The sequence below is a fragment of the Aquila chrysaetos genome, chromosome 20 (assembly GCF_900496995.4).
Source record: "Aquila chrysaetos chrysaetos chromosome 20, bAquChr1.4, whole genome shotgun sequence".
Lineage (NCBI taxonomy): Eukaryota > Metazoa > Chordata > Aves > Accipitriformes > Accipitridae > Aquila > Aquila chrysaetos.
In genome coordinates, this window is record NC_044023.1 from 14,282,232 (window position 1) to 14,385,975 (window position 103,744).

At 51.3% G+C, this 103,744-nt stretch overlaps 8 protein-coding genes across 20 annotated transcripts; 4 read left to right on the plus strand and 4 right to left on the minus strand.

The window, feature by feature from the left end:
* The first annotated feature begins 2,454 nt into the window (after window positions 1–2,454).
* IMPDH2 (inosine monophosphate dehydrogenase 2) lies at window positions 2,455–14,674 on the plus strand. Of its 2 annotated transcripts, XM_030043410.2 has the most exons (15): window positions 2,484–2,626; window positions 2,728–2,776; window positions 2,886–2,987; window positions 3,327–3,401; window positions 3,845–4,051; window positions 6,244–6,331; window positions 6,951–7,150; window positions 8,236–8,326; window positions 9,070–9,165; window positions 10,560–10,631; window positions 12,847–12,990; window positions 13,250–13,394; window positions 13,480–13,623; window positions 14,009–14,092; window positions 14,414–14,674. In XM_030043410.2, exons 1-15 carry the CDS (start codon window positions 2,529–2,531, stop codon window positions 14,433–14,435), a joined length of 1,617 nt encoding a protein of 538 aa, XP_029899270.1. In that variant the 5' UTR covers window positions 2,484–2,528; the 3' UTR covers window positions 14,436–14,674. The 2 variants fall into 2 exon arrangements, with proteins under 2 accessions (XP_029899271.1, XP_029899270.1); XM_030043411.1 differs by lacking the exon at window positions 10,560–10,631 and having other exon boundaries at window positions 2,455–2,626.
* A 637-nt stretch (window positions 14,675–15,311) lies between these two features.
* Window positions 15,312–18,094, minus strand: NDUFAF3 (NADH:ubiquinone oxidoreductase complex assembly factor 3). Of its 3 annotated transcripts, none has more exons than XM_030043419.2 (5): window positions 18,026–18,094; window positions 17,230–17,422; window positions 17,060–17,126; window positions 16,594–16,694; window positions 15,312–16,398 (listed from the first exon to the last, which is right to left on the minus strand). In XM_030043419.2, exons 2-5 carry the CDS (start codon window positions 17,326–17,328, stop codon window positions 16,303–16,305), a joined length of 363 nt encoding a protein of 120 aa, XP_029899279.1. In that variant the 5' UTR covers window positions 17,329–17,422; window positions 18,026–18,094; the 3' UTR covers window positions 15,312–16,302. The 3 variants fall into 3 exon arrangements, with proteins under 3 accessions (XP_029899279.1, XP_029899277.1, XP_029899278.1); XM_030043417.2 differs by lacking the exon at window positions 18,026–18,094 and adding an exon at window positions 17,700–17,770; XM_030043418.2 differs by lacking the exon at window positions 18,026–18,094 and adding an exon at window positions 17,712–17,768.
* Window positions 18,095–21,924: 3,830 nt separating this feature from the next.
* DALRD3 (DALR anticodon binding domain containing 3) lies at window positions 21,925–26,467 on the plus strand. The gene is given in 14 exon segments (XM_030043409.2): window positions 21,925–22,023; window positions 22,026–22,337; window positions 22,479–22,768; window positions 22,852–23,132; window positions 23,394–23,452; window positions 23,549–23,671; window positions 23,979–24,049; window positions 24,227–24,285; window positions 24,647–24,729; window positions 24,831–24,954; window positions 25,067–25,125; window positions 25,238–25,351; window positions 25,572–25,640; window positions 25,879–26,467. Coding segments are annotated over 14 exon segments (1,848 nt in total). The 5' UTR covers window positions 21,925–21,939; the 3' UTR covers window positions 25,999–26,467.
* WDR6 (WD repeat domain 6) lies at window positions 26,344–31,490 on the minus strand. Its single transcript, XM_041118659.1, is given in 11 exon segments — window positions 26,344–27,690; window positions 27,810–27,928; window positions 28,140–28,256; window positions 28,457–28,552; window positions 28,903–30,272; window positions 30,274–30,795; window positions 30,797–30,903; window positions 30,906–30,995; window positions 30,998–31,288; window positions 31,366–31,465; window positions 31,467–31,490. Coding segments are annotated over 11 exon segments (3,312 nt in total). The 5' UTR covers window positions 31,476–31,490; the 3' UTR covers window positions 26,344–27,199.
* A 70-nt stretch (window positions 31,491–31,560) lies between these two features.
* On the minus strand, window positions 31,561–49,611 carry P4HTM (prolyl 4-hydroxylase, transmembrane). The gene is made up of 9 exons (XM_030043413.2): window positions 49,302–49,611; window positions 49,149–49,230; window positions 39,634–39,824; window positions 38,504–38,600; window positions 36,241–36,403; window positions 34,432–34,617; window positions 33,911–34,001; window positions 33,223–33,346; window positions 31,561–31,932 (listed from the first exon to the last, which is right to left on the minus strand). The coding sequence occupies exons 1-9, from the start codon at window positions 49,563–49,565 to the stop codon at window positions 31,709–31,711; spliced, it is 1,422 nt and encodes a 473-aa protein (XP_029899273.1). The 5' UTR covers window positions 49,566–49,611; the 3' UTR covers window positions 31,561–31,708.
* LOC115353697 (secreted frizzled-related protein 5-like) lies at window positions 41,940–47,483 on the plus strand. Of its 3 annotated transcripts, none has more exons than XM_030043414.1 (4): window positions 41,940–42,310; window positions 43,061–43,233; window positions 44,164–44,253; window positions 45,111–47,483. In XM_030043414.1, the coding sequence occupies exons 1-4, from the start codon at window positions 41,985–41,987 to the stop codon at window positions 45,443–45,445; spliced, it is 924 nt and encodes a 307-aa protein (XP_029899274.1). In that variant the 5' UTR covers window positions 41,940–41,984; the 3' UTR covers window positions 45,446–47,483. The 3 variants fall into 3 exon arrangements, with proteins under 3 accessions (XP_029899274.1, XP_029899276.1, XP_029899275.1); XM_030043416.1 differs by having other exon boundaries at window positions 45,114–47,483; XM_030043415.1 differs by having other exon boundaries at window positions 44,167–44,253.
* A 2,549-nt stretch (window positions 49,612–52,160) lies between the features above and the next one.
* Window positions 52,161–84,825, minus strand: ARIH2 (ariadne RBR E3 ubiquitin protein ligase 2). Of its 7 annotated transcripts, XM_030043290.2 has the most exons (16): window positions 84,707–84,725; window positions 84,162–84,260; window positions 80,296–80,642; window positions 67,248–67,315; window positions 65,468–65,531; window positions 62,964–63,111; window positions 62,121–62,242; window positions 61,106–61,215; window positions 59,933–60,050; window positions 58,425–58,475; window positions 58,303–58,324; window positions 56,645–56,796; window positions 55,440–55,583; window positions 55,019–55,087; window positions 54,001–54,084; window positions 52,161–53,526 (listed from the first exon to the last, which is right to left on the minus strand). In XM_030043290.2, exons 3-16 carry the CDS (start codon window positions 80,542–80,544, stop codon window positions 53,455–53,457), a joined length of 1,473 nt encoding a protein of 490 aa, XP_029899150.1. In that variant the 5' UTR covers window positions 80,545–80,642; window positions 84,162–84,260; window positions 84,707–84,725; the 3' UTR covers window positions 52,161–53,454. The 7 variants fall into 7 exon arrangements, with proteins under 7 accessions (XP_029899150.1, XP_029899148.1, XP_029899152.1 ...); XM_030043288.2 differs by lacking the exon at window positions 84,162–84,260 and having other exon boundaries at window positions 84,707–84,818; XM_030043292.2 differs by lacking the exon at window positions 84,162–84,260 and having other exon boundaries at window positions 80,296–80,561; window positions 84,707–84,776.
* A 128-nt stretch (window positions 84,826–84,953) lies between these two features.
* SLC25A20 (solute carrier family 25 member 20) lies at window positions 84,954–97,463 on the plus strand. 2 transcript variants are annotated; one of them, XR_005930931.1, is made up of 9 exons: window positions 84,954–85,352; window positions 86,070–86,162; window positions 88,117–88,244; window positions 90,490–90,580; window positions 91,546–91,663; window positions 92,848–92,920; window positions 93,517–93,626; window positions 94,682–94,802; window positions 95,058–95,183. XR_005930931.1 is itself a non-coding variant. In XM_030043296.2 (9 exons), exons 1-9 carry the CDS (start codon window positions 85,248–85,250, stop codon window positions 96,338–96,340), a joined length of 906 nt encoding a protein of 301 aa, XP_029899156.1. In that variant the 5' UTR covers window positions 84,959–85,247; the 3' UTR covers window positions 96,341–97,463. The 2 variants fall into 2 exon arrangements, 1 of the variants encoding a protein (XP_029899156.1); XM_030043296.2 differs by lacking the exon at window positions 94,682–94,802 and adding an exon at window positions 96,278–97,463 and having other exon boundaries at window positions 84,959–85,352; window positions 95,058–95,182.
* Window positions 97,464–103,744: the final 6,281 nt, after the last annotated feature.

Genomic DNA, 103,744 nt, shown 5'->3' on the forward strand with positions numbered 1-103,744 from the left:
ACGCTGACTCAAGAGTGTGTGTCCTTGGCAGGCGACGTTTTCCTCTGGAAGGCTGTGTTTCTGAACCCTGCCTCTGGGATGAGTATCTCGGTACCTTTAGTGATGACTGCTTTCGGTGGTGTGAGCCTAGATGCTTTATTTACTGCAAGGGACAGTGCTTTTCTTACAGCTCCTTAGCCCAAGCAAACTGTAAACAATGGGAAACCAGTGTCTGGATAGGTGAAATCAACTGTTAGCTGAGAGTCAACCCAGGAATTACGTAAAGAAGTAGGAACCAGGGTGAAATGCAATCCTTTATAGCAGAGACTGTCAGGGAACAAGAACTGAAACCCTGTGAAGTTCAGAGCGTAGCATAACGACAAGCACTGTTAACGTGGCTGTAGGAAGATGGCGTTGATGTTGCCATTCACAGTAGTAGTAACAGGATTAGCTACCAATCTCTTGGCTTAAAGTTTTAAGTGGCATTGCAGATCCTTGTCACTGCCTCTTTAACTATGTAAGGGTCGCCTTTTCTTAGTTACGTGAGGGCCCTTAGAAGCCACACATACCCTTCCTCACAGCAAAGTGAACATTCCTGTGCTGAGGTATGCGCCTGTCTTTCCTGCTACAAACAAAACCACCATCTGGTGGGAAACAACTATAACTTAGAAACTGCAACCTCTATTCTGTGCAGATTACTGCTGCTGAGACCAAACAAGCCACCCAGGAGTCCTGCTTCTACCCATAGCGTGGTTCACTCATTTGGGGTTTTTCCCCCTCCCTGCGTAAAAGTCAATGTCAGCATCTACCAAAGCCTAGCTTAACTGGTCTCTCTCTAAACTCTGTGCTGTCTTTTGGAGAACCTTACTCAGACCAAAACGTGTTCATCCAAACTACAGGACTGAACCAGACCGGCGAACCTCACAGCATACAAGGGTTGTTGGCTTCCAAGTATTTCGGGAGACCTGAACAGACATCTCTGTTCACACTTCCTGTGTCCTATAGCTGGGTAACATGAGTAACACATTTTCTTAAAGCTACTTGCTGATCTTTGGATGAGGATTGAATCTACTGCAGTAAGACAGTTGGAGGTGCAGGAGCACCATTCTTTAGTTCCCCAAACTTGTTAGTGTTAAGTGGTGGGTTGCAAGAGCAGGGCGAGACGGGGCTTGGTTGTCCCGTTTCCCTGGTGCTCTGAGGCTAGATCTGGTATATCGCAACAAACCAGCCATCAGAGGAGGAGGTTGTTCTGTAGCCCATAGTACAGGAACTTTTCCTGACACCCAAATGGATCTGCAGGGCGGGGAACATCTTCATCCTGGAAACAGCCGAACGCTGGTTCCTTCAACTCTCCTCTAAGGCAGATGTGCATCTGTGCCCCTTCCTCTCCTGCAGGCACAGTCCTCCCTACTCCTGCTACCGCTCTTCTCTGAAATCCTCCCTCCAGCCGCCCGCCCTCTGTGGCACAGGCAGGAAGGTGCTACACCGAGACCCCCCCAGTCTGCAGCAGAGCGCAGCCATCCTCTTCGCAGCGTTTGTGTGTACGGCCTGGCCTGGTGCCTTTGGGAAGAGGGGGCTTGCGTGAGGCTAACGCCTGGCTGGGGTCACCTCAGGTCCTCCCCTGCGGGACTGCTGCCTCGGTGAGATTCCCTCTCCCCTTTGTGCCTTTCGTTCCCCTCTCATTACTAGACTGTGGCATCACTCCGGCCTCTTGACTTTCGTCCTTCTTGCAGATCGCTTCTGACTTACAGAGTTGGATTCTGCCGGTGTGTTCCAGCTCAGCCCCCACCACAGATCCGACAGGCACGTGCTCCTGTCTTCTGAAGCTGCTGGAGTCCTTAGGGCTGAACCCAGTGCCTGACCCGCTGGGCCTCACGGGCAGCGTCTTTCAGCGCAGGTCATCCACGGCTCGCCTTTTTTAGGTTGTTTTCTGGGCGCGTGTCACACCGTACAGGTCATGCTTGCGTAGGCAAAGCCGGGCCGCGTCACACCGGGCTCTACTGGGCCGTACCCGGAGTCCAGCTCTCTGCTTCGTGCCTCCTTCCTATACGTCGAACTAGTCGCTTGGCTTGAACGAAAAAAGGCCCGTTGCGGCTCGTGACGTCCCGGCAGAGCCTTATTTCACCGGGCTGGCCGCTAACCGGCCCGGTGCTGCGAAAGCCCCTTCTGTCGCGGGGCCCGCGGGCAGGAGAGGCCGAAAGCGGCTGCGACCCCTGGGCCCGCCGAGCCCCGGTCCCCGGCGCGGGGGACAGCGACCGGCGCGGCAGCTCCGGGGCCGGTCCCGGACGCCCCGGCCTGGGCAGGGCGGGCCCGTCCCGGTCGGTGAGACCGGAGCGGTCGGGGGGGGGGGGGGGGGGGGGGGCGCGCCCGGCGACCTCCCGGGCGGGAGGGGGCGAGGGTGACGCCCGGCCCCTTCCGGCGGCCGCTCTGGGCCGCGCTCTCGCTGGGCGGGGGCCGCCTGAGCCTTCGCGGCCGCCGTCGGGGAGCGCGTGCGCTCGGGGGCGCGCGGGGCGGCGGGCACGCGGCGGCGGCGGCGGCGGGCCGGCGCCATGGCCGACTACCTGATCAGCGGGGGCACCGGCTACGTGCCCGAGGACGGGCTGACCGCCCAGCAGCTCTTCAGCTGCGGCGATGGGCTCACCTACAAGTGAGTGGGACCGGGACCGGGACCGGGACCGGGATCGCGGCGCGGGGCCGGGCCGGTGCGGTCGCTGACGCGTGTCCCCCTCGTTACCCTCCCTCCCCCAGCGACTTCCTCATCCTCCCCGGCTTCATCGACTTCACGGCGGACGAGGTGGTGAGTAGCCGGGGCGGGGGAGCGGGCCGGTGCCCGGGCCGGTGCCCGGTGCCGCCGCTCACCACCACCCCCCCCCGCCCCCCCCGCCCGCCGCCTTCCTCCCCGGCAGGACCTGACCTCGGCGCTGACCCGCAAGATCACCCTGAAGACCCCCCTCATCTCCTCCCCCATGGACACCGTCACCGAGGCCGACATGGCCATCGCCATGGCCGTGAGTGCGGCCCCGCGGGGCGGGCACGGCCTGCCGCCGCCCCGGGCCGGTCCCCTCCGCCGCCGTTACCGGGATGGCGGGGCGCTGGCCCGGGGCGGGGGTGGACATGCCGTGCGAGGCACAGACCTTTCTGCTCTGGGGTCGCCTCGATGCTCCAGAGATCCCCCCGAGGCGGCGGGTACGCACCCCGCTCGCTCGCCCGCCCCCGGCTCTGCCGCACCGGCTACCCCGAGGGCGGCCGGGCTGGTCCGGCTCTCCGTGCCCAGCTGCTGGATCCGCCCGGGGAAGGGCCGGGGGGGGGGGTTTGGCAGCGACTTACAGCCGCCTTTGTGTTACCAGCTCACCGGGGGAATTGGGTTCATCCACCACAACTGCACCCCCGAGTTCCAAGCCAACGAGGTGCGCAAGGTGAAGGTGAGTGGCTGGAACGGCTTCGTGGCGGTGGGCAGCGGGGTTTGGCCCTGCTGAAGGAGCTCTGAGAGGAGCTCACGGTTAAAACGTGCCGGATCTTGGCGCTTCAGAACGGTAGCGCTGCCATGGTTGCCCGCACAAACCTCTTGTTGCGTGTTAGGAGCTGTCCTACGCGCAGGCTGGGATTTGAGAACTGCCAGGCCTCCTGGCGTGGGAACGTTCCCCATAATTTCAGGAAGGAGGTTAGCCTGGGAACTCTTGGGAATCTAACGCTACTTGGGTGAGCCTTGGTGCTGGTTTGGGAGTCATCCTGTCGGTGAGCACATGGCCAGGTTGGGTGGTTGCAGACCTTTGTGAGCGGCCGCAGTAACCACCAGGCACGTGTTCGGCTTCTGCTCGGTCTGGCGGTGCCGCTTAGCCTGGCTGCTGAATCTGCTTCTTTTCAGAAATACGAGCAAGGATTCATCACAGACCCCGTGGTGCTGAGCCCCAACGACCGAGTGCGAGATGTGTTTGAAGCGAAAGCTCGTCACGGATTCTGTGGGATTCCCATCACGGACAATGGGAAGATGGGGGGCAAGCTGGTTGGGATCATTTCATCTCGAGATATTGATTTCCTGAAAGAGTCGGAGCATGACTTGCCTCTTGGCGAGGTGAGAAGGGCGTGTCAGCACCTGATGGATGCGAGCGTTGCGTTAGGAAGCAGCGTGGCTTGTGATAAGGAGAAGGGTGAGCGCGTGGCTGTGAGGATGCCGCACCAGCTGGAGCGAGCAGCTCCATGTTAGCTCTGTGGGTCCATCTTTAACTGTATTTCCAGGGGAGAGTGTCTTGTTCATTTACGTGCTCTCTGCGACTCCTGCAGTGCAGATACAGGAGAGTGGCCGTGCAGTTAGCGTTCGCGTGACTCCTCCTGTGGGGTTATCTTTCAGTGTTGTGAAAGCCGTCCTCTCTATAGCTGGTGCTCTTCCCTGGTTCAGTAATTAATTCCTGGTGTTCCTGGCTGCTGCTGTGGTCCCAGATAGCATGCTGGCACTGGCCAGGGCTGTAGCAGCTGCGCTGTGCCCAGGAAGCCCTCCAAGCACTGACCTTCCTTTTCTGGACTACCTTTCCCTGTGTGCCTCATCTAGGCTACTTGCTCTTTAAAATAACCCCCTGAACTTGGAGACTGGCAGTTTAGCCTTTATAATGCTACACTGTGAAACTCCCCTCATACAGGAGAACGTTCTCTGTGATGCCGATGTTGATTCCTCTTAGTTCTGGCATTCCTGTTACACGAGCTGTGTAACTGTAGATCTGCGGCACTGTCAGGTTACACCACCGGTGCCTCTTGCCCAGGCTCTGCTCTTGACTCATGACTATTTTTAGCTCTTGCTGCCCAAACCTGGTATCACATGCTCATCCCTGTTTGGTTTGAAATCGCCTATAAATACCTGTAGCAAGAATCTTAAACCAGGAGTAGGTTATAAAAGTGCACATGGCCCTTTGAAGCGATGCTGGCCCATTCAGAGGAACCAGATAAGAATCTCCTCTCATCCTTTATGTGTGGATCATTCAGCACTGCAAAGTTGGAAGCTTGCTGCTGTTAGTGTTTGGTGCTTGCCTCTGTCACCAGGCAAGGCTAGGGAAATGAATGGTCTCCTAGATCTCTCCCCGCTCGCTGTCCAGCACTCGTCCTACTGAGCAATTTGTTGCCATCCAGTTAAACACGCAGGTCTCCTGTAGCTCGGGAAGCTCATGGATCCCACAGGCTTAGGGAGTGTGTCAGGGCACATCCGTGATTCCTCAGGCTTTTCCTGAGATGTGGGTTCTGTCACAGAGAGGATTTTGGGTGGATGCAAGCAGGGTGAGCCTCTTTCCTGATGCAAAATGTCTGTTCTGGTGGTATAAATAACTAAAATGTTCCCTCTTTTCTTTGTTGTGTGCAACTAATCTACTTTCCTTGAGGGTTAGAGAGTGTTCCCTTTTAGCTTTGCTGGGCCTTCTTGAGTAACCTTTTTTATGAGAACATCCCACGTGAACTTTGTGATCGCAGAATGCTGCGGGTGGGAAGGGACCTTGAGGTCTCTCGTCAAGCCTTCTGCTTGAGGCACGTTCAGCTGGACCAAGCTGCGTGGGGCTGTGTCTGTGTCTCCAAGGATGGAGAGATTTCGCTGCCTCCCTAGGTTGCTCTTCCAGTGTTTGACCACCGTTGTGGTGAAAGTTTTTTTCTGTATACCACGTCAGATGTTCCCGTGTTCCAGCTTGTGTCTGTTGCCCCTTGCCGTTCCACTATGTTTTGGTGCTTGTTTGTCGAGCGAGCATGGGTGAGCGTGTTTGTTTGGACTGAAGCGACTCCTTTGCCCTATTGACATTGCCAGCAGCAGCGGTGGGTTATTCTGAGCAGAGCCCTTCCAGAGCCTCTGTGCTGGGGCTTGCTGCCTGAAAACAAGCTTGGGGGTAGCGTTTCTGCCAGAACAGCATGGGACTCTGGAGGTCTCTCCAGCCCTTATTTGCCTGTGCTCTATTAAAGGGGAGGGCTGCTTGGGTGACATCCCAAATGAGGGTCATCTGAGAGTCGTCCCTTGCTTCTAGGTGCTCTCCCTCAGCTTGCTGAGGCCCTCTGTCATCTCCTGTTTTCACTACACCAATGGGTTTGGGGACTGATGGCCGCTACTTGCATGGGGACAGCCCATATGAGGCTGTTCCTGTGTGTTTCTGGAGGCGTGTTGCTGTGCTGTGGGCTTCTTTGTCTGTAGAGCACTCCCGCACGGCTGTTGCGGAGCATTTCACGTGGGCAGAGGGGTTTGGTATTTTCAGATCAGTGCGAAGGAGTTCTTGTGACTTTTTATCTTCTCCCTCCCACCAGATTATGACAAAGCGGGAGGATCTTGTTGTGGCCCCGGCTGGCGTAATGTTGAAAGAAGCGAATGAAATTCTGCAAAGGAGTAAAAAAGGTACCTGTGAATGTCTGCAAAGTGAGGGAGAGCCATGGAAGCGCTGGGCTGGGAGCAGTAGTGGGTGAATGTGGGCACGCGTCTGTCCGTGGGTGGAACATGGGAGAGCTGCGTTCCAGCACAGTGAGAGGACAGTGAGGAGAGAGTGCCCACAGCCCTCTGCCAGGGTACAGAGTTCACATGCGTTCATCTCAAATCTGTTTGAAGTTGAGGGATTCTTGGCAGCCCAGGAGCTGAAGAGCGCCTGGCTGTCCAGCCACACGTCTTCAATTTGCTATTCTGGCCTTCACATTTTGGCACTCAGTTCAGCTCTGTTAGGGTTTGGTAGTTTGACTTTTAACACAGTGTCGTGATTCTAATTATTAAGAAAGATGCAGTTTTTCTATGGTCAGTGTGAAAATACTGAGTCCTTCTCCAGTCCTGCAAACTCCTTGCTCTGTTTCCCGAAAAAGGAGTGCTGGCATCTGCGGCCAAGCAAGATTTGGTAACACACACCTCTTTGAGTCTCCACTTTGTACCAGTTGCTGCCTGCCTGATGCTCCTGGTCTGCCGCACTGCTCCAGGCTAATGTCTGTCTCCTGCAGAAATCTGCAGTGATGTTCTTTCTGTTTGTTTCAAGGCAAGCTGCCAATTGTTAATGAAGATGACGAGCTGGTGGCTATAATTGCCCGCACCGATCTCAAGAAGAACCGGGACTACCCTCTGGCTTCTAAGGATTCCAAGAAGCAGCTGCTCTGTGGTGCCGCTATCGGCACCCATGAAGATGACAAGTACCGGCTAGACCTCCTGGTGCAGGCTGGCGTGGATGCGGTAGTGCTGGTGAGCCACCCACAGGCATCACATTGGCCTGGGGGGTTTGGGTGGGCTGAGGATCTGGTCTGAATGAATCTCTCTGACAGTGGGGCAGCAGCGTGGCACTTATGTCTTCGTTACAGGCCCTTTTGTGTTAGAATATGGCAGTTTGTTGACCTCAGTCTCATTTCGGTTGGAGTCCTCAAATAAGAGGGATTCCTCTTGCCTGGGAACTTACTGACCTTGAGGGATTATGTGGGGTGCGTCAAAGCCCTGAAGACTGAGGAGAGAAACATTGTCAGTTAATACAGAATCTTCTGCAAATGCTTATTGCAGTCTGCCACCATCGTCTCTGATGTTCCTAGCTGTTTTTGAATATTTGGCTTTTTACAGTTTCCCTTCCGCTTCTTTGGTGTTTGTTACTGTGTTATTCTCTTAACTGCCTGATGTTCAGGAACGGTCAGTCCAGAGCTGCTTTGCTCGTCTCCCCTTCTGGCCTGTAAGCTTTCGGGCACAGCCGTCACTGCCTGTATTTGCACATTGTTTTCTCATTGATTGTTAGCTTGTGAGTCCACCGTGCTCTGAGGGCATGGCTGAGCAGCATTGCAGCTGGAAATATTTAACAGACACCGCGAGTTGGCTGGGTCACGGAGGTTAGCAGGGCCTGAGCACTCGGTGGTCAACATCTGGTATTTCAGCTGCTCTTCTGCGCAGCAGGGAGAGATGCATCTCCCCGCCAGCCCTTCTGGGTTTCACAAGGAACATCTACCATTTTACCTGTAGTTTGAGACAGGCCTGACGGTGTCCTGGTGGTAGAGCCAGACGGTTCTTACCTGCAGCCAGATGTGCTGCTTGTTGCCTACTGTAGAAGCCACAGGATTTAAACGTGAAGGATATTACTGAAGTCTTTACGATAAACTGCCTTGGACAGGGAAGGTACGTTCTTGTCTTGGCAGCAGCTTCTCCTCTGGTTCTGTGCTCAATTTGGGGAGTCGTCTTGCCCACTTAGCAGAGACCCCAGTAAGCAGAGTGAAGATCTGAGGCTCTTCTGGAGCTGTATTTGTAATCTTTTGCAGAAATTGTCATTGTAATTGGTTTTCTTTCTGTTGCAGGATTCCTCTCAGGGGAACTCAATCTTCCAGATCAATATGATAAAATACATTAAGGAGAAATATCCCAACCTACAAGTTATTGGAGGAAATGGTAGGCATGTGTTGAAGACTGTTCTTGTCTTTAAATTACATTTGTTTCTTAGACATAGAGGGAGCTGCAGGGACGTGAATGAAACAGTCGTCTTGGTAAATGTCTGTGAACTTAAAATGGTTTCCTCTGGCTTGTGGAACAGAGTGAGACCACTCTGCAGACACAGGGCAGTACCCTGCTGCTGCCACAGCTGCAAATATTTTGAAGCCTTTGTTTTGCAGCACAGTGTGCTACAGTCCTCTGTAGCCTGTTACACATTAGCTTCTTTTACACACCAGTTTAAAATTTTGGATGGTAATAATAATAATGAGTATTGCTCAATGTGGAAACCTAATGGAAATTTTCCCTGCCTCTTGACAGCAGAGTTCAGCAGTCCTTGTCTGTACCTGGCTGGTGTGTTACTGGTGCTGCTGTTAGCCTGTGCTCTGCCCTCCCTACCTGGTGTGGCCCAGAGAGTGCTTGGCACCATGCAGTGACCTCTGCTACCTCAGCCTTTCGGTGTAAACGTGTTGCACAGTAGTCTAAAGGGCCACTGTCATCTCACCCACTGGGGACAGCTGGGACAGAAACTCATGGCTGCTTTTGCAGATGGGCCTGGTAGCAGTGGACAGCCAGGCCTGGCTCTGACGCAGGCTGGTGCCCTGGGTAGGGGATGTTCGCAGCCACGGGGGAAGCACCAGGGCAGAGCAGTGTCGCATGCAAATCTGTTTGTCTCTCTTCAAACCAGTTTCTGCTCCCCACAGTTGTGACTGCTGCTCAGGCCAAGAACCTCATTGACGCAGGGGTTGATGCCCTGAGAGTCGGGATGGGCAGTGGCTCCATCTGCATCACACAGGAAGGTGAGAGAGATCAGCCATCTCCTAAATAGGCTGAAGAGAGACATCTGTTTAATAGAGATTCCCTGCTGAAAAGCAGCATAGGTGGGATGGACTTGTGCCATTGTAAGGGCAGTGTCCAACAGCAAGCTATCTTTTACCCGCTTCGTCCAGGACGTTCTCATCACCTGGGTCAAACCTTTGGGGTGGCAGCAGCAGCAAAGGCATTTCCCAGTACTGACCGAGACTGAGTAGAGCAGGTGTGGCACGCGTGGCTTTGCCCAAGAGGAGCTGCAGGCTCGGTGTGGGATGGGGCTGGCGGGCAGCTCTGCAGGGAGAGGGTCTTGCTGGGTCCCCAGTGCTGACAGGTGAAGTGCACTGGGCTGTCTGTGCTCCCTTTCCCTCTGGCAGCAGTGTGCGTGATGCTTGAGTATTGGTCTGCTGGGCTCGATGCCTTCCTGCAATTTCCAGGCCAAAATGGGATTTCTGGCCGTTGTCTCTGCAGTTAGCCGGAGCTTGTGTGGGGCAGAGGCCGTGTCACCCTTAGCTGAAAGGTGGAGAGCGGCATCTGCAGGGCCTGGAGGAAGGCTGCCTTGAGGACAGGTTCAGTCCTGTTTTGAACCTGGCAGGTGAGGTGCAGAGAGGTGGTGCAAGGCGCTGTAGCTCACAAACACAGCCCCTCTCTGCTTTGCTCCTTGGTCCTTGCCATGGGAGGCAGCAAGAGGGTAGCTGATGGCTGAAGGCCCTGCATTAGCTCTGCTGATTCCAGCCTGGAGCCTTTGAGCAGCCCTGGACCTAGGCTGCGTTCCTGCTTTGCCTGCCATGGGAGCGCTGGCTGTGGGGGGTTTCCCAGTCGGGGCAGTCTGTCTCGGGCGACCTTTCTAGGGAGGTTGTGGTGTCCTTGGGCTGATGCTTCCATGGCCCGAGCAGAACCAGGACACACGTATCGCCCTCTGGCTCTGAGGCAGAGGACCCCACTGAGGCATGCTCTGTTCTGCAGCAGGGTGAATGTCTCCAGAGGGTGCCTCCCCTGGCTGCTGTGGGAGGTGGGGTTGGGTGCTGGTTTTGGGGAAGGAACAGAGCAGAGGCAGAATGTGGCGCTTCACAGGAGATGTCGTTGCAAAACTCTTAACCGCAGCTCCCCAGGTTTTTGTCCCTCTTAAGGCAAGAACTCTGGCCCTTTGGGTTAGGGGGGGTCACCTCTGTGGATGGCTGCTGGGGTAGGGTGAGCATGTGCTGTGCACAGCTGGGCCCGGCTGGCTTGGATCTGGCCTCTGGTTTGGCTCAGGCTAGGAAGGGTTTGCAAGGTCAGCTCTGTCCCACACCGTATGCTCTGCCTAGTAGCAGGTCACTGCTGGGGTCCTTTGTTCTGCTGCTGTTCTTCTGTCTCTAAAATCTGTGTGTTTGTTTTTGTTTAGCTGCTCCAAAGATCCCTCCAGACCTAAAGTCCCACAGCCCCAAATGCCCTTCTACTGTCACGGGCACCTATAGTAAGTCACTTGCCCTGTTCCCAACCCTAATTACGTGTCTTGAAGCAGGACCCTGATTTGGCTGCACATGGCCCTACTGCTTGTTTGAGAATAATTTAGCTGTAGATGCACTTGGGGTTTTGTGGCTTTGGATACTGGTTTTGAATCTGAAATGGAAGCTGAGAAGCCTTTCTGAATTCCTAAAGCAGGGTCTGAACTGTCAAAGCTGAGGGCACTCAGCCCTGTCCACCCTCCACTCCAAAATCCAGTTAGGAGCCTGACTGGGCTTTCTGACTGCATCTTCTGGATCTCTAGCCGGGCATGCCCCTGCTGATCCAGTGCTGGGAGGTGATCACTGAGCAGTCAGTCTTTGATCCTGCTCTAAATCTGGCCCCAGTTGTGGGGAAGTTGTACACTGGCTAAGCTTCACTCAAAGCTGCCTCCCCTGGGGTTACAGAGGGACTTAACTGCTTACAGCCACCTTGGCAGCTGTGTACCAGAACCATGTCTTTCCCCACCAACACCTGTGGAGAGAAAGGGCTCTTCCCCTGCCCAGCACAGGGTGCAGCGTTGTCTGCTCTGTACTTCTCCAGTGCTACCAGATCAAGCAGCCACCTGAGGCGAGCCTTGGGTTTTGCCCTTTCTTCTAGTTTTGACGCACCTCAAAGGGAAAGAGGTTTTTGTTGAGGATCCCAGGTTTTCTCTAGCAGATGATCTTGTAGGGACACCCTTTGCAGATACGCTAAAAAAGACAAACCCTCACCAGACCACTCGGCGTGTGTGTGCTCTGAACCCTGCTTTGGAAGCCTGCGCTCTGAAGCTGTGGCGCTGGGCACTGGGACATTCAGAACGGTGCGATGTTCCCAGGGGCCCTGAGCCAAGCTGTTCCTTAAAGGGCTGGTCTCTCTGATTGCTCTTGTGAGGTTTCTGCAGGCCCTGCACTGTGTACAACACAATCACAGAGACTCTGGACTCTAGACCCTCCAAAATTGGGTGCTTCTCTCCACAGAGCTCTTCCCTTGCAGCGTTTTGCAGCTGCAACGTGGCCTTTAGCAGTGCAGTACCGAGCGAGACCATCTCTTTAAGACTAATGGCATTCATGTTATAGCTGGCAGACTCTCCCTGGCTGGCTGAGCCCTAGCTTAACGCCAAGTTTTGTTCGATTAAAATCAGTTCTTTCATGATCTCAGCCTGGAGTCTGGCTTCCCTCTTTCAGCAGCTGCTGCTGAGCACTGGGAGAGGAGCAACTGCAGACTCCCGGCCTCGGCAAACCTCTGCCAGGGATGCGTGCTGCCAGCGCTGCTGCCAGGCAGGCTAAACCACACCTGGAGTTCACGCTCCAAAGTACTAATCCTGCATGGCCATAATCTTACCCCAGTGTATCGGACTAACAGTGACTGGAGAAAAGGCTTCCAGTTAATTGTGGGTAAGGGAAGTCTCCCTGAGAGAAGCTTATCTCAGTGTCCTTGCATGCCTGTGGCTGACAAATGCGTCGCCAGATGTGCCCTGTGCTGGTTTTCCCTCACACAGTGGGAAGCCTCTTAACTGCTACCGACTGGGAAGAGCAGGTAAATCCAAAGCTAATAACTCCCTTCCCGTGGGGCAGCTAAACTTGACAGAATCCTTGCTATGTTGTGGGGCAGGAACATAAATTATTTCCTGTAAGCCATCAAATTACCCTGCCCGTTTCCTTTTCCACTGCTGCATGTGTTTGTGTGTGTGCAGATATATATGTATATATAAAAATATATATATATACATACCAGCTCTCTCCCAGCCAGCTGCCTTTCCATGCAAGAAGCACATCATACAGCTGCTGGGTATATGGAGAAGGGGTCTGGCACCACTAGGAGGGAGTGAGCGGTGGGACATGGCTCCAGGGATGCTCTGGAGAGGGGCTTTTGGAGTCTGCTCCCCTTCCTTCCCAAGCTCCCCACACATCTGCTGTGCACCAGGACGGGCTGTGAGTCTCGGCTGATCCCAGGCATTTGGTCAAAGACCCCAGTCCCAAGGTCACCCACAGCTTTTTGGAGTAGAGGGCCGTGAGGATGTCCTAGCAGGCATCTCCTGGGCATCCGCTTCTCTTGCAACTCGGCCTAGGGAAGGAGCATCCAGGGATTTGTGCGTTCCCGAGTGCTGGAGCATGTGTGTGCTGGAAGCCTAAAAGGGCCTGCTGGGGAGGGAACGCACTGCTGCATAGGAGCTGACCCTTTCTCTGCTCTCTCCCTGCCCGCAGTGCTGGCGTGCGGCCGCCCCCAGGCCACGGCGGTGTACAAGGTGTCCGAATACGCCAGGAGATTCGGCGTCCCCGTGATTGCAGACGGAGGGATCCAGACGGTTGGGCACATTGCAAAGGCCCTCGCACTCGGGGCCTCCACAGGTGAGTAGCGCATTGGGCAGCTGGGTCGTGCAAGTTCGTAGGGAGTCTCTTAGGAAAGGTTTCATCGTGCACATTCGTAGGGAGTCTGTTAGGAAGGGTTTCCATATGGCATTGGATTCTGGGCATGAGGGCATATACCTGCAGGTGGCTGGGGGCACGGCAGGGGTCCAGCACAGCGCTGTGCCCAGGGACCCTGAGGGTTTTGCGGTCACAGCCTTCCTGCTGCTGACATGCTGTTCTTGGTGCTCTCTTGTGCTAGTGATGATGGGCTCTCTCCTGGCTGCCACCACGGAGGCCCCGGGCGAGTACTTCTTCTCAGATGGAATTAGGCTGAAAAAATACCGTGGCATGGGCTCACTAGATGCCATGGACAAGAACTTGGGCAGCCAGAACCGGTATTTCAGGTAAGAGAGGGGGCTTTGGGGCAGCAGATCAAGCTTTTGGGGCGTCTCTGCTTCATAAACTTCCCTGATTTGTGCTCCCATGCAGTGAGACAGACAAAATCAAAGTGGCCCAGGGGGTCTCTGGTGCAGTGCAGGACAAGGGCTCTATCCACAAGTTCATTCCATACCTGATTGCTGGGATCCAGCATTCCTGCCAGGATATTGGTGCCAAGAGCCTTACCCAAGTCCGGTGAGTGCTTCCCTCGCTTGTGCTCTGGTTAGGTCACAGTGCTGCCATTTGGGGTCCCTGGGCAAGCTGTACCCAAGCTGCAGCGTGTTCTGCGTGGCCTGACCTTGCTGTAGCTCTCTTCCCTCATCTCCAGCGCACACTGTGTCATAGATTTGCCAGTCCCGGGGATGCAGGAGCATGGTCTCTTGTGGCATATTCAGCTGGCTGGGCTTGAAATGTTGGGGTTACCTTACTCTGCCTGGCTCTTAGGAGCACAGCAAAGACCATTCTGGCCGCAGCTGGAGGAGCCAGTGTCCCTCGTCCCAGCTGCTCCAGCTGAATGTGTGCCAGAGCACTGTCTTTCCTGGATGCTGGCTGGCTTGTGACGGGTGTCCTTCCCCCTCAGAGCCATGATGTACTCGGGAGAGCTGAAGTTTGAGAAGAGGACGACGTCTGCCCAGGTGGAAGGAGGGGTGCATGGCCTCCACTCGTAAGTGCTGCTGGCAGGACCCGTCTCCCCGGGATGGGTGTCACAGAGAGTTAAGCACAGCCGTCCGGTGCCTCAGCTGCCTTGCCACTGGCTTGGCATGCTGCTGGCTTCACCTGCCACTGCGCAGCTGGGCTGAGCCGCAGCATGTTGTCTGGCTTGGGCCAGCACTCCTCTCGCAGCAGGGCATGAGCAGAGGAGCTGGTCCCTGCCAGTGTACCATGGGCTGGCAGGGCAGGAGCCATTCCTAACTGCGCCTTTGGTCCTTGCCCTCGGTGAGGTGGGTTGGTAAAAGGTCCCTCTGGTTTGCTGCTCCCTTCACAGGTATGAGAAGCGCCTCTTCTGAAGGAGGTCCGTCTGTGTCTGTCATCGTGCCACTCAGCCCTGCGCCACCCTGTGCGGGAGCTGCTCTTGCTGTAGAAGTGCCATTACTCTGTGGGCTGCCTGGAGCTCCCTGTGTCCCTTGGCTGCTTCATCACCACGTGAGAGGGCCCACCTGCCACCCAGAAGTAGTGATCCTGGGCTGGCGCCTGGAGCCTTGCACGTGTTGGCCATGTTTTACAATAAAAGAGGAAAAGATGTGCAGTTGGTGTCAGCCCAGAGCCCTTCTTCCTTCTGTACTGCCCTTGTTCTACTTCCTTGGGTCTCTTCGCTTCCTCCACCTTCTCAGGAGCAGCTGATGGCCCCAGAAGGGACATGGTGTGCGTGAGGGGGAATGGGGAGGGGACATCCCCAAGACAGGGCTGAGTGGATAATGCAGTGCTGGGTGTTTAAAAAAAAAAAACCTTCATCAGTGCAGAAAACAAGTGGCTGCTGGGCAAGAAGGCGATACTGCTGGGAGCACATGCCCCAGCAGCTGCACCCCCTTGGGCTGGTCGGTGTGGGTGGTACAGATCTCTTGCCCAGGCTTCCTCTATAGTTTGTTTGCCAAAAGGTGTGTGGACAATGAACTTGGAATGGCACGGGATTATAAAGGAGCTGGCGCTTGCATTTCTGCACTCCTGACCAGTGCAAACCTCCCTGGCTTGGCTGGATTACCTGTGCTTGCAACACCAGGTGACAAAGGTATTTTTCCACCTGTATCAGTGGTGTGTGTCGTGTCATCCCCCCCCCACACACCCATGCAAATTAACTCCTGCCGAAGAGCGCGTTTACCATCAGGGTTTTGTGTCTCTAATGTTTTTGACTGGAAAAAAAAAAAAAAAATCACTCTGCAGCACGGTGATGTCAAATTACATTTACACATGCTAAAACCAGAGCCTTGAATTACAACATAATTGTGTCAAACATTCATTAATGCAGCTGACTCAAGGCTGGGGACTGCAGCCATGTCCCCCACCCGCTCCTTGGGCCCGTGGAGGTGACAGGGTTTGGGGGACAAGGCTGTGATCAGGTACATGTACCCCAGTCCCAGGGGTGGCATCCACAACCACGTCCCAGTGCAAGGCTGGGGGGGACACAACAGGACAGTGACCCTCTCCATGTCGCCTGCTTGAGCTGAGCCTGCAGGGAGACAGGGTGCAGCATCCAGGGACCACCTGCAGCTCGAGGCTTCACAAGGGACAGCAGCACTGCAGGGCGGCACAAAACCCCGCAGGAGAGCCCGGGACAGGCCAGTGCCAGCTGGGACCCACCAGTTGCCCGTGCCGGCCGTGCTCAGGGAGCTGCTGGCAGGTGGCACCCCTGGCACCACACATGCTGCCCAGGGAGCAGCCACAGCCCATCCCCACCACCCAGCCAGCTCCACAGGGCAGCAAGCACACACACCATCAGTGCGTTACAGCCTTGCTCTGCTGTGCATTAACCACTACGCAATTGCTTTGTACTTCCAATTTACATGTATTTCCCTTGTGGAGCCCCAAACGTGCCCGGGGGCATGCAGCTCACCCACCAGCCTCCACCCTGCCTTGGGGCAAGGCACTACCTCGGCAGAACGGCAGGGCTGCGGGTGAGGTGCTGCCAGCAACGCTCATGCCTCGTGCCATGCCCTGCAGCCCCCAGCCCAGAATGGGCAAGGAGGCCGAGAAGCCAGGGACTTTGGGGCAGAGCAGAGCCCACGCATTTCACAGCACCTTCCTGCGTGCAGAGTCACTACCCAGCCAGCAGCTCCGACAGTTTAGTCCGAAGCATTTCTCCACCAGAAGCGGTGACGCTCGGGAGCTTCAGGCAGGCAAGGGAAAAGCTGCTCAGCTCGCGGCCGTGGCAGGCAGCACCTACATCCCCGTGTAGGTGCCCCGTGGAGGGATGAGCCCAGCAGCTGCCACGCGCTTTTCACTGGTTAGGAAGTTGAAGGTTGCACACGCGTTTGGCTGTGAAATAGAAAAGGGAGGCAGTGAAGCCCCAGTCCTCTGGCAGGAGATGCAGCCTTTCCCCACGGGGCACACAACCCCCTCCCTCCTGTCCGTCCTTGGGCAGGCAGAGCCTGGGGGGGGATTCCCAGTGCCACCTCCTCCCCCTTCACTGGGGCGCTGCCTGTATGCACCCCTCTGCACACCCCTCCTCACCGTGTCCTGCACTTCCACAGCAATCCCGCTCTCCCGCATGTGCTTCAGCATGGCAGGGTGGAGCCGCTCCACCCTGTCTCCTGTGCCCAGCACCAGGATCTCTGCAACCAGGACATGACCGCAGGCAAGGGTGGGCAGGGCTGCACTCGGGCTGCCTCGGCCCAGACCTGCCCTCCCTGCAGGGACCAACAGCTTCCCCACAGCCGCCCCTACAGGAGCCCAAACAAGGGGGAAGCCCACCCCGCTGCACCCCTCCTGCCCCGCTGCGCCCCTCCAGCTGCTGCTGCAGAGCAGAGGGATGCCAGAGAGCAGGTCCTTCCCCCAAAATGCTGGCGGGGCGCTGCGGGGTGGGCTGGGGCAGAGCTGCACTGGCCCCGAGTGGCAGCCAGGCCCCGACAGCCCGCCACAGCTCAGGAGCCAGCTCAGGCAGGCTGTGACAGCGCAGGGCCCCGGCCGCCCCACGTACCTATTTGGGGCTCCAGCAGCCGGAACAGCGACAGACTCTCATGCGAGATGTCCTTGTAGGAGCCAACCTGCGGGGACACCGAGGGCACTGAGTGGGGCAGACCCCCCGGGGTGCTTGCCCACAGCGTGGGTGGGGGCCAAGCGGCCCAGGCCCCACCGCCGGGCACTCACGTTCCACTGGAGGATGGTGCGGGGCAGGACGGCGCAGGGTCCCACCACCAGGTTGCCGCTGATGGTGAAGCCGCGGCTGCTGTAGCCCTCGATGAACATGGTGTTGGGGGACTCCGGCTCCAGCACCGTCACCCGTGTCCGCTGGTAGAGTTCGTCGTCCGCTGGTGTGAGGCGGTGAGCCCGGCACGGCGGCCTGCGGGGACGGGGAGCGGCAGGGATACACGGGGCCCACGGCCAGCCCTACAGCCGCCCCGCAGCGAGCCCCACGGACGGCCCACAGCCACCCCCGGCAGCCCCACAGAGAACCACAGAGATCCCCACAGAGGGCCACAGAGATCCCCACAGCCACCCCCGGCAGCCCCACAGAGGACCCCACGGCCACCCCACAGCTACCCACGGCCACCGCCCCTGGGGCCACACAGCGGCCTACCCCCGGCCCAGGGTGACCTCCAGAGCCCCGGTGCCCGTACCCGTAGCCGTACCCGCCCGCCGCCCGCCGCGCCGCCGGTCCCAGCAGCCGCAGAGCCGCCACCGCCATGGCCGCCCCGCCACCGGAAGCGCAGAGAGGCCCCGCCCCCTCGCCGCGCTCCGCCCCGCCCCGCTTGCGCCCCCTGGCGGCCGCCACCGGCGCCGCTGACCGGGCTGGGACGGCGGCCCCGGGGGCGGGAGCGGGGCCGGCCCGGGGCCCCCCGGGGCTCCCACCTCCTGCCGGGGGGGCGGCGGGGAGGGACACACACACCCCACCACCACCACCACCACCCTCCTCCTCCTCCTCCGGGCCCGGGCCCGCCCCGACCTGGTGCGCCCGGGGCGGGCTGCGGCCGGCGCCGGAGCGAAACCGAAAGCGGCGGCGGGGCAGGGAGCGGCACGGCGGGTGCGGGGCGCCGGGGGGGCGGGGGCGGTGCGGGCACCGCGGGCTGCGCTGCTTCGGCCCTGCCCCCGGCGGCGCCGGGGGTCCCGCCCCGGGCGCCCCGATCCCCGCCGCCGCGGAGGGCCGCGGACCGGCCCGGGCTGCTGCGCCGGAGGCTGCGGGGCCGGAGGTGAGAGGGGAGCGGGCGGCTCCCGGTCCAGGGTCCCCGCCACCGCCCCCGGCTTCCTGGGCCGGCGGCCGGGATCGTACGCCGGGGCTCGGCTCTCTGCGCCCCTCCCACCGCTCTCTCCCGCCCGCCCGCCGCCCGGCCCTTCCCCTCCTTTCCCGGGGCTGTCCCCGGGCTCGGCCCGGCTCCCCGGCCTCCCTGCTGCGCCCCCGGCACGGCTCTGCCCCGGTCCCGTGCCCCCGGCACGGCGCGCCCCGCCGTGGGGCGGCTGCCGCCAGCGGGGGCTGAGACCCCCGAGCCTGAGGACGGCCGGCGGCCGGGTCCCTCTTCCCCCTCTCCTCCGTGCCACGCTCGGCGGGGCTGGTGGCAGCGGGTGGCGGGGGACCGGGGGCTCAGGGGGGTGCCCCGGGGCCGGGGACCCACGTCCCCCACCCTGCACCACCCAGCCGGGGCCAGCCAGAGCCCCAACACGGCAGGGGTTACCGGGAAGCTCCCCGGCGTCGGCGACGGCACCTTTCCCGCCGTCGCGCCTTGCCGTGCTGGGGTGGGGAGGCGTCAGGAATCCCCAGCACCCCACGGACCGGCACCCTCCGTCAACGGCAGGGTCCCGGGTCCCCCCCCTTGGCGAGCACCGCCTGGACCCGGTGGGGTTCCCCACACGGTTTCACTTCCCCCCCGTGGCGGGTGCCCGAGGGCCGCCTCGCCGGGGCCGGGCGGCAGATTCCGGAGGCGCTGGAGGCGCTGGCGGCAGCCGGGGCCGTGCCGTGCCGCCGCCGCCGCCGGGCGCAGGTGCCGGGGCGGGTGCCCTCCCTCGGGGACGGCTCGGGTTTCCGGGCCCCGCCGGGGGCTGCTGGGCTGGCACCAGATGCTCCAGCCCCACCGGGGCTTTGTTCGGAGCAGTTTCCTTTTGGCTCAGCCGTGCCGCCCTCCCCTTGGCACCAGGCCCGCTGCGCGGGGGGAGCCCGCGGCACAACCCCAGCTTCTGCCGGCACCCCCAGCCACAAGCGGCCCGGCTGCGGCTCCCACGCAGCTCATCCGTCCCGGTCCCCGGCGGTAAGTAGCCCTCTCCCCCTTCGGCCCGCCGGCCGCCCCAGTGTCAGGGTGGCATGGCGGTGGCCCCCGTGCCCGTCCCTCCACGGCGCCGGCGCGGGCAACGGAATCCCAAAAGCAGCTGTCCCCGCTGCGCCCAGCTGCCCTGGGGTTTCGTTACCCGCGCTCCCGCCCCCGCCTCGCCCCACGTGCCCCCCCACCCTGCTGCCCACCACCGCCCCACGCCGGGCCAGGCACTGGGCAAGAGCCGCTTGCCCCACTGCAACCCCTCCATAGGGCTGGGGCAGCGTGTGGGGGCCACACTGGGAGAAGGGGGGTGTCGGGATGGGGGGGGTCACCGGTGCCCAGCCTCGCAGCTCAGCCCTCTGCGCCGGGGCTGGGGGCTCTCCAGGGGTCTCGTGCCCCCGACGGCTAAAAGTAGCAGCTCGCTTCCTGGGGACTAACCACCGGGGCGAGCGTGCCGAGTGGCAGCCCCGGCTGCTGGCCACAGTGTGGATGTGGCCACCTGCGCCGGGGCGGTGCAGGTCGTGAGATGCTGCACGAGCTTCCTGCCACCGCCGTCCCGTGACAGGCTGTCCCTGGCCCCCCGCAGTCCCCCAGCGCCAGGAGGGGCGAGCGGTGCCTGGGCAGGATCCGTCCCTCGGAGAGAGACGGCTTTGGAATGACACGATCACTCCCGCTGAGCGGGCAGCCAGAGAGCCATCGGGGATGTCGTGTCTGTCCAAAGCTCTTTCGGCGCCTCCGAGAGCACCCCCCCCCGGGGCCGCCATGCTGCCGGGCCTCACGTGGGCTGCCTGCGGGGACCCCCCGGCGCTCTGGCGACGGGGACGGATCCGGCCTGGACCCCACTGTAAGCGGTGACGCAAGGTCCGAGTGTGCTCCCAGCCCGTGCTGGTGCGTCCCCCCCGGCCGGCCGGGCAGGGGTCCCGGGCGGCTCCTGCCCTGCGGACAGTCAGCAGTTGGTCTGGTGTGAGCAGCGATTCTCAGATCACCTCTTGGCTGTGGGTGGCGCAGGGAGCACCCCACCGTGGCACGGCCCCGCGCTGCCGGGGGGGGGGGGGGCGACACGCAGCTGCCCCCCCCCAAGCTGGGGCACACGTCCCCACTCCTGCCCCCCGGGGCTGTGGGTTCGCAATGGCTGCGGGCTGCAGCCCCGGAGGGGGGTTCAGAGCTGCCTGCGGAGCCCCAAAACGAGTTGCTGAGTTCCCGGCAGAGCCGTGCTGCCAGGATCCGCCCTCGCCCTGGCCCCCTCCGTGCACACCAAGCCCCGGAGGAACCGGTTTGGGCCCTGCGGGGGCCCCCCCCCCCCCCCACACACCCGGCCTCGTGGGGAGGCCGCAAAGGGAAGGACAGGGAGGGAGGTCCCCAGCTCCGTGGGGACACGTGCTCCATGCTGCTGCTGCTGCAGGGGGGTTCGGTGCTTCCTGGATACCAAGGAGGCCGGGGGCTGGAGTGTGGCAGGCCCTTGCCCCTGTCCCCAGATCAGACAGCCCCGGAGCGGAGCAATAGCCCCCGCTGCCTGCGCTTGTTCAGGGAGTCAGGTGGCAGCACGGACCCTCCGCTCTTTCAAATCTGTGCTTGAGATGCCACCGCCATGGAGGAGCTCTGCTCTGCAGATGTAATCAAGACCATGATGGCGTAATCTAGTCCTTTTCACCTCCTTCCTCCTGGGGCTGATGAGCTGGACACTTTGCTAATGTGCTGGGCGGGAGGGCAGCTCCTCACACCCATCCTTCCCGCTGGGGCCAGCGGAGCAGCCAGAGCTGGGGCAGCGAGCAGGCTTGGAGGAGGGCACCGCAGGGCACGCACCCAGAGCTGCTCATTGCCCTTCGCTGCGCAGAGGCCGGCTGCGGTGGCAAACCGCACCTTGCAAGAGCTGATGATGCTCCTCACCCATCTTGTCACGCCCCCAGGGCCTCGTGGGAGGCGAGGCTGAACTGGCAAGCTTGGGTCTGCCAGTCACCCTGTGCCCGCAGCCGGGGTCTGCCTTACGCCCTCCAGTCCATCCAAAACCACCTGCCCGCCACTGCCCAGGGATGCCAAACCCGATCCCAGGGCCCCTGGCTCCCCAGCAGCCCGGGGACAGCCTGGGCCTTCCAGCTGGGCTGTGCCATGCCGGCGGCTTGGCTGCACTTACTGCCCTGGGCAGCCCGTTTCCCCCACAGTGGTGGCGGCCGCCCAGGCCCGTCTAACCCCGGCACGGCCGCTGGCCCTCCCGCTTCCGCTCGGTTGTGGGTGGTTTCGGTTCTGGGCCCCACCAGCGCTTGGGGACAGGCAGGAGCAGCCCTGAGGGGGCTGAGGAGCGGTGCCCCCTCCTCTCCGGGCTGGAGCAGCCGCCGGTCCCCAGCCCAGGAGTGCGGGGGGGGGGCCCCAGCAGCCCGCGCTCGGCCCCGCCGGCGATCGCCCCCACGGCCTCCCCGCAGGGTGCCATCGCTGGGCCCTGCCGCTGCCAGCCCACGCTGAGGTGAGGCTGTGCCGGGGCCTGTGAGGGGCCGGGCCCCCCCCAGAGGCCTTTGGGGAGGGTGGCAGTGCCTGGACACACCGGCCCCCGGCCCCGGCTGCTCCCTCTCGGCCCGGCGAGCCCCACCGCGCTCCCCGGGCAGCCCCGCCCGCCACACCCATCATGGCGGCCCCGCGCCGCCCGCCACGCACATCACGGCGCCCCCACTCCCGTTACCCCCAAGATGGCCGCCCTGCCCCGTCCAACCTGCCCGCGCCCAAGATGGCCGCCCGGGAGCGCTGCGCGCCGCGCCCAACATGGCGGCCGCCTGCGACAGCGCAGTTGGGGGGGGCGGGCGGGCCGGGATGTCACTTCCGGTCTGCGGCGGCGGAAGCGCCGGCCGGGCCCCCATGGAGACGGGCGAGGGCCGGCCGGGGGTGGCGGCGACGCTGCGGGCCCTGAACGGGGCGCTGGGGCGGCCCGCCGCCCTCTGGGTGAAGGAGAACGGCGCCCGCAACCTGCGGCACCGGGACTTCCTGGCGCCGCGGGCCGCGCTGAACGCCGCCTTCCCCGGGGGGCAGGTAGGCCGCGGTCGGCGCGGAGGGGGCGGGACCTGCGTGAGGGGGCGGGACCGGGGGCGGAGCCTGCGTGGAGGGGGCGGGACCTGAGTCGGGCCACGTGCGGCGGGCAGGGGACTGACTCTTCGCCTTCTCACCCCGCAGGTGCCCGCCGACGTCATGGCGGGCGTGACGTCATTGGGAGGCCCGGGAGTGCTGGCGGTGCGGGGCTGCCAGGAGACGCCGGCGGGCCTGGCGGTGCAGGTGCGGCGCCCCGAGGCCTTCCGTCGCCTGCTGGCCCCCCTGCCCGGCCCGGCCCCCGCGGCGGGGCTGCAGGCAGGCTGGGTGGTGCTGCACTGCCCGGCCCTGCGCGGCCCCGCCGCTGCCCTGCGGCCCGGCCACCTCCGCACCGTCCTGCTGGCCGACCACCTGGCCCAGCTGCTGCGCGCCCAGGGGTGAGCGCCTCGCCCCCCGCCCCGGCCTGCCGCCCGGCCGTTCGGCCGCACGCTGCCAGCGCCCGCCTCTCCCTCTCTCGCAGGGTCGGCGTCCGCCTGGTCCCTGCCCTCTCCGAGGAGGGGAGCCGGGAGGTCCTGCGGCAGCTCCGCGTCGACTGGCCCTCCGGCTCCGGTGGCTCGGCCCTCCCTGACACCGTCTCGGCCTTGAAGCGGGCGCTGGCCCGGTCGCCCTGTGCCACAGCCTGTGAGCACGGGCTGGGCGCAGCTGCGCTGCCTGAGGATGTCATCTGTAAAGTGCACTTGAAGAGCTTCATGGAGCAGCAGGGCTTGGTGGGCTACGACCCCAATCTAGATGTCCTTCTCGGTGAGCCTCATGTGCACAGCAGCTCTAGTGTGACAGTGTGTGGGGGGGCAAACGGCTGCAAACAGGCCTGTTTCCTTTTTTCCCAATTGTTTTTACAGAAAATAAGGGGGCTTTAGATCCAAATTGCCTTCTCCTCTTACAGCCCTTCAGTCTGGTTGGAGTCAGAAACACAGACAGCCTGGGGCAGACCCGATAGTGCGGGATGGCGGGGCAGGGTGGCGAACCCTCGTGTTCTGCTCTGAGTGTCCTTCCTTCTTTCAGTGACGGAGGGGAAGCTGCGGTCCCTGGCTGAGCTGCAGCAAGCTGTTCTGCAGCGTGCGGTGAGTAACCCTGTGGCGCTGCCTGCCTCTCGCTTTCCAGACGTCGTTCCCTTGTCACGCGATAGCATTTGAGCTCCCTGCTGTGCTCTGCTGCAGGCTGGAGGCCAGGGGAGCTGCTGCAGCATTGTGCATGTGGTCAGCTGCGAGGAGGAATTCCGGCAGCAGCAGTTGGACCTGCTCTGGAGGATTTTGGATCCAGGAGCCCACACAGCTTTGCAGGTGAGGAACCTCCGACACCCTCCTCACTGTGGCCCCCAGCATCCTTGTGCTCAGTCAGCCTCCTTCAGTCCCCAGGATTGCCCCCTTGTGAGGCTTCCCTTTTCGTTGGTGGCCCCTCCACACTCTTGCCCAGGCAGTGGAGGAGCCTCTGTGCCTTTGGGATTTCAGTGCTAAGGAAGGAGTGGCAGGAGAAGACTGTGGGGACACAGCTAGAACAGGACTGGTTTTAGCCCGGTTCTCCTGCTCTGCATTTTGGTGGAGCTTCTGAGTCTTTGACCCCAGCCCCAGCCTCTCCTCTCTCTTTCAGAAACACCTTGTTTGTGGGCCAGTGAAGGTGACAAACCCTTCATCACCCATCGCGGCAGACCAGTACTTCCAGTAAGTTGGTGTGTAGTGAGGTGCCTACTGCGCTGCATGCCTGCCGAGGCTCCCTGCTTTTGCTTGGCTGGGTCGCTGCTACAGCTGAGCAGGCTGAAGGCTGGGGGAGCCCTGGGGTGTTCTCTGGGGCCAGCTCAGCCCAGGGGTGGCGGCTGTGAGTGTCTCTGTTCCTCCCAGGCTCCGAAAGCGCCAGATGTACGAAGCCTCCGTGATGAAGTATGGGGAGCTTGCGCAAGGTGAGGGTTTGCTCTGCGGCTCCGCACACGGGTGCTGCTCCACCCGCCTCTCCGCTGCTTCCATAAGTCTCCCCCTTCACCTCTGAGTCTGCAGCCAGCGGGGCTCTCCCCTGCATGGGGCTCCTTCTCCACCCTCCGTGATGGAGCCAGGTGCTGACCTTGCTTGGAGTAAGGCATCTAAACTGCCATGTGGGGCACGGGCACAGAGCAGCACCTGGCTGGGGCCAGGGCTGGAGAAGCGTGGTGGTCCCCAGCTTCCACCGGAGCCCCTTGGCCCCAGGGGTGTTCCGGCCTGGGTGTTGGGGTGACAGTACATGGGAATGGAGCAAGCTGTGCGTGATGCCACCTGCGTTCTCCGCAGATGAGGCCTGGACTGAGGTGATTGATACCCTCACAGTGGCTGCCATCAGGTTTGAGATGCTGAGCACTGCTCACCGGAGTCAGGTAGGACAGGAATTCATGCAGAGCCAGGGCAGGCAAGCTGTGGGAATAGTGGAGCGGCTCTGTGCTGAGCAGCCTGGACCGTGACTTCTCCCTGCCTTCAGATCACCCTGGACCTGGAGGACAGCAGCATCTCCACAAAGGGAACCAAGAGCGGCGCCTTTGTGATGTACAACTGTGCCCGGCTGGCCACGCTCTTTGACACCTACCAGCGGGCTGTGGAGCGGGGTGAGCACCAGCCCCGCGACCCTCCTGTGACACCCACTCCTGGGCTGTTCCTAAAGACTGGAGCCACAGGGGCTTCTCCGGGCACAACAATAGTCTCCCACCTCCTTTCCAGGCACGTACCCAGCTCTGCCACCAGTGTCAGAACTGAACTTCTCCTGCCTCCGGGAAGAGGTGAGTGCTGAGAAGGGGAATGTGGGGGACCTGTGTGCCCTTAGGTCTGGTGATGGATGCTGCTGGCCTAAGAGGATCCGGCCCTCTCCCAACGCATGTAATCCTTTCACAGGGCGAATGGCTCCTGCTCTTCAACTATCTCCTGCCCTTCCCTGAAGTCCTGCAGCAGGCAGCAGAGCTGCCCACACCCACCAAGGGGATCCGGATCACAGCCAACACAGAGACAGTAAGTGCCATGTGCTGTAGCACCCATGGGTGCTGCTCCAACAGTCCCAGCCCAGGGCAAAACTACACACCGGCAGCGAGCTGCCCACTGGTGAGCGACACAGGGGTGGTGCCAAGGGAAGAGACTCCAACACCCCTGGGGCTGCTCCTGCTGTACTTGGGGTGGGGAAGGGCCCAAGACCAGCCAGACCCTGTCGTGCCAGCAGCTCTCTGTCTTGTAGGTGTGCAAGTTCCTGATACAGCTCAGCATGGATTTCAGCTCCTACTACAACCGGGTCCACGTCCTGGGGGTGAGTTGGATGTCCTGGACCTGCAGGCTTGCGGCCCTGCAGCCCTTCCTGGGGCTGGACTGTAGCTGTGGGGCAGCCATGTGGGGAACGGGCTCTGGGGTGCCAGCAGCGTGATGCAGCCCCGCACCAGCCCCTCAGGGATGCGTACACAGGGTGCAGAGGCAGCAGTGCCGCTAGAGCCAGCCCGTTGAGCGGCAGCATGCCCACCAGCCCCAAGTCGCTGCTTTTCTCCCCACAGGAGCCATTCCCTCACCTCTTTGACCAGATGTTTGCCCGCCTCCAGCTGCTGGGAGCGGTGAGGGATGTGTTCCACAGTGCGCTGGCGACTCTGCACCTCCCTCCTCTCAGCCAAATCTGAGCCACCGCCGAAGAGCCTGCCACGGTGTGACGGGCACCAGGACAGCGCGCCACGAGAGAAAGGACAGGGCACAACCTCCCTGGCAGGGCGAGGGGCTGCCCCACCATCAGGCAGGGAGTCAGGGCATGCCTCAGCCCTCACACAGGTGCTTCCCCTCCCACCGCTCGTGGGGTTTGAGGGTTTGGCTACGTGCACCCTGCAGCTGCGCCCAGCGTGGGAGACGAGTGCGCCTGCCATGTCGACACCAGCAGAAGGGAGGATGCCTGTGGCACCCTGTGAGCCGGGCTGGGGAGTACCAGGGGAGGTAGCACCGGGGACCAGTCACCACAAAGCCAGGCACCTACCTCGCTTCCCTCAAAGCCATTTATTGAAGGTTGCTCCATGCTGGCAGGGAGCTCCTGAGACTCAAGGTTCCTGTTGGCCCCTGGGCCAGGCCCCGATACCGGGGTCCAATACACTTGTTGCTGGACAAATGCTGAGTATGTCTGACCCCAGCAGAGCACCTTGCCCCATGCAGGGCTGGGGCCACGTGCAGCTTCTTGTCCTTCCCTGTGCTTTGATGGTGCCGGGGCGTGCTGCTGCGCAGGAACAGCTCGAGGCAGCGCTGAAGGGCTGCTCTGAGGTGGGGGGACGGCTTGGGCTGCTGCCCCTTGCCCTGCAGGGTGCTGCTACGGAGGATCGGTGCCCCTGCTTATTTCAGCACAGTTCCCAGCACTGCAGGGTCAGGGCTGTTACGCAGGGCCCTGTCCCAGGGAACATGAGGCTGCAGCTTGCCACGCACTACACCAGTGCCTGACTGGTCTTGGCCTCCTGCTGCCCTCAAACTCCCAGGGCTGGGCACGGTGCTCAGCACCCTCCCGAGCAGGTTCCTCTCTGGGATCAGGGCTGGAAAGCCTGGACATGGGTCCTTCACACCTCAGGGAGGAGGAACTCCTCCTGGGCAGGGTGGGCTGAAGACCCCACTCCTCCTTTACTGCCTGGGGAACTGCAGGCTTATCCAGGAGGGGTCACATCTGCCTTCTCCCCTGAGACCACCAGACTCGAGCACCCCCGATGTGGCTGTGCTGTCCCTGAAGGAGCCAGGCACGCCCGTCCCCTTAAGAGGGGACACATCGGCACGCAGGCTGTGATGGGCAGAACACAAGTGCCGCGTGCCCTCCCCAGGCGGGCAGAGAGCGGCGTGTACAGCACGCTTGCCCCGTTACTGGTGAGCCTCCGGCGGAGGGGGCTCGGGGGGAGCCGCGCCGTGCAGCATCTCCAGGCCCTGCCCGCAGAGCACGCAGTAGTACCGCAGCTCCCCGCCGGCCTCCGCCACCTCCCAGCAGTCCAGCTCGGCCAGGTCGGGCACGTGGAAGAAGGTGGTGCTGAGCGCGTCCAGCCCGCCCGGGCCCCGGCGCCACAGCGTCAGGCGCTGGTCCACCGAGGCGGAGAGCAGCAGGTCCGGCCGCAGCACCCGGATTCCCGTCACGTGGGCGGCGTGGGCGCAGGGCCTGGCCACCCGCTCCAGGACGCGCAGGCAGGTCCCCGCCACGGTCTCGCCCCCGCCCGGGGCTACCTCCAGCAGGCAGAGGTGGACGGAGCCGTCATCGCTGCCGCTGGCCACCAGGTACTGTCCCTCCGGCGTCTCGTGGACGTGGAGGCTGTTCACGCCGCAGCTGTGGGCCATGACGGTGAGCAGCGGGGCGCCCAGGGCTGGGAAAACGGGCTCGGTCAGGAGAGCAACGCTCACCTTGGTCAGAGGGAGCAGAGGAGCCGCCGGTGTGGCGGCCTCCCTCGGGAGGCAGAGCAGAGCCACCGGCAGCGGCACCCACCCAGGGGCTGCACCTCTCCCTCCTCTCGGCACAGGGCGTCCGCCGCGTCCGCAACGGGGCCGGTGATGTCCCAGAAGGCAACGCTGCCGTCGGTGGCTGCGCTGCACAGGAGGTGCCTCCTGGAAGGGAGGTGTCAGGGGAGCCTCCGGCCGCAGCCCTGCGGCACGCAGCCCTGAGGGTCCCCACCGGGATCCAGGGAAGCGGCAGAACAGCCCCCACGGACTAATTTCTCCCTTCCCTCCGCCGGCTGAGCGACCGGCTGCCGTCCCTGCAAGGACAAATGCTTCTCCCCAGAGCCCCACTGGTTGCAGCACAGCATTTGGGGCTCACCTCTCCCCTCCTGCCCGCGTGTGCAGGAATGCCTCCACCTTCAGCACACAGCGCTGGTGGTGAAACGACTCCGCCACCAGCACCAGCTTCTGGGCGGCCTCCAGCAGCCCGAAGACCCTGTGAAGGAGCAGAGCGCAGTCAGCTGTGGGAGAAGGGGGCTTCCAGCACCTCCACCCCCACTTGCCACCATGTGCCATCCTGTTCCCAGCTCAGAGCTGGCCACGTCCATGGCAGCAGCCTCCTCTGTGGAGCCTGCTCTGCTCCTGTTGCCAGCCCCAGCTCCGTTCTCCCTGCCAGGCCCCATGATGGCTCCTCACCGGACCGATCCGTCACTGCAGGCAGCAGCCAGGAACTTCCAGGGCAACGGCAGCTGCTCGGTGCTGGTCCCAGGCACGACCGAGAGGGACATGTACCTGCAGCAAACACGATGCTCACCAGCGTGACACCTTGGTGATGCCTGCGGCCGTGGGAAGGCAGGTGGCCCAGCAGAGCAGCCCAAGCTCAGTGCGGGACGCAGCTCTGAACACTCAGAGGAGGCGCGAGGAAAGACCGAGCCTTCCCTTAATCCCAAAAGCCCCTCGAGGCCCAGCCACTGGGCACAGGACACCAGGGATGTGTGTGTGAAGCCACAGCAGCTCTGTCTGCCTCAGCTGAGCCTGCAGCTGCACAGAGTGGGTATCCCAATGGAGGGCAGCGCGGTTCCCAGCACCCTCCCAGACTGTGGTAATTGCTAACTCTGCCTCAGGCAGTCCTCGAGCATCACCTCGTCTCCGGGTCCATCTTGACAAGCTTGTGCCTGTTCTTCTTCCGCTCCCAGTGCTCGTCCAGCCGGTGGGAGGCCACATGGATGACCTGGCAGGCCACAGCGCTCTCGGAGGCTGGGTCCCTGGAACACAGCAGGCGGTAGCACTCGATCTGTGCCCGGCCACCCGCAGAGAAGAGCAGGGCAGACAAACCCTCGTCACCGAAGCCCTCGTCACCAGGTCCCGCGGGGCCGGCCAGCGCCAGCGCCCTCACGCTGGAAATGTGGTCGCTGAGCCGGGCGAGGGGCACAGCCGCCCGGGAGCCCTCGCTGAGCGCCAGGACGCAGGCCGTGGTGTCCTCGCTGCCGGTGACGAAGACGTTAAGGGCGGCACGGCCAGGCACCTCCACCGCCCCCAGGCGCCGCACGCAGGCGATCTCCCGCCCGTGCAGGGATGCCAGGAGCACCTGCTGCTCAGGGGGCTCGGCCTCGCAGCGGTACAGCATCACGTCCCCGCACTTGATGAAGGCGAAGGCCTCGGCCGAGGGGCTGCTGCAGTAGCTCCAGGAGCGGTGCCCCCCACCGCAGGGGACGCAGTGGAGGTTCTCGCCGGTCCTGCTGCTCCACACCACGAAGTTGTCGGCGTGAAAGCCCAGCACGAGGAGGTCCCCATCCGGGGCGAAGCGCAGCTCCTCGATCCACTGCAGCCCTTTGCAGGGCCGGTGCTTGCGCAGGACCTCCAGCTGCTGGCCCCGCAGGCGGAGCTGGCGGTAGCAGCCGTCCCGGCCGGTGCTGTAAATGTAGTCCCCGTGGCAGGTCACCGAGGTAACCCCCGTCTTCCCGTGGAGCCCGAAGAGCACGGACAGCGGGGTCTCGAGGGGAAGAGCCTCTTTATGCGACAAGCGAGAGGGCTCTGACCCGCTGCCGGAGTCCTCGCCGCCGGCGCTTTCCGCGGCCCACCCCGGGGAGCTGCCGCAAGGGAAGAGGAGGAGGGAGCCCCGGCGGTCCCCGCAGACCAGGAGCCCTCCCTGGGGCAGGAAGGCGGCGCAGGTGTGCCAGCGCTGCTTGCAGGGGGGCAGCAGGTACCGTCCCGTGAGCCGCGCCCGGGGCGCCTGCCCGGGCCGGTGGGCGACGTCCAGCCAGAGCATCTCCCCGTCGGGGCCGGAGGCCAGGAGGGCGACGGCGGCGCCGGGGGGCAGCCCGGGCCGGGGGGCCCAGCCCAGCCCGCGCACGGGCCCCTCGAACAGCCCCAGCCCGGCGGCGGCCCCGGGGCGGCTGAGGGCGAAGAGGAGGAGGCGCCCGTCGCCGCCGGCCAGGGCGCAGAGCGCCTCGTCCCCGCCGGGCAGGGGGGCGGCCGCCAGCGCCCCGCGGGCCCCGCCGGCGGCGGGGGGGCAGCACCGGCACCCAGCGCCCCGCCGCCGCCTCGTAGGCAGCCAGCCCGCCCGCCTCGCCCGCCCCCCCCCGCGGCCCCAGCCACACGCGGCCCGCGGCCGCTCCGGGGCCCCCAGCGCCGCCCGCCGGGGCCGCCCGCCCGGGCCGCCAGAGCCGGACGCCGCCGTCGTCGCCGCCCGTGGCGAGGCAGCCGCCGGCGGGACGCAGGGCCAAGGCGCGCAGGGCCCCGCGGTGCCCCCGCCGCGCCCGCCGCACGCCGCCGCCGCCGTCCCACTCCAGGCAGGCGCCGTCCTCCCCGGCGCTGACCGGGCGCGGCCCCCGCAGCACCACGGCGGCCACCCGCGCCCCGTGGCCGTAGCACACCAGCAGGCAGCAGCCGCCGTCCCCGTCGCCCAGCTCGCCCACGGCCCAGAGCCGCACGCTGCGGTCCTCGGAGGCGGAGGCCAGCAGCCCCCGCGGCGCCGCGTAGCAGAGCGCCAGTACGGCGCCCCGGTGCCCGCGCAGCCTCCGCCGCGGGGCCCGCCGCCTCCGCCGCCCGCCACACCGCCACCGTCCCCGCCGCCGTGCCGGCCGCCAGCGCCAGCCGCGCCCAGGCCCTCCCCGCCAGCGCGGCGCAGCGCAGCGCCCCGGCCCCCCGCAGCTCGCCCGCCGCAGCCAGCGCCCGCCGCCCCGCCACTCGTAGAGCGCCACGGTCCCGCCGCCCAGCGCCAGCGCCAGCCGCCCCCCGCCGCCCACCGCGCCTCCCACACCCGCGCCCCCAGCTCCCGCGCCGCCCCGCCGCCGCAGGCCGCCAGCCGCGGCCCGCCGTCCGGCCCGCCGCGCCGCACCGCCAGCACCGCCAGCCAGCGCCCGCCGAAGGCCGCCACCCGCACCGCCGCCCCGCCGCCGGGGCCGGGGCCGGGCTCGGCCCGCAGCCCCTGCACGCTGGCCTCACGCAGCACGCTCCGCCGCCCCGCCGCCGCCGCCGCCTGCCCGCCGCCGCTCAGCCGGAACGCCACCACCTCCGGGCCCGTGCCTGCGGGACACCGCGTCAGCCGCCGCCGGCCTGGCCCCGGGCCCCGGCCCCGTGCCCGGCCCCCGCCCGCCGCTCACCCGCCAGCAGCGCGTCCCCCGCGAACTCCAGCGCCGTCACCGGCGCCACCAGCGCCACCGACTCCATCTTGGCGGCGGCGGCGGCACCGCCACCGCCGCTCCGCGCTCATTGGCCGGACACCGCGCGCCACAGACCGGCCCGTCGCCCATTGGCCGGGCCACGTCGCCCCGCCCCCGGAGCACGCGGAGGCGGCGCCGGTCTCTCCACGCTTTATTGGCGCGCGACGCGGACCCGCCGCGCACGTGGCCCGCGGACCCGCCCCTCCGCCCAGCGTGGGAAAAGGCCACGTGCGCGCGGCCGGGCCCCTCCGCCGTGTCTGTCCGTCCCCCGTCCCCCCCGACCCTACAGCTCCAGGTGCACCCCGCTGTAGGCTTTATCCACTGTCCACTCGCCCGGGGCTCCAGCCCCGGCCTCGGCCCCCGCGTAGCGCTCCATCTCTTGCTGGAACTGCAGCTGCCGCCGGCGGTTGGGGTCCACGTTGATCCAGTTGTTGGCGATCCACTTGGTGCCTTGGGTGACCAGGCAGCCCCCGTGCAGGGCGAAGTCGTCCAGCTCCCCCACCCAGCCTGCAGAACGAAGCCTTGTTAGGAGGCGGCGAGGAGTGCTGCGGCACGGGCAGGGACAGGCGGGCCGCACAGGGAGGCACGGCCAGTGAACGCTGAGAGCAGCTCTCCTGCCCAGAGCGCCTGCTTGGATTTTGGCTCAGACACATCTTCTTAACAGGAGTTGGCGCCTCCTGACACCCCTTCATCTTAGTGCCACCCCACCCTAGCACCTACAAAGAGTTCACCAGGGCAGGCTGCCCAAGTGCAAAATGCTTGTTGCCTCCATGTCTCCACTCGGCACAAGGGGCTCTTGCATTCTGCATCACAGCTGCTGTTTTTCTCAACTCTTCCCCAAAGGGGAGGCTGGCACGGAAGAGATGGGTGCTGCCGCTAGAAGGCCTGTGGAAGTCAGGGGCTCAGGGCCACATTAGAGATTGCATTTCAGCAGTTCTAAATGATCCTCTTTTTACAGAGGTCCCATCGTTTTTCTGTGGCAGACTTGCATCAGCAGCCGCCTTCCATTTAGGAAAAATTTGCTCATAAAAACACAACAGGGCTCTTCTTACAGGAGAGTGATGGTCTTGATATTACCACCCAACAGCCCAAATGCTGGTCTTGTGACCTTCTAGAGATGGAAACATGGGCCGCTCCCAGGGGAGCTGGAATGCTATACTCCTTCCTCCCACCACTGCTCAAAATCTGCCATCGAAACACTCTGGAGTCATACTCACCAGCAGCCTGGAAGATTCATGTCAATCCCCCAGCTTGCCTGTCAGGGAAAACCACGCTGCGCTTCTTGAGAAAAACAGCCCCAAGGACACATATCAACAGGCTGCGGCTCAGCTATAAAGCAGGAGCTGGCCCCAAGCACGGCAGCGCCTCGCGCGGGGTGGACCATGCCTCCCTGTGCTGCAGAGCTGACGGCCGTGCCTTTGTCTACCTCCCCTCCCCACCCCTTTGGGCAACACCACATCAGTGAAACATTTTGAATTGCAGACCAAGTTTCAGCAGGAGTTTCAGCTCGCACAGCGGGATGGGAGGCAGCTGGCGATGGCTAGTGCAGCCAAGGTCTTTGTTTGCTAGCTAGTCCCGTCCCCCAAAGACATCAGGAGCCACTGACCTACTGCCTGTAAACAAAGGCCTTTCAGAGTCAGGAAGCTCCTACCCAGCTGGTGACAAGTAGACTCTACAGTTCCCACTAGCAGGCAGCTACCACCCTTTGGCTCTCTTCTGAGCATCTAGCCGCCGCAAGGCTGTCACCTCCTGCAGTCCTACCCCTCCCAAGAGCCGAGTCTTGAAACAAGCCCATACCTTCTCCGTCTGACAGGTAGTTGTACCAGAAGACAGCAGTGCCTTGCTGAGGTTTCACTCGCAAATTGCCCTTGTCGCAGTTTTTCCGAGTATCTCGCAGGTCAACGTCGTTCTGGATCAAAGACTGGCAAGAAACCACAGAGAAGGTGTTGCAAACAGGGCTGGAACGAAGTGCACGCACTGGGCTGCCTCTGCTGCCAGGCGTCATCCTGCCCTTTGCCTGAACACCCCACAGGAACAGCTCAAGGCTGATGCTGGGCAGGACAGGGCTTTCACAACCCACCCGGAGCAGCCAGTTTCACTCCCCCGGAGGTCCATAACCTGTTTCTGAGCAGCTGCCCATTCCTTAACATATTGCCTGACAGGAGCACAACATACCTGCCAAGACTTAGTCTGAGGAAAGCTGCCCAGACAGAAGCGAGCAGGACTCGTGTTATGGCAGCAAGGCCAAGATACAGCCCCTCACACCTCTAAGTGGGGAGAACTGCAGCTGTCAAAGCCCTGCGCCTCTTCCCTTGGCCTCAGAGGGAGAAGACCGTAAGCGGAGCACAGCTTCCCCATGCTCTAGCTACGAAGGCTAAAGTCCACCAACCTCACGCACAGGACCCCTCCTGCAGCCACAGCGAATAGACATTCAAAGAGGGACTCAAAATCCCCAGGGGGTAACATGTAGGTGAGATTCATTTACCATCTCTTCGTACGTCCTGTTATCAGCTATAGGAAAGACTGTTTCACCTCCCCCAGTCACATTGTTCAGGTAGAACAGCACTGTCACATACCTGCAAGACACAGGGGCTGTCAGGGGACACAACTGGAACAGGAGGAGATGCACAGGGGCTGTCCGTACCCTGCCCCTCCACCATACATACAGTGGTTCCTCCAAGACATCACAAGATGTGTGATTTGCACCATCAGCTTTTCTCCAAGGACAAGACAAGGACAATAAAGAAAATACCCACCCACAACGGTGAGGGGGCATTTCTAACCTCTGGTGGGGATGGCCCAGCAGCATTGCAGAACCACTCTGCCCTCCTTGTGTGGACCCACAGGATTCGCCCACCTCCCCCTTCAAACCCCTTCATGCCAGCGATCTCCAGAGCTGGTTTGCGAGCCCACAACCTGAGCACCAAGTCCCACGCGAGGTGAGGCGAAACAGCTCTCCACACCTCTTCTCTAATGCGTTCCAGGTTGTGCCAAGGCAGACCTTACCGGCAGGAGGTCTCAAACGGAGCGCTTTCATTGGCGACCAGCTTCGTGTGGCTGCAGGCGGTCTCGGGGAAGACGGGGCCACTGTCCATGTGGGCATGGTAGTGCCCTCCTTGGTCGTACCGCACAACCTGGAGGGGCTCGCTGTGCTCCACAATCTCGGGGGGCAAGCGAGTCAGGCGCATTACCCTGGGGAAGAGGAGAGAAGAGCAGGTGAGGAGAAAGCACCGTCACCCTGGTCGGCCACTAGTCCCAAGCAGCGAGTAAATTCAGAGAAAGATAAGTCCCTTTCCCAACAGACCAGAGAGATGGATGGGCTGCAGCAAGCACGCCAAGAGATAACTAGGTCCCTACAGATCTGTTGGACCATCAGCATCAGCTCAGAAAGTCCTTGTCAGGGTTAATAAAAAAAACCCCAAAACCGAAGGGTGCATCTCCAGCAGGACTGCTCTCAGGAAGACTTTGCTTGCTCAGCAAGATCCCTTCTGTGTGTGTCCCTGGAGCCTTCATGTGCCATCTCATGGCTTCTCTGGACTCCTGCACACCACCTACAGACCTCAGGGACTGTTAGCAAAGCACAGGGCCCCTGCTGAGAGTGAACAAGAGACTAGCTCTAGGAATATTCTTGTCACCTAACTCACCTTTCCCTGTTGCCTTTTCAGCAGCCTCCCCCCAGGGCAGAGGGGCACTGGAAGTGATCAAGGAGACCGGAGCCCTCCTGCTCTGGGATTTTTCCGCTGCTACATCTGAGATCATCCCCAAGGCAAGCAGGTACGTCTCGAGACCTGCCAAAGAACACTCAGAGCTCTGAGAATCCAGACTGGTGAAGCCCTTGGGGCAGGTGCAAAGGGAACGCAGCACCCAAGCAGGATGGCAAAGCCCCTCCAGGCACCGCATAGTCCCAGGGAGGACTAACAAGCCTCCTTCAGTGCTATGTCTTCACGTCCTTGTAACAGCAGCCAACTGAAGAGCGTAAAAGCAGTATGCCGATGCCTGTGTGCGCTGGCTAGCTGGCACGGAGAAGGTGGCAGCCAGAGCCTGCTCTAATCAAGGCAATATGCAACCCCATTCTCCCGCTGGAATGCACTGAAGAAAAGGAGCGGCCAACAGCCGTTTTCAAGCCTCGGGACAGATTTTACCCACCCATGTTCTGGGCGAGGACCAGCGCCACAAGAACAAGGGAGTCTCCAGCCAGTTATCTGAAACTCACCACGGCTAAATGATTTGGCCTGCATGCTGGGTTTCAACGCTTCCCAGTACCAAATCTGTGATGAAGGGAAGGGTAAGAGGTTCTCCCGTCTGCTGTGAGCTGCCCTGCGATACATGTGCTCGGAGGATTAAACTAACTCGGCTTACTTGAGGTGAAGTCATGCTTGTTAAAAAGTCAGCTCTGAACAGCTAAGACAGATTTCAGTGAAATGCATGAGTAACTAAAGCAAATGACAGTAACTACTGGCACCCAGACAGCATTGGAAATGGGCAGTTTCTCCCAGTAAGCTCATTTACTAATTAGAATGAATTATTTCATATAATGCCAAGTCTTCTTGGTTTTATAGGGCTGTTCCCAAAAGTGAATGGAGATGCTGAAAGGTTTGATTTTTCTTTTTCCTTTTCCATGGGACAATACAAATTCTTGTTCTAATGAAAACCTCCTCTCCCCATTTTGTGTCTGTGTTCATTGCTCTTTATACTGCAAAGACTTTCACGCAATTAGGAAGTGTGAATATTAGCAAGTCTGCCACTGCCTCTCCCAGCACAGGTGGTCCTCATGGCTAGACAAACCCAACGGCCCCTCGGCTGCCTGGCCCTTACCTTTGCCGTATGGCTCTCATGACCTGGTGTGCCCCCTCGCCCTGGTACAGCCAGGTGTGCTGGCTGTTGCGCACCAAGTCACTCATCTTCACTTTCTGGCTTCCCATGTACTTGTGGAAATCACGGATATTCAATCGTTTGAACTCCTCCAAACTCAGCACACCTAGGGGAAGAGAGGAAAAGCTGGCTGACTCTGGTGCAGGTAATAATAGTTCTTGGCGTCCTGTACTCACAGAAACCACCAGCTGAGGGCACTGCAGAAATTGCCTTCCTCAAACAAACCCCATTCAGGGTCCACCACTGTGCCCACCACCGGCTGCACCCGCTACGTGCAGGATTACAGGCCCCAGCCATGCTCTCGCCTTTAGCAGAGTAGAGGGCATACAGCAACCTGCAAAAGGGACCTGTTAGCTGCCGTGCAGGGTCAGAACTGGGACGGGTGAAGTACCATTTTGAACTTTAAAAAGCTCCTAAAACATACAAACCAATCCATCAAAAGAGAGAAATAGCCAATACAGTTCTAACATATGCAATCCCACAGCTAAAAAGCCTGCGCCACCTGATGCCTTGGAGCTTGTTACTTAGATATTTAAATAGACACGTGTAGGAGCAGAGTGGGACACCTCAGACCACATTTTCTACAAGACCCTGCATGGTAATTTAAAAAAGCCAAACCAAAACAAGCGGTACATTCTTCTGCATTTGTGTAATTGCAAAACATGAGTGAGAAATACAACAGAGTATGATCTTGCGTAAGTAGAAATAACAGAAAAGCCAGAGGTAAAAAGTGGTTTCTACTAACACAAGTATTTCTTGTTTGCACTCAACTGGACTCAACACGGGTTGGACTTTGGCCTTTGTCGGCTTCAGAAAAATCCTCACATTTGTTGTTTCCCCTTTCTGAAGAAGGGAAGCCCTGCACAGGGGACCAGGTCCCCAGGACCAGAGCTTGCGGAACGCTGCAGCGTGCTGTCTGGCAGCCAGCATGCATCATGGGCTGCGAGTGGAGCTCACTCAGGCAGCAAACCCAGTGCTGCTGTGGTGCCAGCTCTGCTCCCCAGGCACACAGCACCCTCCAGCAGGAGGAAGGACCAGCCCCCAGGGTCAGCCTGGGACAGTTCCTCAGGTGCCAGTGGTTGTGACCAAATTACCCACACCATTATTATTTCTAGTGTCTCCCTGTCCCCACTTCCCCTTACTCCATGTGGTCTTTGGTGATGCAGTGCCACATCCAGGTTGTGACCTCGTCTCTTGGTGTCACATACCAGTCTAACAACAGAGTGAAGCAGCTCTCTAGAAGCAAGGTCCTGCCAAGAGCACTTTAACAGGACCTTCCATTTGTTGATGTCCGGAACAGTGGAAAAGCCACTGAGGACTCAGCCATACGCTCCTGCCCCTGCCAAGAATGCCACCATCCCAGAGTAGCAGGGCATGGGGTGTCCTCCGGATATGTAGGCATTCACATGGGTACTGCTTCAAACCAACTCCTCCCGGGCAGCTCTCAACGCCAGGTCACTGGAAGAGAGCGTGCAGAGTCTGTGCGTTCACTTAATTTGATTAGGAAATGGAGAGTTGCTTAATTGAGGCCACTCTAATTAGAGCAGCAGAGGTTAGAGTGCATGTCCGGACCAGCGGGAGCCCTTGGGAGACCAGGAGCAGGAGGGGCTGAAGCGGCCTCATGGAATACAGAGAGTTTGCAGCGTCAGAGAGGGGGGTCAGCAACAAAGGCTGACCAACAAAACCACCCTCACTTCCACTTATTCTGCCCTCCCCTGCCAGTGATACAGGGCTCCCAGCCTGCTGCAGAAGTCTCCCTGAAAACAGGGCGGGGATCGGAGGGTGCAGCTTAAAAACTGAAGCCCAGGTAACAAGAGCTATGCAGTCAGATCCAGAGCAGTCTCTCAGACCACAGGAGCAGAAGCACACCCTGAAGGTCCTGTTACAGTGGGGCAGGAATCAAAGCAGGTCTGACAGGGGGAGGAGTTGAGAGTTGTGTTCTGGTCCTGCTTCTGCAAGATCCAAGCCCAGGCAGTGGAACTAGTCTGCTGCTAGACTGGTGATGAAGGGGCAGGAGTGCTGCGATGAGAGGTTTACACTGGTTTTAATTTTCTACAAAGGTCTCTAAAGCAGCGTTATTTTCTTTTGAAGAATACACCAAGAGAAACAGGCCTAGGCAGGGACACGGCTCTTGCTCTGCCCCACACGGCTGTGTGAGGTGTCCAGCGTGCTGAGGGTGAAGGGATTCCCATGGAGCTGCTCTTACCATTCCCATCAGGATCAGCCTTGACTGCAGTGTACATCTCCCGGATGTTTTCAGGGGTCATCCACCTGCCGTTCCCAAGCCGGGTGTGGGTCAACACCTGAAATTCATAAATGGATCAACAGCGGGCACTGGTTTCTCATACTACTGAAACCCTACAGACTCCCTGCTTGAGGCCTGGCAGGCTCTCCTCTGCAGCGCATCAGCCAGCCAGGCGTCAGCACATCTCTGCAGAAAGAAGACTGCAGTGAGAATTATCTGGCAGCCACACACAGTGTGTGGCTGATGAGTGCTGTTTGTTTCCAGTTTAGGTCATGGCAAATTACTGCTCGGTTAACCAGTCCTGAGGCAGAGAGGGCACAGCTCTTTCTCTTGAAGGGAAAGTAAAGCTATTGATGATAAAAGTGAATGCTTTTACTTGTCCAAGATAAGGGCTTGGAACAAAAAGGCTTCCTTTTCATGTGGACAGAGAGATGCAGTATCCTGGAGAGCTCTCAGCAGGCTCTGACCTCCAGAGAAAAGGAGCCTTGCCCTGGGTTGTCACTGCCACAGTTCCCCATACTCCACAATGCTTGCTGCCCACGGGACAGTACAGACCCGCAGCCCTACCTGAAACGGGAGCCCACGGGGGTGACATCCTTGAACTGCCAGCACCTGCCCTGACGCACCCTGCCATACTGGGCAAGGGTGCTGAAAAGCTGTGGACAAGGTGCTTGTTATCCCCCTCCAGGGTCGTTAACAGGGGTGGCTTTGCTGTGTCTTGTCAATTAGCACGGTTAGCTCCCCACAGGCCACACAAAGCAGTGCCTATGCTACAAACTCACTTCCCCAGGACACCCAGCAAGAGGAAACCCACAGCCCAAGGAACATTTTACCCAGCAAATTCAAAACATGCATCTCCTGCCAAGGACCCTTGCTACCTCCCAATAGCATGACAACTGCTGCACGTTCCCCCCAAAACTTCCATGCTGAAGGCCAGCACCAGTCTGGAGACATAAAATTAAGCAAATACTGATCAGTATATACTGGGGTCTGGCCCTACCCAAGCACATGAGTAATCAAGTGACTATCTGAGGAGGGGACCTGCCAGAAGGTCCCACAGCAAACCTTCCCCAGTTTGTCCCACACTCTACCTCTTTGAGCTGCAGCTGCCCATCCTGATTGTGGTCCAGCAGATTGAAAATGTCCATCTGGCTGATTTCTATCATTTCCATGGCTTCCTCATAGTCATCCGTTGGTAGGATCTGGCTCTTCTGCAGCCCCTTCAGCTGTGCCAGATGGACGATGAGCTTGCACTCTTCCTCCGTCAGGAAGTCGGGAATTTCTGCAGCAAAAGTGTGAGCAGCAACAGAGACTGAGGAACTGTCACAGTGGGACCCCATACTGATGGCAGGCCACTCAGAAGAAAAAAAAAAACGTGTGTGGGGAAATTTAGGAAACTGCCCAAGTTTGGGACATTCAAACACATCCACCCTTCTACCAGAAGAGCTCTCAAAGAGCACACACCTGAGCTGCTGGAGGTGGTTATTTTTACAGCAGCAGTTCCTAAATGTTTGGATCCAGGGGTCAAGCCCTTAAACTCTCTCACAGATACCACAATGGACAAAGGAGTGAACAAACACGTGCATATCACTGCATATTATCACTTCAAAGGTGACATGTGGATCACAGTCTGGGAACTGGTGCTCTACAGGAAGGGAGGCTAAAAATCTTTATGGTGGGCAGTGGTGATGGCCAGGGTTTCAGGCTTCCTTGCTCTCACATGGAGGGGGTGGCAGTTTGCACAAAACCAAACGCCTTTCAGGGGAACCTGGCACAGTGCTCTACTATGAAATTCAAACAGCAAAGAGACAACTTCCAAACTTATTCCCACTCATTCCCTTGGTCCCCCACTAAAAATGGTCTTCAAACGCAACACTAAAGGGGAAGACACTGTGCATGGTGGATGCCACGCTCCATACCAGCTGGTATCACCAGCTTTCCTTTGCAGCACACCACCAGCAGCAATCAGGCAATACCAGGATCCCAAGCAAATTTAACTGCAGAGAAATCCACTGATGACGGTGAAGCTAAGAGATTTCTAACTGCATGGTGCACTGGGCACACACTTGCAAAGCACTGGCAAGGTCCCCTTCCACAGCACAGTTACATTGTGGCCCAGCAGGTTGAGAAGATCCTTCTGGCTGAAATCCCTCACTGCTACAGGGATCTTGTAGAGGTCAGCTCTTCAGGGATCAGCTGCTGAGACTTTTGAAGAGGAAAAGAAAATCCACCAAAGCAGGACAGGTTTAAGTGCTCCTAGGCCCAAGGTCCTGCTCTTCAAATTGCAGCCCCCTAGAGCTCCTGCAAGTATGTGCCAAGGACACATTTTATCTCCACTACAGCAGCAATCCTCAAAGGGGGAAAAAAAAAAGTTAATTACTTCCATGACCTTAAATCAACCCTATCAGCTCAAACTGTCAATATGCAGTTGGCTTCTTGCTAAGTACAGACCAGAACTAGCTCTGTAGAAAATGAGATGTTCCTGGGAAGCCCCAGCAACACAATGCAGCCGGCTGTATCCGTAACACCCTCCGAGGAAACAATTTCCGCCACAGGCAGCACGGGGTCCTTGTGCCAGAGGATGCTTGAGCGCTGGAGCTTCCGCTGGCTGGTTTGAACCTCATGGCACGGCACCACGTCCGAATGAACTGTGTGCTGGCAAGCAACGCCCCCAGTATTTCCAGTTCCCCAAACTGGGCTACAATAACGATGGCTTCTGGAATCTTAATTACGTGCTGGAGGAAGGACAATCCTGCTCTTCAGCGGTAGTAACGGGACTTTGTAACGAAGTAAAAATTCTGTTAACCGGAAAGCACGCTCTGTCACGCAGGTTGCAAGGTGAGGGGGTTTCCAGCTAAGCACCGCCAATCTCATCTGCAAACAACCTGGCTCCACAGCTACAAATTAGTTCCTCTCTGCCCTCAGCTCTCTGAAACGGTTAACTTCTGGCTGTGAGACCATCCTATCTCCCTGCTTCCTCAACAATAGATCCAGCTAAACAAATGCCTCCTAATTGACTTTGAGCAACACTTGATTGCTTTTACAAAAAACAAAAGAGAGGAAAACATTGGGGTTTATGAAATAATGACTAATCCTGGAGCAAGAGAAAGGGGATGGGTTGGAGCACTGGTGTCAAACAGAGATTCAATCTTGGCTGAAAGAGCCCCAAGACACATGGGCCAAGTCATTCATCCCTCCCCAACTGCCCTCATTTCCACACCTGCTGATCTAAGCCAAACCCCTGCTAAAATCCAAACAATCGGGGCCGCTGGCAAACGAAAATTGGAGCATTGTCTTCCCCATGAGGGCTCTGAAAGGGCCGCACTTAATGAGGATGGATTGACAGTGAGGTGGCTCATAGGCTATAAAAGGCGTCCCACAGTCAGGAGCAGCTCAGTCCAGGGTGTGCTGCCCGTTCGCCTGCTCCCAGCTTGCTCTGAGCATGGTCACGGCCCACCGCAGGCACCCCTCAAGGTCGGGCAGCCCATGGCTGCTGGGTCTCCTGGTGCGCCTGCTGCTCTGGGGCTCTCCAGGAGCCTGGGCGAGCTACCTGAGGAGATCCTCCAGCTGCACACCCATTCCACACCACATGGCCTTGTGCTACGATATCGGCTACTCCGAGATGAGGATTCCCAACCTGCTGGAGCACGAGACCATGCCAGAAGTGATCCAGCAGTCTTCCAGCTGGCTGCCCTTGCTGGCCAGGGAGTGCCACCCGGACGCTAGGATTTTCCTCTGCTCCCTCTTTGCACCAATCTGCTTGGACAGGTAAGATGTTTTTAGAAGTTATTTCAGCTCTGGCAAGTAACACTCCCCAAGAGCGCAACTGCATTTGCCTCCCAAGAGAAAATGCGTGCACTGTGATCAGCACAGTCCCCAAGAAGCTGGACTGCCCTGCTGGGCAAGAGGCAACTGGATTACCCAGCAGGGACCTTCCCTCTGAAAGTGAAACATGAGCATTTAATCTCGCAGGAGCAGAAACCTTATGTTCCCTCCTCTGGCTTTTCTTGCTCTCCCACCGCAGGCACCGTGGCCATCTCCCCCGGCCGCCCCCCTCACACACCGCAGTATCTGCTGGCACCCACCGGCTTCACCTCCCGCTTCCCCTGCAGCCCCCCGCCTGCAGCTCCTGCCCCAAACATGTAGAGGGTTTCTCAGCCCGACATTGCCAGCAGCAGAGAGAAATCCTCAGTCTTGAGGTGCAGCCATCAAAGTACAGAGCTGCTAAGGAAATTGGGCATCTAATTAGGCACCTGTAAAGGTAAGCAGCCTTTGCACAACTAGAGAAGATCCCTGGGTGTGGGGAAGGGCTTCTGGCAGCAGCCTGTATCAAACAGCCTCATCCCTCCTGTCCTCAAAAATCCGTTGTTTGTTTCCTGGGCATGAACGTTCAAAAGACATCAAAGATCCCCAAACAGCTCTCCTAGCGCTACAGTGTGCAGCGCGGTGCCAGGGCTCGACCCTCAGCCTGCTGCCGGGGGGAGTCCAGAGGTGCTGCAATCCCCATCCCCTCCCCAGGCTCATCTACCCCTGCCGCAGCCTGTGCGAAGCCGTCAAGAGAAGCTGTGCACCCGTCATGGCTTGTTACGGCTACCCCTGGCCCGAAATCCTGAACTGCAGCAAGTTTCCTGCAGATCATGAACTGTGCATCGCAGCAGTGTCCACAGATGAAAATTCCTCGAGCAGGAGAAGTAAGTTTTTTTTTTTTCCTCATGTTATTCCATATGTAACACTGAAAGCTCAAAAGGATGTGCCTGTGCCTTGTTTCTATTCCTAATATTTCTGGTTGTAAGCTATATTTAAAAAAAAAAAAAAATTCTAAATTCTAGTTTTGTTCTCTCTGGGAACTCCGTCGTGTCTAAAAAATTAGCGTAACGTTGACTGCAGCTTGTTCCCCTCTCTACTGTATTCATTAGCTCCCTGGGTGCCGTCAGACCATGCAGGGTTTGGGGCAGAGGAAAGGAATCGCTGTAAAAGCCTAACACTCAGGCACAGCATGAGAGCTTGTGGTGTGCAGGCTCCAGGCGGCGAGACGTGCTTCCAGCGGAGCTAAAGAGCTGCAGCCCTGATCTTTCAGCTGTGCCCAGGGTTTAAAAACATGCAAAAAGAAATGTTTTGCAAGCCTTCTCTTGAAACATTAGGAAACACCACAAAGGGGCACGAGCCTCTGCAGACATGAGTTACACAAGAAAAAAATCTTAAAGACTGAAAGACTAAATTAAACACCCAGATACTGATAAACACTGGGGGAGATTCAAGAGCAGTTAAGGGGAGAACAGACACCTCATTTCAGCATCACTGGATGGAGTCTGGCCATACCAGTGGCTTTACTGTTTCATCCAAACTAGAAGATCTTCATTAAGCATTTTCGCTGCTGCTTTAACATGCAGCAACACACACAAGCCTAAACAAAGCAGGACAAGCAGTGTCTGCCTCACCCACAGAAAGGAGAGCGTAACATTTTCCCACCCTGGCACTCCGAGCTCTTTCTCCAGGGACTGGGTAGCTCGGGAGGAAGCACCACTTGGAAACAGCAAGCCACCACTCGCAGCTCTCAAAATTTCATTATGCCTTTTCCAGTGAAGCTTGACAAGGGTGTTATAACCAAATCTCTGTTGCAGCAGTGCCCCGAGCCAGCTGCAAGGACTGCGAGCTTGAGGAGGCCAGCACTGCCAGGGAGATCCTGGAAAACCTCTGCGCCAATGATTTTGGTGAGTACCACCATCTCTTCCTCCCATTCCCTCCAGCAGCCAAGTAGTGGCACGGACAGAAAATGGCTTTGCCATAACAAACTGACTTGGAGGAACTGCAGCTTTTACAGCAGATCCCAGGGATTTTCAGGTCCCAACTTACTTGTTAGGTAGCAGGAGGGCCCAGCTCCAGGCAGCACCCAAGGTGAAGACCTGCTTTTATTTCTGTGGGCTCTGATTTGTTTTGGTCTGTGGCTGCTAAACATAAGCACTACTCTGGTTTTCCCTTGGAGACCAACATTTCAATCAATGCCCGTAAAAACCTGTAGCAAAATCCACGTCAGCTATTTCAAACTTCAATACTGTTGCTCTAGTAATGTGACTCTCCCTCTCCTAGCCCAAGCAGGTGGCAGCACTGGCTCTGCTCAATCAGCTGGCAGGAAGTTTTCAAGATACTGTCCTGAATTCAGACACACAACCTTCATGAAAAAAAAAAGTTAAAAATCCTGGGCAGGTGGCAGTCATGTCACCTCCTGAAATCCCAGCTCAGAGAACAGTCAAGTAATTTGCACGACACCAGGACGTTGATGCATCCACTTGCTTGTGCCCCTGCTTCCTACAGGGTTTCTGCCCATGCAGCGGTGCTGACATGCCTTTGCCACTCTCACGAGAAAAGCGGAGTGAGAAGAACTGTGTTCAGTACTGGAAACTAACCTCAAATGAGAACTTTTACAAGTTCACTGCAATTACAAGAGCTTGGATGGATGCATCAGCACGTTACAGAAACAGCAAGAAAGCCTTGTGTTGGCTGTGTGTTTAAGTAGGTAAGAGCTATGAAAAGTAAACAGAACTAACAGCTCTTTTTCCAACCCCCACAGCAGTGAAAATCCGAATCCTGAGGAAGAACACCACCACCACCATCTCGGACTTCGACCTGGACCCCTCCAAGGTGGAGGTCCTGAAGCACGGCCCGCTCCTCAGAACTGAAATCCCCGCCCGGCTCCAGCAGTGGCTGGACATAGATGCTACCTGCGTCCACAACATCATGAGAGGCACTCACGCAGGGGTCTTCGTTGTAAGCGGCGAAGTACAGAGTGACAAAGTGGTGGTGAACAAGGCCTACGCCTGGCAGAAGAAGAACAGGAACCTGCACCAGGCGGTGCGGAGGTGGAAACATCACCGCTGCCCTGAACAGGCTGGCCGGAAGGTCTGAAAAATCTCAATTCCAACAATAAGAAACTGCTCCCTTCCCTATGGCTAGAAAACTCCTTTCCCTGGCAGTTGGTGTTTTGGAGATGTACAGTCCATATTTTTAGGTGATTTGAAGCAGTCATAGTCCACAGATAGGGCCTGTTTTCCTGAGACAGAGCTTAAGGATACAGATTTAACATATTCCTCTCGCAAGGCTCTGCAGATCCAGGACTTGGAATGGATGGCTTTGTGTAGGATCCAACAGCACAAGAAAACTGAACTGAACTCCACAGGTGAGCCCAAACTAGAAGAGACCTTTAGTAACAGCTCCTTCTAGTTCTTGTCATCAAAGTTGATAGCCATTTCAGCTTCGTTATTTGACCCTGAGACACTAATGCTGTCCAAGTGCCTGCTTGCTTTCTGTCCAGAAAGATTACACGGAAGTCTCCCTGACTGCTAAGTGATGCTTTTTGTATAATGGAGCAAATAGTTTACTCTTGAACAGTCCAAGGTAAATTAAGGGGGAGGGGAACCCACCCCAGCAATGCCTGCCCCCTTAAAAAATGAATGCTAAACTCTGCTCTTGAGCAGTCACTCAGGCTGTCCCTTCAGCTTGCTGCGCTGAGAGCTGATGAGCATCCGCACAGGTAAGAGGAAACAGCCATTCTTGAGCAAGAAAAGCACAGAGCAAAGATAGCTGAGGGTTTCTGCATAACAGGGAAAACCATTTTTTAATGTCAGAAATTCAGTTTGGATCAGAAGATTCTGGTAACTGGGCAACTACTGAAGATAGCAAGATATCACAAGAGCCTTGAAAAAGAGCAGAGCAGGAGTGGGACATCAGCTGTTTAAACATCTGCTTTGGTGTGCAACAGCAGCTTTGCTTGGGACTTGGAGGTGAGCCCCAGCCACAGCACAATAGGTGCTACTTGCAGTTCCGATATGGGAGGGCGGGGAGAAACGTTACACAGCTGTCTGGCTGTCCACCCACATGCAAGGAAGACAGAAAAGGTGGCAAAACTCAGTCTCACCAAGTTCTCTGCAGCTCACTCTCTCACCGAAGTAAGTAGGGACTGTAATTCCCTGTAGGGGTAAACACAGCTATAGTTCTATGCTCCAGACCACAGAGCAGAAAACAGCAAATCCCCAAATGAGAAAACAAGTTGGATTTCTACTGCCTAACAAACAACTGTCCATGGAAAGTTTTCTACACTGGATTAAACTTGGGACTGAAATAAGAGGAAAAACGGCTTTTGGGAGAAATGCGTTCTGCCTTGTTCATGACGCCTGCAGTCTCGGTTGTGGAAAGAGCCGCCCGGTTTGATGGAGACACATTGCCTCCCTGTGCTCGTAAAGCACACCAACAACCCGTGATGCGATCTCCTCTTCAGATTTAGTGTGGGCTGAGATGAGTGCTCAGACATTCACTCTGAAATTCAGCTGTGCCCTGACATTTGTGCAGTGATTACTTCTGTTCCCTAAGGCTCAGAAGAAAAACACAGCGAGATTTCCTATTTTTATTCCTCCCCACTGCCTTGTCTTGCAAACTGCCACCCAATCCACAGAATCTGCTGCCAGGTGGTCCCTGCAACGGCAGTATCTTCAGAACAGACTGCGTTTGGAAAACACAACAGAACACATAAAAGCTCTGAAGGTTGAAAAGGCTTTGTCTGATATTTGTTTTCCATTAATAGGATTATTTGATTACTAGTGTTTCCTAACTAAAAAATGCACAGATGGTCTGACTTACAAGCTTTAGAAATGACGTCTCGTAGCCAGAGGGGGGAAAAAATAGGGCAGGGACTTTTTCATAGCTCCATGAAATACGCTTGGGTTCAATGCAGATGACTTACCCACATTTAAAAAACAAACCGCAGGTTCCCCTATGGTGCCCAGTGCCATGCTCCAAAGCACAGAGCTCACATTAAATCATTAATGAGCTGTCCCAGAAAAAATCCCCAGAAATTCAAGAGTCCTTCTTTGCTAGTGACTTCTGGGTTTGTCTAACACAACCAAGTTAAATACACACTTCCACTAATTTAAACAACAGCCATGCAATAAATCAGGTTTTTTAAACCAGCTGATGTAGATTGGTACTATTTGCATAGATAGAGAAGTCTCTGGAAGTCTTTTAAAGTCAGAGCTGGCTCCTGGCAGGTTCATCTGGGAGATAAAAGCTGTCTTGCGACTTGCCGTTGCTAAATAAGGGACTCCTTATCAAAGGACAAAGGAGAACAGACTCGCGTGGCATCTCAAATGTTGAATGTCCATCACTGTCTGTGATACCATCCTCAGGGAGCAAAGCTTCCCTCGGAACCAATGGAGGTGCCAGAGTGACAAGTTAAAAGTTGTGGGATTAGTGCTGCCAGGACCAACCTGCCTTTTCTCAACTTCAGTACCTTCCTTGCAGGCCAGGATGAACTCTTTCAATTAAGCGGTACCGGTAGAGCAGAGAAGGTGGAAACAGGAGTTTCCCTGAGTGAAAACCAGTGATTGCCCCAGACTGTGGTTCTGGTAATGCCATAATTGTTTTTTGATCGCTGTGGGGTATCAGTCCCAGGTTGGTCTGTCTGTTTACTGAATGTCAGGCAGAAATCCACTTAGAAATTTGCAAACCATGAGTACCACATATGTAGAAATGACAAAAGAACTTTGTGTGTTTCTTCCAGGTACTTACAGCCTTAAAGGAGTTTAATAAGAAACCTATCTGATTTATGGCCAGGCTTTCAGTGTATATAGCCTATCTGGAATCAGAAAAAAACCCTCTTTTTATATTATTGAGACAGCATCTAAAAGACTGTCAATGCTATCTTTTCAGAGACAACAGGTTTTCTCTGACTTTGCAGTAGCAGGAATTTTGTAATCATCTGTCCCCAATACTTAATTTGTATATTCTCAGTGGATTTCCAGAACACAGAGTTCAATTAATGAGACCTCACCAGTCACAGCAAAAATCATGGAAAGGTAAAGGTTCTAAAATCTCTGAAAGACAGATGTTGTGTGGTTGTGCATCAGAGCAGCCAGAAATAAAGATAAATCTAGAACAGGACGCAAAATGGTGGAAGACATTAAACCTATCAATTATCCTGTTACTCATTTCCTCAGCACTGAAGCACCAACACTAAATTGCTTTATCATCATTTATTACCAAAAGTTTGGGGATCTCTTGTCCCTTCCTAATACCAAGCAGCTTCTTCGAGGTCATCTTCAGCGATCTGCTGTCTACGCACGCTATTTTAAAGGGAATCTGTAAGAACCTGAAAAGGTTAATCTTCCAAATTCTTCTAAGTGGGCCATCCAGAACACGTAACCTCCGCAAAATACCTTAAACAAAATCACACTCTTTTTAACGCAGCCCCAAGGAAAAGTAGCACAGGGAGGAGAAGGGAACAGGCGAGAAGTCGTTTTCCCCCGAGTGGGTGTAAGACAGCGGCGGGTGCGAGATAGACCCCCCCCCCCCGCCGTTACGGCAGCAGCGGTGGAAGCCGGCAGGGCAGCGCGGCCGGCGGCAACCTCCCAGACCTGCCTGCCGGGACCCGCGGCCGCCGCTCCCACAGCCCCGGCACCGGGTGACGGCCGCCAGCCGGCCCCGGTGTGGGGGGGGCGTCCAGCCGCTGGCCCGCTACCGGCGTGCCTGGGGGGCCGGCAGCAGCGCGGGCCGGTCTCCGCCGCGGCCCTACCGGCGGGGAGAAGGCCGGGGGCGGGTCAGCGCGGCCGGTACTCACCGAAGAGGAGCGGCTTGAGGCTGAGGGTGCGCACGGCGTGGACCCTGCCGGGCACCAGCTCCACCCGCTGCGTGTGGCCCACCTGCGGGGAGAGCAGCGGTGAGCGGCGGCGCGGCCCCGGCCCCGGTCCCCCACCCCCCGTCGCGGCCTTGCCTTGATGCCCTCGAGGCGCGGGAGGGCGCGGGCGGGCGGCGGCGGCGGCGGCGGCGGGGGGGCGGCGGGCGGCCCGCCGGCCTCGCCGGCGCTGAGGTGCACGAAGAGCAGCAGCCCCAGCACGTTGAGGACGTAGAGGTGGGCGAAGACCATGAGGACGAGGAAGTAGGGCCGCGAGCAGACGGGCCGCGGGCGGCCCCCCGGCGGGCCGGGCAGCGGGGGACCCTCCGACCGCGACGCCGCCGCCGCCGCCGCCGCCGCCATCGCGCCCCCGGCCCGCCAGGCCTCGCGCGTCACCCCGGCAACCGCCCGGCGTGCTGCGTCACGGCGCCGCGGGGCGGGGCCAGCGGAGGGGGCGTGGCGCGGGAAGGCGCAGGTGTGGCGGCGGGCACCGCCCTCTCCCCCCCCCCCCCCGTGTCCCCCCGTCCCAAGAAGAGCCAGGACACCTCCGAAGTTAGAAAGTCACAATTTATTTCAAATAAACCAAGGGCACACCTCTGGCAACCGTCTCCCGGGCGGTTTCCGCCGCCCCTGCCCCTCTCCAGTGCCTGCGAAGAAAAGCGAGGGGTGGCAGCAGCTCTGTGGGCACCCCCACAGCGCAGCCCCCCACCCGCGCCGCCCCACAGCCCGAACCGGACGGGGGCGAGGAAAGGAATTCCCAGAACAAGTGCCTCATTTAAAAATAAAGTTCTATTTTTTTTTTCACCTGCTTAAAAAGTCTAAAATTTAAGAGTGCAAGACTATAGTACAGAAACCTCCTGCTGCCCCTGTCCCCGCGCGGGCACAGTGCACGTGCCACCGCGCAGAGCAGCAGTCATGCAGTTTACGTCATCAGTAGAAAATTTTTTTGTTACAGTCTGGGAAGCCTGAGGACTATTAGAGATGAGGCAGCCAATGCACTAACACAAGCGAAGCTGAAATAAAAGAGTATCGGATGCAAGGATGGAGAGGTGTCAGGCTGGCGCAGGAACTGGAAACAAGTGCAAAAGGAAAAAAAAAAAAGAGAGCAAACATTCCACATCTGTAGCTGTATTGCACCAAAGGGAAACTCGTACCTCAGAATTAATGGCTCCTGAGCCACTTTTTATTCACCTACATTCATTCATGTAACCTTGCCGACTTGAGTAGGGCCATGTACCTATTAGGGGGGAAAAAAACTGGCCTACGTCGAGAACTCCCGTTTCCTTCCTGTCACCTGCCTCTCAAGCAGTGTCAGTCACTTTACAGAGCGCCAATACTCTCGGTGCACTGCAGGTTTCATCTTGGAGCCTAGGACTTTCTGTATGACACCAACACAGAAGTCACCCTGCCTGGGCTGCAAAAGCCAGCAAGTCCTGTTGTTTTCCCAGAGAGTATAGAAACAGGATCTGTGCATGCAAACCAGGACTCTCACCACCTTCAGAAAGGGTGTTTTGTTTTCTTTTAAAATAAACAGAACTGCTCACAAAGCTCTAGTTTCAGAAAATTTGAAAGAATTAGGGGGCGCAGTGTACAATATTTATTACTGTCCCTCAGCCAAGCACCTCAGCAGTCTGTTCAGTAAGTTTGGCCACAACTATACGGTCTAGCTTGTCTACAAACAAGGATTCATAGCAAAGGATTTTGTGGGGGCATGGGAGAGGGAAGGAGGCAGGGACAGAGAGAAACAAAACCCTATTCTCATCTAGCTCAAAGCTGGACAATTATGTAACAGAAGTGAGAGCTCTTTGGGATTAGGAAACTCCACATACCTGTTCTGCAAAGAGATTAGGTGTTACACTAGTTACATTTAGCCAACAAGAACACCAGCTTTTATCCTAATTAGTACTTTGCACATTACATTTTTAAAGAACAGTTTAAACATTGGTTCTACACACTGCAAACTGCTGGGTCTCAGCAAGCCTTCCCCCGTGCTATCCCTTCCCCTGGGTCCAGTGTGCCCAGACTTTGACAATCATTTGGGAAGGGGAGAGGAAGGAAGAGACTGACCTCTAAAATATATCATGAAGAGAGCAAAAAGAGGCTGCTGCTGGGAGCAGAGGGAATGAAGTCCAGAGACAGCGGCTGGACCAAGGACATATCTACCTGTACGGCTCCAGCCTAAAGGGGAGCCAGAACTGGACAGAGCAGGAACACAAGGAGCCACAGTTACAGAGATCTCTTGCGAAGCAAGCAGCACCACTCACAGAAACCACAGACTCCCTCCCTGCCCCGCATCCTGGCTGCAGCCACCTCTCTGCAACCCTGCTCTACCCTCGGCCGCTTCTGTTGTAACCCCCACTCCACTGCCAGCAGCTCCTCGGCAGTATGTTTCCCCCGTTCCCTGAGGATACAGCCCACACCAGGGGAGGGAGGGAGGAAGGAAAAGGCCTCTCAGTTTGAAATTTTCTGCTGTGTACAACAAGCATGGCCACAGGATTAGCTCCTATGACAGCTGCTGCTCTTTTAAACTAACACACCTCTCTTGTTAGAATCTGTCTGCCCAATTATACATGCTGCAAATACCTGGGCCACATGTCTCAGGTACATGAAAAAGGCTCCAACAGCAGAGTTAGCTTATTCTGAAGTGCAGGAATTTAGCACTTCCCCCCCCTTCAGTTTAATCTTTATCAAGTGACATTGTATAAGAGCAGTACAGGGATGCATCAAAGACAACACTTCCATATACAGCATGGAAGGGAATTCTGTGAGTTCCCCACAGAGGTGAAGACTTCCTCAGATCAGACTCCAGCTCCACCTTAATGGCTGCAAACAACATGTTCCTGGTGCAGGTGACACACATGCCTGTGAAATCTTAATGTGTGGCCTGCTTCCTGTAGCAAACAGGCAAGCATCAGCACTTAAGTAACCTTTTTCATGTTAATCCCTACTAAGATGAACTAGGTTTTCATATTTTTATTTTAGTGTATATTTTACATTAGAAAAAAAGAATGTTAATAAAAAAGCTCCACATGCTCCTAACAATCAATTTTCTGATAAGTCCCCACCAGTATCAATACTAATATACAAATAAATTAATTTTGCTAGTTAATTTTCTGCATGGCTTGGTGCAGGCTCTGCACAAGCAGTGCACCTGTATTCAAGTGCCCGTCCACATTGCCAACATGTGCCAGGGAGTGTGTTGTACATAATCTTTCCTCCTCATAATGTAGCAGTGTTTAGTCTCACCTTGATGAATGGGATCAAATTTTCTTAGCCATGTTACCCAGCAGGCACAAATAATCTTTACCAGGCTGCATGACACTGTTATAACATGGATTGTTTCACTCTGCAAAAGCCCCAAGCCTTGATTAACAACTGTATGCTACTATTCCCTCATCACTCACTTTGGCAATACATCCTCCCCAAAAACAAGTAAAGCAAAAATCTACATGGAAGACCTAAAATTCATCAAATGCAGAATCAGACCTGATTCAAGGCATATCCCCCAGTGTTAGCCTGGTCTCTCCCCTACAATTCCTCTGTTTGCTTTTGTTTGTGTAGCAGGATTTTGCACAGCTGATTTACAAGAAAAGAGATGTCACATGTAATCATACTAAATCATGGCCACTGCTGGTACTGTTGGGTCAGACACAGCAGCAGCCACTCTTAACGCCAGCCACTCTCCTCGTGCAATGCCAATGCTACAATGCCCTGGTTAAAGGAGCATCAGAAAATCTAGCTGAGATATTTTGTACCTCCTTCAGTGCCTAGGAGGATTTTTGGGTCAGAGGAAGGGAGAGGGAGAGGGGGAAAAGCCCATTAAATTTACAAGCAGATTAAGGAAAAACACTCCACTGCCAATTTATTTTTAAAAAGGGTTGTGTGTTATTCTAAGGTTTGTCTGTATAATTGTACAACCGTTGAAAATTACATAAATTGTAATGATCTAATACTATTAACAGCCATTCAGAGAAAAACTCCCTCCCCTTCTGAAACCATCAAGGGCAGGAGGGCAATGTCCCAGGAAATATGCCAATCTGAAATCTGGCCTCTAGCCTGGCAGAAACAGAAACAGAAAGATAAGAGAACAAACTGGACTAAGATGTGGTGTTTGCATGTGTCTGACTTGCAAGGGGAGGGGTGGCTTTGTCCTTGGCCGTGTTCTCCCAGAGGCAGTGCCTGCTTATCCCGGTGAAGCTGCCATCACTTCACTCGCTGCTCTCACCCCTGCACTTTGTCACTTCCTCCTGTCTTATGTGTCATGGAAGTCTTTCAGCAGGGTCCTCCGTCTCTGCTCTGCTATGTGCATCTGGTTCTCTAAGTCCTGGTAAAACAGAAGGTAGAAACTGTTAGCATGAGCTCCCCAGAGAAGAGCTCATTTTCTTTAGGGAGAGACTAAGCTCCAGTCTGAGAAGCACCAACCTCCACACTTCACACGCACTCTGCATCACAAGATCGCAGAGCCTTTTCCTTTTGACATGGGCTCCCTCTGCAGCTACCTGGCTCCTGCTCTATCTAAAAAGCAACACACTTAAGGAATCTGCTTTTTACCAGAGGGCTAGATGCAGCTTCCTCCAGAGCTTTGTTAGTCCCATTTCAGTTTGCAGGACTCACTGCAGCCCTCCCTCCTCTCCCATAAGGCAGTGAGCACTCCACTTCTACAACATCTGCTGGCTAAAGGTGAGTTTCTGGATCTAGTTTCTCAGAACCCTCACTTGATTGCCTCAGTGCTCCTGCAGAAGTGTTAAGCCCAACAAACAAAATCTGGCCAGCAGGCTCAAGCAAGCAGAACACTCACCCCTCTGTCATAGCTGTCTGCTCGCTCCACCTTCCACGAGAGATTTTCAATTTCAGCTTCCAGCTGGGCCTGCTGGTATTCAAACTGCAAAGAGCAAAATTAGAGACAGCAACAAGAAACTAGTTTAGTGGAGCAGTTTCATACCACACACTACACTTGAGGAGCAGACAAATGCATTCTGCTGACAGCTGTGCTGGCAGAGCAGGTTTGTGCCTCTTCCTTATCCACCTTCAGCTAGACAGCATCACCTCTTCCAGGAGTTTCTTGTGCAAGCACTCCCCAACCTGCACTACTCAAAATTAACCCAGTCAGACTAAAAGCACTGCAAGTGACAAATATCTCCTAACTCAGCTCATTTTGCCATAAACAGGTCACGAAATGCTCTTGTGAGCAGCTCTGCAGGTGGAGCAGAGAGATTAACCACTGCTGGGAGCAGTAACTTGTTCCACTGGCACAGTCAGATCCAGAAGAGAACATCTGTCCACAACCTCAGAGAATACATATGATGCTATGGGGAGAGATTGGATAACAGGTTTTACTGGACAACTGAGTCAAAGAAAAAACATCTTCAGTGAATTCAGGGCTATTTTTGGACATGTCTAGCCCATGGGATGTATCAAGCCAGCAAGGAACTTACAGAAGGAATAAAAAGCAAAGCTAAACCCTGATTCAAGGCTGGAAAAGCTATCCACTAGCAGCTCTTCACATGAAATATGGCCCACAGCACTGTGATAAGTCTTACCAAGGAACAAACACACACTTCCAGCCTCAAAACATTCTGGATATATTGCTTGTTAGTGAAGTGCAGTGAAGTGCCCTGGGAAAATAATGTAATGTATCAGAGGACTGAGTTGCTGGTCAACTTGAAGTGGAGAGGTGCAAAACCATGTATTATTTGTCCTGTCCTTACCTCAAACTCAGGACTAATATTTCAGACACTGCCAAGCTCTGGAATTCAGCCCAGCATGCTGCCAGCTACACCCCAAAAAGCTATCAGCAAAAGAGCAAAACATCTTACCAGTTTCTTTCTGGGACCAGACTCCATGTAGTAGGCATATGGATATGTGTACTGCAGGGTGTAACGACACTGTTGGGGAGTGGAAGGAAGAGAGAGAGAAAAGAAGGACAAGAGTCTCAGACTTGGAAGTCAGCACAGTCACATTTGTGTAATCACTACAGGCTAAGCAGCTACCTTCTGACAAGGATGACTGGACACTTCATGGTGAAATTTCCTACACTTTCCTTAGAAGAATTTGTGCAGTTAAAGTATAACTTCACAGAGGTCATTTCCAGATGGTTTTTGGCTAGTTCATGTCCTAGACCAGAGGTACTGTCCCACATATCCACAACCCCTAAATTCCCTTCTTCACTTGGTGTTGTGAATTTAGCGTTCTGGTGCGTATTCTCTTCTCTGTGCCAAACAAGACACAACTACCCACCTTTGCAAGTAGTTTTGCAGCATTTTGTAGGTATTGCCAGTCTATCCATGTTCCCAAGTTGTTCATAACTCTTTCTTGGATTTTCTCCTGGATTCGTTGGTAAGTCTGTGCCTCCAGCTGTAGGCTTTTATTGTGATTCTCCCACTGCAAGGGGTGGGGAGATAGGGAAAGAAAAAAATGGCATGAGACCAGCGTATTGCTGCTGTAAAAGCACAAGCTCTAGCAAGCAGAAATTGAAGTGGGGCAGGAGTCCAGCAAGGCAAGACATGCTGTGGGAAAGAACAGCAAGGCAGCACCTCCAGTAGCAAGTGGCGGAGGCTGTATACAACAGACTGACAGCAGCAAAGAGCAGGGAGCAAACCCAGCTCCTCAGACTGGGAATGCCCTCTGGACGCACAATGACCTTGTGTGTAACAAGATGGAAAGTAATGGTGACTCCCCTACTTAAAGGATTTCTAGAGAAAGGTCAAGAGTTTAAATTAACATTTAACATGGGCTCAGTGAACTCCAACATCCATGTGAACATTGTTAACATGGCCACTTCCCAAAGCCCGTTGGTCTGGAGAGCCAGGAATGAACACATTTATTTTAACACAGGACTTGGCTCATGGTGTGAACAATAAGCTCATTTTAATAGGGAAACTGAAAGGCAGCAGCATTTAACCTCTACCACGTTCCCTTCTAGAGATGCTGCTCTAGAATTGCACTGTATGGCCAGGTGCATCGAGCCTGGTGTGTGGACAGAGATGGTCTGACTGCAACTTTTAAAAATGTGATTACAGGAAATTTTAGGAAAACTTTGCTACAGCCAATGGAGCTTTGAACATGGCAGAGTTTATGTCTCCATAAAGACATACTGCAAGGAACTGAAGTTCCCTGATCCTGGAAAGAAACAATTGGAGCAGTATCTATCTACTGCAGCAGCACTCAGCCTGCAGGAAAACAGTACAGTGGCACACAGGTAATACTGATTTTCTCTAGCACAAGGAAATATAGGAACAAATAAGATTTGCTTTGGGTACGACATTACTGGTTTGGATGGGACTCGCAGGGCAGGATTTTGAGTGAAAAACAACAGGGCCTGAAAATTCTGCATAGATTCTCTTTGGGCAGTTTCTTGCACGGAGATTGCTGGCAATGACCTTTGCACCAGGCAGGGAGCATTAAAAGGCTACAGCAGCTCTGGCCAAGGAGATGTCTCCTACCCTCTCAAAATAGAACAAGTACTTCTTAAGGGCCTCCCTGGCCTGTGCTTGCTGACTCTGGTTTACAATATCAGGATTCTCTTTGTACCGACTGCATTCGTAGTACTCGCTGCCGTGAGTCTTCCAGTCTCCCAGACACATCCAGCAGAAGTCTGCAGAAAACAGAAAAAAACCCACTGTGATGCACGGAAAAAAGAACCTCCCAGAAAGAAAAGCTTCAGGAGACACAGCCCATCTGTTTTCAGATATTTCTGCTAAGCCAAGAAACATATACATTTTGTATCATCTTGCATAACAGAACACAATAGTGAGCCAAAAATACCAGCCTGTCTTGAAGATTTTCATTGTACAGCCTCCCGTGCAACTATGGAAAGTAAATCCTGAAGTGCTGCATCCTGTACACCAAGACCAATGGGCAGAACTGTACTTGTGCTCTGCACAGGCTGTCACTCTAGATTAAAGAAGAGGCAGGCTGCAGTCTTATTTGTGAGTTGCATCCTCCCCACCACTGGCATACTGCCCCATGCAGACCTCTGGCTGAATAAAGTATGAACAATAAAATCCAAGTGAACTAACTCATGCAAAAGAAAGTCTGCCCTCAGTGCTCTCGAGGAGGGAAGTACCCAGGTAACTTCAGATATCAGTGGTTTATGACACTTCAAGTCAGGAGCCACTGAATTAGGAAGAAAGTGGAGGAAAGAGAGCAATAGCAAAACCCGTGTGACAGTTTCCTGATCTCAGAGCAAGGCTGTGAGTATTCTACTGGGAAGGAAAAAAGATGGAGATTAAGTTGATACAACAGGAAATGCTTCTGTGTTACTCATAGTAAGAGACTGAAATTTTTATTTCCAGAGTTCACCAGCCTTTGCGAGTGCTAGTCACCATGGTACCTTGGCACTTGCCTGCTCACCCTTGTCACAGAGCTCCATCAAAGCACATCCAGTGCTGCTGAGGACCCCAAAGCAAAGGAAATGAGAGAGGACAGTAATCTTTAATCATCTTCCAAATAAGGTTCTGATATTATAATATTTCCTAGTGGCACACTTAACTTAGAGGGCTGAATACAAACTATCTCACTCCAAGGCAACAGAAATTAATTCTGCCATGAAAAGATAAGTGCAAGAACAGACTGTCATTTTGTAGGACCACACAATGGGCCAAAGACACTCAGGCTGCTAACTGCGCAGGGGTAGATTGAGAAGTCCAACAGATAACGTTACACAGAACAATTCACCGCTCCTGCAGTTTTGTTTGGGTTGAAGCTCATTATTTCCATCACTAAGCAGAAGGACTTAAGCTGATCTGTGTAAATGGCTCAGTTCTGCCAGTACTTTCAGCTTATGACAAATATAATTACATGGAAAGCATTTAATACTCTCCTCCGAGATGGATTCCACTGTTAATATTATGGCAGAGATGGAGACTTCTCTATACAATGGACATGTTAGGGAGAGGGAGCCAAACCAGCACTGAATCAGAACCCAGCTGAGATCACAGCCAGCAGGGTGGAGGGGAAGCTATCACACACAAGTCTGTAATTAATATCCTGTTCACCTTTTACTAGGGGGAAAAATATTTCAGTCAATGTTCACATTTTGTCTTCATAACATCACCACTAACAAACACTGCTGAGAAAACCGCTTTCAAATCCTACTTACCATGCTTGCATTTGGAGCATTGCTGAAAAAGAAGAGACAGGAGGCACTGGTTAGTGGAAAGTGGAGAAAAAAAATTTCTGCTTAGGACAAGGAAGGTCTGACATTTTCAGGGAATTGCTCACCATGTGATTGCAGCCTCCATTCTTTTCAATACAGATATTGCACTTGGGACACTGGGGAAACAGAAACATTTGTTAGATCCAGCTCTGTCTCTAGCAGCCTTCTGGAGAATGACAACACTTGCATAATTATTCCCCTCCTGCCTTTTTTTTTTAAATATGCATATGGATATATGAGAATATTAACATATACACACCCTGCCTCCCACCAATTCCTGACACCTCCATTTAAAATAGAGGCAGAAAGGCAAAGCCAGGGAAGTTACACTGCAGCACTGGACTGCTTGCTCAAGAAAACAGATTTGCTGTTGTTACTCCTTGTAAAACTAAAGGTCTCACTGAGTTACCATTTAGCAGTTGCTCAGGCACAGGGACATAATCAGTTCACCTATGACAGTAGCTTCCACAGCTACTTAGGACTACAAGATAATCAGCACTATATCCTGCCTTCAGCAGCCACTAACAAATGACAACTTAGCTAGCTGCAGAGAATCTCGCTGACCACAGTGAGAGCTGCACATTTCTTTGCTCCACTGATGCCCTGGAGTGTCAAGTTCAGTTACATTTTTTTGGGTTGCATAGGTACAAAGGAGGAAGTGAGTTTTGCTTTTTATAAATCTTAATGGCAGGCAAAATGTATGCCAGGACAATGCTCAATATAACAGAACCTTAATTTCCACAATGGCAGAAACAATGCCATCACATGCTGACACCTCCTCCAGAGAAAGAAGGTGATTTAAGATCTCCAGTCTAAGTACCCATTTTCCTAACACAACTGAAGCTTGCGGCTAATTAGCACTGTCACAATTGTCTTTGGCTATGGTAGAACAAATGCCAGCTAAGAACTGTTTTGAAGTCAGGCCACAAAATCCCCAAAACACGTTACAAGTTCCAATCTGCAGTTAATCTAGAGGATAAAGGTAGTAGATCTATAACTTTTAAAGACAATTCTATAGGTAGACTACAGTGCCCAGTGTGTAATACTACTTCTTTTTCTTGGGTCTAAATCTACTAGAAGTACTTCAAGGTCTAATTGACAGGCTTCATCTACCGCATTTTGCTGTCCTTGTCAAATCAAGACTTTATCTCCCTCACCTTCCAGTTCACAGTACTCCACACAGTTGTTCAGGTTGAAACACCACTAGTGCCTTATTTGGTACTGACTCTGCACTTAGTACACTCTCTCCTTCCATTTGAAATACATCTCCACTGATCATTTCAAAGTAGCTGCAATTCTTTTGCCTGTGGGAGGGCAGCACACCTGGCTGCCAAAGACATTCACACTAGGTCTGGAACAAGGACCACGAGGTCCTTACCACAGGAGGGCAGCTGGACTTCCTGCACAAAGCGTTCCCAAGGCATTCAGTTGTGTTATATCACAGTCCCTAGGGAGTTGTGAGAATTTGCAGTCTGTGAAAAAGCAGCACACAATGCTAAGTATGTATAGAATTGTATTTGCTTCCCAGGCAGGACTAGAGGACAAGAAAAAACATGCAGGTGCTAGTCCTTACATCTTTAGTGTGAGCACTGATGTAGTTGGCTGTTTCGGAGTCATCTGCACACTTGGTGAGCCATTTCCGAATGGTAGCACAGTCTGTGGGTGCGTGGTACATCTGCCGACACTTAAAGCTTAATAGGAGGGGAAAAAAGGAGAAAAAAAAAAAAAAAAAAAAAAAGACATATTGATTTCCAAGGAGGTGACTCAAGAATTGAGGTTTTCTGATGACCAAAATCTGGGAGGCCAAGCGAGGGTAAGGGATGCAAATGCACTCGTGTATTACTAGAGTGCAAAGACCAACGCTGAACTCCAGTGAACCCCCACCCTCTTGTGCAGAAGCCAGAGTCAGAATGAGAGTGAACTGAGGCCTTCTCTGACAAATCACATGTCTGAGGGCTGACACATCCCTCCCTAGAATCTACCTATGTCTGCTCTACCATGACTGAAGAGGCCTGGGGCATACCAGTGGCTTTACAAGTAGCCTGACTCCAGTGGTAGAGAGGCACCTGTATTAGCATGACCTGACCAGCCCCAGGTGAGTAAGGGTCATTTGCATGGAGATACCAGTAGACTGGGTCTCTAAACCAGTTGTATTGCGCTCCACGCAATTCTCAACAGCAGTGATTCTGGAGACCCACGAGCAGAAGACACTTCAGCAGCCCTGCAAGCTATCTTTTTTCTCTGGTCCCATATACACTTGAAGTCAGACAAGGAACATTGGTGTTCCTATTCAGCAGAAATATATTCTCCCATGAGCCTCAAAACACACCAGGCACACTGGGAGACAAACACTTGTAATAAACTACAAAACTCAATACCAGCAGATAGTGGTGAGGCCTCCACATCCATTACCAGAATCTCTACCAGTCACTATGTCTGTATCAGAATTTGTAACCCAGCCAAAATGTGAGAATGGTAGATTTGTAACCCCTTCATTACTCAAGCTTTGCATCCCCTGGTTGTCAGAACACCCAACTCCCAAGGAGTTTAGGGAGCAAGGGGATGGCTGACCACCTGCAGAAGTCAGACCCCAAGTGTCCAATTACTCAAGCTAACTCAAGTTACAAACAACTCTAGCAAAGCATTTGAGATGCTTCTACACACTGAACCTGTTGGCAAGCAAATGGAGTAGCTCTGAGGACAGCATACGCTTTCCCCGTGATCTTTAACCTTCTCTGTTTCTTACCAGAAGACCTCATTGCAACGATTGCACTGCACTCGCCGGGCTTTTGGCTCTTGTACCTGTATGACCATAGGGCAATCTGCACCAGGACACAGCTGCAGCTGATAATGGCTCTGTGAACATATCAAGGTGGTAAGATCAGCAGTGGGTGCCGAAGAGCATTATCTATCCAAGTTTAACCACTCCTATCCTCAAAAACATACAAGTCCTTTATTTCATGTTGAAAAAGAGTGAAAATTGTCACCAGGTCTTAGCTAACAGCAGATAAACCTCTTCCATATTAGGAAAGGGAGTATTAGTTACTTACAGCTTCCCTAGAACAGGGAATTCAAATGGAGGGTTACAGACCAAGTAATCACAGCAACACAACCATAAGACCCCACCAAGACACTGAAGAAACAATTTTACTCCATTGGAGCACATTCCTCACCCTCTACTTATGCCCCAGAATGTATTCAGCTGCTATCCTGTGGTGGCTATTCCCTCCCAAAGGATTTGTTATTGAAGGGAAGTGACACCACTCTTTCATACCGCTTCGCTGCTTCTTGAGTGTTCCCAGTCTGTTCCCAGTTACCAGAATACTCCTGCACATTTAACCTTAACAATTGCTGCTTTAATTTCAGAAAACCTCATATAAAATGTTATCGAGCCAGCCAATTCAGTTGGGCTACAATAAGATAAGGGACTTATTATTCAGAACCTAAAATATCTATGCAAGAGCAAGAAGGACTTTAAAACTCAGATTGAAATTTGAAGTTCTCAGCTGCAACATTCTGAGAATTCTGAAGCACCCGCCAAGGAGTTACTGGGTGACCTTACAGCAGAATTTACTTTGGCAACCTGCTAGAGCATTTTGTCAGTGAGGCTGTCCTACAGGAGCAGCTATATCATGTTTATCAGGGACAATTTTGCTGCAGTTACTGCAGCTCTAATCAAAGATGCAAGACACTTCAAACAAAATTTCTGCAAGTCATTGGTGAATTGACCCAGGGTATTTTAAAACTGAAAAAAACAATACCTCCACATAATCCCTGAAGAGGTAGCGCCTGTATTTGTCTTTCAGCTCTTCACTAGGCAGCAATGGAAACACAAAGTCTTCTGGTGTTCGAAGTAGGCAGTCCTGAGCCATGCAGGAGACCCCTGAGAAGAGAAAGCAACGTCTTAGTGCAGTGCAGCTTATGCTAAGGAGTGAATGCACAGAGAGCATTCAACACAGTTTCCTAGGTGCCAGCTGTTGTTGTGGCAAGAGGGACACAACTGTGAAACAAATCTATCAGGGCTGCTGAAAAGCTGATGCCCAACTGTCTTCACCGAAAGATGACAGGGCACATGTGCATCCAGGACAAGTAAGTGCTTCAACCAGTATTCACAAGGTCAGGTACTTAAAGTAGAAAATTGCATGTTACTGCCATGCCAGCATGAAAGACAGGCTAGGAAAAGTCCAAAGCAACTCTGGCAACTACTGACTTCTACCTAACACAAAGGAAACAGATGTTTGCATCCACAGGCACTCCAGGGGCAGTGCAACAATGCATCATGAGAGATGCAGACTCAAAATACAGCAGATTTGCAACTTCTAACTTGTTACAGTCATGCTCTTGAGATCACAAGGGGAGAAAAGCAGCAAATGGATCTACGGACTTGCACGTTTTGCTAGGCAGAAGTAGCGCTCTCCTGGTGGTATGCCAACACTAACCAGGGATTCAGGTAAGCCCACTAGTTCAAGTTCAGTTTGTCACAAATACTCATTCCATGCTCCATTTTCTCATTACTGAGATGTTTTAGACCAATTCAGCCAGTCATCATCAGAATGGCCAACATGGCAAATACAGACCCAGTACCACATCCGCCTTGAACTCACCGACTCCAACACCATCCTTGACGAGCACTGTACAATGCTGCTCCCAACAGCTGCGACAGAACTGGTGCTGACAAGCCAGAGAGAGCAAGTTCTCCTTCCGGACAAACTGCATGCACACTGCGCAGTGATGGGAGGAATGTACCATTGCCTGGGAGAGAGACAAATCAACATTACAGTGAAAGCATCCCAGCTCTCCTAGAGTGTTCTCACCTCATCCACAGGCACCTGCATCACCTTCATTGTGACAATGGCCTCAGGTGAGCTCCAGGCCAGAACAGGGTCATAAGCAGCTGGGGTGCTGGGGTGCTGCACTGCCCCAACAGTCAGTCCTTCTCAAGAACCTCTTTAATCTCATGGAGCACAACAGATTGACAGTCACTGAACAGCTCCTGCCTCAAATCTAGTGCTACCCAGAACTCACCTTTACTTTTCTGGTTCTTACTCTCACCTTGTTTGAAAAATGAGGAAACACATAATTGTGTTAGTCCTTCTCTGAATTTACTGATATTCTTTGTTAGCTGGGTCAGACTCTATCACTGTTCCACAGACCCTGGAGAGCAGCTATAGCTGGAAGCAGGCTTAGCAGTGCCCTTTTACTGGACAATGATTTTGGGAAAGAGGAGAGGCAACTGAAGGTGCAGCGTGTACAGTGTTTATACAAAGAAAGGGAGTTCACAGACCATCATCTCACATCTCTTATCTTCTGCCTATGCTACATTTGGCAAAGCAGGCATCATCCCTTCAACTGAAAAAGATTAGAGGGTTTGTTTCAAGTCAGGCATAATTCTGCTATTGCTTCACCAAACCACTGGGAAGCAGTCTGGATCTCCCCTTGGGTAGCACAGAGCTAATCTCTAGACAACAGATCTAGCCTTCAACACATCTCGGCTCACCCTCGGGACCTTAAGAACTAGGCCTAGCACAGCATCATCAAAAGCAAGGCTCTACAAAGCTGTTAGCAGGAGTTTGTGTTCCTATTTCTCCTTTCACAGGGAAGTCATATAATCACTTTTCATCTACTTAAACCTTTGCTACTCTTTGAGAAGCTTGTGTGAGACAGCCGTCAGTTTCCATGCCTAGCTCTGCATGCCAGAGACACAGAGCAGCAGCAGCAGCAGCATGATACGCAGCCACATGACCAACAGAGCTTGTTTTATAGCATGACCACATGAAAAAGGAAATAATGCGACTTTGTTCTAAGTGGTCTCATTTATGAACCAGAACAAGATTCACCAAATCTGCAACTACACTGATTGCCTAGATCAGCTGCTCAACCTGAATAGCATGTGCACTACTTCAAACCTTCGCAAGCTGTTCCTCTGAGCTCACCACTATAGCTTCTCCCTATAGGGTCAGTTGCTCTACAGACACTCAGTATGAGCATCTGCCCCCAAAATTTCATCATTCTGCATTAGGAGCCAAAGCACAGAGCAACTTGCCCCAGCACATACAAAAAGACTAATGAATTGCCTACCAAACCAAGTTTGTCAAGACTTAAACTAACCTATTAACTGTAATATCTTTCTTCCCAAAATGAAATCACCGTTGTAGTGGTGAGTACTTAAGTGACAGCTGATACAAGATTCAGACAAATCTCAAAATACATGGACTAATTTGCAGGTATGTCAAATAACACAGATTTTTTTTTCTGGACTCTGGGCAGATAATTTATTTTGAGTCCATGAAACTTACTCCTGTCAGCAGTTTTAGCATTTTCACTCTGCTAGTTACAAGTCAGCTCAGATGCCAAAACAGGCTTTTAAAATCTCCCCTCCACCCCAACCCAAACAGTGCTTCTCAGATGTAATATTTTATCACTGAAAATCTGACACATGGTGATGTGTTCCTGGGGTAACTGTGGATTGTACCGAGACGCCCACTGTGAATGAAACCTGTAAACACGCACAGGAAGTTTCCATTTAAAGGTGGTGGAGGGGAAGAGTATCTAAAGACCTGTGTAGCCCTGGCTGCAAAACACAAGCTGTTAGTTCAAATATCACTACTGACTGGCTCAGCAGCAACACCACTGGGAGATTTGGCTTAAGCATCCCTAAGCAGACCAGTGTAGCAAACAGCCATCTTGGGGAAAAAAAAATAAATCTCTGTTCCAGCCACAGACAAGCTCTGTTCACTCTGTGCAGCCAGAGCTTCCCTTGAGTGTCTTTTACAGACAGAGCAGAATTGGAATAGGTAGCAAAGCCCATGCACTCTGCTCCTTCCATTGTGTACCATCACTCATGCCAAAAAAACAAGCCTAATTTTCTTGAGGCAAGTAATTCTTGAACACTACCTGCAAGACAAAAGTAAAGCTGCTATTTAAATGTTAGACACCTCTTGAATGCATTCTCATTTAGAAAGTAAACCTGGCATTGAGTTAGGGTGTTGGATCTGAGTTTGCAAAGGGTTAATATGGGACAGACTATGCCATTAGTAATGCAATCCTCCGATGAGGTGGGTCAGAGGTGTCTGCCAAGGGAACAGACCAAAATAGTTAGCATACTTACATGTTTGGATGAGGTGGGCTGAACTCGTGCTTCCACTAGCAATTGGGCAGCATTAGACTTGTGCCTGAAAAGGCAATTGAAGAATGATCAAATCAATTTCTGAATACATTTTGCTTTGTTAAATTGATCCTTCTCACCTGAATGAATAATAGGCTCTGTGCAAATGGTAGGGTAGGTTTCAACAAGGAGAGAGGAAATGTGTTCTGTGTGAGGCCCCTTCACATAGTGAGTTGAACTCTCATCAATCAAACTGTATGAGGGTTTCTTCAAAATCAGAAATAATACTTCTGCCAGTAATGGGTTAACATTTCCCTCATACTCCTTGATGAATATTTTTCTACAACTCTCTCCCTTCCCCTGAAAAACTATTTTGGAAGGTAAGATCTTCTATCCACACTCCTAGAGCAGTCCAAAGCTGCTGCCCATAATAACACACTCCAGTGAGGCTCCTGTCTGTCTCCTATTCCTTTGTAAAATCAAGCTATCCTGGTTAGGTCTCAAGTTGACTCCAGTCTATTATCTAGTTAAGTATTTACTCTGTGACAGATTATCACCCTTTAGGCATAGGAAGCCGTCTATCAGCAACCTTAGAATTAAAAATGTTTTGCTGTTTGTGACTTCCATTGCAGAGTAATGTTTATATCTCTATGAATTCAGAAATAGCAGCATCACTGTTGTGATCGTGCTGTAAATCCTCCCTCCCCGCTAGCGCTTTTTAGTTGTACTAGGGAGCTTTCATTTGATAATGTCACTTCATACCAAGACAGAAATTTGAGGACCAGATCAACTGGACAACAACTTGCAAAGTCATAGCTTTAGAAGTAAACCCTTCTCAAAACTTCCTCTTGTTTAAAACTTGTTAGTTAACCTGCAGAATTGCCCTGAGCTGCTATGCAGGAATCTCACCTGCTGTGTTCCCCACAGAAAAGCTGTCACAGGATGCATGGTAACTAATGAGCCAGTTACCAAAGATGCTGCAACAATATCCATACATGAGATGCATTTCCCATATGTTCTCTGGATGAAGTTGCTGGCTATAGGGCCAAAAATGGCATGGCAGAATGAGTCAGACTGATGTGCTCTCTATTTTCAGACAATATTCAGTTCTGAGCCAGTATTTTCTGGAGGGGCTGCCAGACAGCAGTGCCTCCTGACACACTTCCCGTACATGTTTGGGCAGAGTCCGAACCCTCCTTTTGAAATCAGTTGAAGGACTCTGTTACAGTAATACTGACCAAGCAACAAAGGGGCTGCACTTCTCAGTTCTCTCACACCATCTTCTCCTGCTCTCCACATGCTAGTCAGCTTGGAAAAAAACATCACTTACGTTCAGAAGGAGCAAAAACTTCAATGTGAGTGTACTACTAAAGAAAATATCAGCATAAGTTCAGTGCTCCTTTATGATTTATGGCTCATATGTTCAAAACAGAACATACCTTATCTTTTTATTTGTTAAAATAAATAAATATAGATGCAGCACTCTCAATCTGTTATCTCAAAGTTTAAGCTAAATGCATCTACAGGGTTCCCAGTGTGACAATAATTCCTCAGACTGAAAGACATTCACCATCACTACCCTCTCCCTGTTTACAAATTTCTTACAGGCAATGCAGCCTCAACAAAACAGTGTTTTTCCTCTGCTCCCTGGAATGGACTGTGTGGCCTGCTTTCAGGTTCAAAGACACTTGTCAAAAAGACACCTGTGGACCACCCTGAGCATTCTTGCAAAGCAAGGGGGAAAAGCACTGAGTGCAGAAGAGATAAGACTATTTACACTTACCTTTCCAAAATCTCTGAGATTTGCCAGTGGAAACTAACTAATACTAGCTTTGCAACAGCATGTGATACCTAGGTGGGAAATAAAAGAAAAAAAAAAAAGTCAAGTTAGGCATATTTTGAGGCCACACCTCTGCTTAGGACTATGATCTTCTTATAAGACTAATAAATTGTACAAACTTGGTACAACATCCCAGCGATACTCAGATCCCATTAAACTACTAGACATAATGCTCACAGCCAGTGCATCTGCAATATACAGGCTGGAATGAAGCATGGATGTACCCAAACTAACTCACATAGTCACAACAGCACAGAGAGGAAGGAATCAAGAATTCACTGGATTAACTTAACTGCTCATGGAAGCCCTGTATCCAGTCCTGACTGTGGTTGCCACCTGAGAGGCCCAGACTGGGATCAGGGTCCTCACTAAGTGTGCAAAGTAGGCGCCACAGGGCAGACAGATAGCACTTACTGAGCTGGAGAAGCAGTCACAAGCTGCAACACAGGCATGCTGTGACAGCAAAGGGTAGGGGGGACACCCCCCCCCCCCCCCATTTTCCCAAGCCTTCACTGCAGAGAAGAAAATTATACGCTAGACTGAAATAGGAAGATAGAAAGCTACTGTGACAGGGACTATTTCCATGCAGAGTTGCTTGCATTACGTGGACTCCTGGCAAGCACTAGCACAGTCCGCGCTAGCCTGAGCACCCTCTAGAATACTGCAACACGACATTTAAAGTCATGTTACAAGGACACAAGCAAGTAAGTTCTCCTTTGCTTCTACGCATTGGTTTATTTCAGAAGAAAAGAGACTGGTCTGCTAGCACAAAAAGGCTCGTACCCACCAAGACCACAAGCATCTGCTGAGCTGCTGGACCTTCAACCTGCCTCTTGACCCCTTCATGGCTTTATCAGGCCCATGGAGTTCAAACAAAACAGGTCTCCTGCAAACAAGACACCTCTTCCAGGGGAATTCAGAAGGCTCATGACCCCTGCTTCCTCACTGCTCTCTGTGCTAGGAAGCACCTGGGCAAGCCCAGTGGTCTGCACATTCTGCATTCAAACACCCTCTGACGTTAAACGGCTCTAACTCCCACACTCCAAGACAAGCTGTCAACATAGCACCTCTATCTCTATTACCCGTATAGAAAACACAACTCCTTCCATCCTAGCTGCAGGAAGAGCTCCTTTTTTTCTCTAGAGAAGCTGTCAGTCCCAATCATCCACTGAAAAGCCATAAGCCTTCTTGAATCCTGCTACAGGTGGATCACAGGATCCAACATACTGGTAATACAGATAAACAACAACCCCAACACAACCCTGGAAGGAAAAACAAGCAATGTTTGCTGCTTCTACAAAACAGATAGGCTCTGCACACATAGGGTCAGCATACTCATTACTCTTCTAAATCTACCCCACTGAAGAGGTGCAGTTTCACAACACAACACAACTGACCTATTCCTGCCACATGATACCACCCTGGTCCTGCACTGGCATTTGTCAGAGCTGGACGGTTGGTTCAGCGAGCTAAAGCAGCATAGCACCAATACATGATGTAGCTGGGGTTTTTAACTGGCTCTTAGCCACCTCTACTTTCTGATTTGCCCACTTTGCTCACCACTACGAAAGTAATAAAAAAGAGTAATTTTCAATGTTCAAATAATCCTTTTTCTAATGAACTGAAGCATTAGCTCATGCTGTGTAAGATCTGGTATGTCACCTTCCTCAACTTTACCAGTGATGTGACCCTCAGAAAACAAAGGCTGCCCAGGCAGCACTGCCCTCCCTCCCAGCACAGAAGCCTGTGATTAGATGGAGCGTGGCAGACAAGGCTGCTGCTGACAACACATACAGTCTGCTCCAGTTTGTACAGATGAAGTGCCACTGCCAGCCTTGGATGGGTTATCTTAAGCCCCCAGCCTGGCAGACCCAGACAGACACCTTTGACTTGCTTGTACAAGGCAGACATCTGCATTTCGCGTTTGAAAAACAAACAAGTATCAGGAACGTGGTCTCTACAAGACTGGCTTCCTGCAAATGCAAACCACATGCTAATGAATCATTCTTTAACAGCAATGAAATTATTTCTCAGTAGCAGTAAGGAAGAACTACCATCCTGACAAAAAAACCCAAGCCACCAGACTTAACTGGAAAGTTAAGCTGTAACATATGAAAATGAGTATTTTCCAGGTGGATTTTCAGAGCCTGAGGTGTAGCATCTGTTGCAGCATCATGACTCCATGACCTCCATGAAGTTACTTGTTCCCAGAGAAGGAACCAAGTACATTCAAGAATGAAGATGTATAGAAAGAGAAATACAAATACCAGCATACACATTTCTGAAATCTAACAAACTATCCTAACAGAATCAAATGCTTTTGAGTCAAATTATTTGTCAGGCATTATGTGGAATTAATGCTCCACAAAGATGCCAGATTAACAGTTCTAGAAGAATAATAAAGCTTCTGTGACCATTCCTATTTTGCTCCAACTGCAAGCAATGACTGGATCAGCTGTAGTGCTAATTTTATTACTTTCATCATAAAAGCACCCAAGAATAAAACATTTTCAATTCATAAAGCCAGGTTCATGACATGAATCCACTTTCATAAAAGCCCTGAAGCAGAAAATTTTTTGATACTACCTGATTGGAGTGCATGCGATCTTGCAAAAAAGAAGTCCCAGAGTCAGCCAGTTGCAGCAACGTACCCACAGTCTGCTTGGCATGGAAGTATTAGTTCTTACACGTTAAAGATAGATAACATTCAAACTGTAAGAAAGAGGGATGGGAGAGGAGCAGATAACTGATGAGGCTGGGGCCGTGCCTGCTGAGTGGAGTCTCACCACATTACAGTCTACATCCTGTTCACCAATAGTAAGGTTGGTAATTCAGAAGGCAAGCGTGAATACCATCAGGGCCCAACACTACTGGAGAGATTCAAGAAAACAAGCATGAGAAGAAAAACAAGTGTTTAAACAAAAGCCTGCTTCTATTGATTAGCAGCGCTCCCCAGCCTCTTCAATGATTGTACATTCACAATGAGTGAATGATTGTACCAAGTCAGCCAGTTCTTCCACAATAACACCCCAGAATAATTGAAGTATTTCTTTGTAAGCAGGAGCCAAAACATGCTGAGCACAGAAAAATACCACTGCAATCAGAAGTTTGGTCCATATGTACATAATTCATTACCTTACAGTACTGGAGAAGCAACGTACAGAAGCTGATACTGCTGGCTGAAGTATTCGGTTAGAAGACATCGATGCCCCCTCCGTATGCATGCACTGCAGCCTCGCAGCATAGGAAATAAGCCTTGGTTGCTGTTCAGGCACACTGTCCAATATAGCATTTCCTGAACAGTCATAAGTTTCACACAATGAAAGATCTCAAACTTATAAAACATTTCAGAAAGAGCTACGATTCAGTCCCCTATCAGTCACCAGGTGCCACAAGAAGTTCAGGTTATCCAGGAACAATAATTCTTTGTCTCAGACACAAAACAAACAAAAAAAGATGCCTTTGATAAATCATCAGCTTTGTTTAAATTTTCCTATTCTTGTTTCAGAATACTAAGACTCAAGAAAGATAGTGAGATAGCCCACTTGGTGTCTTGCTGGCAGCAGGTCATTTCAGTAAAATACTTCTACAGACCACAGTGCAGAAGGGAATGCATATTCTAGATGTTGCACTTCTATTTTAATTTTTGTCTGCAACTGACGAATTGTGCCAATGCTTCTACATAGCTTGACTTCTCCAGAACTCTTCTAGCTGTGATTAAATTTATTAAAGTTTAGAAGATGAAAGCTGAAAGCAGTAGTCATGCTAAAAGATGTCTGTCTTTCCCTCACTCTCATTTCCCCATTTTCTCACCATCAGCTTAAAACTTCGAGATCAAAGATCAGCTCAGTCCAAATCTGAACCTGGAAAATTTCCGACTGAAGACCAGGCTTCTTTCTTCACGATGGGGTGGCAAAACTGAAGAGAGAGGATCTCATCCAATCTGCAATTTCCAGCTTCACCTTAAAACAGGAATTTGGTCACCTCAGAAGCCTCCTCCAAACCTCTGTCAGCTTAACTCTGACTTACCAGTGATAGAAGGCTGCTGATTGCCAGAAATGGGCACCAAACACTAATGTTTATCACTGCACTGGAAAAGGGGTGCAGTGTGTATGCACACAGGAAGGGTACCAAGAGAGAACAGCTCTGCATAAGGGAAAAACTCTACAGGAGTTGTAAAAAAAAGTCTGAAAAATTTACACAGCGCTGGACAAAATTAGATTCTGAAAGCAGAACAAAGAAGTAATGCCATCGCATTAAATGCGCATCTATTCACTTTCTGGAAGAGAGCACAGTATTTTTTTTTCTTATTATTATTTCTATCTCCATTTATCTCCTGGGTTCTTTACTCTCCAAGATAAGCAAAATTCTCACACTTCTGAAGTGTGAGAGAGTCTAGCACTCTTTAGGACAAGACAATATCAAAAGAATTTTCAAAGAAGCTCTGTAGGTACCTTGCTGCGTTTAGAGAGCTCTAAGACAACTATGTCTCAACTTGCTTCCCTAGATAAGCTAAGTTGTTTGAAGAGCTGAAGTTTCATCTCTCTACAGCAGAAAATCTTTTCAACCATGCCACTTTGACAGTTGCTAATTCAGACAGAAATGTTTCCTAAAAGCTAAAAACCCACCGTCTTTTGTAGCGCTTATATTCTACTGAAATTGCTCATGCATATTTATGTTGCATGCATATGTTATGAGTTCATTTCACTTTTCTCCAAGGGATGGCCTATTTTTTGGAGGTGTGTTTCACTTCTCACTTTTGCAGAGATATGGTATCAGGAATTTAAAACGAGAATAATCACATGATTCTCAAAGAGATTCAATTCAGAATGAGTTGCAGATATTATGATCTGGTTGGAGCTGACATCCCATGGCTTTGCACCAAGCTGACAATTCCTGTTACATCAGGGTTGCACTGAAATGACTGGCCGAGATGAACGCAAACCTGGCATAAAGAAATGCAGCTTCCATTTCTTGTCTTTCCCCTAATCAAAGGTTTTTATACAAATAGATTTAAGCAAATAGGATTAATCTTGAGAAGCATCTCTTTTAATCCACGCATAGTTTTTGTAATTTCTACAGGGAAAGGATGAACTTGGGAAGATACTGGTTTGTGTTGTGCATCAAAACTTCTAAAAACACACTCTTAAATTCCTTACAACAGTAAAAACACACAGAGCAAGAGCCTCTGAAATGGTTGCTGTTGGTGAGCAACTATGGGCAAAATAGAGAATGAATTGAGCTGGCGGTAGAGAACAGTAACACCTTAGAAAGAAACCATAATTTCTATTGAATAATTTTGCTAAAGAAAATCTGTCCCTTCAGACATGCTTTACTTAAGGATACTTAGGTAAAGGAAGTGACCCACAAATGGAAAAAATACTATTTTGCACTTATTTCTCTTGTGGAAAGTAGATCTGACTCCCTCCATGCCCCATCGGAAAAACTATCCAACTGCCCTGTTTCTAATGGAGGATTTCTCAGAAAACAGCAGAAATATTAGGAATTACGAAGAAATAAAAGGGCAACCAAAAAACTTTTTTTGGACCACATTTTCTCCTTTGTTTTGATCTACCTCTCTTTTAAGCAGACTTCCAATATGCAATCCTGGTAGAAAACTCATGAGGCTGCAGGGGCTTGAGCTGTGATTAACATCACCTACCATAAACTCCCCAAGCGTTCAAAGTCTTGTAGCAAAGTCCTCCATATCTGTTACAGGTTTCTGAGTATTAGAAGGCTGTTTTCAAAATTGAACTCAAATTAATTTTACTTATCATGAAAAAAAAAGACAAAGTTACAACAAAACCAGATACCCTGCTCTTTTTTCTGGGTTCAGACAAGCTTAAAAAAAGTGAGAAAAAGCCCTCCATCTTTAGGTTTCACTCACAGTATTGCTTACAATTTGTCTGACATTTCAGCCCCTCTCCTGATTACAGACTGCAGGCTACACCAGGGAAAGAAATGCAATTTAGAGTCTGTAGCTGCAGTCTCAATACCATGAAAAAGGTCTTGACAAACAGCACTACACGAGCTCTGCTTCATCACAGGGTTTTAATCTGTACCCCGTCACTCACCCTCTGGCATGCAGAGACCTGGTGTCAGTCTACAAGATTAGAAGCATATTTAGGAGGCAGGGTGCAGTTTGGGAATGACAAATTCTGCTGGTGTTATACACATGGTTTGTGAAGCTGTCAGTGCACAACCTAGTTGGCCACATACTGAAGAAAGGGGATCTCGGGTTAAATTCTAACTCCTTCTCCACACTTACACATTGCTTTAATCCATCCGCTCTCCTACACAGGACAGCAACAATTTCAACTGCAGCTGCCAACAAACAGGATCAGTAGGATTCAGCTAGGAAATCTCAACATACGTATTTCTCAAGCTGTTAGGCTATTCTTCCTGAGGAGATTCAGAAATAAATTAACAACAACAAAAAAAAAAAACCAACCCCAACACTTAAGCAAGATGGTATGCCAGAAGGCATTATTACAAAATAGCTATGAGATTCCTTCTTTGAAGGATTTAGAGCAAAAGAAATGCAGCAAGAAAGCTGTAAGACAGCACACGGATATAAGATTGACATGAGACTCCCCAGCTATTCTTTCCAAAGTAATGTAGTGTCTGATAGCATCAGCGCCCAGTGCACGCTGCGCTGTGCTCCCCATGCGCAGCCAGAAGCCCCAGCAAGACACCCCACTGCTGCACTCAGCTCAGCCCCTGCCTAGGTGTTTTCCCAGCAAAACACAGGAGAGGTGGACAATTCCTTCTGGTTGACAGAAAGGAGGATGCACAGGGAGGAAGCGAAGGGCAGATAATAACCTGAATCCACACAAACGTGGCCAGTGGCTCAGGACACAGGACAGCCAACTCCAACTGGAAAGTGCTGGTGCGTGCACACAGCCACAGCAGCACGCACATGCAGAGCGCAGGGCTTAAGTAACTCTGCAGTAAGTAATCCCAGTCCAGTCCCAAATAACATAGTCCTTTACTTGACAATCCCAGCTTCTAAGGGCATTTTTCTTTTATTATAAAAAGATGAAGAGGAAGAACATCTGCTTTGTAAAACAGTGTTTCGCAGTACACAACATAGCTCATTTCTGCTGCGCCATCCTTAATAGGCACAGCACACAAATTTGGCAGTGCACTTCAGCGGCTTCATGCCGCTCCTGTGATCGTGTTGTCCAGCTGTAAGCTTGCAACATGAAACAGTTACTGAAAGATTGTTTCGGCATTTTTAATGACTTGTGTCTTGACTACCTCCCACCAAGATCATACTCATCAACAGCTGTGAACAGTTTTTTTTGCTCACTGCAGAGTCATACTGGCTGTAAGATACACTTAAGGCATGAATCACAAAGAAATGTGTGGGCTATAATCACCCTCCACATTTGTGGCTCATTTTTCCAATCAAGTTGAGAATTTCAGCAGTCCTGGGCAATAAGTAAAAAAACTGGTTTCTCTCCTCAAATGACTTCATGAAGTTGTCACAAGGTTGCAAGGTCTGGGCTCTCCAGCCAGCTCTCTTATCTTGCTGACCAGAACTCTACCAAAACTTACCAGGCTTTAAGAGAAAAAAAAAAAAAAAAAAAAAAAAGCAAAAAAAAAAAGCCCTTTAGGAGCCAAAATAAAACACACACTAAAGTTAGTTAGGGACATATTCATGTCCTCTTGGTGTTTAACACACTACTGAAGTATAGGCATTGTGAATCTAGTAGGCAAGAACACAGCTTTTGTATAGCAGAACTTCCAGGATCTTTCCGTTTGGGAACAAAAAGTGGGTAAAGGACAAAGGTACATCTCAAACGTGTGTGCTCCTAAGGGTTACAACTTCAGACTGGATGCCCCACATAATGTCGGCTTGATATTAAAACACAGACAAGGTACAGATGTAAATCTGCATGTCCTGACTAATCTAGGGCTTACAGGTGCTTCAAAATAGTGTGTTATCATTGCCAAACAGCACCATGGGGGTTCTGTGGAAAAGTCTACCACTTATAATAAATGATATTTAAATATTTATTCATTGTTTACTAATATATGCTAATATTTACCAATGTTGGTTCTTATGGACATTAACTTTGAACACAAATTTTTCAAACCCTGTTCTTAAGTACGTGCATTTTAGTGTTTCAAGGGGCTTTAATACCTCTCCTGTATTTGAGGTACTTAGGTACAGCTAGTCTTTTCTGACTGGCATTTTACGTTGCATGTAAGTTTCATGAAGTCATTAGGGCATCAAAAAGGATGACTATGCAACACTGCAGGTTTGTTCAGATAAGCACCCCTTACCACATACTTGGTCACGGTTTGCACAGCGATACAGGGAGACACACACACCAGTGTCTTGACATCTGGCTTTTTACAGACTTTTTGTGATCACATTGAACAGGCATTCTGTGAGCGCCAACTCCTTCGGGTAGAGCTGCTCATACAGGCTGCCAATCTCCACGCACATGACTCTGGATCTGCTAAAGATGGTATTTGAAAAGGACCGCTGCCAGCATTCTACAGCTCTACAAACTAACTGTTCTGTGTCAGCACAATTTGAGTGTGTGGAACAGTTTCAGAGGGCTGTGTTTTTATGAGCAAATACTAATTTGGTTGCATCAAAAGATGTGACATCAACAAGGTGAGCAAGAATATATGAAAAACTGGTTTATCTCTGAAAGATCAGTAGTGATAACATGGATTAATAGATTCAGAACTATGTCATGACATCAAATAGTTTTTGCATCTACCAAGTTTTATTCTTCAAGGGACAGGGCTAAAAAACACATCACAAGCTGTTATTTCAAGGAGTGAGGGAAGTAAGCTTTTTGCTGTCTGGTAAATACTAGCAGATTACTCACATTAGCAAACTGAAAATTATAAGTTCTTCAGTTTTACAATTCCTTTGGGTTTAGTGGAAAGACATCAGTATCAATTGCCTGTAAAACAACAGGACTATCTTTCTTTGTCACCTTGTATGTGCAGAAATCTCAGCTTCCTCATGACTGACAATCAGCTTCTAAAAAGATCTAAAGTCAAGGTAACATTTTTTTCATAAATTGTAATTGCAATTGTTTTATCTGGTGGTTTATATCATCAGTTTAAAAAAAAAAAAAAGGTAAAAACTAGAAAGATCCATCTCATCACTGAAACAGAAACTACTGCCAGTTATTTGGAACATCACAGATATTCCAGACTTGTACAGAGACCCTCAGCAGAGCCAGGAAGTGTCATTCACAAACAAAAACAATATGACATCATCACACACTTAATTGCTTGCCAGTGACAGGGTCAACTTTGTTTGTACAACTGTTGAGTATAGTACTGTTTGTATGCATGTACTGATACTGCCACTCCAGGACCCACAATCACTCAATGACAGTTGACAGAGTTATCTTGAAAACAAACTTATTACTACACAATTTTAATTCATTACTTTTGAAAGATACTGGATTTTATAATTATATCTACTTTTTAAAAATAACTGTTGTAGATTCCTTTGTTGGTCTGCAGGCAATACATGCCATTCTGCTTTCAAGAGTATTGTCCTTAACAAGTGTTGACTGTTGGTGAAGTGACCTTTTGAAGAATTAAAAGTGATCTGCTTCAATTCACAGGCCTTTTGGTCAGAGAACCACAGAGTTTTGGATATTAGTTTGAGATTTTCTTCTGGCATGTTTCAACAGAGATAGCCTGTCCTAATTTTAGTCAGGGTATTAACTGAACCCTCCACAAACAGACCTCCAGATTAAAGCACTAACCAAAAAGCAAACATTCCCTCTTCTTTTTTCTTGGAAAGCAAGGATCTACTCACAGTTCTTACTAAAACCAAAATGAGGAAAAACTTTCAGAGTACCACTTACAATGTCCCTCTAGCTTCCATATCGTTCTGGGATAACCACTACTGTAGTTGCGGGGCTGCCACACAGCACAGCTGGTTGCATCTACCACTAACTTATTTGTACTAATTCTTCTATTCAGAATTCCCCACCTGATGCTGGGTTTCATGCTTTTATCAGACTTAAGATTTTAACTGATTTTTGTCTCTAACTGGGGTACATGAAACCCAAGTGTTTTGTTGAAGAGACCGTCTCTTTCAATGTTGCATTCAAACTTTTGAACATATGCTGGGTGCTCACACCTGACCTGAAGTTAGCCAGTCAATGCAAGGTTTGTTCAGTTGTCTAACTTCAGTAGGAGTGAGAACAAGGTCAGCTGTAACTCATGGGGAATGAAAAAAGGTAGCCAAGAGGGTTTCCAAGGAAGTTCACCCTTTACCTCAACACTTTTAAGAAAATAGGAATTCAACAGTCTGAAATAGCTGAACAAAACAGTTTAAAACACAAATGTTGAGGGTTAATGAGCACAGCAAATGAAATACTATTTAGATTGCTATTAGCTAATAACAGTACAGATTGCAAGTATGAAGATGTAAACCTCTGAATACCTGTTTCTGATCTTAAAAGCATGTAGACAATGTATCAGAGAAAACACACACTCAATACACACCCCCCCCCAATTTAACCTTCATAAAGTGAATCACCTGATGACAATATACAGTGGCGGAACATTCAAACACAGCTTTGAGCCCATTTATTGCATGCATTTTTTTCTTTGCTTTAGGGAATTGTATTAGTCTATTCATTTCTTGTGATAGCAAATTGCTCAGATACCATGTCATGCATTGCCTTCGTCTTCGTACCTCCTGAAGATAGTCTTCAATTTACCTTCATCTTTCCCTGTCGGGACAACCACTCTGCCTTAAATATGAGCCAATACTGAAAAGCACTATATAACCACTAGCTATCACAAGGTAGAGGAGATGAAATCAACAAAATGAACTAGCATGCTCCCAAAGAACAACCACCACTATCCAAAAAACCCAAGACATTATGAAAGGTAGTCTTCAAAAGAAAAAAAGAAGTTTTTAGAGCTCAAGCAAATTAGAGGAAAGAAGTCAATACAGTTCTTAGAAAAGTCTGCCCCTGTTTACTCATATCCATTAAGTCGATGGAAAATAATGATAAGAAATAGTTCAACATGTTCTATTCAATTTCCTTCTTCTCTATGCTTGCTAATTCAACACAAATTCTTTCCACTCCAGTTTGTCTCAGAAAACTAACAAAATTACAAGTTTCCTTGGGGGAAGAGAGGGGAAGGAAGAAACAGGGTTGCTGAAGTATTGCAAGAAAGGATGCCAGGAAACAAAAAGCACACGCTGCAGATACACAACAGATTTCGAAGAAAAGTGCAATTCTTGCACCATGGTTGCTAGTGAAGAGAGAGTTAATGTGGCACTTCAAGACCTAAAGACTTAGCGTGTGGCTTACAAGATCACAGTTTGTCAGGTTTCTACCCAAATTTATTTTTATCTTCTCATGCACAAACCGAAATGTGTAGCACTTCATTTTTAAGCAAATATGCAGGCATATTCTTGGTATAAAAGGAATGCAAAACGTTCTCTCCTTGGGTCATATTTAGGGCAAGATTCGAGCTAGCAGGTTGGTATTATCTGGTCAACTATAATATTTGCTCAATGGGACCTTCAGAATTCTTGGAAAATTTCTTTTAACTTTGGAAGCCTGATTTTAAAGACTAAATAAAGTATTGCTTTTGTTAATTTAATTCAAGAGAACAATGTGGCAGGGTTCACCTTTTTGAAGGGTGCTCCATTTGAAGGCAAACAGTAAGGAGCAGAAAAGCTGTTCTAAATCTTTACTTAATCGCTAAGAACCAAGAGCAACTGACAGCTGGATCAAGAGTGCCGACCAACTATTCTCATTTTTTCTTTTCTTTTGCCTCCCTTTTCTGACAATCTGTAGAGAACAGCAGGCATTTTGAAGAAAACACAGACACGAGTTTGACAGTCAAGAAAGAGTAAAACTTCATTTTCTAAGGTGGTGAATGCTGGGAACAAGCACAACAGATGGCAAAAACAGCTAGAGATGCAGCAAAAAGTATGGGTGCACTTTAGACCCTATTGTTTATAGGCTTCATAGTCCTCAAGCTTTATGGTTATACTGTTTCTAAAGGACACTGATGTGCAAATAAGGATCAAGAAGTCTCTCATTTTTTTAAATTAGGTTTTATTCAGACCAAATGAATAGGAGTCGAAACCCATCCAACATGGTTTTTTATATGCTACAGTCACCTGTCCTGCTTTCAGGGGTTGTTCCAGAGAAGAACAAGCACCAGGAGACCTGTTACAAAGTAGATGCATCGGTAATTTCAACCCAGTGTCAACATCTAGAGCTTAGAAAACTCTGCTTTCCTCTGACCTGCACTGGGACCGAAGCACACTGACAAGGCAGAGAGGGAGCCTCCTCTTATTACTAGTCTGCGCTACAGTAATCAGTTCCACAAAGAGAAAGAGAACTTCACAGAAGTCTTACTGAGCATAATACCATGGAGCTGACTCAAGAGTGTGACTCTTCTGTGATGAATTAGTCACTACAAGAGCTGGCAAGTTCATTGTACTTTAATTGCTGTCACTGCAACAGTAGGGTTAATACCTGGCACGACAGCTGATCTGTCTTTGAAAGTCTATGATTATTCTCTCAGAACCAACAAAGAAAGGTGTTTTTGTTAGAATTACAGAGTTTTAGCATGTCTTCCTATCTGTCAGTTATCTTCGCATACACAGGTGTACCAATCTGCACCATTATGATTTGGTTTGTTTCTTTTCTACATATCCTCTTTGCATTGTGTTAATGCAGAGAGTTATAACTCAGGAATTTTGGTCATGAAGCTCAGCTCTGTAAAAAAAATAATTGTAAGAATCAACATTCAATAAGGAAGATTTTTCAGGCCCCAGAACCAGTATGCAACAATTGTAAACCTTGTCAAGTCAGTTTTGAACCAGGGACCTTCAATAATGTTCCTCCAACCCCCCATAACAGTAATACCGCAACAGCTTTTATTTCAAACTGTATGCTCAGCATTTGCCTTCTCAATCACAGCCTTGTTTTACACCTGTGTTAATGCAGAAACCTTTCCTCACCTTTAACGTGGCAGCCAAGCTGGCCATGTGTTCATTCAGAGTGCTCTCCGACTCCTTGTAAGTCAGGCAGGTGAACTGATACTCCTCTGGATCAAAGGCATCTGCTCCCTGCTGCTCCACGTCGTTAGCTACCCCATCATAATAATCCTCAATATCCCCAGGATCCTCATCCTCTTCCTCCTCCTCGCAATTAGGGTCATAATCCTCTTCATTGCTGTCAGAGCCCTGGCTGTTCATGTCCACGGACATCTTAATGCCCTGTCAAACTGCAGACCAGGAAAACAATTGCAGCTTCTTTTTCTCCTCCAAACTTTATCGTTCTTTTGATTTCATCTGAGCTCTGTCTCCTAAGGGGGGAAAAACAATTTCTTCTGTTGCCTAAGAAATTGTAAGAGAGGCCACATCAACATCATACAGGCGGTCAAACAGCCAGGAATGGCCCAGCTAAAGAAGATTCTGCTGTGCAGGACCCTGGTTTGGATCCACTGCGACTTTTGCACCTGCAAAGCCAAGGCTAATCTTACAGGCGAGGTCTAAAACCTCGGAGATTGGCTTATTACATTGCATCCTAGCCCCCAGTGCGGGTCCCGAGACTTTTGGCATTTGGAAGGTGGCTGCATAACCTTCACTACAGCTCTTTTCAGAGCTACAACTAAATTTATGACATTAAGTTTTTACCAACAGCCTGAAGTGCTGCAGAAAAGCATCATATCCATTTCACCAACAGGAAAAAACACAAACCCCTTAACTATGACCACAGTAGCTAGAAAGGCAACCTGTGATACCCTGTACAAGTCCACATTGCTTCAGAACCACAGCCATTAAGTGGGACTTTGGAAAATAAGACAAGCAAACAGATACCTCACACCCAATTTAAGAGTCTTCAATACCATCTCAAAAGAAATGGTGAAATTAGCTAATCCCTTTAAGTAGGTTCTACTGGATGTGATGTGGCCTGGGCCTTACATCTGAGGGGGAAATAAAATTAATTCTCTCATTTTATTACCTTCTCAACATACACTTATTACCTTCTGAATGTAGAAATTTATGTTCAAGTGTTGACAGCCACTATTCAAGAAGAATAAGAACAGCCAACTTTTTTTTTTTTTTTTATTCTCACTGGTATTGGAAGATTCACATTATCTATTTATTTATCTGAACTACAAACCTTCTGCTTTTGTAACTAAACCACAGGGATTTGAGTTCTAAGAGGTTCAGCAGTAGAGCACATATCAACCTTGAATTATGGTCAGCTCATATTTAATCACAAATTTCCATTTAACCAAACTTAGTTTCAAGAGAGAATATATTAAATACAAAAGACTTAAAACAATGCTGCAACCAAATTTTACATATAAAAATACATATATAAAGTCAAAGCTATATTTTTCCACAAGCAGCATGTATTGGGTTTCTTACACACATTTGCATTTTGCATTACTACATTGTTACTGCCGTTACTCAAATACATTCCCACAGTATCACAATTTGTAGCTGCTGGGGAAACCATAATCAGCTTTGAGAATCCTGACTTCAGAACACAGGAAATGTCAAACATAAATTTTCACTATTTTTCCTCAACTCATTTGTTTTCTGTTTCCAGTAACCTGACCAGGCAGCCAAGGATAATGAGGAAGAGATGCGATGTACAATTAATTTGAGGGGCTGCAGTGATTTCAGCAGATACAAACCTCCAGTGCAAGAGGATAAAGGCTAGCAGCTAATTTTATTATCCCCTGAATTCTGGTCTCCATTCCTTTCATCTGCCTCTTGATTCCTTAGCCATCCACAACATAAGTAGCACACAAATATTTTATAGCACTGCTTCCCATAGAACTTCAGTGGAGCAGAGGCACTATCTCTCCATATTGGAAGAAGACAGATGTGAAATCTGATTTGACAGACACAAGGCAAACCTATATTGTCCCTCCCTCTACCCTGCTTAGAGTTAATGATTCAGTTCTGGGCTTAATCTGTATCGACACTGACCTCTTGCATAAAAGCAGTAATGGATCTTTACCTGTTAAACCTTATGTTAAAGGAAAAACTTATTTGAGAATCTAAAACCACTGTGAGATATCAATAGCCCAGTGTGCAACAGCTTCATTCAGCCAACCTCAGAGCATCACGAAGCCTGAGCCATTTTCACCAGTCAGGAAACTTCTCAAACTCCCTCAGATCATCCCATGCCCTAGAGACAGGAAAAAAACCCCAAAACATTGGGTTCATTTGCTATCTCAACACATAGTGAGTCCCATCCAAGCAATGAGATGTTTTTAGATCTCTAAGTAGAATAATGGGCCTACCTAATAGCTCAGCAGTTACATAGCAGTTGCTGGGGAGGAGGCTCAGAAGAGTGCAGAGCCATTTCTCTGTGCCACTAACACACTTATTTGAACAGAGCAACTGTTTACACGGGCAAATGGGATATATCAAGCAGAAAACAGTCTGCAGTCTGGACAACTTTTGTGACTCCTATCACAACATTCTCAGAAAGAGCTCACTTCCAGCGTAACTGAATGTCACACGGACATGCGTGAAAAGAGAGGAAGGCTAAGGCACAAGCTCTGTGGACAAAGCAAAGCAGGGTACTAGGAAAACGAGGAACAGAACTTGCCTCTACCTAACACTCACCCTAATGCCCTCATTCATGACCAAATCACAAGCTCTCTGAGTACAAACTAAGACAAGACACAGCTAATACTTGATAGCACTAGTTTTTAAGACAATAAAGATGTTAAGCTCCAAAAAGAGGGTCAAAAAAGCAAAGAGTATTTAGATTAAATAATTACCATAATCCTCAAAATCCGATTATAAAGTTTTAAACCATATTTAGATCGCTTTCCTACCCAAGGGAGGATGAGGTCCTTCTTTACCACCTTCATCCAAGATACTCCCTCATCTTCACTAACACCAATACAATTTAATCCCCTCTCTTCCTCTAGCCTCCTTGCATGAACTTGTAAACACACTCACCCCTACGCTCTGCCACATATCAGATCCAACAGAGATGCCCTTTTGCTGACTCCTGCTTTGCAACACAATTCTTCTTAACAAGGTCTCTTGAAACAAAAGGCCTTCAAATATGCCACCATCAGTCTCTCTCTCTGGCCTCACCACCATCAGACACAGTAAATTACGTTATCCCACCTCATACCTTGTCCTACTACATCATTCTTTTCTGATTTCTTGCCCTCTGCATCTACCTCTGTGGGATTTCTCTAGTAAGTACTTTGTAGGATACTCCTACTTCTTCTGTTGGTATTTCACAGCCATTTGAGGTGCCTTTTTCTTCTCTCACCTCTTTATTGATAATTCTGAAATAGAGAAAGCCTAAGTCAAGCCTGCCTCCTGAACTACTTAAATTTTAAATGGGCTAACACTCTCTCTTTTCTCTGAAGCCATCGACAACCCGAACTCCACACCGGCTATCAATGTTAATTGCACCTTTGTCTACATCACTCAAACCTGTAATCCGTGGATCATCCCCAATGGCTTCTTCACGCATGCAGCATGCATATCTTGCCATTTCCTTCTCCACTGAGTTTTTTGACAGGATTTTTTCATCCCAATAGTGAGAAACTAGAACATCCCCCACCCTTTTCACCACAGATGACTCTGCAGAGACCTCCTTGCAGCCATATCACCCTCCCCGCCCCAAACCTGCACGCTCTCTTCCCACTTCCCAGTGTTTGTTCATACTATCACGACTGCCTTGTCCTTCCCAACTCATCTAATCCATTTCATTCCTGTCCTTTATAATCTATCACCACTTTTAACAAGTTATTTTACGCATACCTACACAAGCCTGCCTTCCACGGTATCTCTGCCCTTGGGCAGAAAGGCACCCAGTTCATTTAAATTACCTTAGGTCCATTTCTTTTGTAATCCCTGCAAGACTAAAGCCTGTACTTGTCCCACACGGCCAGAACACTGCATTCTTGTAGGAGGAAAGCCCAGGAACACTGGGGAAGAGAAGGGAGCTGTGGAGGAAGAGCCCGAACGGTGGCGGGGCGAGGAGGGAGCCCCAGCACAGCCCACTCGCAGCCCATGCCGAGTGCCAGCCTGAGAGCTCACGGCCTGCGGCTTCTCCCCGGGGCAGCCCGACCCCCGCCCCGGCTCCGGGGCGGAGCGCTGCCGGGCGCTAAACTGCACCGAAGTCGCAGAGAAGCGGCACCGCGTCCCTCACGCCGGACTCGCCCCGCCCCGGGACCTGCCGCGCCGCCCGGGACCCCACCGCCTGCCCGCTGAGGGACGCTGGCCCGGCAGGCGGCGGCGGCGGCGGTCACCGGGCACCCCCGGCTCCCCGCCACCGCGGCACGGCAGGGCACAGGCCGCCCCACCGGGAGCCCCACCGCCTCCTCCCTCCTCCCTCCCCCGCGTCGTGACCCAGCCCCACTCCCGCACTTACCGGGCGCCGCGGAGCGCGGCCGGGCGGGGGAGGCAGGGAGCGGCGCCCCGGGCTCCTCCTGCCGGGCCGCCACTGCCTGCACGCCGGAAGCACCGGCCTCCGCGTGGCGTCACTTCCGCCGGGCGGGGCCGGAGCCACCGCCGGGCCGGACTGGACCACTGCGCTGGGCCGGGGGGGACGACGACAACCGAACCACTGCGGCGGGCGGGGGGGGTGGTCGGGGTCGAGCAGGCGGCGCGGGGCCGCCCAAGGTGCCGGCTCAGCACCCTCGGGAGACGCTGGCGGGCCAGCGGCCCGGCCTCGGCCGGTGCCACCGCTCGATGACAGCGCCCGGCACCGCGGCGGGGGAAGAGCCCACCGCCCCCGCACCGCCGCGGGCAAAGGGCCGCCGCTATCCCGGCCTGCCCCGCGCTCACCTCCCCCAGTATCCCGGCGTGCCGCGCGGCCCGGCACTGGGGTAAAGGTCGCGGGGCGGAGGGGGCGGCACTGGCTCGGCGGGGACGCAGCGCCCCGGACCCGGTCTTCACCCGCCGCTGCCGCCATGGCGGAGCAGCCGCAGCCCATCAGCCCCGTGAAGAACTTCTTCGCTGGCGGCTTCGGCGGCGTCTGCCTGGTGTTCGTCGGGCACCCGCTGGACACCATCAAGGTGAGGCTGCCGGGGCCCGGCGCTCTGCGGTCCGGGGCAGCCGGGGGACGGGGACTACGCTTCCCGGCGGGCACTGCGCGGGGAACGGCGACGCTTCCCGGGGTGGTGGGGGGGGAGAGACTACAGGTCCCGGCGTGCACCGCGGGGGAGGCGGGACTTCGCGTCCCGGCGTGCCTCGCGGGGCAGGCCGTCCGCGCGGCGGGGCGCCCCCTGCCGGCCGTCGGGTCCCGTCAGTCAGCGGCCGGTTTTTAGTCAAAACGGGAAAAAGCGGGTCGGGGTTCCCGGCGCTGGAGGGGGCTGAGAGCCCGAGCTACTCCCGCGAGCCCCGTGCTGCGGCGGGGGCCCCCAGCGCCCCTCCCGGGGAGGCCGGGAGTGAGCCGGGAGGGGGGGGGGGGGTGTGTAATACATCAGGGTCCGGAAGGAGAGTGCTCCCACACACCGAGCGTGTGAGGAAGCTGAGCGGTGGGACGGCATTAGTTCTCGGGTGTTGAGGTGGGGTCGTTATCCTGACGTCGTCCCAGCAATTAATTAGTTAAATACGTTAACGTTCAATCCCTTCTCTTCTGCAAAGGGCCAAAATGATGTTAAGCTCTCTACCAATATCATAAAGTCCGGTCGCAAAACTTACTCCATAATAGTCGTACAGAGATGTTCTCTGAATCAAAGTTTAGATAGTAATATTTAACAAAATAACGTTTTCCTATCCCGTCCTACTAGGTCAGACTGCAAACCCAGCCTAAGCCACAGCCTGGTCAACCCCCGCTCTATTCTGGGACCTTTGACTGCTTCAGAAAGACTCTTGTTGGAGAGGTACTGTGTTGGCAGGTCATCTGCGATGCCTGCCAAAAATATCAGTTGTTCCTGTACATCGCAGGAATGGAATCGTGTGGGAATGTTGCCCCTCAGAGACTATACAATTCTTGGGTTATCAGTTGAATTGATTCTAATTAAAATTCTTAAGCGGATTACAAAACTTGGGGAGTACTTAGCATCCACATGTGCCAGGTGCATGTGTCTCTGTTTTGTTAAGAAATGCTTTTGGTTCAAAATAGCATGATATTAATATCTGAAGTTATAGACTGGAGTGAATGTTGGCAGTTGTTTGCTGGCTTTGTTGTTGTAGTCGGTGGAATCTTGCTGTCTTTGGTATTTGGAGTTGTCTTTGGAAATCCTAAAATAGGTAATGACTTTTGTTGATACAAGCAGTACTTTTACTTTCTTCTATAATGTGTTATGCCACCTATGAGAAGGCAGAGGAGCATTAATTAATAGATTTTTTTTCTTTTTCTTTTCTTTTTGAGAACAGAGGGTCAATTATAGTAGTTTTGTTCAATCTTCTTCAGAAGGTGGACAGTGGTTTTCACTCCTGAATCAGCCATACCATGTGATTGAACTATAGTCTATTTTGTTTTTAGAAAGGCACGAAGCCTTGGTTTAAAGACTTTAAGTGGCATAGAATCCGGTTTTCTGCTTCATAAGTTTTCCCAGCAGCTATTTACCATTTGGAAACAATGGCTATAAGGCCCAACTGTTTGTTTACTAGTCTGAAGTACCACTGGATCTTGTTAGGTAACTCCCTGTGAAATGAAAGATCTGCCTTATATCTGAAATCTACTTTCATTATGGTATTAACAGGTTGTTATATAACCAAAGTAAATCTTGCTTCCCTAGTCTCTCCCACAAAGCGCTGAAACACTTCACTGGCTCTGAATCCCTTGCGGTTTTTAACACCCCTGCTGAAGCACGGACGTCAGAGCTGAACCATAATAATAGCCTTGTGATGTGAAGTTCAAAAGTAATGCTGCCTCTCTACTCCTACTCAATACTCATCAGTTTCTATAAGGAAAACTATTAAACCTCTCTGCCAAGGCCTTTTGTTTCCAACTGCTCATGGGAAGGTTGAGCAGGAGTATCTGATCTTTGTCAGCCAGATACAATTTCATTACAGTCAGTTGTGCCTGTAAGTGTACAGACACATACTGAGATACACTGATTTATTTGGTGGGGGGAGGAAGGGGCAGACGGACCAGCAAATATTTAATTTGTGCATCTAGCCTTTATCTAGAAAGATAACTCTCCTTTTTATTAGAAAAGGTTCAGTTCAAAGGCAAGATAAATGAAATAAATGCTACTGCTGGGGTCTGCATTAGAATTTTTCCATGTGTGTAGTCTGAAGGGAAACATCAGGAATGTAAAGTTATATGGTGAAAACGTTTTGACTTAGGGAAGGAAAGAAGAAATAATTTGCTCTTGAACTTGTTCCAAACTGACTTCATGTGGGGAGTGAAGTAGTTCACGTTAGTCTTCCTGGCTCTTCCTTTGTCTAAAGAGTGAATTCAATTCAGCCTTCTCAGGCTCAGTGTCAGGATTTTACACTACTGCATTTGATGACTTATTAATAAAGCACATGTGCATTTTTGTATCTGAGAGAGAAGACTTTTGTCATAACCTCTTAGGACTATTATTCGGGTGGCTTTTAACTTCCTCATACTTGAGAGGTAAGTACAGGATGAACAGTTTTGGAACAGAAGGGTGTAAGTGGTGCCAGTGTTCTCCAGGAAGGATAGCTTTCCTCTGCAACAGGCCCTGAGCCTGATCTAAACATGCATAATTGCAAATGAATGATAGACCCTGTTATTCCTCTGATTAATTTGACTGTCTGACTGATACTGTCTTGTATTGTAGCCTTTTGATTCTCAATAAGTTGAAATATGTGCAAAGTCTATGTAAAACCAAGTAATTCTTGTGATAACGTTTCTTGCAGGGAGTCCGAGGCTTATATAGAGGAATGGCAGCTCCTATTATTGGAGTGACACCCATGTTTGCTGTGTGCTTCTTTGGATTTGGCTTGGGAAAAAGACTCCAACAGAGGAAACCTGATGACGTTTTGACGTGAGTTTTTAAGTTAAGCAGACAGTTGGGAAAGGCACCCTAAGGCTCTTGCAGCCTGCTGTATTGTCGCACATTGAGTTGTGGTGTAAATTTGTCTCTTCTCCTAGGTTATAAATATAGTTCTAAAAAATAAAACACTCGTGTGTTTTAATGCTTCTGGAAGCGTGGGACTGAAAGCACAGGCTAAAAACAGACAGCATGTGGGCAGGTGCTATGCAATTCCCTTTCTACGCAAGAAAGAGCCATTAAGGAACAATTCCGTTTTAGATGAGTACAGTGCAAATTATATAATGATTGCCTGCCAACAGTCTCGCTATTAACAGAAACTATAGGAGAAATAAATTCATGGTCAAGCAGTCTTGACAACATTCATGGTCCTGATTCTCTTTTCTGTTAGCTGTGACTCTTCCTGTGTCCTTACATTAGGATATAATAATAGCCATAGAACTTTTTTATTATTAATTTCTGAAAAGAGGTGTTTATGAGCAGCCCTCCTTTCAGGCATGTCTAACCTTCTGGAAAAGAGATGGGAAGCTAAGAAAACTTTGTGTGGCTTTCTACCAAGCTAACTTATGCACGAAGAAAGCCCCCCACCCATAAAGTACTCCCTTAACTTCTTTGCTGAGTTGTGATTTATTGCTCTACAGGAACAGAACTGTAGCTTAGGAACATTTTATTCTATTATTTGTGCAATACGTAGGAGCTCTGTCAGAAAGCAGCAGTCCATTGTGTTGAGCCAGCCGTGGTGGGGTGGGGAGGTGTGGTTTCTGTTGGAGCCTTGCCTGTGCAGGGACCTCCCAGGTGGTGTGAGTGCACCTGGCTGTACAGCAGTAGCCACTGCTGTGACATGGAGCGAGCTCCCTCTGCTTCGGTTGCTCAGAGGGAGGCAGTGCCGGGATGCTGGGGCACTGCTAGCTTACCCTGCGGTTTACCACAGTAGTGTCCTCATGCAGACAAAGCTGAAGGGTAAGACCAAGGGAACAATAAGGAGTGGAGAACACAAGGAAACAAATGGGCTGTGGGCTTATTTCCAGCAGCCTTATCGCCTCAGTGCCTTGTGTTTTATACACATCATACCAAAGGGAAGTGTTAAGGAGCAAGCTAGAGCAGGGTAACGTAGTTTTTTGAGTCTTTATGCGGAACTCCTCCCACGCAGAGCGGCGGGAGAGAAAGAATGAAGGTCAGCAAATAGACAGTGGAACTGTCATTGTGCCCAGCTGTGCTGTACCTTAGGTGCAGACTTTACACAGTAAGATACAGTGTGCATAGGATGTGAGGCCCCAAAAGAAAGCTCAGACTCTTAGCACCATGTTTATGGATCCAGAGGCAGGCAGGATGGCAGTGGTTCCCCATGTTGATTTTTAAAGGAAGTTTTGGAAGGAAGGAGATGGAGAGAAACTTGGGGAGCCTGTTCTGTCTTTTCTGGGGATGAATAATCCCAAAGTGAGTTAGAAAACTGAAAGCTTAGTTTGAGCAGGAGGTGCATGTGGAGTGGTGAGGGAGGTCTGAATGGCCTGGAAGATTTAATGAGAATTTAAGAGTAATGAAAGGTGTCAGAATTGGAAAACCTGAATAGAATGCCATCTCTCAGGCAAGTGGAGAGAAGTGGGAGGTGTGAAATTTAATTAAATTGAGATATTAGGTCCTCTTACTAGAGAATGTAGCAGGATGTTGGATGTAAAAATAAATTTGGCTGGAGAAACTCAGTCTGTTAAGGGGATTTCTGTCATGGAGACTTTGCCACATGAAAGCAGGTGCAGAATGTGTGGGGTGATGGCAGGTTGGTAGAACAGACTCGACGATGGCAGAGACTGAAGGAGCGAGGGACTGAGAGGTTAAAGAAAGAAGGCTTCTGGCCGCACAAACAGGAATATGTGTGGAAGCTGGGGTCACTGAGAAAAATGTGGGAGACTGGAGGAGGAAGAGACTGTTGAGTATAAAAATCAATGGGGAATGCTGTAGCAAAAAATGCAAGTACAAGGAATATTAGCAAATGCAGTGGATGTGAAAAGCTGAGTTATGGTTGCTGTGGGAACCAGGGCTTTGAATCCTGGAGATCTTAAATGCTTAGCTCTAATTACGCATTGATGAGGCACTTATGTGCTGATCAAAAGCAGTGGATGCATTTCCAGTTCTACTGCTAGCCTTGTGCGGAACAGGGTAATCTGGTGATACAGGGGTCTTTCTGCCCTTTGTTTCCTATGTACTGTGTTGTGTTAGGGTCTCTTCTGTTTCCTCGGGGCAGATATCCTCAGCTGTTTGCTGCTGGCATGTTGTCGGGAGTGTTCACAACAGTAATCATGGCTCCAGGAGAGAGAATCAAGTGCCTTTTGCAGGTAAGGCATTGGATGGTGGTGATTCCAATTTAATTTTAGGGGTCTTTTTTTTCCATACCAGGAACTTCTTTAGTTAGCGTATTTACTCTGTTCTGTTTTTTGACAGGACTAAGACAACTGTCGTTTAATGCAACTGTGTCACGAAGAAGCATTATACAAACTTACCATGACAGTATAAGTACATATGGCATTCATTGATCTATTCATTTTACAGAGCACAAGCCTTATACTATGTGGCATTATATGAGGCATCGGTGGATGCCTCAGTCCACTTCAAAGTATGGAAAAGTCCAGTTTTTCAGAATGAAACTTTTTCTATAAAAATGCAAAACTACTAGATCATAAGGACTTTTTCTAGTGTAAAGATTTTCTGTTACCTTGACAGGTTCCCAATACATAACAAAGGAATGCATTTCAAAATAACATGAAATAGTTTTCTAATGTTTGGGTGACTGTTAGCTCTACACCTCCTCCAAGGTTTTTAAAGTATTGTTGGAAAATATAAACCTGAACAAATGAAAATACCATCTTTAGCAGAGATGGGAAGCTTTGCTTATTTCAGGCAATGTTGAACTCCGTTAGAATGGTGATGGGTGGTCACATGTTAGTTCTGACAGACATGACATTGTCATGGAAGATTTTATATACAAATTGGTTGAATTTCGCTAAACTATTTGAAGGCTACTTTTTGTCAGTGCAAGTGTAGAATTACCTAACTGACTTCAGTTTTTTCACACTTACACTGGGAAAAAATAAGGGACAATCTAGCCACTGCATGGAACCGTAAACATATCCTCAACTTGAATGGGAGAGCGCTGTTTGAGGAAGTGATACAGAGGTTTCATATGCAAGAGTGCCTGTGGAACGAGTATGTGCTCCTTCCTTTCTGGAAACATGCACGTGGCTTTCTAACTATTAGCTGAATGATTGTTCACCAGCCAGAAACCTTCACTTTAATCCTTCAGATCCAGGCAGCTACAGGTGAAACTAAATACAGTGGCTCTTTGGACTGCGCAAAACAGCTGTACCGTGAGGCTGGGATTCGTGGCGTGTACAAGGGGACAGTGCTCACCCTCATGAGAGGTAACTGATGGAGACATTCTGATACTTCTTCTGCATGGGGTACTTTAAGATAAGAAGCCTGACATAGTATCATGGATCTTACTGTCCCTTTAGCCTATTGGAGGTGGTGTGTCACCCTTTTTTTGCAGTCTGCAGGGCTACTCCAATGCCTCAAAGGGACTGAGAAATAAACATGAGATTCTCAGTGAGTGAGGAAGAGACTAGATGACAAGGATCAGAGAGCTATAGGAAGCGATTAAGATCTGAGAAGCCAAGAAGAATAAGAGACTTCAGGAGGGGAGCAGAGAGAAAAGAAAAATACAGAAGTGGGCTTTTTTTTTTTTTTTTTCTTCCTTGGGAGAAGGATTGTGACTGTTGCTGTATAATGCTGACTGCTTTAAAAGATGTGATTGCAGCAGTTATGCTTTCTACCTGCTTGAGTGTGGGTTATTTTGGACTGGGATGTCATGACCCCTCTCACAGCAGCAACAACAACAACAACAAAGTAATTTTGCTAGACACTGAATCCTTTACGTGTTTCGGTACTTTCTTCTTTGAAAAGTGTTAGATTGTTCCCTGTACTAGGGTGGTGTTTTCCAAGGATAAGCTGAAATTTCTGTAATTTGATATCTCAGTTTAGGAATTTGTTCTATCCTCCGCTTCTCATAGAAGCGTAGCAGCTAGCAATGTAACTCTGGCAGTGTCCCTAGCCAGAGGCTGGTTCTCCAGTTTAGGCATGAGCTAAGAATGGGCTGCGGGAGTAGCTTAAAAAAAACCCAAGCAAAACCCTTCAACTAAAAAAAAAAAAAACCACCCCAAAATAGAATTATTAGAGCAAATAGTGTGCAAAACTCTTGAAGTTCCTGAACTGCTCTGATCTGCTGTGCAGCAATTAAGAAAGCTTAGAGCTGTCTCATCATTAGCTTAATGGCCAGCAGGCAGGTTACAGTCTGATTTGAAAGGCTGCTGACAGAAGCGCTCGAGAACAGATATTTTCCCAATTCTTGCCTTTAGCACCTGCTGTCCCTGGGAAAGTTGAGGCTCTTCTGTCTAGAGCAACAGAAGATTTTATTTTGTTTGTAGAGGAGGTTCAGAAAAGGAATCTGGATGTACTTAGTGGTGTTGCTGACCTGGCATGTGGCTGCTGTGCCTCTAGGCTTCATTTTGTTTCCCACTACTCACAGTCTTTGTTGTTTACCCACTAGATGTCCCAGCCAGTGGAATGTACTTCATGACGTATGAATGGCTGAAGAACATTCTGACCCCTGAGGGAAAGAGGTTAGTAAAATCTCACAATCATAATTTTCTGGAATTCCCAGACACTGCTGATTAATCTCCTCAGTTACGAATTGATTTAGAGCAGTATCATTGAAACAAATTTAAAAAAAACAAAGTGGCTTGTCTTGTGAGTTGAGCTGTTTTGGTCTGGGGTTAACTGACAATTAAAATAGTATTCTGAGTTTTTCTCTGATTCTAGCCTTGGATTTTAGGAGCCAAGAAAGGAATACTTAAAGTAGGTCTCTTCACTTTCACACCTGTGTGTGCACAGAGCTGGGAATTTTTGTTGTTGGGGTTTTTTGTTGTTTTTTTCATTTGCTGGTGTTTTTTTTTTCCCCCCCAGAGCATCTGTGTGTGTGCTGCTGAATGAAAAGGTTTGAACCTTTAGGGTGGAGTTAGTACATTTTGCCCACAGGGCACTGATTCTTGGAAATCTTGCTCAGATACTGCACTCTGTCTGTTCTGCAGCATTGTGCTGCCTTGTGGCTGTCAGCCAGGCTGCCTCTTTGGTTGTCACCTTAGTCAAAGCAGATGAGTTTTTTACTTTTTTTTTTCTTTTCTTTTTTCTTTTTCCTCCCACCCCAATCCTGCCACAGTGTGAGCGACCTCAGTGCGCCTAGGATCCTCTTTGCTGGGGGCCTGGCTGGGATCTTCAACTGGGCAGTTGCCATTCCACCAGACGTGCTGAAATCCCGTTTCCAGACTGGTGAGTTGCATCCCAGCTTGTCACAGCCACATTCAGTGCAGTCCTCCTGCGAATGGGCTGGGCAGTGATAGAAGATGCACTGCTTGAGACAAGTACATGAAAAGCCCAAGTGTGTTCCTAGCTTTTTAGTTGGTTTCCTCACAAATTTTTGGCAAATCAGGCTGCACTTCTCTGTTTCTGCCTCCCTGCTAATATAATGATCCCAATTTGAAATACCTGTTTTGAAACCTAAGCATAGAAGTCATAATAATAGAGCTGTTTGTCATGGCTATTTTACTACAAATGTAATTCTTTGAGAGATTTTGTTATTTCACTTCAGACATAGTTGTATAAATTGTAGCCTGTGCTTACTGAAATTCATAGTAACTGGGCATGCCTTGCTGAGAGCATTGTTTTTAGAGTAGCAGCTCTGCTCTTAAGTATCTGTGGCCTAATTATAGTAAGGATGGCTCCAGGTCTTGCACTTCAGTGAAGTTTGACAGGTTTTTCATTGGTTTCTCTGGGAGTCCTAGTCAATGCATACTTTTGTTAAGGATCCCCGTAGTCTCTGTCTGTGGATTTACCTGTCCGCTAGATGGTAACCATTTTTCTTGAGTCATGGATCATGATAATCTAGTGCGGGAAACTTCTTTTCTTTTTCTCTGAATAATGGCTACTGTGGTTGTTTGATATCGTACCAAGGGCTGAGTGTGAAATACATTACAGCTTTGCATCCTTGTTCCACTGAGCCAATCCCCAATGCTGCTGTATAGATGATGTGGGTTAATGGTGGTTCTGTTTAACTGGGTTGGTTTGTGGAGTACTTGTTCAGAGCGCTGGCAGAGGCAGTACTTTCCAGAGAAGTGTCAGGAGAAGGAAGAACTTGTTCTTTGAATAGAATAACCTTTTTAAAACACCTCAGCAAATCTGTGTAACTTCAGCATTAAAATAGCCTGTGCTTTGCACTTGAAGTCTGTTGCTGTTCTTGGCTGGGGCATGTGATAAGATCACTTTCTGTTTCTTATAAACCAGCTTCATTAATTTTTATATCTGACCTTCCTATCTCCTAATTGCAGCTTTTGGGAGAGCTGTGATCAGCAGTGCAAGTAACAGCTCAGAATTCCAACCCTGACAAAAGTTATTCTCCTTTCTCCCTGCCCCCCAATGACTTGATGATGTAAATTCTTTGTGGTGATGGTGAGCACCTACCTTCTGTTTCCTGAGTCTTTAGTAAGGTGTCTTTTTTGTTTGCTTCCTTTTGACTGAAATAGATAATTTTCCCAAGCACGTGTTGTCACAATGTAGCTTAAGCAATGTTTGGATTCTGGTGTCACCTAGATGGTATAGCAATATGAACCTGTTGAAAATCCATATTACATGTTACATATGCCACATCCTTCAGCACTTGTGACTGCCCCACATCTTAGCTAATGTGTTTTGTGTCCCTTTCAGCTCCTCCAGGAAAATACCCAAATGGCTTTAGAGATGTGCTGAAAGAACTTATCAGAGAGGAAGGAGTTGCATCTCTGTACAAGGGCTTCACAGCTGTAATGATCAGGGCATTCCCCGCTAACGCGGTAAGTAGATTGTGATTCCAGATGGGTTTTGGGGACCTGGCCTGTCGTGGTTTAACCCCAGCCAGCAACTAAACACCACGCAGCTGCTCACTCACTCCCCCCCGCCCCCGCAGTGGGATGGGGGAGAAAATCGGGAAAAAGAAGCAAAACCCATGGGTTGAGATAAGAACAGTTTAATAGAACAGAAAAGAAGAAACTAATAATGATAATGATAACACTAATAAAATGACAACAGCAATAATGAAAGGATTGGAATGTACGAATGATGCGCAGTGCAATTGCTCACCACCTGCCAACCGACACCCGGCTAGTCCCCCAGCGGCGATTCCCTGCCCCCACTTCCCAGTTCCTATACTAGATGGGACGTCCCATGGTATGGAATACCCTGTTGACCAGTTTGGGTCAGCTGCCCTGGCTGTGTCCTGTGCCAACTTCTTGTGCCCCTCCAGCTTTCTCGCTGGCTGGGCATGAGAAGCTGAAAAATCCTTGACATTAGTCTAAACACTACTTAGCAGCAACTGAAAACATCAGTGTGTTATCAACATTCTTCACATACTGAACTCAAAACATAGCACCGTACCAGCTACTAGGAAGACAGTTAACTCTATCCCAGCTGAAACTAGAACATGACTGCTCACAGTGAATGTTTGCAGTGCGTAGAGGAAATGGCTGGCTGCTTACTGTTGTACCATTTCAGTGACATTCTTGTCACTGCAGGTACTTTTGGCTGTTGGTGTCCAGATTCTAAAAATGTACCTTAATCTAGGAGGAACACCAAGTAAACCTTCCTTCGAAGCTTTGCATGAAAGCCCTTTGTTGACTTTCTCTGATAGTCTTTCTCTGCTGATTGTACATCCACCAGTGGAAGATAGAAATGCGTGGATAAGTTTGGACTGGCTAACGGAGTAAAAGTTCTGCCTTTTGGCAGAGGGGAGGGATATATTAGAATTCTTGCCTCTGGTCCAAGACTTTTTTTTGTTCTCTTTCTCCTTCCACATCAGCCACATCAGGTGTTTATAGTGCTGCATTTCAAAGACCTTGTTTGGAATAGGTTTTTAGAATCCTTACTTGTTCTGTATGTTCTCTCTTTTCCAGGCATGTTTTCTTGGTTTTGAAGTTGCTATGAAGTTTCTTAACTGGATTGTACCAGGTCTATGAAGACTAGGAAGTCTTTGGAATTTAAAGAGGAGAAGGAAGAGAGTGCAAGTCTGCCTCAAAGGAATAAATGAATGATCACTTGAAGTTTCAGGAATGATTGCTTGCCTAATACCTTTTTGCCTTCTTCATGTTCTTTAGGTGGTGCTATGTGCCGTTCAGAAATGTAGCTCTGAAACAGAGTTGATGAAGAGTTGAGTTAGAGGTGATAAACCCGTCTTCTGAGCCAATGTACCACAGCAGTATTGCTGCTAACAGACAGCTGTCACTATTACACACACTACCTTAAGTACTTCCTCATGGAAGAAGGGGACACTTTTTTAAAATGTAATTCTTTATTTACTGAAGAAACATGTAGCTATTAATGCTGAAAAACTTCCTTAAAATAATTGTTTGGCAGTCTGTACTTAACTCTCAGGGCATAAGTTAGCAGCTGCACATAGTAGTATCTACAAGCAATGTCAGATAGCATTCTCATCTCCTGTATGTTTTTAGTTGTGGCTATTTCTATGTTGACAGTGGTTTTAACCTTATATGCGTGTAATGCAGTGAACACAGAACTAAGCAGGGGAGGCCAGAGCTACGCTTCAGTGGGTTGAGGGGTATTACAGATACTGTATCAGATCTTGCACGCTGATCTTTTCTGTGGAACTAGGAGGGAAAATGAATTATGCTTAATGTTTGTAGTAAGCTTTACTGAGGCAGCCAGTGGGGAAAGGTGTTTGATCAACCTGAACTTTTCTCTGAAATCCCTTTCTGTCCCGCTGAAGATAGCCCAAATGTGATTTCAAATGTACAGCACGGTTCATAGCAACCCACGATATATTTGATTCATCAAATGCTGTGTCCTGGGATTCAATCCCTGACAATGACCTGAGAGAGTTTAACAGCACTTCCAAGAACTCAATTTCTCTGACAGGAGGAGGATACATGAAGGGGACACTGGCTCTGCAGTCTTGTCTAACATTATTCTTGCTCCTGTTCCTTGGTTTTCTCTTAATGTTCTTAAACATAATCACATTTTCATTTGAGAAATGACTAATGCTAAGAAGCAAAAAGCAACTTTAATTTCTTTTGGGTTTGATGCAGTGTTATTGGAACTCAATAAAGCTAGCTGCTGCTTGGATAGAATGTGTGCATTGGTTCGTTTACTTTTTGCATGGCCATGCATGTTTAGTTTTGCAAAAGTTTCCAATTCTTACTTCTGAGATGTGACTGGGAAATAAGTTGTGCCGTGCTGTCTTTAATTGTTAACCCCTTGCCTTTTAGCTTTTGGATTTCTGACATGAGCCATGGAACTGAGTGTTCGCACTTCACATGGTTGTCATACAAGTCCTGTTAGGTGATGTGTTGCGGATGCAACTTTCTAACTATAAAGCCAGACACTAAATAACACATCTTGCTGTGGAAAGTATGTTGTTTTCTAGGGAGAGGCCTGGACAAAGATATAGCGGAGCTTAGGGAAAGCGTCTGTCCTGATGGTCCACAGGAAAGGAGGCTGAGAGTTTGTCTGGTGTGGTCTGTTGGCCTGTACCATAAGGCCAGAGTCTTTACCTTGCCTTTCTGCAGGCAGGGTCAGCCCTGAAAACTTTCCATCCAGTGCTGTTGCAGAAACCTTGAATCCCACTTTCCTTCCCAATTCTTTGGAAGGACCAGAAGGGAACCTGCCTTCCCCAGAGTCAACCTCTTGTGTTTTACAGGGTGGGGGTGTGAAACCAGCAGGGTAGCCCCTGGCGTGGGAAAATCTCAGTCGCTTGGAGCTGTAGCTGCCTCCATGTTCTCGCTGCTGCCTTACCCACCCTGGACCTTTCCCATTCCTTGCTGCTTAGGAACCTGCTGCTGCTACTGCTTCTCCAAGTCACTGCAGCTATGGGTGAATGAAATACTCAAAGCATGAACACTGAGTTAATACTGGTTCAGAGAAGTGATGATTAAAGGACATTGACCTCTCAAATGGTTTTAAACACAATTCTAGGTTTACTGAGGCTGAATCCAAACTAGTTTCAAGAGGACCAGGTCTGCTTTTAATGGCTCTGTTCTGCCTAACCACCAAATGCTATCCTGTACTGCTTTGGTTCCCTAGCTGCTCTGGCCACCTTTCTGATTTCTGTGCTGGGGCTGTGATGCCTAGAAGCAACTTTCAGCTTTAAGAAGTGTTACAAAGCTGGATTTTTTCCTTCTGTTTTACTTACGTGTTTGAGAAATACTGACACTTCTTGGGGGAGACAGACGTGCGTCTTCTTTCTTAAAATTCCAGACATTGATGCTTAAACACTGCCTATTCCAGCTGCCCTGTCAAATGCATCCTGTTGAGCTCCTAATCTCGCGGGAAGGTAGGAAGAACTGAAGCATAATCATCCTGGTTTTAAGTGCTGTTCTAGGTTGGTTTATGATGCAGTTGCCCAGCAGATGGCTGTCTGGGGCTGTCAGGAAGATGGACAAACCTACAGGTCCACCGGCAAGGTCAGAGGCAAGGAAGCCAGCACACCAGCTGCTGCTGGCAGGCCACTGCCTCCGCTTGCGGCAGCTGCAACTTTCCGAGTTGGGCTGCAAAAGTTTTACATCTCTGTCAGGACAGACAGGCAGCTCGAAGGCAGGAGCCTCTTCTCCAGATCTGCCCTGCTGAGGAAGACTGTGATCCTCCAGGCTTGGGGACGAGCTATGCTCCCATCCCAGTCTTATTAGTCTGGAGTGCTGCAGTCTGCGAAAAACATTTAATTCTTGGAAATCAAATCAGGGACTAGGAATGCCCCGGATACAGTTGCTGTGATTAAGAGCACAGCTCCTCCATTTGGGCGCAGAGGAACCTTCTCTTAGTCTGTGCTGGCCTCTTGCTTGGTGCTCCAGCATTTACCTGTCACCAGCTCAGGCTCACCTGCTGTGGCCTTAAGCAGTACTTGCTCTGAAAGACTGAAATATTCCCTACACTCTCTAAGACTTCAGTTGTTACCAGTAACTGTAAACTATCTCCCTGCTGCCAAATTTTTTTTTAACTTTTTTTTTTTTTTAAAGCATTTCAGATCCTTTTTCCAATTTCAATTATCCAAATTATATTCTCCCCAGTCTGAAGTTTTTGCAGAGTGTTGTATTTTGCATGATAAAATTCTGGCTGTTTAACATGCGTGATTTCATTTGGTGTTTTTAGATAAGTAAAATATGGAAGAAGGCAATCAGGAATGAGGGGCTGCTTTCCAACAGCAGTGGTGGGAGGAGAGGAGCTTTGGAAAGGCTGATCAGACACATCTGCTTGTTTGTTCAAAAACTGAAACGCAGGCACCCTGGAAATGTTTAAAAAGCTGCTCATGTCTCTCAAGATGCTGCCATACAAAATTTGCCAAATCCTTGCCCCCTGGTGTGTGCAGCCTCAGAATGAGAGAGGGATTTTAACACAGGTAGTTTCCTGTACACTGAGGACTCTTGTTTTCAGAAGCCCAGATTTGCATTCAAATGTTATTTTCTAATTGCCCAGCTTCTTGTGGGAATTCAGGTAGCATATATACAGGTTAATGGTACACAGTAGCAGCTGGTAAGCTGGGTCTCCATACCAGCAAAGGATACCAATGACATTTGTCTTTATGCTCCTTGTGCTGATAGTATATGTTTTTGCTATAGCAGAATCGGCATAGAGTTCCACAAGATTCTTGTGCTGTACATTCCTCCTGGCTCATCCTGCTTTGATGCAAGTGATTTTTCCAGTGGTGATTCAAGGTGCCTGGAAGTATTCCAGAAGTAATCCATGATACATAAATCTTCCATCCTCGCATTTCAAATCTTCCATGCTTGCCTTTCTCTGCCCATTGTGTGCAGGTGGCTTTTGTGTACACTCAGCATTGCTATATTGACAGAAAAGTCCTTGGAATACCCCTGACAAGTCACTCTTGATCAAATTTGACTAATTAAAGGAAGCTGCCTGTGGTAGGATTACTACAGACTCTCCAGTTTGAAAAGGGTGTTGCATGGTATATCTTATAAATGGTGAGTAATGTGAAAAGGGTACATTTACTGGTATTTCTCACAGTACAAGACACAGTGTGTCCAGTGAGGATATCAAGCAATATTTAAAATAAAAATACTTTTTATATATTGTGTACAATTAATCTATATAGGTCACTGCCAAAGAATGCAAACTGCTTTAAAAAAAATCGTGGAAGAACAGTTCGTCGAGAACTACTGAAAACTGATATGGCTACAAAGTCTTGTATAAGAAGTTTCTGAATTGCAGGTTGATAGGAACTGGGAGAGCGTGCTAGCGAAGTCACACCGAGTGCTTTATTGCTTGTGTTCTTTCCGTAAGCAGCTGCTGCTGGCCACTGTCAGGCAGAAGAATAGACAGACCTCCGATCTGATCTTTAACAGTTTGGGTGGTGTTCTTCTTATCATATGATGGGTAAAACCTGACTAGTTCTGTGGGGTCTGCACGCAGGGGGATGGGCTGGCCATGTGCCTTCTCAATCACAACGTACACTAGGACACAGCACCAGTTACAGCTTTGCACGTGCCCAATTGGCCTCTAACGGTTCAGTTTCCCATTTTTACGTTGTTCTTACTATCTGCTGCCTCTTAGTTAAGAGGACTCCTACGTCAATAGCCTGTTTGTGCAGGTGAGGGACCAGCCTTGCACACAGCCTGAGGAAAGTGGCTTTCACTGCTATACACAGCAGGACAGAGGAGTTGAGGTTGGAAGGCATCTCTGGAGATGGTCCAGTCCAGCCCCCCTGCTCAAAGTGGTGTCCACTAGAGCAGGTTGCCCAGGACCATGGCCAGTCAGGTTTTTAATATCTCCAAGGAAAGAAACTCCACAGCCTCTTGGGGCAACCTGCTTGGGTGTGCAATCACCTTTACAGCAAAACAAGTCCTCTCTTACGTTTAAGTGGAATTTCCTGTATTTCAATTTGTGTTCTGTCACTGGACCCCACTGAGAAGAGTCTGGCTCCATTTCCTTTTAAACTCCTTCCCATCAAGTATCCATACACATTGCTAGGATCCTCCCAGAGCCTTCTCCAGGCTGAACAATTCCAGCTCTCTTGGCCTCCTCGTATTGCAAATGCTCCAGTCCCTTCATCATCTTTGCGGTGCTTCGCTGGACTGCTCTGGTATGTCCATGTCTCTCTTGTACTGGGGAGCCCAGAACTGGACCCAGCACTCCAGGTGTGGCCTCACCAGGGCTGAGTGGGGAGAAGGATCACCTCCCCTGGGCTGCTGGCAATGCTCTTCCTAAAGCAGCCCAGCAGGCCGGTAGCCGCCTTTGCCACAAGGGCACGTTGGTGGCCCATGGTCAACCTTTTCTCCACCAGGACCCTCATGGCCTTTGCTGCTTCCCAGCTCGTTGGCCTCTCCGGCGTGCACTGGTGCATTGGATCAGTCCTCCGCAGGAGCAGGATTTTGTACTTCCCTTTGGCAAACATGGGATTGCTGTTGGTCCAGGTCTCCAGCCCGTCGAGAGCTCTCTGAATGGTGGCACAACACCCCGGTGTACCAGCCACTCCTCCTGCTCGTATCATGCAAACTTGCTGAGGGTGCGCTCTGTCCCGTCCTCCAGGTCGTTAATGAAGATGTTACACATTAGTGGCCCCAGTACTCACCCTGGGGTACACCACCAGTGACTGGCCTCATCACTAGTCACCCGGACTTCACGCGGCTGGTCCCAACCTTCAGACCCTGGCACCTCAGCCACTTTTCAGTCCACTAACCTAATTTGTACTTCATCAACAAGTCCAGGGGGATATCACGGGAGGCAGCATCAAAAGCCTTGCCAAAGCCAAGATAAACAACCTGCACCGCTCTGCCCTCAGCCGCTGAGCCAGTCATCTCACCATCGATGACTTTCCCACTGGTCTCAGGGGCCTGGGATTGCCGAGGCAGCTGCAGAAGAAATACCCCAGTAAACTGGTGGCTGGCTTCTTGGAGCTGTCCTCGAGCAAGTGGTCTTTCATCGTGGCCAGGACAGTCCCTTCTGGCAGTTTGCAGACCCTGGGCAGGAATGCACCGCGCACGTGTGCCATGGGATGGTCCTCCTCATGCCATCTGGCTTCCAACCGTAACGCGTGACCGCGCCGCTTGCTTGTACAGGCCGTGGACAAAAATGCCTGCCGAGTCAGTGGCACGAAGTCATGTACACTGCGGCACCGTGCTGGTGCTATCGAGTGCGCTCTGCGCCAAAGGGCTGCAATAGCGCTGCTCAACTGTTCCCTTTGAAAACAGGCCCAGCTGCCCTGGCAGCTGCTTGCTGGGGACTTTTGCTCCTGACCCAGAGGACGGCAGGGAGACGCCTGCTTTGCAGCCAGGGGCTTCCCAGGAGGGAGGGCTGTAGGGATTGCTGGGATTCCTGCCTCTTCCCTGCTCTCTGGGATGCATTTTGGGTGATCCGACCGCAGGCGGCTGTGCTCATTCATAACAGCGGGCTCACCGCCTGCTCAGCGGCCGCGGACGTGGCTCTGTCTGACCCTGGTTTATGCCGCATTTTGTCTTTCTGCCCCGAGAAAGCCTCTCAGTGAAGGAGAAGGAATGGGCTGCCTGATGCTGGATGCTTGAAATGGAAAACTATTTCTAATTTAGGGAGATTTGTGTATAAAACTGAGGACAGTTTCCATTACCTCAGTGTGTTAGAATAGTTCTGCAAGTGTATCTCAAACCTGGTAAAAATGTAAACCTTAAGTAGAGATTGGACAGGAATTTTACTAACATATGTCTCTGAATTCAGACACTTTAGTTTAAGCTCAGACGGTTCAGTTTAAGCTGTTTATAATGCATAGGTTCTCCCTAGGCTTACTAGAAGCCTGGCTATAAAGATCAGTATCAGAGTTACAGCAGTAGGCTATAGATAAGCTTCACTTCCCTCTGCAGGTGACAGTTTGAATGTAGATTTGCTGAAGCACACGACACTGTTGCTAACCCTCGGCATTGCCGGGTGGAAGCCTGCGATGTTTATCCATGCAATGAGCTGACTTCCCTTCTTCATCGGAGGCCCAAGCTCGGGCTTCTCCAGCAGTGCTGCTGCTGCTCTGGGTCTGAGAGAAGTTGCACACGAGCCCTGGATACCAAAGTACATTTTGAGCTGCCTGGTTATGGATTCCCCAAGGCTGAAAGCATATCCTAGCAGCAACATTTCTGCTTGGTACTATTTCCTAATACTGTTTCCTAATAGTTATTTATTGCTGGCAGCTGCTCGCTCCTTCCTCTCTCCACTCATACCATCAAAAAATTCTAAACTGTGATTTAACCTTGAATATTTGTCCCGGTAGACCAAAGGCAAGGAAATAAATTCTCTATCCCTTCCCATCTTTAATCCCCATGCAGATTTCAGCAGAACCAGCCGAAATGCTGAAAAGGTGTAAAATTACAGCGAGTCCTCCGGCTTGGGCTAAGCCCATGTGATTCAGAAAAGCTCCTGACTGCCTGCATAGACAA

Bases quoted from the DNA above. Each gene is read 5' to 3' on its own strand.
- SLC25A20 (XM_030043296.2), top strand. From the start codon at position 85,248: ATGGCGGAGCAGCCGCAGCCCATCAGCCCCGTGAAGAACTTCTTCGCT. The intron at 91,664-92,847 runs GTAACTGATGGA...TTTACCCACTAG, and splicing joins AGTGCTCACCCTCATGAGAG to ATGTCCCAGCCAGTGGAATG. The intron at 93,627-95,057 runs GTGAGTTGCATC...TGTCCCTTTCAG, and splicing joins GAAATCCCGTTTCCAGACTG to CTCCTCCAGGAAAATACCCA.
- NDUFAF3 (XM_030043417.2), bottom strand. From the start codon at position 17,767: ATGGCGGTGGCGGCTCTGCGGCTGCTGGGACCGGCGGCGCGGCGGGCG. The intron at 17,127-17,229 runs GTGAGTGCCCGG...GTGTCCCCGCAG, and splicing joins GCACCATCCTCCAGTGGAAC to GTTGGCTCCTACAAGGACAT. The intron at 16,695-17,059 runs GTACGTGGGGCG...TCCTGGTTGCAG, and splicing joins GCTGCTGGAGCCCCAAATAG to AGATCCTGGTGCTGGGCACA.
- P4HTM (XM_030043413.2), bottom strand. From the start codon at position 49,565: ATGGCGGCGGCGGCGGCGGCGGCGGCGTCGCGGTCGGAGGGTCCCCCG. The intron at 39,825-49,148 runs GTGAGTACCGGC...CTTTTGCTGCAG, and splicing joins CCTCAAGCCGCTCCTCTTCG to AAATTCCCGACTTCCTGACG. The intron at 34,002-34,431 runs GTAAGGTCTGCC...TGTGTCTTGCAG, and splicing joins CCGTTTGAGACCTCCTGCCG to GTATGTGACAGTGCTGTTCT.
- IMPDH2 (XM_030043410.2), top strand. From the start codon at position 2,529: ATGGCCGACTACCTGATCAGCGGGGGCACCGGCTACGTGCCCGAGGAC. The intron at 6,332-6,950 runs GTACCTGTGAAT...GTTTGTTTCAAG, and splicing joins TCTGCAAAGGAGTAAAAAAG to GCAAGCTGCCAATTGTTAAT. The intron at 12,991-13,249 runs GTGAGTAGCGCA...CTCTTGTGCTAG, and splicing joins CGCACTCGGGGCCTCCACAG to TGATGATGGGCTCTCTCCTG.
- ARIH2 (XM_030043288.2), bottom strand. From the start codon at position 80,544: ATGTCCGTGGACATGAACAGCCAGGGCTCTGACAGCAATGAAGAGGAT. The intron at 61,216-62,120 runs GTATTGTTTTTT...ATATGTTCACAG, and splicing joins TCTTCAGGGATTATGTGGAG to AGCCATTATCAGCTGCAGCT. The intron at 58,476-59,932 runs GTAAGGACTAGC...CTGTTTCCCCAG, and splicing joins TCAGTGCTCACACTAAAGAT to TGTCCCAAGTGCAATATCTG.
- LOC115353697 (XM_030043414.1), top strand. From the start codon at position 41,985: ATGGTCACGGCCCACCGCAGGCACCCCTCAAGGTCGGGCAGCCCATGG. The intron at 42,311-43,060 runs GTAAGATGTTTT...TCCCCTCCCCAG, and splicing joins GCACCAATCTGCTTGGACAG to GCTCATCTACCCCTGCCGCA. The intron at 43,234-44,163 runs GTAAGTTTTTTT...TCTCTGTTGCAG, and splicing joins AAATTCCTCGAGCAGGAGAA to CAGTGCCCCGAGCCAGCTGC.